At 41.6% G+C, this 142,411-nt stretch overlaps 8 protein-coding genes across 13 annotated transcripts; 7 read left to right on the top strand and 1 right to left on the bottom strand.

Moving 5' to 3' along the window:
- The first annotated feature begins 32,589 nt into the window (after positions 1-32,589).
- On the top strand, positions 32,590-38,630 carry notum1a (notum, palmitoleoyl-protein carboxylesterase a). The gene is made up of 11 exons (XM_040123737.1): positions 32,590-32,918; positions 36,126-36,178; positions 36,303-36,398; positions 36,759-36,819; positions 36,903-36,961; positions 37,054-37,156; positions 37,268-37,459; positions 37,627-37,724; positions 37,916-38,063; positions 38,159-38,206; positions 38,327-38,630. The coding sequence occupies exons 1-11, from the start codon at positions 32,590-32,592 to the stop codon at positions 38,628-38,630; spliced, it is 1,491 nt and encodes a 496-aa protein (XP_039979671.1).
- Positions 38,631-42,838: 4,208 nt separating this feature from the next.
- Positions 42,839-43,761, top strand: LOC120788145 (myeloid-associated differentiation marker-like protein 2). The gene has a single exon (XM_040123695.1). The coding sequence runs from the start codon at positions 42,839-42,841 to the stop codon at positions 43,748-43,750; it is 912 nt and encodes a 303-aa protein (XP_039979629.1). The 3' UTR covers positions 43,751-43,761.
- A 1,520-nt stretch (positions 43,762-45,281) lies between these two features.
- On the top strand, positions 45,282-50,640 carry pycr1a (pyrroline-5-carboxylate reductase 1a). Of its 2 annotated transcripts, none has more exons than XM_040124233.1 (8): positions 45,282-45,498; positions 45,751-45,836; positions 45,961-46,031; positions 46,221-46,400; positions 47,986-48,207; positions 48,323-48,415; positions 48,906-49,069; positions 49,370-50,640. In XM_040124233.1, exons 2-8 carry the CDS (start codon positions 45,770-45,772, stop codon positions 49,536-49,538), a joined length of 966 nt encoding a protein of 321 aa, XP_039980167.1. In that variant the 5' UTR covers positions 45,282-45,498; positions 45,751-45,769; the 3' UTR covers positions 49,539-50,640. The 2 variants fall into 2 exon arrangements, with proteins under 2 accessions (XP_039980167.1, XP_039980166.1); XM_040124232.1 differs by having other exon boundaries at positions 45,745-45,836.
- A 219-nt stretch (positions 50,641-50,859) lies between these two features.
- On the top strand, positions 50,860-66,124 carry LOC120788303 (transcription factor MafG). 2 transcript variants are annotated; one of them, XM_040123992.1, is made up of 3 exons: positions 50,860-51,066; positions 61,529-61,601; positions 61,698-66,124. In XM_040123992.1, the coding sequence occupies exons 2-3, from the start codon at positions 61,566-61,568 to the stop codon at positions 62,148-62,150; spliced, it is 489 nt and encodes a 162-aa protein (XP_039979926.1). In that variant the 5' UTR covers positions 50,860-51,066; positions 61,529-61,565; the 3' UTR covers positions 62,151-66,124. The 2 variants fall into 2 exon arrangements, with proteins under 2 accessions (XP_039979926.1, XP_039979927.1); XM_040123993.1 differs by lacking the exon at positions 50,860-51,066 and adding an exon at positions 51,279-51,830.
- Positions 66,125-68,632: 2,508 nt separating this feature from the next.
- Positions 68,633-79,120, top strand: LOC120786616 (ethanolamine-phosphate cytidylyltransferase-like). Its single transcript, XM_040122149.1, has 13 exons — positions 68,633-68,916; positions 74,321-74,409; positions 75,025-75,186; positions 75,368-75,434; positions 75,546-75,630; positions 75,715-75,756; positions 76,403-76,535; positions 76,762-76,844; positions 76,951-77,028; positions 77,188-77,253; positions 77,350-77,415; positions 77,524-77,612; positions 77,754-79,120. Exons 1-13 carry the CDS (start codon positions 68,783-68,785, stop codon positions 77,866-77,868), a joined length of 1,209 nt encoding a protein of 402 aa, XP_039978083.1. The 5' UTR covers positions 68,633-68,782; the 3' UTR covers positions 77,869-79,120.
- Positions 79,121-80,895: 1,775 nt separating this feature from the next.
- LOC120788479 (guanine nucleotide-binding protein G(o) subunit alpha-like) lies at positions 80,896-91,604 on the top strand. 2 transcript variants are annotated; one of them, XM_040124353.1, is made up of 10 exons: positions 80,896-81,066; positions 81,557-81,692; positions 81,805-81,896; positions 82,042-82,134; positions 82,300-82,460; positions 85,725-85,853; positions 88,970-89,099; positions 89,216-89,287; positions 90,125-90,212; positions 90,841-91,604. In XM_040124353.1, the coding sequence occupies exons 1-10, from the start codon at positions 81,025-81,027 to the stop codon at positions 91,029-91,031; spliced, it is 1,134 nt and encodes a 377-aa protein (XP_039980287.1). In that variant the 5' UTR covers positions 80,896-81,024; the 3' UTR covers positions 91,032-91,604. The 2 variants fall into 2 exon arrangements, with proteins under 2 accessions (XP_039980287.1, XP_039980288.1); XM_040124354.1 differs by having other exon boundaries at positions 80,899-81,063; positions 90,841-91,031.
- Positions 91,605-91,720: 116 nt separating this feature from the next.
- Positions 91,721-93,267, bottom strand: LOC120788480 (neuropeptide B-like). Its single transcript, XM_040124355.1, has 2 exons — positions 92,963-93,267; positions 91,721-91,940 (listed from the first exon to the last, which is right to left on the bottom strand). The coding sequence occupies exons 1-2, from the start codon at positions 93,218-93,220 to the stop codon at positions 91,812-91,814; spliced, it is 387 nt and encodes a 128-aa protein (XP_039980289.1). The 5' UTR covers positions 93,221-93,267; the 3' UTR covers positions 91,721-91,811.
- Positions 93,268-98,566: 5,299 nt separating this feature from the next.
- rnf213a (ring finger protein 213a) lies at positions 98,567-130,300 on the top strand. 3 transcript variants are annotated; one of them, XM_040156229.1, is made up of 67 exons: positions 98,567-98,807; positions 100,380-100,498; positions 101,196-101,350; positions 102,181-102,885; positions 103,024-103,199; positions 103,322-103,489; positions 103,631-103,836; positions 103,938-104,239; positions 104,337-104,596; positions 104,753-104,971; positions 105,082-105,274; positions 105,367-105,422; positions 105,653-105,827; positions 105,922-106,080; positions 106,198-106,296; positions 106,377-106,499; positions 106,756-106,939; positions 108,027-108,200; positions 108,343-108,495; positions 108,587-109,206; positions 109,494-109,653; positions 109,750-109,967; positions 110,807-110,944; positions 111,060-111,224; positions 111,830-113,117; positions 113,230-113,411; positions 113,527-113,682; positions 113,785-117,393; positions 117,477-117,601; positions 117,813-117,929; positions 118,009-118,133; positions 118,245-118,367; positions 118,474-118,535; positions 118,755-118,908; positions 118,999-119,140; positions 119,243-119,434; positions 119,547-119,677; positions 119,774-119,931; positions 120,031-120,237; positions 120,439-120,626; positions 120,761-120,881; positions 121,016-121,116; positions 121,217-121,399; positions 121,613-121,779; positions 121,885-121,987; positions 122,075-122,189; positions 122,293-122,497; positions 122,639-122,835; positions 122,952-123,074; positions 123,185-123,295; positions 123,831-124,073; positions 124,157-124,232; positions 124,342-124,376; positions 124,485-124,585; positions 124,695-124,851; positions 125,064-125,235; positions 125,626-125,720; positions 125,861-126,112; positions 126,865-126,997; positions 127,305-127,388; positions 127,484-127,664; positions 127,898-128,099; positions 128,206-128,283; positions 128,403-128,600; positions 128,848-128,937; positions 129,148-129,326; positions 130,093-130,300. In XM_040156229.1, exons 2-67 carry the CDS (start codon positions 100,399-100,401, stop codon positions 130,247-130,249), a joined length of 15,726 nt encoding a protein of 5,241 aa, XP_040012163.1. In that variant the 5' UTR covers positions 98,567-98,807; positions 100,380-100,398; the 3' UTR covers positions 130,250-130,300. The 3 variants fall into 3 exon arrangements, with proteins under 3 accessions (XP_040012163.1, XP_040012185.1, XP_040012173.1); XM_040156239.1 differs by having other exon boundaries at positions 98,569-98,660; XM_040156251.1 differs by lacking the exons at positions 123,185-123,295; positions 123,831-124,073; positions 124,157-124,232; ... (13 more) ...; positions 129,148-129,326; positions 130,093-130,300 and having other exon boundaries at positions 122,639-122,698; positions 122,952-123,043.
- Positions 130,301-142,411: the final 12,111 nt, after the last annotated feature.

Below are 142,411 nucleotides of genomic sequence, written 5' to 3'. Positions count from 1 at the left end.
GCTTGGATGATGTATTGTTACTGCTCTAAGGGACAGTCGGCTTTGAAATATGTCTTTAAATCACATGGTTCGATTTTTGCTCTTAGTCAGAATTTCTAACAAGTAAGAACACGGAAAAAAGAGGCTGCCAACACAAGTTGACCTCTGACCTTTGAAGGCAGTTACATTGCACCACTCTCTCCCATAATTGTTCTACCTTCATCTACTTGTTTCCAGACATAAAATGTAAACCCTTTCCAAAAACAACAAAGGAGCAGATCCACTCACAATGAGCTGTAATTTAAAAAACGCCTCTCGTGGAAAAACAATAATAAATTTGAAAGGGCTTCAAAGGGGCTGCTGGTGCTCTTACTTTTCTGTACATAAAACAAAGCACCGGCATGTTCTAAAACCACTCAATCGCTTACTGTGTGACTGAGAGAGAGATGTAGCAGGCAAAGAAAAGAGAGAGACTCCTTTGAATTTGACAACGCGTAGAGGCTTTTATGGTGTCTGACTAAGGGACAGTTAATCTCCTTTTTGTCTTCGACTCTCTCTATTTAAAGGTTTTCAGTCGGCCTTAATATGGCAATATTATCCGACAAAAGAGAGAAGTTCTCAACAGGGCTCCAAGTTTATTAGCATGCTGTCAATCAGTCTTGTTAGAGCACTAAATAACCCACAGGTGTAGGTGCCTAATTTGATCTAAAAGCTAATCTTCTGTCATATACAAGTGACTCACAGAGTGGAGGCAAGACCATCTAAATCCAACGAGACACCACGCTGGTGCTGCTGGATGTTGCATTGATACACTACACAGGCTGAAGAGCTTAAGGACACACATCAATGGGAGGGCAATATCCTGCATCCTCATTCTGTCAAGAGGCACAGCCATGATATGTCTGAGCGCCCAAAGAGAAAAGGCCAGGTGTCCCCCGGTCCTCATCTATTTTTCCCCATCCAGCACTGATCCTGCTAACTAATGGCACCAAGGAGCTACCACCCCTGGCACAGGAACCCAGATCACTGAGCTGTGGAGGTGTGTGGGAGTGAGGACTTAGCTGACTTACAATTGGTGCCTGACAGAAGAATTCAGACAAAAATTCCAAAACTTACAAAGAAAACAAGTCATTTAGTATGTCAAGGATGTGTGGTGTCCCAGATTTCCAACACTGACAATATCATCATTGTATCACTCTAACTACACAATATTATAGTATACTCCGCTGTCCCCACCCGTTTGACACCTGAACATTAAATAAAAACTGAACTGAAATGTACAGCAGCCGTAGGAGTGACAGTTCTACTGAAATGTGCTTTCGATTAAAGTCTGTAAAGTGAGCTCCTGGTTTCCTTTTTTTTCTGGGCTAGATGTAGACCTTTCCAAAAGAGCAAGCATTTGAAAGAGAAATGGTTCAGAGTGATGATATGAAATGTATCAACTACAAAAGAAACCGCTGAAAAAAAACTGATAGAAAGAACGCCTTTACTCGGCCATCTATGGGAGGCAAATTTAACTTCATTGGAGACCCTGGTGGAGAAAGCACAGACAGGACAGGGCGTGACATGCACTGTTCGTTTGAGGTTATGAAACCTTGTTGCTGAATTGCTGAAGGCGACCCTATCTCCTTCCTTCATCTTTCTCAGTTGAAGAAATATTGTCACAATATGAAAAGGAAGGTTAGATGTTCTGCAACAGTGTAAAAACACAGCCATCAGAGCAATTTTATTCTTTACTGCATCTCTGACACTGAGAGGGGAAGCAGAGCTTGTTCATCCACAGCTGAGTAAACTACTTAAGTCTATCTTGTATAGCTACAGACATGATTTTTGAAATGGAAAAACCTCAAAATGTGGTAATGATAGAGATAGACAAACATAGCCATGTTTGATTGCCAGACTTCCTTTTGTTATTTCACTGTGTGTTTGAAGTCTTGAGAGAGTGAAATCTCAGAAAACTGTCTTCAATTTCTGCACTCTCTCTGAATCAAAAACTGGCGATAAAATCTGCTGGACAGGATTCACAGAGGAGTACGCTTTGTCACCACATTATACAGCTACTAAATACTGCACAGGCAGCCAGAGCCTTGTCTTTCCTTGAAATCACTTACTGTCCTCTCATACCAGCTGTGTTAAACCTGTCCACAATAAGATAAGCTGTGGGTCTGTTTCCTGTGCTGCCTATAAATGTGCCCTAATGACTCTCCAGTGGAGCTTGTGGGACAGATGTTACAGTTGCATCCCTCCACCTCTCTGGAGTACATATTGATGGTTCACAGACTGTTTACACAGTTTTCATTCATCTGTGCTATGACCATTCCCAACTGGATCCATTTGCCAACCCAGGTCAGGTGGTTTACATAGCGGATCCCCTCCAGCATGTGGAGCCCATGCTCTTTACCCTCTGCCTGGTTTGCAACTGCACACAAGCAAATAAATAAAAAGTGAGGATGTATGTCCACTACTAATCCATAGAAGAGCAGGCCTAGCGGGTAAGGGATCTAAACAGATTCTGATGACTGTATATGTTGAATAAGTTAAACAACTGACACAGAACATTATGCTTTGATCCTCTAATTATAGTGGAAAACAACTTTGCAACGAAACTGCTGTGATTGACTGCATTATCTGAATTTTCCACCTTGCAAACGACAAAACCGTCCAAGACAATGTTGGAGCCCAGCAGGTGAAGCTCTTTGTTCTAGCTGATTTTTCAGTTAGAGCGTTTACAGAACTGCAAACAAATTATTCCTGAAAACCTACCTTAATAATCTTAATATTTTTTTTTTTTTGGCCATTTGGGGAAATGGAAACAAGTTGTGAACACAACAGTGACATATCATATAATCACCTTATAAGTTGATATGGGGAGCAACACTATCATTCCATTGGAGTCGAGATTCTGGTCACCTGATGAATGTACGTCCAATATTCACTCTCTTTTAGCTCTGTGTTTGGTCATTACGACTCCTGAGGGAAATATCTGGCTATTTAGCTGCTAACGCTATGTTCACCAGCTAGTTGCTAGTTGCTAACTGTGTCTCCTTCTTGTTTGGTGCTGAGCAGGGAGTGCAGAAAGCTTTTTTTTGTTGTTGTTGTTGTTTTTTTTGTGCTGAAAACAGCTGCCTACTATGGCTGAAAGGTACACCATGAGAACGGTGAGAGTGAACCAAAACAGTAAAGTTGCAGGCAGGTCAGCTAAACACGGAGCTGAAACTTGCCATAAAGGCCGGTAAAGCCGAGTGGAGCGGAAGATTCAGGTGATAATTCTCTGTAGATTCATCACAATGAGCGACCCCCCTCACATTGTCGTGATACATAGATGTTAGGAATCACTTTAATACTGTTATTTTGCACATTTAAATAATGAATAAAGGTTACACAGAGTGACCTAGCTTATACAAAGCGTATCTTTCCAGCAAAGGCAAAGAAAACTTTCAATTAGCGTTTAGCTGTCATTTTTATCTTGAAAAGCCTTTGTGCTCCTCAAAGGCATTAATACCTGCACCTTGGTGATGCCTTTAATTGCCATTTAGCATTAAGCTGGCTGAACAATAAAGCCAAGGCTGAGGGGATGTTGTCAGGTTTAATGAGGCCTGTGGTGAAAGAGGGCTGCTGTGTCGGCACCACCAAAGGCTGCTCCCTGAATTCACCTCCAGTGGACCAGAGTGGTCCTGCGGGGATTTGATGGGCTGAGGGAGCACAGACTGTCTCTCCCCCACTTTGGGGATGTGAGGGGCTGCAGTGGCATCAGTAGCCCTTGCTGTGCATGGCTAGGCGGGCAGAAAGAACAGAGTGGAAGAGGTTGTAACCGCAGTGCCATAGAGCAAGGTGCCACAGAGCAGCGTTGCATTGTGACACTGAAAAAGCCAGGCAGTGGGGATGAGCACACAGAGAGAAGAGACCTTTACCAGGCCCAACAGCAGACGGTGGTCTTTCACATCAACTGACTGCAAAGAGTAAAATATGGGCCTTTTTGCCCAACTGGTCAACTTAAAGAATGAGAACATAAAGTGCCAACAAAGGAACGAACAATTATGGCCACAAATAGACATATGGAGACAATGACATATAAAATACAGGGGAACTTGGCCAAAAAAGAAAAACAATGACAACCGTGAAAACCTGGCCCATATTTAAGAGGGGTACATGGGTCACAGTTTCACATGGAGTCCTCCGCCTCCAAACCCCATTCCAGTTACTTTGATTCTTTATTCATCCCATTCTCCCCCACCCCCCAACCCCCCACCCACCACCCCATCCTTAAGTCCAGCTGATGGAGGAGGCTCTTTTGTCCACCGGCACCCAGGCAACAACATCAAAGGGCCGCTGGGTGTAAATGCAGAGTGCCTGAAAAACAAAACAAAACTGAAAAATAAAGAAGTCCCAGAGGGGATGGAAGATATTCACAACAGCACCCCGGAGAGGGAACAAAAAAGAGCTACTATGTACAGGAGGAAATTAAAGAAAGAAAAAAGAAAACACCCTAACTTGCTCAGTAGCAGTCATTTGTCAGACATTCATCATCATTTACTGAATACACAAAGGTGCGGGTTGGGTCATTCTTGGTTTAATGACAACAATAAACAAATGAAATAAACGACATTAGACTTTGTATGAGACCATTATGACACTTTCTTTGTGCTGGATCATCAAAGCCCATTAGGGGACAGTGAAAGGCCTTCCATTGCTGTTCATGACCACTTCCTCATTCAGTGACAGCTGAATTGGAGGCGAGATGGATTGTTGTGCAAGACAATGTCAGGCTTTTGCACTGAATGCTTTGCTTTGATCTCACTGGATGCCCTTGAAGCTTCAACAAGGGCTGATATGTTAACAACCAGTCTGGTTATTCTAGTTCTATCCTCCACCTACTGCCCTGCCAGTCAGAGCTCTGAGGGGAAGGGGATGGTGGGAAGGAGGGTGTAAGGGGAGATAAAAGCCTTTCATCTCTGCCCCCATATGGGACTCCTGCAGAGCTCGGTGTGGCGGCATGCCTTGTCTCGTACCCACAAAGTACCCGCCAGTGACATGCTGACTCCAGAGCCTGGCACCAGGTCTGCAGCCAGCGCCAAGCAAACCCTCTATTCAGCAAGATGGAGGAAACACAACTACATCGGGCCCACAGCTTATAATTAAAAGTCTTCAGCCTCAAAGAGCACAGCATCTCCATCTTAATGGTAGGCTTCCATCTGAGGCATTGGTTTAATACTTACTCTGTGTCCCATCAGATAGTGATGTGGACATAGGAGGAAGAGAGACATTAGGACTACAAAGAACACGTGTTCGATCCAGGATTAGATGTTCACTCTTCCCTCAGTAGCCTAATTGTTGGATTGGCCAGATCTAAATCACTTCATTGAGATCAAGGCCACTGTCTTCCTCTTGTCCTACTATTCGGTTGCACAGTAACTGCGACAGAAGAGGGGGGAGTCCAGAAGTCACGGAGCGAAGATGAATGTAGTTCATGTTTAGAGAGCATGTTGTGTGATTAAGGGAAGCCCACATCAAACATTGTGGCTTAAGAAAACCACCAGTTGAAAAACAAGATGCTTCTACTATGCAGTGTGGCGCAGACTGGAGATGCTGTTGTTCAGAAGGCAGACCAGCCCAAACTAACCCGCCTGTCTGTCTCTTGAGACAAACAGGGAAATAAGAGACATCATAGATTTGCAAAGGACTTGGAACCCATTCTGAGTGAGAGAGCAGGATGACCAACAGACTTTAATTCAGAGTAGTAAAACAGAACATGTTATAAAGTAACATGTAAATGTAAAAATTTATGAAATGTATTCTTAATTTACAATTTACTGTCCATAACCTGTAAACTTTATATTAAATAGGTACATATGGCTGTATTAATTATTTCAGATCTATGACTATAAACTATTCAAACATGGAGTTAAAACAGGATGGAGAATGAAACCCATCAACTTCATGAAAAAAAGCTTAACCTTTAACCCACTACTGCTGCATTTAGAAAAGGGACATGTATTTATAAGACAATAAATGAAAATGCTATTAGAAAAGTTTAAAAATGCATTACTTGCATAAAATAGGTGTGTGAATTTGAGACATATTAGTACAGAAGGAGGATTACAGAAAAAGTACTTAAGCGATTTGCACTAAACTTGGTTGAGGGGTGGGGCACGGGCCAGGGAAGAACCCATTAAATTTTGGGGCAGATTCGGTTAAAGGGGCAGATCCAGGAACTCTTTATCGCTTTCCTAAAAATTGTCAGATTGGCCATTTTTCTCCTTGGAGGAGGTATGCGCTCTACTGAGTGGCATTCTAGTTTTCCAATGCACAAGTACAGTTTCCACACTCATCTGGCCATCTGTATTACAATGCGTGCAATATTATATGATCTCAGAACGGTGGAAGCTGAGTCAAAGGCAGCTTGACAAGCACCCTTGTCTGTAACTAGCTATAGCTAGTTACCTTTCAGAGATTCCAGGATTATCCACAATGCGCATGCATAAAATTAATATATGGGACAGAACGCTGTTCTGAGGTGTAAGGAGAGATATCGCTTCCACTTCGGTATCAATCTAATTGATGTCTATTTTTAGCTTTAACTGGTCAAGCAATGCTAGCCTTGCTTGTCTCGACGGCGCTCCACTGATTAACAGATATTTTTTAAGTCATTTTTTGGATTGATATTTTTTATGTATTTGGACAAAACCTTGGGGCTCTCGTGGGTTCTGTCATGTGTCCGTGATAAATGCTGAAGGAAGAGGATGGATAAGACCCCCTTTTCCCACAGAGAGAAATGCTCTGGACAGAAAAACAGCAATATTGCGGCCACATGTGTGAGCTTGTTTACTTACACTTGGCTTTTAACTGAAGGCATCTCATGATTTAAACCACAACATAACAGACTAAATTATTAGCATGTTACCACACTACACACTCTTTCCCATTTGGAACAGGAGAACGTGTGCATGTGTCGACCGACCTGCTGTCTCACACACGCGGGATTCAGCAGTCTCTTAGGTAAAGTGATGGAAAGTTTATTTCTAAAACTCTAATCATGAAAATCTCCTCTTTAAACAATAAACTTTCAACTTTATTTCATCCCTCTGCTTGCCAGGACCACATCAAACAAATCCTAAGGTCAACAAGGGTCAGTGAAAGGATTTGGATAATGATGAGGCTCAAAGAAAAAATTGAGGGTGGTGAAAGAGAGATGGTAAAAGAAGGGGAGGGGAGCGATTGGAAACTGAAAAAGGGATATAGCTGGTGGAGAGAGAGAAGGTGCAAAGGCTAGGTCTTGTAACGACAGACCCCCTGATTACATTGTTGTACAAATAAACAGGCCCTCTGCAGGCTCCCAGGAGTCCAGCTGCAGTGCAGGACAGGAAAGCTTTTGGTCGAGCTAGGCAAGGGATGGGATGGGGCCTGGCTGTCTACCCACAAAGTCTCCTCACATCTCCATCAGTAGGTCAGTGAACAGGGGAACGGGGCAACCTCTCAATTGAGAAGCTTGTTGATTACATGCCATTTCCTGCAGCTACAAGATGTCTAGAAAGGCCATCAGCATGTGGATTAATAACTGTCCATCTCAGTGGGAGAAGGAGCTTCTTAGGTTGAAAAAGAAGAGAAAGATGCTAGATATCTGCTTTTTGATTATGATGAAGAGCCATCTGTATGGGGTCCGATAAGTGTTAGAGGAAAGAGGTTGAGAAAGACAAGGTCCAGAGGCTCTCGAGCCACATCTGTAATCGTCTTTCCTTCACCTCCAAACATTACAGAGTCCTGGTCCTCTCTTCTTTCTGTGTCCTGCAGCTATTAAGGCCCACATCAAGGCATGCCCCTGCCAAATGTATGCCCCCCCATTAAGGGGCCATCATCAGATAAACAAGATAAACAAGTCCAATTCCTGGCAGGACTGATCAAAGGACTCAGTGTTAAGCCCATGGCCAATTTCAAGTAGGCAAAAATCAAACACAGATGAGGTCACATGGAAATGAGGGAGGCGAATCCATTGTCCCTTTATGGGCACAGAAAGCAAAAGGGACAGTGAGGAGGGTGGAGGAAAGAATGGAAATGGTTGGGAAATGGGGGCATGCAGATGCTTTCTCAATTGCATCCTTGCATTTTAATATCCCCCAGGAATTGTACCCCTATTCTCACAGTAAAAACAAAATTCCTGCCCAACTTTGCATGGACAGGTGCACCTGTTCACCACCACACATCAAGAAAACTATAGAAGGTATACGGCAACAGAAAGTCCCTCAGATATGTCTTGGAGGTAGTACTACAGGCTGCACTCCAAGATGTTTATATCATCTTGGCTACTGATCGTCAGTGCAAAGACTGAGGTAGTCTACTAGAATGATACATGTGCACCCCTCCACTCTCTTTGGATTTCCCTGGCAGATAATTGTGTCGTCCAGACCAAACACTTGCGTATATGGTGGTATTTCATTAATCTTTTTTCAAAGATCCTACTTCATCTTTCTTCTGTAAATCACCCCCTTCCTCAAATGCTAAACCTCCCCCCATGCCAAACAGAAAAGCTGAGAGACAAAATCATGCCAAGTATGCATACATTTCGTTTCTGATTTATTTTTTTTTATACTTCTACTCCCAGACATCCACGTAGTTTCATTTGAAAAGTACTATCAAATATGACAACTGATTTTGGGATGGATCCACAGGAGATGTGAAACTAAAAACCGTTAACAAATAAAACAAATGTTGAACTCTTCATGGTGTCAAGGTAGGACAGAGAAGATGCCTGCTTTTGCTCATGTAATCAGTTCATTCACATTCACACAGGGGAGAAAAAGGAAATTCCATTGGCTCTCTCTCAAGAGGGCCATATTGAATTGTAATCAAAAGATTATCCCAGAATAATCAAACGGCCCCCCATGGGACCACCCACAGAGAGTAGAGAGAAACATGAAACTGGCCACATGCTCTGCTTTTCACCAAGACCTCCATGATGTGGCCGAGACAGGAACGAGAGGGAAGGACAGAAGGTTTTTGTCCCAGCATTTGCGAAGGCAGTGGTCCATTTCTTGTGAATGACATCCACTTGTATTGGTTGAGTGAAGTGATAGAAGCATCTCAAGAACAGACATAAGTACTTTTTCATATAGGGTTCCTCTCATTGGCCCATCATTTCAAAGCACATCAGAGGTATTTAATTCTACACTAGAGTTAAATCATCATCCCAAAACATACTATATGTCATTGTTTGGGTTGCTGGCTTATCACATAATGGGAAAAAGTAGCTGCAAGTAAAGAACAGATTTACTCTTAAATGATCCTGATAATGACAGGCCCGATCTATATTTAGCTCTTGTCTCTCTGACAGACCTCTGACTGTCGTGGCTGGAAGGGAGAGTTGTAAACAAAGCTGGCAGAGCTTAGACAAGCGTGTGATGGCTGCACTGTGCCTGAGATACGAACCATGGGGGAGAGGGGTCGGGGAATACGTGCACCACATGCAGTGTACAGACACCACCACAACTTGGTTGAGGCTTGTGGTTCTTCTCAGAGCCTTGACTGACAGAAAAGTCCTGCGATAGATGAGGGCAGGCTCCGTCAGGAGGCTGCAGGGTGCCAGTGAGGATTATTAGTGATGTTTTTCATCACAGGCCAATCAATATGGCAGTCTGATTGAGGAGATATTTTCCAATAGGGCAAAATCACTGTTGTCATGGATGACTTATGCTTGTGTTTTGGGGTCAGATAAGAGGAAAATGTTTGCCCATCCAGAATAGCTCTCCTTTTCTTCTTAGTCTGGGGTGTTGGGTGGAGGTACTTGCGGTGGGTGGTGGGTACAAAGTAGACAGACCCCACCCAATTTCTTCAATCCTGGCTAATTAAAGGACCACAAGTCATCCATAGAGATTTGATGGGTTCAAAGAAACCTGGGTGTCCTCTGCTGTAATTTTAAATTACTGATTTCTGTTATTAATTATACATCTTAAGTGCCTTTGAAGAATGCTGCAGACTATCCTTCATCAAGAAGACATAATGTCTGGAGCGAAAAAAAAGAAGAAAAAAAAACAACTTAAGAAAGCAAAGCTTCAATTTATTGGCTCCAATGAATCAGAGGTTCCAGGAAAATCAGACGGCCCCGTCTTGTTGTATCATTATTATTTTTCTGCCTTGTATTTTTTTTTTTTTTTTTTGCAAGACCCCCGCATCTGACGTCAGTGTATCATTGTCATTTCAAGAGTAGCTTTGGAAGCAGAGCAGGGGTTGTGATTGAACTCTGAGAGCTGCCCCGGAGCTGTACTTTGAGGAAGAAACCACGGAACCACAGATAATGCTTTACAGTCCACTAGTCTCAACTACTGTCATCAGATTTTCACTTTGTAAGATACTTGAAAAAGATTGTCATTCCAGTTTCCTCCAGAGCAAAGGGCACTGCACTGATGTCAAACTGAAGACGAGCTTCGAAGAGCATGAGACCTGTGTAAAAAGTCACAGATGATCACTATAGAGAATTAATCAAAGAGACTGAAATTGATGTAGTCTATTTTAATGCCTGGGAGCTGGTTAATGTAGTAGATGAATGCACTTCCAATTAACTAAAAGAACTTGATTTAACCTGACAGAACTTTCTGAATGGTCTGGTAAGTAACTGACATTGTAAATAATGCATTCATCTCATCTTCAAACTGTCCACAAGGAAACAAAAATGAAGAGAAGACAGAAAGACCTCTGGACAGACAGACTCTTCTGATATAGTCCTTTCTATTCATTTAGAGTCATCTGGGCAAAGTTTATGGACACACGACAAAAGCATCATAGTATTGAGCACACAATAAAAACAAAACCACCTCTGTTGACTGGTTGAAGACAAGGAAGGAAAGCACGACACACAAGTTCAAACACTGCAGAGTCTCTTCCTTGTCTACTTTCCACTGGTGTAAAGACTTTTCAGGAGACAGGAAGGCATCTCTCTTTCATCCCTCACCACAGACAAACATAGACATATAAAAACATCCATGTTGAAAAGTGGCAATAGTCCTTTTAATTCCAGACAAACCCAATGTGAAGAACTTAATTACAGAACGGGGGCAACCCAGCCCTTTTGAAAATTACACTTACAGTAAGACCTTTGAAGCAAATACATCCTTTATCCTATTTTTTCTTTTGTTCAATGTTTTGTCTCGTAAAGCATGCCATTGACTACTGTGGTTTCTAGTGGGTCTCTGTCTTTTCTCGTCTGTCTCTATCTCTGTCAGGCATTCACTCATCAAAGGCCTATCTTTGGACACATACTGGAGGGCAAAAATACTTTTTGGCACATTTTTATATAAGCAATTATCAATCCCAGATTTGCATTTAAGGATATTACACAAAATAATCAAACAAATTCCGAGCTATTGCTTTTTTAGCACATTAATCATTAAAAAAAAACTTGCTATCAAACCAATGCATTACTCTGTAATGGTATGAGAACACACTTTGATTGCTTTTCCTTGTAGCCTTGATATTGACCCAGTCATTGATGGTTAAGTGTCAGACTGTGCTCAGAGGGGAAGTATTAGGAAACCGCATTTGTTGTGAATGCAAATTGTGTAATAATAGGTTTATTGCCTTTTGTTGACTAACATTAACGAGTTGTTAAAATGCTCTGTCTTTCTCAAGCAGCTAAAACTGGTGCTGAGAATTAGCCAGGTGTTTCTTTAAAAACAGCTCCAAGTTGCAAGCTGCCAATAGAAATAACACAATCATCTGTCAACTATTTAAGCAACACAGGCATGTGGGAAATAACCACACACAGGTAGAACAACCTCAAAAGTGGAGTGCAATCCCATGACATAATGCCCATAAATGAAAAACATACATTTCCATTTCTTTTGACAAGAATGCTGTTAATTCCTTTCTGTTGGACGTGGATGTCTGATACAAGCTGAATATTTCCTCCATCTACCTCATTAGTTCCTTCCAATAAAGGTAAAGTGGATGCTCTCTGGTTGGACAGGGCCACAAAGCCTGGCACCAAACCTCTACCTGAAGCCATCATAGGAAGCTGCGGGAAAGCGAAAGAGCCGTTTTGGGGGCCATGTTTCACCTAATCTTTTTCTAAGGCAGGCGTAGTGGATGTTCTGCCAGGTCTAAGTTGAGGTGTTGTGTTCGGCAGTAAATCAGCTTGGTCTCCGATGATCAAACGCTTGTCGTTATTTCCCGCGCTTTCATCTAATCTCATAAAAGGCCGACCGCTCTGATGGACCGAACTTGTCTGCCAAGCCAGCCGGGCCTCCCATGCTGGCACCTCAGTGTGTGTGGCTCTGATGGTTTGTTCCAAAAATCAGAGCTTGGAGGAAAACACAAGATCTAAGAACAGCACAAGGAGTATCCCCTTGAGGGTGTGCAACACATTAGGTTCACTTCCTCTTTTTATTTTGCACTTAGGCTACAATTAGAGGATATAGCTAAAATAATGGGGAAAAACTATAACAATGATACCAGATGATGGTTACGTTAATTAAATATGATTCTGCTGAAGTTGATTGGACAGTATATTCCACAAAGGATGAGGACAAAGGATACTTTTATGTGCTTTTATGTGAGAGCTCTGCATTGAGTAAAACTTATTGGAAGATGGGCCATTTAGTTCCAGTAAAACATAAAATTTGCGTGTGAAAAATAGGTGGCAGGAAGAAGAGACAAAGCGTCTTGGTGGAAGACTAATAAAATGTCTGAAACCACCACAACTCAGAACGAAAGAGACAAACATCAAAGTCAATAGTCTGACTGTTTGATCTCCCCAAGTTTTTCCTCTCTTTTTAACATTACTTTGGCCCGTTTACACTCTGGTCTTCATTATCCTCCTCTGCCCCTAAAATAATTTAAAATCTATCAGGGTCTGACATGCGAAGGAGGAACGCAGCATTTCAGCTGTAGAATAAGAGAGAGCTGTGCAGTGACCACTCAGATACACAACATTTACCAGACGATATCACTTCATCTCATACCAAATTACACATCTTATGTGGGATCTTGCGTCGCTTTGAACGAAACGGTTGGTGGTTGTAATGGATGTTCTGTTCTCAACCTCCAGGGAGGTTTATGGCTCGTTTTTTGACAAATGGGCAAGAGGGAGATAAAACACTTAGACACACCGACACCCACTCCCTCCTCAAATAAAATAAATCAATAACCATAAAAAGGCAGCTATTAAAGTGTTGGATAGCTACACATTGGGAATAAAACCGGGCTTTTGGCTGCTGTGTAAAGGCTTTCAGAAACGGTGCAGGCAGCACACAAAACTGATAAATGGATGGTGGGTGCTGGTGTGGTCGGGATGTATCAAACATGTGCTGGTAGGCCAATAAAGACCAAAAATACTGGCAGCTGCAGGACAACTCATTCACAGCTTTCTGAGATTTGGCCAGCTCTGGCAGGACTGAGAGAACACCGATGTTACAGGTCCTCCAGTAAAACATTTTCAGTGGCATTAAGTATTCCGAAAAAATTGTCCTGATATCTGCCTGTGGTTATAACTGAATGTGCTTTATGTTTGTGTATGAGTGTCATTTAGCATTTCTACGTTGTAGTAAGTCAGCATGTGTGCGTGTGTACGAAGCCTCAAAGAGACAAGGCCACTTGTGCCCATGGCGTCTGGTAGAGCTCGTGACTGTGCCTGTTTAACTCCACTAACAGAGCACCGTTCCGCAAAGCCCATCACGCAACCCACAGATGTCCCACAGAACAGACAGGACTGCACCGCAACCAGCTAGAAGCAGTAATAGCCCCCAAGCCCACACACACACACACACACACACACACACACACACACACACACACACACACACACACACACACACACACACACACACACACACACACACACAAACACACACAGTGGTCTATTAGGCTGGACTGAATCTTCTTCTTAACTGTGGCTTCAAACTTGGTTAAAAAGAAAACAAATTTTCTCATGTAATTTTAGTTGTATTTAGCCATGCAAATAGTTTGTTGTGCCCGCAGTGTTGAAAAAGTACAATTAAAAATTTCAAGTTTTATTTTATTTTTATTTTTATTTTTTTAAACGGACACTGTCCCTGTTACACTTGATGATCCATTGAACTTACTGTTCTATAGATTTTCATGGTTTTCATAGGGACTGTTTCCTCATTTGAAACTCACTGGTAAATGAGGAAGTCATTATTAAGCTATATTGTGAAAAAAGGAAGAGTTTCTTGCAAAAGATGGAGAAAATAATTCATTGTCTGCTTGAAAAATAATGTGTAAATATTGTCATTTAGTTTAGACTTCAGGCATAAAAACGAGGGCCAACAAATTTAAACACCGCAAATTACAGTCTAATTACTCGGTTTTTACGGGGCAATTACACAATAAATATATGGTAAAATAACATGTTTATGGGGAACAAAAGAGGAAGCCTTAAAGAAATAATATAAAACATAGTACTTACGAGGGAATTATGTAAGGAACTTATCAATTAATCATTTTTTAATTACAGTGTACTTTCTTTTAAATTAAAGGGTATTGTACTGAGCTTATAAATAAATTCTAGGGTACAGAAACATTACTGAGCCTACACAAAGGGAATTGGCTAATTTATAGATTTATGTGCTTTGAGCACATCCTGTATGTAACGATTGTACAAGCCAGGTCTGTGGGCTGTAAAATTAAGTTCTCACTTCATATTCCTTGTATTTATATGAGTAAGTACAAGCTATAATCAGGCCACACTATGGATTGTAGTGATGCTAAGTTTCGTATTGAAAAATTCAAATTTTTTGTTGATATAGGAAATTTGGTCATTGAATTCTCTTCAGCGTCATATATGTGAAAAAGTACCTTTTATAAACTACTGATTTGGCATTAGATGGCATTAAAAGCAGTATGAAACAGTACGAACAAATATTGAGAAATGATCTCAAGCTTGTTAGTCAAACAGAACTTTCTTGGTTGTAGTTAAAACACAGAGATGGAGGAAAATGTTCTAGCGATATTTTGTATATCTTGAGAGTCAGAGGTGAAATCAAGCTCTTTTTGGTGTCTTTACATTCGCAGTTAGGCTGCTTTCGAGAGTTGCCTGGGGCTGACATGCAACATGGGCTCTGACTTCAAAGCCACCAAAGAAAATATATAAATACAAAACCATTAGGAAGCTTGTTTTCTTTAGTTAATATTTCAAACACACTGCGGAGTGGATCGTGTTTTCAGTCTCCCTCTCTCTAACTTGAATGTTGATCTTGTTTTTCTGATGGTCCTGGGGCAAACTGCAGTGCCACAGCTGGAGAGTCCTCAGCCCCCTTAAAAAAAATGGCTGCACAAACACACCCGAGTCAGACAGAACACAACCTCCTTTGGACTGTGTGGACTTCCCTGCCAGCTGCCCACTAGGATACAATTTGCATTTGGCCCTCAGCGCAGTAGAGCCACAAGCATAGGTTTCAATGTCAGCGTCGGGTTGAACATATACAAACCCAGAGGTGGTAGCTGGGCACAGGAGAAAGAACAGTCGACGGTGCTGAAATACATCTTTATATCGGACATACCATTCTCAAGTGTGTATGGGTGTGGGTGTGGGGGGATGGGGCCATTTTTATTAGAGACACTAAGAAGTTTATAAACAGAGCCACTTGACACAGTGAACTTAAGTTTCGAGGGTGATCCTCTGTGTAGACAGATTACCACTTCATTAAACAAACCAAGACCTCAAAGAGTAACAGGCCCTTGGACACGCATACCACAGAGAGAGAGAGCAACCCGGATCCTCTAGCCACATGAGACAGTAACAAGCTGTCTGCCCCAGAGGTTATTACAATTCCAAACATTTATTGGAAAGAAATCAAAAAATTTGTGTCTTTTTGTCTTCCCTCTTATTTCTGCCCACAAAATTACATTCGAGCAATAAAAATGTTTATATGTTAGGTTTATAAATGGTTGGGAATAGCACTTGGTGACTATTTTTAAGCCCGCTCTGAGCTGAAATAACATCATAAAAAAATAAAAAAAAACACACATGAATCAGTAAAAATAATGCTCGGAAGAAAAATAAAACCTTCTTCTGTTTCAAGTAGCTATTATAAAGGCACAGACAGCTGTCAGGAGAACAATTCTATGTGTGGGACTGCAGCACAGCACGTTTGACTGGAATAGACCATAAAAGCATAATGAAGCACTGGCTTCAGGAGCATGAAGGCATGCATGACAAAATCAGTAAAAAGTGAGGAAAGATACTATGATTATGGTTTGGTCAGCTAACTTTGAAGAGGGGGCGTTTTTGTAAGTGACGGCATCGATCTTCTTAAGTCCCATCACTCACTAAAGCCTGGTTTTACTCTCAGTGAATAGAAAAACAAGACTACGTCAACAGGAATAGATCGATATCTACATTTATTCACTTTCTTGCCGAGAGTTGGATGAGAGGAATGATACCACTCTCAGGTGGGTACGGTTCATGTGAAGCGACAGCCAGCAGCTGGTTAGCTTAGCATAAAGGCTGGGAACAGCTAGCCTTGCTCTGTCCAAAGGTAACAAAGTGCTGCCTACCGTCACCTCTGAAACTCTCGAATTAAAACGTTACGATGTCTGTAGTCTCCATACAAAACGCGAATTAAGCGAATGAACATGTGCTCTGAGCATCTGTCAGGCGACCAGTGGGACCTCCAAGAATTCACTGCATCCGGCCAGGAAATAACTGACACGAAACCCCATGTAAATTGACAAATTGTCATTTTTACACGTAGGTTTTTCGTTAGGATTAAACAAATGAAATATACCATGTTAACTAGTGAGTTTAAGATTTGCCAATAAATGTATTTTGTTATTTTTGGACTGAGCCAGGCTAGCCATTGCCCTCTGTTTTCAGCCCTTATGCTAAGATACGCTAACTGGCTGCCATTGCTATCTTCATATTTACCTTACCGGCATGAGAGCAGTATCAGTCTTCTCGTCTAACTGACAAGAAAGCAACTAAGCATATTTCCCAAAATGTTGAACTGCTCCTTCTTTGTTAAAATATACTGAACATTGTCTTCATGTTATGCTATGAGACAAGTCCCCAGATTTGATGAAACACCTGCAAGAAAGCGCGTAACGCTTTGCTTGGCGCTAGAAACCGTTTTTGTACAGTCTGACCAGTTTGGACATTGGATCAGATGAAATCCTTGTTCAATCAGAGACAAAAAGCAGACGAGCAGTGAAACGGTGACACCACTGCAGAGGAAAAACAGACCCGTTCACACTTCAAAGAGCCAGAGGGATGCTTTTAAAAAAATCACACCGGCAATAAACTACGACAGAAGTTCATCACTTTTCCATGGCATGAAAGGGATTTTCAAAGTTACGTCTCCTCGAGTAGTCCCCTCTCTCCCTGCCCCAACTCTACCCCTAAACAAAGTTCCTATCAGGGATGGGCTGGTGGCGCTGAGGCTGTTTGCATGGGAGGTGTTACCATGGGAGCGGTCAAATTATTTACATTTCAAAGACAGAGAACAACATGCTGTTTAATGTAAGGATGGAAGAAAGAGCAGGCCTTAATTTTAAAATGGCGCTGCTCACAAATCACCGTAACAGCTGAATATAATGTCTATGCATGGAGGGCTGACTTTTTGGTGTCTTTCATGCTGTTACCTCTGGATTTGAAATGACAGAAATTAAAATGATAAATATGCCATGGAAACTTGTAACCAGCGGAGCTGATCTTGGCATGGGAGTAAATTACATCTCAGAGACAGCAGCCGAAACCCTCCTCCCCCCGCGTGACTAATTGAAGTAATTACAGATGGGACATGAAAGAGGTGCCCTGCCCTGTCAACTAAATGAGTGCATTATATCATCTCTTCACTTACTCCAGAAGGATAAAAATGAACAAAGAAAATGCCAACAGAGTTATAGAATTACACATAATGCGCACTGAACAAAGAAAACAAAAACAAATCCTGCAAAACTTTGATATCATCATTCGTCACCTGGAGGAAGTTGTCCAGCAGGTTGTCAAAGTCTGACTCGCATGTTGTGAAAGCACGCAGAGGACAGATCACAGGAAGGGTACTGACAGGACAGAAGAGAGGCAAGAAGACCTGAAGCACTGACACACTGCTGTGATTTCTAGTTTTCCCCGAGTGAGAGAGCAGGTTGCCCGGTTCCCGCAGGCTTCTCCCTTGCTTTACAAGCAGAGCGGCTGCACACGAGGGAGGAAGGTGGTACAGGAAACAGGAGTAGGCCGGGAAGGTGACAGGTGACTGAGCGTGCAGCTGATAGCAGTGACTGAAATTAGAGCACAATCTTGAGCAGTTGCAGCTCCCTCCTGAGGTAGCTGTTTGAAACAGCATTGGCTGCTTCACACGTTCCAAGGTTTCTACTTCATTGAAGGTTCAGAAAATATGAAAAAATTAGGAATTTGCCAAGGACTTTTGATAAGAGACTTACAGAAGAGCTCATTTAAACAGTGTTGTGTCGGTGTTATGTTGTGGGGGCCTGCAGGGTTTTGTTCCCACATGTGGTTATACCTAATTTGCAGCTACCTGACACCACGAATAACATTCAGGCTAAGGCATCAACACCTAAAACAAGTACGAATGTGCACATCCTGACATGGAGGATGTTGCAGGGATGTGTCGTCATGTCATTCTACCACAAACTACAGCCCAAGTGATTTCACTGATTATAGTTATGCTGGTATAGTGAATAATATATCTTTAAAACGAAGAGAACAAAAACACCAGCTGCAGCGACAAGTGGCGTTTCAAGACCTGGACAATAGTGGTTTCTTTTTCCACCAGGTAGCTGATAGCAAGTGATTATACATATTATATTTATTGTATGGATTTGATGGTGGTGTGATGTCACATAGGCACCCAGACCTGCATCGATACTGTCTTAACATTAAGGACCACATTATAAATAAATGCGTGACCAATAAACTGAACTACAGATAGAGTTAATGGGGGTGTTATAACACTGCATTAATTCTGTGTCCCAGGTGTGTCTCAGTCCCATAAGAGATGGAAGATGAAATCAGAGTCATGAGGACTGAAAACCACTGTCGCGTTGGATGATCTAACGCCAAATGATATAGGGTGATAAGAATATTTTTAAGTCTGTTGTTGAGTCAGTTTTATATTCTATCCCATCATTTATTAATTTTAAAACTTTAATATCAAACACTGGAACAGCCCAAAGTGTGCTGTCGATCAGACCACTACGATCGTAGGGACATGGCAAATATGTCAGATATGTCCGAGCTGTGTGACAGACAGGCTCTGCTTACAGCTCAGACTTTTGGGTTGGGCTGTGAACATTAAATCCCTGGCATAATTCTCCCCCTTTTCCACTCGGTATTCACTAGTGGCTAAGATATGATAAGTTCAAATAGATATAAGCACATGGGCATCCGATCAGCCATCAATTTATTTAAGGCACATTGTTATGTCATGTGAATATGAAGTTGTGTTTTCAATGCCACAATGCAAATGTACCTTTTTATTTCCTCTATATTTTGTACTGCCTTTTAATCCAACGCAAATCAATCTCTCCCCTGGGAAAAATATATCATGAAATAATGTGAACTGAATATCATCTGGGTGTGAAATGAAGAGCAATGACGCATATAGTAATACCAGCGGTCTGAGCAACCATGATTCATTTTTGCATTCATTTTTACCCTGATGCATTCCACAGCTTCCTTTGATTCCCGCTCCTCATATGTGGCACTCGCTCTGTGCTGAAAGAGAAATTAGAGGTAAAGTTGACAAAAGCATTCTGCAAATTACAAGGTTTTGTGTTTACTATTCTGAGCTCGAACATGACATTCTGTCCAGCAGCATGCTAGACTTTCGGCTTTTTTTTTCTTATCTTCGGCAAAAAAGAAGAAGAAAAAAAAAAAAAGAGAACACCACAGCTGACTTGAAGTACAGAGTGAAAAAAGAAAGGCCATAATTATAGCTGAGGACGAAGAGGGAGAGTGAGTCCCCATCAGGAACTCTCATCTGCTCATCTTCATCTGTCTCTCACATGAGAGCGTGGTTGACTCTGGTCTTGTTTAGCAGAACATGTCAACAGTCATTCCAGTAATGACTATATATGCCAGTGTCAGAGTGTTGGGCCCTTAATGCCGCTCTCACTCGGGCTGAATTAAATAAAACATGATTATAACAGCTTAGTAATACCATTTTCAAAGAGTTAATCAGCTGTGAAGGCAGTTTTTGACTCATGAGCCGAACACAGCTTGAATATTTACAATTATTTACATTTTTGTGCATGTGAGAATGGATATTATCCGTGTATTTTTGTGGATGTGATTTTAAGTCTGCCACCTGAATGCAGATGAAAATGGACGTTCACGTTGACTAAACACTTATTTCAAAGAAAAAAAGAACATCTGCAGACAAAACGGGCATCTGCAGGGGGAAAGATCTACTGAATAACAAAACAGACTCTTCGTGCTCTCCCAACACTGATGTTTGTGTAGACTGATAACTGTAAAAATCTCTATGTCTACCCTTCAACAACTGGCCAGTGTGAGAAAAGCAGTCATCTCAAGGGCTTTTTCATCTCCAGTTTCTGCCGCTGCTATTAATACGAGCTTTAAAAGAATAAATTGTTATAAAAGAGAATGAATAGATATAACTGAAAAAAAATCAAGGATCATCAAGGGAGAGTGACATCTGGCCAACACTGTGGACACAATGAGTACGCCCACTTTGAATTTATGGAGTCAATGGTTAAACTTAGTTGTTCATTTTTACAATAAGACAAAACATTTAAGTGAATAATGTAAACTCAGTTTTTGTACAGATTTAATGGACAAGATATAACATGTGAATTAGTGAGCTTTAGAGGTGTTGTTAGTCAGATTTGGTTACGACAGAGCCAGGCTAGCTGTTTCCCCATTTCCAGTCTTTGTGCTAAGCTAAGCTAAATGGATGCTGGCTGCAGCTGCTCCTTTAATGGACAGATACAAGTGTGGTATCAATATTTTCATCCAAACTGTCTGCTAGAAAGCTCATAGAAATATTTCTCAAGATGTCAAACTCCTCCTTTAACTATTTGAGGTCACATTAATATCCGTTTGGTTTCTGATGAGTGTTTTCTTGAATCACCACAAAAACTTGACACCAGGAGGAAGACTGATGATGGAGAGTTCATTAACAGCCCTCCACAAATCTTCTCTAATTTCACTTCAGAGAAGTTCAAATATCATTTTTGTTCCGGCTTTGATCAGGAAGTCCCATGTTTCCTTGACCTCTGCCATATGGTGCCTTGTCTGTCTATCTGCAAGTGAGCGTGTGCACACACATGCTAAGATGCCTGAGCATCATTGTATTTCCCTTCAGGCTCAACCTCCTGCTCTCAAGTGGATATCAAAGGCCTGCATTTACAGTTATCTCTGCTTGGCTGCGCCACGGAAGTAATCACTGCAGGTCAGGGGTCAGTGCTCTGGCCCAAGACAGAAACACAACTGACTGACGTCAACTTCAAAGGAAAGCGATCCTCTGAAAGACTGTTGTTTTAGCCGGGACCTCTGGATATCATAATCAGGAGGGTGGAAAGGGACAGTAAGAAGAGAGAGATGTGGAGTGTGTTGTCGGGATGGGGCGGGGTGGGGGGGGGTGGCCTTGCGTCTCTGAAGAGAAGTAGAAGAAAGAAAGACTACCTTTGAATAATTAGAGCCAACAAGATCAAAGAACAGGCTCAAGTTTGGTCTGCTTAACCTCTGTAACACAGAAACGGAGAAACAACAAAAAAAAAAGCGTCATTTTATTCCGTCCTGTTGTTATTCCTCTGGTAGGCGAAACCCAAAACTATGTCAAACATAATGGAAAATATTTGAGGTCTTCTTTTATTAACCAAGAAGAGCTTTGATGTTTGACGTCTCTATTTGTTTTAGAAGAAGAAAGGGAAAGAGCAATATGGCATGTGAGCGATCTTTTGGAGAGCGCAGTGAAAAAAGGGAAGGAATGAATGATATTAGAGCAAACCAAGCTTGTTCATTCTACATAATCAATTAAACATCAGTATCGGCCCTTTCAAGAGTACCCAGATCAAAGACCAGTAGGAAATGATCAAAGTGACAGCATTTTGTTTGAGCACTAACCCCTTCCTGCTACTGTTCACTGATGTTGCTGCGCTGCAGATCTGATATAATGACAAAAGTGTGCTTTGCCGCAGTGTGTATTTTACTGCTTATACTGATGCTGCAAAGAAGATAAACTGATGAGTCAAACCTCGTCACATTTACATGTAATCAATGTTTTGTTATTTCCTGATGTAGCAAAAACCGAAAAGCCTGGGGATGGTGGAAACTGCGGATCCAAGAAATCTGGCAAACTGTGTCAGCCGACTGTCTTCACGGTTAGTGGCTCTCAGGGGAAACATAAAACAGCTCTGTTATTGTAGAGTAGGAATTATCCACACCACTTTAATTTGATTTCACCACGTGCAACTAAAACATCATCTGTATCTGACGGTTGTGACAAACTACTGATATACTGAGGAGCAGGGTGGGTGGCTGCTACTTTCATCACCTCAATTCGAGTGGCAATTAAGCAAAACTGAGTGAATTTACAGAAGGTCAAGTGGAAACAAAATGTTATTTCAGTGGGCTTTATAAGGATGAGACACACAGCTTTACAAAGCCACTCTTATTCTACATGTCTGTAAGGCTGGAAAATAAATTGCTGCTTTCTGACCCGTAGCTGTCTAAGAAAGTCCAAAACAGCATTCCAGCTATCAAAGCCGCAAACCACAGACCATCTCGAGAATATGTGTTCAGCAACTGGACACTTCAAATACATAGCAGCAGCATGAAAAGGAGCCTCTTCAGCTTGCTGGGTGTGAAAACAGGTGGAGGGGGCAAAACGGAATCTTTCGTGGACATCCTGTCGAGAGGGAAGGGCGCAGGTGGAGCAGCCTCACAGCAAGCGTAAGAAAAGTCAGCGTTTCAGGGTGGTCAGCTGGAGTGTGGGTGCAGGAGGTCAGAGCAACAGTGTGTGAACTTTTCTACACCAGGCCACACCATCCAGGTCTTATCAGTGCGTCCTTGTTGGCTTCGAGTTTCCTCGCTGCTGGGGGGGCCATCAACCCTTGCTGACAGATCTGAGCCATTGACACTTCGCCTGTTGTCTGTCTTAGGTCTTTCTTGTCACTGGATTGGAGGTAGAGGAAAGCTCAAACCCCAAAATTTTTCTAATTTGACCTTTTTCCTTATCTTACAGACTACTTTATTTATCCAAAGCACCTCTCTTTGACTGCATTCGGCACTGAAAGATGTGACGAGGAAAATATGGGGTTTAACGTCTTTTTAAAGGGCTCTGACTTAACAAAATGGTGCAATGTGGGCTGGTTGTAGTTCTACCATGCGTTATCTCCATTTACAGATGCTCAAGACTTTGTTTTTGTCAGGTCATTACTTAAAAGAGGCCCTCACTTGTCCACTAAGAGGCTTGTATGTAGGAAAAACGTCCACACTTATCACTGTATGATGGTATTTGTCGCATTGCAAATAGATTATTGCAAATTTTTCAAAAAATTTGCCTCCTACAAAATATAATCTTAGAAGTATTCTATACAGCAAAGACTAGGAATGCTTTATGGGAGCCAATAATTTGACACTGATAAACTCATAAGTATTTTTGCTATGTTCTAACAAGAGCAGCAAGCCAGGTCAGATCATCTGCTGCGTAAACCTGTTGAAATAACATTGGCTGTACAAGACTTTGGTGTTGCCTTAGTGTAAACAGTCTTACACAGTGCATTATAGGAGCGCAAGAGAGAAGACATTTGATCCAAAGCCCAAGTGGTGGTCTGTTTTGTCTGTAACAAGTCGCACACATACACATTCATTCACACACATAAACATACTGCTGAATCATTCCAAAAAGGCTGCTTGACCGGCGTCAAACTCGGGAGAGGTGACGTCCCATCCGACAGGATTCACACGCTCCCCGCTCACCAGCACAAAAGGGCAGAACAACAATATTATGGTGTTCACTGAGTGCCTACCCCCCAGTAAAAACATTTCTGTGAGAGTGGGCTTGACCTACCTCTTCTCCCGTTTAAAAACACAAAGCCGAGTGTATTCCGACAGCTGCTGCCCGGGTGCCCTGTGGAGAACAGAAGGAGAGCTTTGAAGATCTTGACCTTCTGGAACAATAAAATGCCATCATCAAACACTCTCCTGAGACAGACTGCTGACCCACAGATTCAAGTGTCTGTTTGAGATAATTCATATTAAACTGTAGGGATCACTGTGTCTGTGTGTGTATGCCTCTGGAGCACGGATAATGTGGATCTAGACTAGTCTGATGCCCCAGACTGAGAACATGTGGACTGGAGTTTACTTACACTGCTATCTGAATCTTACCAACTTGTAACGCTGTTGCGTGATGACATAATCTGTATTTTGATGTGGTTTCAGCATCATCGTGTATCCATTTGGCCAAGAAATTTGTCTGCCATAAGTTTAGCATTACTCAGTCAGTATGAATCACCCTGAATGTTTAAATTCTTTGTCACGCAGAATCAAAAGCTCAAAATGACTCAATCAACCGTGAAACAGTGTGGCATCATTACACCATTACTGATCAGGATGTGCAGAAAGGATACCATACATACCAATGACAATGATGAGAGCACATTACTCCTCCTTTAAAATGTGGACTTTTTATTTCAGCACCTTCAGTAAAAGATGATTCAGAATGAAAGCAAACGTAAAGGAATAGCTTTATTTTGGGAAAAACCGCTATTTGCTTGCCAACAGTTCGATGAAAAGATCAATACTATTCTCATTTAGGCAGGAGGTATGAAACTACCGCCAGCAGCTGGTGAACTCAGCTTAGCCCTGAGATAGGGGGAAACAGCCAACCTGGACACAAAATCTACCAACCAGAACCTCTATAGCTCACCAATTAACAAGTTGTATCTTGTGATGCAAGATGTCAAACTTCTACTTTTAAGTTCAGTTACTAAAACAGAATTGATCATAGATGAATAGTATGGTGGTATTAGATTGACGACTCAAAATACCTTTCCACACATGATGCTACACATGGCCCCTGCGGTATCTGTGCTGGGAGAGAGATCAGAGGGGTTGAAGGGTAAAATGGCTTATCTGAGTGGTCTCCAAATGTAGGCACGCCCGTGCACAATATAGAGCTTTGTGTGGCTTCAAGGTCAAGGCTCCTTCCCTTTGATGGCAAAAGGAGGAAGTGCTCCTCGAGAAATACGCCAGGTGGCAGTTTTTTTGCACAAAGGGAAACAGAAGCTCAAAACATTACAGCGGAGCAGAAGCAAACCTGCTGATGGTGGTGAACACCTTTCTGATCTCCAGCTCCCACGCTCTTACAGTATCCTTAAACTGTGTTGCAGTTTTAGTCACAAGGCTTGAGTAAAAAATAGATAAAACAAGCCTTTGATCTTATATAACCTTACATTAGCATAACTGGCATCAGGTGTTGCAGGGCAGAGATGCCAGCTGGGTTCTCTTGCTCATCGCGCAGGGGTACGAAGGCCCCCCGTCTCTGTCCACATGTTAATCTTTACAGGGCAGTCAAGGAAGTGGCGTTGACAGCCTAGATTTGAGGTCAAGAGGGGGCCAGGGGTCAAGCACTTCCTGCTGACATGAAAGCACATCCAAGCACACCTTGCTCTTGGTATCTGTCGTCTGCCCCCCTGACCATCTGTACCTACATAATCTGGGCCTCATCGGGCCCAAACAAAAGCCATGTGTTAATTACCTTTGAAGGTGTAATGACTTCAGGGCCACAGCCGATCTTCATCTGGTTTCAAAGCGAGGGCCAGAGAACAGGTTACGCTTCAGACACGTTACAGTTGTCCTCTGCCCTACCTGCCTGCCATGGTTTCATTTTAGAGGGATAACCATGCCTTTTGCTTTCCCTGAGAATCCTCTCCCATATCAAATCCAGAGGTACACAACCAATTCCATCTCGCTTTTGTGGACTCTTGAACAAGTAAATTAAGGAGAAAGTTCTGACACATGAGAATTGGGCCAACACCTGTCCTCCAGATGTGAAGCCATTCACTTTGGTGGAATTTTGTCTTACTTTTCATCTTAATTGTTTTTGTACTCCTCACTCTTAGTAATATTGCTTGATGGGACTGGTACGTAGTATTTAGTTCAACTTTTTCTTTATTTACGTCCATCATTTTCTCAGTTTACACACCTACAGTGAAGAGGAAAATAACGATTAAGTGGAATTACTCAAAGATTGGCTAATAATCTAAATATAGTTCACATTTATTTCCTTCTCTGCTCTTTTTTCTAGGAGTGTAAAAAAGGAACCCCTATCCTCTGATTCCAGCGATGTGCGTTATTAACAGATCAAAACCAGATAAAGATGAGCATAAGGTGCTGGTAGCAATCTGCTCATTAGTCATCACAAAAACAAGATGATGTGTCCCGATGACAACCCCTCTTGCACTCTTTGTGAGTAAAGCCTGAGTAACACTTTCTTCTTCCCGCAAATGACCACCTTCTTCCTGCCACAGGAGAAAGGGAAGTGGGTGCCGTAAATTCCAAAAGAGATATGTTACCTTGTTTTGAATAAATGTTTTCACTGGCCGACCACAAGTGACCTCAAAAGCAAAGATGAGATCTTTGCAGGAAGACAAAAAGATTTCAATGGCTTATGTGGCTTTGTAGGAAGTAATAGTCCACCTCAGTTAAATCGGCCTCAGTATATCTCAGTTTGTGTTTCTAATTAGATCACACGATGATAATTAGACCTACCGGTGTTTATAAGAGTATATGTGCTGTATGTATCGGAATACATCAAAGAGCTGCGCGGACTTGGCAGCCACATGAGTTATGTACGGTCTATCCCACTTCAGCCCCTTGAAGATATGCAGTCATTCTCTACATCCTCCCTGCTGAGAATAAACAAACATACAAAGTTTTTTTCTTTTGAAAATCCTAAACTCTGGTTTCCAGTCAGATGATGGTCAGGGGCCCGCAGACACCTCTTGATCCTCAGGGCATCTACGGGAGAGTCTTTATGATGTGGGGAGGAGAGCCCAACTGAGCTCATGACCTACAGGTAAAGACAGAAAGACAGCGGTCCTGTGAAGCCGACACTGTGCAGAGAGAAGTCATAAATATCCACCTCACACAGCAGTTTCCTCAGTTTCTTCCAAAAGCAAACACTTCATATTTTACCTTGTAATTTATCATTGCCCTCTCCCCTGTGGAGGGAAAAATCAAGGGAAGGGAAATGTTGAGTTGAAAGATTGCAGTGTGTACAGTTGTTTTTATTTTCCGTGTTTCATTTTGTCTCTTCATGTTGTCCATGAATAATTAATGAGCTCCATCTGGTTTCATGAGCATCACAAAGTACACTGTATTAAAGAATCTTCAGCAAACTGAACTTGTCTTCAGAGAGGCCTCTTTTTTTCTCCAGAATGAGGCTTGACAGAATCCTAAAGCAAATACCTCACAGTAACTAACAGTTACTGCACTGTTAGCTTTCAATATGAATACTGTATGCGTACCGCACAAGCTAATGTGTGTCTCAGATGTGTGTTTCTTTTATGTTAAGACTAAGGGTGTGAACGCGGAGATGATGATTTCAGTGTCCTGGGAGAAAATTCCCAGGCCTGGAAGAGCCCGTGGAAAGTAATCAAGTAGCAGAGTGATGTCATTCTGATGAAAGGCAGCCTGTCAGACAGTTGGCGACTATGGGTGCTCTTTGGCATGGGCCACAGCCTGCTATACACCAAAATATGACATCAAAGCAGGTACCAGGCCAGGCCAAGAGGCTGGCACTGATCATTGTCTTCTTTGATTACAGTAGCCTCATCTCCCTGCTGAGAGGATAAAAGAAAACGGCTGCTTGGTGTAAAGAGAGTGTCAAATATAATGAGGCCCGTAGCGTGCGCCAATGGTGTCCCAGTGGCTCAGTGGATCGAAGCACATACCTTGTACTCACAACATTATGGGCCGATGTCCCGGACAGGGATTAAGTCTAGTCCAAGACTACGATGCTCTTCAGTGGACTTTTCCAGTGCATTTTCCCTTTAGTTTAGAACTAGTCTTAAAAAACTGGCACCAAGAGTTTCGAATAAACATTAGATTTATGCTGCTTGCCAACAACTTTTTGTCCCTCATATTTTTGTCCTCTATAAAACCACAATTAAAATCTTTTAAAAATAATGGCGATTCTCGACTGTTCCCACCTACATTCGTTACACTCTCAAGAACAGTTTCAAATACAGCTCTCTCACATAATTGAATAATGACCATGTTTTACAGCAGGGTGTTGACTTTGAAGGAATTTCCCGAAAGAGACAACCAGGTTAAAGGACAGAAAATGAATTATGTGTTGTGGTTCTGCTGTCATGACCTGTAATAAGGACTTTTCCGTGTCCTTTGGCAAATCTCTGGCATAAATAAACATTTCCAAGACAAAAGGGCCCGATTCTCCTTCTGTCTGTGTGGAAATGAGAATAGGCATGGGGGAAGGAGGGCTGCCGCCTCTCTGATGATAATAATAGCAGGTCTCGAATGGTAATTGGTCTCTGCGCCCTCCTCCGTCGCTACCTGGCAGAGGGCACTGCAAAGGGTGATTCAGGCATTAGGTATGAATGGAAAACTCTGGAGGAAGGCTGCACACTCACGCACTGGTACCTCCAAGACAGCTAGGTCCACCTCACTCATCCTGCTCTACAACAACACATTCCTAAACACATGCAAGCACACACGCAAAACATGCATGTACCCCCACCCTGACAGACACAAACATCCATCTTGCTTAGTACAAATGACGTGACAGGACTGTTTAGAGGCAAAAGCAGCTATTTTGTGGCCATCACTCAGATGAAAGATCAACAACAAACAGCTGACCTGTTAGCTGCACTATCTGGTTACCCCTTGGTGCCAGAGAGACCCCTAATGCAAGCTGTCCTATCTTGAAAGAGTTCATTTTTATCAGACAGGGCATCATCTGTAACCAATAGACGGCCTCCTCTCACGAAATGAGAGCCTGCTCAACAGATGTCTCCTGCCTCTCTTACTCTCTCTTTCTCCCCATTTACATCCACATCTTAGATGGCACCTCTTGGCTTAGGTCAGGATCAAGGTTGTTTACTGATTCTCTGTGTAATATCAGGAACATGTGGTAAGGGCACATGAAAGGAACTCTACAGTGTGTTAACACACAAAAACCTCTGTACATGTTTGTTTTGGGTTTTAAAAAAATAGCTTCAACATGAAATTAAGGGGACCCGCTTCCGGAGGTTTGCCTCAAGGTGACACAGAACAGAAGCTGAAGCTCAAAATGTTTCCACAGGGGAGGTAGCCTCAAACGTCAAAGCTCTCTAACATTAAAGTCAGATCAACTTGTTAATGACACTATATTTACAATAATGAAGGAAAAATCTTTTTATTTGCATAAAGAACATCTACTATAGATTAGTTTCCTTTTCTTAAATGCAGTACAGTGAGTCCTCTCTATGACAAGTGATAAACAAAATGTCAAAATCTGGTACAGGCTTTTTCAACTAAATTGTAATGCCTGGGTCGTACTCCATACGTGTCCAGTTCCCTTTTTTCCCTGGCTTTTAGCAAATTTCCACAATTAAACACTTCTTGGCATAATAACACTAAGTCTCAGGCTTTGCTGTTGGGACCTTCATGGGATTTAGTGCTGCGGTTGAGTCCCACAATCCCTAACCTTATATCATATGTTTTTTTACTGGTGCTGTGTAGTTTACTGTGTAGGAGAAGGTGACAATTTAAAGAATTTTAAGGAAACTTTTCTATGAAATATAAAAGTTTTATAGATGGTGATCTCTCCTTTGTTCTTCCAATGAGGACCTCCACCTGTTTCTGATGATGTGAGCCAGAGCCTGTCCCTTTCAAGAGGCTGATCCCTCCTGATCTCTTTGATGTAACCTGAACTAACAGTTCCAACTAGCAGGTTTTGATGATCACGGATGGACCCTCGACAACAGCATGTGCAAATCAAAACTAACAGGCATGGGGAGACGGGCGATGGGGATGTGTGAGCAGAACTGGCAGGCCGCGTAGACAGCGAGCGCTCACAGAGCTATGATGTGTCTAAACGCCAGGCAGGCAACGGTCACATGATCAATGCTGCCAGCCCAGACTTAAGCAGTAAAACCTGTGGATCTGTGAGGGCACATGCAACTGATCGCAGATGAAAGACAGGCTTTGACTTTCACAGGAGGCCTGGAGTTGGGGTGGGGGTTATGGGGGCACTTCTGAGGGACTGCCATCAGAACAGCTGGGTCATTTTCAAATGACCTAATTCTAGGATTAATCCATTCGGACTTGCATGGTTAAATTTGTGTCTACGCTACACACAGACGATGGGAGGCAAAGAAAAAGAGAGAGAGAGAGAATTACCAGTGAAAGCCAGAAAGGCTTAGCACTTGGAGTTCAAACAAGGTGCACAGTAGAGAACAAACCACTGTGCGCCAACAGTAGCAAAGCTAACCAGTGTTTCCAACTCTGTCTCCACTCTCGCACTGAATCCTTCATGTTCTCTCTCTGAATCTGCGCCTTTAGATCCCTCAAAGCGCGATCATCTGCAGCTCACACTTCTCACTCACTCGGGTCAGAGGACATTTCGACACATCGCCGGGGCATCTCTTCATGGTAATGAGTGTGTCAGAGGCCAGCGTCCATCTGTGAGTGATTTAAGGGTTACATTTTTCGGGATGACGTGTGATAAAACAGGGAGGTATGGGTCAAAGTGACTAGACTCAATCTGTGACAGAGCCTCTCCTCCTGGGCCCTACCACATGTTTTAATCTATACATGCATCTGTTTGAAGTTAGCGATGAATACCAACAGTCCTGCTGGTGACTTCATAGCCATCTTACCTGGCTCAGAACAGTTTGACATCCTTTAGGCACACTGATTAGCCATGGGGCTACAGCCATTGAGACGGGTTTATTTTTTTCTGAGACGACATAATACAGTTTTAAGATTATGATGTAGCTTCGATTGGATCAATATTTTCAAACCTTATCACGTTCTTTCCTACAGAAGTACACTTTCTTCCGAGTTACAAAAAACGCCAGTCCCCATCCAGCAATATGTCGAACTATATATGTCGACTTCTATTTTCTGTTGGCATGCTGGCTGCTCTCCCAAACTTTGCTGCCTCAAAGCTAATACAGCACTAATCAATAAGCTACCCGAGGCTGGGGTTCACATCTGCGGCCCTGTTGACATGACAAAGGCTGAGTAAAATCCTCTTAAACTGATGTAACAGTTTAAATTGCTTTCATAAAAATGAAGAAAGAGACTATCGAACGGTAATGAACATAATCGCGTGTATAAGTGCTATTAAAAGCGAATTTGACTTCAGAAATCCTTGCTGTGTCAACTCCTTAGAAACTAAGCTGAATTACAGTGGCAGTCTTCTGAAGATGAGCTCAATCTATGACAAATGTCCCCAAGAGACCAGTATGAGGTGTTACCATGTTGAATAATCACTTTTGTTGTGTGGGCTATACTTTAACTTAAATGTGCCCTTAAAATGAGAGGTTGTTCCAGGGAAATTCACCTCAACCATAACGAGGCATTCCTGTGTTAAAAATCTGGCTTCCCATCAGGATGCTCTGCTTGACTTAAAATATACAGTAGACCAGGAAAGTTTGGAAGAGACTGAAGTGGGAGGGAGACTTGGGGGGTGGGGGGGTGGGAGGGGTAGGGGTGGGGGGGCACACTGATGGTTGCTTTGATCTTTGGAGGCCTGTCTGGATTAAAAAAAAAAAAAAAAAAACAAGTGTCCAAGTCCCTTTTTTCTAAACCTTAAGGAAACAGGAGGAACTCAACTAGTCAATACTGGAGGTGATTCTTAGAAAGAGGTATGTGTGTTTTAATGAAGGCTGGAGGATGATACTCTCTCAGAAAATATCACGCTTTTATTTACCTTAAATATAACAAGTGAAAAAATAACATCTCTTCTCTTATTTAACCTGCTAAAGTCTCTTGAGACTTCTTGGCCAAACGTCGTTGGAGCTCTGCACGAGTTTCGATCATGTTTTGTGTTTTTTTTTTCCCCCCCACTTGATTTTCAGGCAAGTGTGTAACAAGATGCGTATTCTCACTTCATAAATTTGCGGTGGAATGGGAAATGGGCATTTCAAGGCCAATAAAAGCCACCACATCAAATTAAACATCGCGGATCAAAAGAACCAACGCATGGACATTTTTTTTCGCCTCTATAAATTAAAAAAAGAAAGGGGGGCTAGTCTGCCACGCTTGATCATGCTCTCAGTCCTGCCCCGCTCCTGCGATTGGCTGGACGGACACACAAGGGGGGAAAGTTTGAATAAAATACAAGAGCATGGCACGAGTGTTGTCGTTCAGGCTTGCGCGCTTGGTGCAGCAGCGCTCGAGTTGTACTAGATAGGTGGGCTGATAGTTGCAGTCGCACTCTTTGAAAGTTTGAATATATCCAGCGAATTCAACGGGCGACCGTGAGTGATCTCGGAGGACTTTCGATTGCAGTTGACGTTAACCTTATGCGTTTCTGGGAGCGGGCGATAAGTGGGGCATCTTTTAAACCGTGCGTAACCGCCGTTGCTTTCTCAGCTCCATTTGCCACATTTGCTGTTGCCTTGACGAGACGCTGCGTTTGGAGGGAGGACATCTAACCCAGGGATACGATGACAGCGACCAGAATGGTTTCATCAGTGCTGCTGCTGGTGCTGATGCAGTCCGGAGCTCTTTGCGCACGGAGGTTCCGGGGTGGCCGCAACCCACAACCGCGACGCGCGCCACCTCCTCCAACATACCGGGCGGACCGGAGCGACACCACGGAGAGCTTCCCCCTGGATTTCACCGCCGTGGAGGAGAACATGGATAACTTCATGACACAAGTCAAGAACCTTGCGCAGTCCCTGTATCCGTGCTCGGCGCAGAAGCTCGACTACGACATGAAGCTGAACTTTTTGGAGAATACATCAGTCACCTGCAACGACGGAAGTCCTGCGGGGTACGTACCAACTGCACGACACTGCAGTGTGACAGATCATGATTCCTAGGTCACCGGGTCGCCAACAGGTAAAAGCAGGGCGAGCTGTGCAGCAACGCAGCCTGGAGCTAGGAGCAATTGTTATTTTTGCTTAAAGAGTTCTTTAGCAGGGCGCACCACGTCCTGCTGGCCATCCCGGATACCCGAAGAAACCCACATGTATCTGGCCCTGAGGACAGCAGTGCTCGTGTCAATAAATCTCAGTCTGGAGAGTGTGCGCAAAAATACACTCGGGCTGTTTTACTGCAAGTTTCCCAAATGCGTATTTTTTTTTTTTTAGATATCCCAAAACATTTAAATTCTGACAAAATAAAACTAAAATAGAGACAGAGAGAGAGAGAGAGAGAGAGAGAGAGAGAGAGAACGAGAAACGACTACGTTTTCAAGACAGTGCAAGGTTCCAGGACAGAATAAGGGTCAGTCGGGATAAGATAGACAGCTGCTTTTCGTCAGCGAAGCGTGAAATTTGCGGAGAGCCACATGGCCTATGCTTCATTTCCTTTGCTTCAAATTAGAATGCAGGATTTGCTCTGCAGAAAGTTTAGATTTAAGTTTTCAGACCCCCGCCCATCTCTCTCTCTCTCTCTCTCTCTCGGATGATTACATCCAATGCGCAAACTGTTGAGTTGTGATTTTAGGGCAGTTTAATACAGGCCCATGTTTTCTCTGCCTGGTTACCGTGGGTAACTAAAGGTATTTTCTGTCGGTGGTCAGTGCTGAGTTTGTTCCTCAGAAAGTTTTTTTTTTAGTCTACCCCTCGTGGGACGAACACTGGATCACTACTAGATCAACGTTTGTTTGCAGTGACATCCACCGTTGACTTTGTTGTTAAGCAGGATTCCATTTGGCAGTAAGAAAGCCTGCATGGTTTCTCCACTAAAGAGGGATAAGCCATGGCACTAAAAGCATATTAACATGAGATAGACCCACTATTTCCCCTATTGTATAATACATAAACAATGCTCGAACCTATAGACACTCTGTTACTGTATAGTCCATGTGGTAGCAGAGAGTCACATTGTGGGTTAAACTGATTCCTATATAAATAATAATGATAACTGAGTTATGGCAGGATAAAAGGCAGTTGTAAAAGCTGCATTTTCTTCATATTCATACATGTATTTACATAGTTATCTTTAAGAGCCACGTACCAAGGACAGTGGATTTCACTTGTGTCCCAAACTGGAAACACATTATTCTGCATCATAAGAATAAAGTTGTTTTTTTTAACCACAATGAAAGAACAGTAGTTAAATTGCATGGCCTCAGTTTCCTAGTTATATAGCCATATTGAAAAGCACTGTTTAATATGTTTATGATACTGTGTAGTTATTATTATTTGCAGTTGCCAGCCTTATATAAATGCTTTACTGTTAACATTGTCCATGCCATATCAGGGGGCTTTGATAACTGTTTGCCATCGAGTATAGGAACTCATCTGGGACCAGTTCAGCGATGGCCAGACTTGACTCAAATGGGTTTTGATATACATGTCTCTTTATGGATTTAGTATCCTGTCTAATTCCTGTTAAACCCCAAAGTGCCTGGTGGAGAGAGCTGTCAGCTAGTGCGGTAAAGCTCTTAGCTTTTTAGAGAAGCAGCATGAGGACGAGCGCAGGGGACAGTCACTGGCAGATGGCCGTGTCATTCACTTCCGTGGTTGATGTCAGTTGAGATACTAATCCATCAGCTACTAACATTCTTTTCCAGAGAGGTATTGTCACAGTTACAGACAAACAAAGATGCAACGTAATAAAAAAGAAATCATTCACTGGATGGGAAGCTGGAACTGTGCGATTCATCTTCTGGAGTTGCACTTGTTAGAGTGAGTGGGCCGATGCTGTACCTTCCCCTCTTGGCTCGTTCAGCTTGGCAGACCTGCCCTCACTGTGTTGTTTGGAAGTAGTGAGTAGAGTGCGTGGTCCTCAGCCTACATCGCTGACTGTGGCTCGCAATAATAGTGCAAGACATTAATTGGAGCCAAAGTGTGATTCGGTGTCTGAGAAACAGCTCATAGCTTCAGGCAAGTCTGTTTTTCTTCAAAACCACTGAAATATGTTTGGCAATCTCTTGAGTTTAGTAACTGGTACAGTCGGGTGGATACTCACTTAATAATAATAATAATAATTTAAAAAAAAATCTCTCAGCATCACAGAAGGACAGTTGGAGCAAATTGTACCTTTGGCTAAAGCTACTTTACACACCAGAAATGTTTGATTTGCCTCATCTTTTATGAAAATACTTTTGTTTTTTTTCCTGGGAATGATATCGAATAAAAATCCTGTTGAAAAACAGATGATGATGCAGCGTGGGAGAATCAATATAGCATTGCCCTCTTCTGGGCTGACAACATAAAACATACATCTCTTATATTCTAGCATCAGCCTCTGATGACATGGCCCATTTAAAGGGCCATGTCATCATGGGTGTATACGGGTCCTACACTGTTGTGTAGGACAGTGTGTGTGTATTGACATCTACACAGGCCAAATGACATTATGTTATTTCCCTTATCATTTCATTACTATGGGCAGGAGCCTCGATTTTATCCATGTTGTGTGCGAGGACAACGCGGAGGTATGATGAGCTCAGAGTAAAGAGATTACGACGGTACATTACCTATTCTTGCTACATTAAGCATGAGGAATACCATCCACTGGCATCTACAGTATAAACAGGATAGGGGACAGGATGATCTCTATCTCCCGCCTGATCACTAGCTCAGCTCCCTCAGTGCAGGATATACATTCAACCCCACTGTTCTCCTCCGTGTACCCGCTGAATTCATGTTGACGGCATTACATTCTTGCTGTTTTCTGTCACCTTTTTGAGATAAAAATCAACAACAGAACATCCTTGTTCAAAAATCATGATGTCATGTGTGTTTTTGTTTCACGCTGGGATACCATCACTGATGGTAGAAACTGCGAGGGTATTACGTCTCAGCGTTTATCTCATCTTTCTCTTTGAATAAGAAAGTCCACCATGTCGAAATTGTGGAATGCGGCGCTCTCTCTCTGTTCCTTAGATATACATGCAGACGTTGTAAAATAAACCTTGAGGAATTTATGATCTTATTCACATATTTTTAATATTTGAATGCAAGTCAAGCGTAACTGACATGCCTGCTACGATGTGTTGATTTCTATATTGTTTGGTCTCTTGTAGGTACTACCTGAAAGAATCGCGAGGAAGCAGGCGGTGGTTGATATTCTTAGAGGGTCAGTATTAAGGAATAATTTTACTTATTCATTTCATTTCCTCCCAGAATTAAGAATGGTGAATAGTTGCAGGCATTTCTGTGAGAAATTATCGATGTTGTGTTTTTTGTGTATCTATGTCCAGGTGGCTGGTACTGCTTCAACAAGGAGAACTGTGATAGCCGATATGAGACCATGAGGAGATTGATGAGCTCATCCAAGTGGGCCCAAACTAAAACAGGTCAGCCTCAGCAAGTCTGAAGAGTTCACCACATTCCAATCTCCACCCTTGTCCTGTAGCACATCCTGACCCCCTCGCATGGTGAAAAAAAAAGAACCCAGCTCCCACTGTAATGTCTCAGAAATTAAAAGGATCGCACGTATCTGTGCTCATCTGCGGTGCTACTGAGACTGACACCCAGTCATATAGCTGTGGTGTAGGTTTACCTGGCGCCCACTGCTGTAGGAACAGAGACGCCTCCCTCTCCCACTGCAGTGTAATAACTGTAATCCACGTGGTAATGATGATGAGGAGAGGAAGAAGAGGATGTGCCTGGGAGTGCCAGGATGCCTAATGATACATGTTGATCTGTCTCTGTAGGCACGGGGATCCTGTCTCCACTGCCTGAGGAAAACCCTCACTGGTGGAATGCCAACATGGTGTAAGTTGACTCGTGTTTTTGTGCTTATTGACGCTCAGTTCTTGATCATAGGTGGCAACTTTAACTTTACGCTGGTTGTGCAGGTTCATCCCGTACTGCTCCAGCGATGTGTGGAGTGGCGCTAGAGCCAAAACAGAGCAAAGTAAGAAATGACTTAAAGATCAAAATCACAGCATATCTATCCTTAGTGCTGAGTGCTATTTCACTGTTCCAATCTCTTCGTCTTATGTGTAGGTGGCTATGCCTTCATGGGCTCACTGATTATTCAGGAGGTTGTGAAGGACCTGCTGAACAAAGGCCTGGACAACGCCAAGGTCCTCCTATTAGCAGGAAGCAGGTATGTTCATGTGTGAAAATTTCACTTGTGATTTGAAATTCAAAACCTTCTACATTTCATTCACATTCCTGTTTAGGTACCGATATGAAATTGTTGCATTTCTGTGCGCAGTGCGGGTGGTACCGGGGTCCTGCTGAACGTGGACCGCGTGGCAGAGCTACTGGAGGGACTCGGGCACACTGGGATACAAGTGCGAGGTCTGTCTGATTCTGGCTGGTTCCTGGACAACAAGCAGTACCACTGCACAGACTGCGTGGACACTGTCAGTTGTGCCCCAACTGAGACTATCAAGAGAGGCATCAAGTAAGCCCGCCAATGAATATTATCAAAACATGTTAAAAGTCAAGACTTTGTGAGATGGTAGTATTAGTATAGTCGTAGTAGTAGTAGTACTTTAGCCAGCTGCTGAGATCATCAGGTTTCTAGTATAGACATCATGTCCCATCAGTATTTTTTACCTGCCCTGTCAGGTACTGGGGAGGAGTGGTGCCAGAGAGGTGCAGGCAGACTCACCAAGGAGAAGAGTGGAACTGTTTCTTTGGATACAGAGTATTCCCATCAATAAAAAGTGAGTCTGGAGTCTCATTCGGTACAAAGTAATGTGCGCATACTGTACATGCTAAGGTTTTTGTGCTTCACCAACATATCTATACAAGCCCAAATCATCTGTGTGAAACATCTATATGTAGATATATGCTATATCTACATACATATATATGTATTATAATCTTATATGAATCTTCCATTCACCCTGCGCAGGCCCTGTGTTTGTGGTCCAGTGGCTCTTTGATGAGGCCCAGTTGACAGTGGACAACATCCAGCTAACAGGCCAACCTGTGCAGGAGGGCCAGTGGCGATACATCCAAAATCTGGGCATAGAGCTGAGAAACACGCTCAAAGATGTCCCGTACGTTTATGTTTTCGTATTTTAGGAAGAGAATTTAATTCGGATTATTGCATGGATTCAGATTGATTTATGTTTTTTTCCCCCCCTATTTTCAGGGCTATGTTTGCTCCAGCATGCCTATCGCATGAGGTTATCACCAGAAAGTGAGTATGATTTCATTTTCACACCTCCCTGCCCAATGTATAATTATCAGGGGACATGAAACTTTGTCCTTAGGATGTTCTACCTGTGAGCTGACAGCGCCCCCTTGTGTTGCATTGCAGTTACTGGATTGACGTGCAGGTTAAAGGCACCTCGTTGCCCCGAGCGCTGCACTGCTGGGACCGGAGCCTCCACGACAACAGGAACAACAAAGCCCCACCGAAAGGCTGTCCAGTTCATTTGATCGACAGCTGCCCATGGCCACACTGCAACCCCACCTGCCCGACCATCCGAGACCAGTTCACAGGACAAGAGATGAACGTCATTCAGTTCCTCATGCACATGGGCTTTGACGTGCAGAAGATGGCACAGCAGCAGGGCATGGACCCCAGCAAGCTACTGGGCATGCTCAGCAGCGGCAGCTAAAGGGACACACACACACACTCAGTATCTACAAGCTATGACCAAGCAGGGCTGTCTGGTCTCTCTGGCCACTCTCTCAATGCTGATACCTCCAAGTACCCATCCGCCTTCACAACCCGTTCTACCTACGGTCTATTCTCCTCTGACCTCCTGTTTACTTTAGTCCAAACCTCAGTCATACAAAGGGGCTTAGATTTTGTCCCACAGTCCTTTTCCTGACAGTACTGGTGACAGGTACAGGGGCAACACGCCACCATGACAAGGCACAACTCTCTGCTACTCTCCATTTAAATTATCTTTTGCTTTGTAAAAGAAAAAAATATCACGAATGTAATCCAGTTTTAAGGATGCTCATTGATGTCTTGTTTTTTATATTATTTTCATCCTTCTTTATAGATTATATTTAGTCATTGTTAAAAAAAAACAAAAAGAAAATGCCACAATGACGTAAGGATGCTGTCTTTGTTAAGTAGTCACTATAGAGTATATAAGGGTATAATGTTGTTCAAACAGGTTTATAGTTGGGTTCTACAAACATCTCTATCAAAAACAGGGACATATCATAAGTTGAGAAAAGCACTGGATCAGGAGGGAAATTTTGTATTTACCTCTAAAACAATGGCAAGAATGATAGAGAGAAAGAAGGGACACTACTACTCCTCTATTCACCTTAACACACCCTCTACAATAGCTGGGCTACAGAAATTAAAGCCACAAAGAGACAAATATCAGATATTATTCCTTGCTAACGAAAATAACCAATGAGAAATATAAAGAACAAAATAGTCAAAATGAAAACAAGACTGACAATGCTCCACACAGTCTTTACTGCATATGACTGTTGTGATTATCATGGAATAACAGAAAAGGTCCCTGTAGAGGTCACTCTCATTCTTGACAGCGTTGGAATCGTGTGAAGTCGCCGCGATGTCCGGTTCAGTCGTGTCCTGAATCCGACTGTGGTGCTGAAGTGGTTCTGGAAACACTTTAAGGTCTATCAGAAGCTATACGAACACCGCAGTGCCATTACATCTAGTCTATACCTCTTTCTCACAGGCTGCATCATCACTAGAAGACTGTTCGAACCCGATCAGAGGGCACACATTCATGTTAGGTCACCTCAGTAGTTCAGCAATCCTCAGATCAATGCAATGAACATTTAAAGGGAGACAAATATCGTGTATTGTATATTTTTTTGAGTATTTGTATAGGTTCTTTCAAGTGTTCACTATTGCAACTCCCTTCTTATATTTCATTATAGAGATCACTTTTTAATATAATGACAATGTTGTATGTAATGATGTCTTTATAAATGATGTTTTTAAAGGACCTCTATTTCGCATCACACCAGAGAAGAAAAGGTATTACTAAATGTAATTTTATTCTGTAACATATTTTTTAACAGAAAAAAACTCAAGCTACATTGGTAATTTACATATTTATTTTGTTATGTAAATCATATTTATAAGTGCTATTTTCACAGAGAAGTGATTCTTTGTAAATTGTAAATACATTGCTGTTTTTTGTCTTTATGTTGAATGCATGTCTTTGTATCAGACCTAAAAGAAAAGTCACATTACATATACTACAAGGTAAATATTGCTGTGCAGTCTTGTTATTATTGTTATGATGATGCTTATTACTATCACTATCAGTAGTAGTAGCAGCGGTAGCAGTATAGTATTAGTATTTACACAATTCTCCTTCCTATTTTATACTCACAGTACAGAAACCTTTAGCAGGAGGTAAGGTCAACAGCTCCCTCAGGCTCCGAACACAGTTTGTCACTGTTTTGACATATCTGATTGTAGATATGAGGCTTAGTGTACACACACTGACAATCAATGGTTTTTCAACACCTTATATTTTGGCAGTTTCTGTTAAATCTTACGTGATATAGTCAATCCCCTAAAATAAGAAAATATTTCAGAACAGGTAAAGTGCATTGAGAAATGTTTGAGTTTTCATTTAATGAAAATGACCCCTAACTAACAGTCTACAATACATTCTCCCGTTCTGCAGCACCAAAGGTCATATATTCACTACCTGAAGCAAGTCTTCTCTGCACTGTTTAAATGCTCACTGACTTGTGACCCTTATTCCGCCATGTCTTTCTGCTTGGTGCGCTCACTGTCTTTATGAAAACTTTACACGTTGCCTCTCAATCACACATACACTCACGCGGCGTTACAAGACAATGGAGAATCCATCGGGATCAATTTGAGCTGAGTTTCCTCCTCAAGGATATTCTGACATGTGGCCAGGAGGAGCCAGATATTGCGCCACTAACTCTGCGATTAGTGCGCAACCTTCTCTGCCTGCTGAGCCAAAGCCGTCTTTACGCAACCTTATGAACTTCGGAATTTACTGCAGATCTAAGTACGCCACCGTCTCAGTTTGGCTCACTTTGGTGTCATCTTCATCTTCACGTACAAAAAAATAACAGCTGGGACTTCATTGAGAGTTTTTCCTCCAATAATGAGTTCCTTGTGGTGTTTCATCACAGACCTTATAAACAAACGTCATACCCAAAAAACCTCTATTTCAGACCCTATTGAAAATAATTTACAGAGGGTGAACTAGAATGTTAAGAGAGCACTGATTTAGCACTGCACTCATTTAACATTGACAAACTCACCATGGACAAAATGATAAAAAAATGGGATAAAGACTAAACCTGATCTATTGCCTTCATTATTCCACGCATTCTTCTTCCATGTCAAAACATACATTACCCACAATGCAGCCTTGAGCCACTAGGCTCAAGCCGAGAGGAGGAGCGGGCCACAAAGTTTTGGTGAGCTCTTTTCTTTCTAACTCCACACCCCTAGATTTTTATTTTTGTCGTCTGTAGTGTTATATGGAGTATTCAAAAACTTTAACTTGCAGTGTACCATTTGACACAACGTCAACAACTATTTTAGTTGGTGGTTTTCCGTAAGAATCACCTTGCACACTGTAAATCAAAAATCACAGCATACTGCTATCACAGGTTAATGTATTTTAAGTAACTGCTAATCCATTTCAACATAGCTCAAATCTGTCATCACTTGTGTATAATCATCCCTCTGGACCTGTATGTAATTTCTGTCTCTAATGGGAGTCTTAGCCTCCCTCCCTGTCATTACACTGCATATAAATGCCCGTTTCTTACTGAGGGAACTCTGACTCAGCCACTCTGGGTGCTCCCTAGAAATACGACTCCCCATCCTGCCTGCCACATGTAGCCTCCCACCCCTCTGTGGAATATAGACCCCCTATTTATAGTGCTGGCAAGGCCTGTAACCCTGGGCTCGGCACAAACTTTCATTTAAACAGCCATTCCCCAGCTGGGATTCACACTGACACACACACGGGACACAGAGGAGGGAGAGGGTGTGTGTTTGTGTGAGTAAGAAAGAGTGGGAGACCAAATCCAAGAGGCAAAAGGAGACAAGAAGAGTGAGACAAAGAGCAAGAGACAGAGCCAACAGTTTGAGTGACTTCACGGACGGTTAAGGGCCTACAGTGAAGAAATTACATGGACCAAATCATGGAGTAATGGGACTTGACTGACAGGACAACAAAGTAGTCCACCTGTTCGGCACTTGTTCGGCTATTGTTGGAAGGTTGATCTCTGCATATGACTTACAGAGGAAAGCTTATCGGAGAAGCCTCTTACTTCACTTTGAACTTTTGATACACTGGACAACTTGGTGATTGAAGAGAGCAAGAAAAAAACCAAGAGTTCTGAGGACATACAGTGCATCTTCGAGTAAGACCAGGATCATACTCTCATTCTCTACGACATTTTAAAAACGCTATAAAAAAGGTCAAATAACGTTTTGTATGATTTATAGAAAATAGATTCTGTGCGCATAATTTGTAGACTTGCGCAGCCAAGTTGTGACGTTTGCTTAAAACAAAACAATCAAAAAGATATTTTATTTCTAATGGTCTAACTAATATCCTCTACTAGTACAAACTACTGTGCAAACCTCTACATAACAGTGTATAAATGTAACTCAAGCACAGTGCTTTAATTACAAAGCAAGCTCAGGGAAAAATTACAGACATTTGTAATTAAGGACCATCTATAAAAAGGCAACCAAAGAAAAAGGGTGAGGTCTGTGACGAGAGAGAGGAGTAGGCCGCAAGGACACCAAGGCAGAGAACAGGACGTCAAGAACCTCACCAAGAAAAACAGCTGCTTCTGGGGCACAACACACACCATGGATCCTCATGGAGGACACTACCTCAATAAAGAAGCTGTGTTGTCACCTTTGGGTGCAGCCCGAATGTGCCAACTGCTACTTGGCTGCACCATAATGGCCCTTGTGTCCCACAGTGCAGGCTACAGTGCCACCTATGGAACCTTCTGCATGTTTGTGTGGTGCTTCTGCTTTGCTGTGACACTGGTCGTGTTCACCTTGGACATTACACGGCTCCACGCGTGCATGCCCATTTCCTGGGATAACTTCACTGTGGCCTTCGCTATGCTGGCAACTCTCATGTACATCACCGCCTCAGTTGTCTACCCAGTTTACTTCCTCCAGACAGAGTGCCCCGATGAAAGCTGTGAGGTCCAGATCTATCGCATCGCTGTCACTGTCTGCTCCAGCGTCTGCTGCTTCCCCTACGGAGCCGAGGTGTTCCTAACTCGAGCCAAACCAGGGGCTGTGGTGGGTTATATGGCCACTGTGTCTGGTCTACTCAAAGTGGTCCAGGGTTTTGTGGCCTGCATCATTTTCGGGGCCCTGGCCAATGACAGTGAGTACAACCAGTACATTGCTACCCAGTACTGTGTCGTGGTGTACAGCCTGTGCTTCTCTGTGACTGTGATAGTGGTCATACTGACAGTTTCTGGAAGGACCTCAGCCCTGCGGTTCCCCTTTGACCGATTTGTAGTTGTCTACACCTTCTTTGCTGTGATCCTCTACCTCAGTAGTGCTCTGATCTGGCCCATCTTCAGCTTTGATAAGAAATACGGCACCACTACTCGTCCTGAGGACTGCCCACGTGGAGAATGTCCCTGGGACAGTAAGCTGGTGGTGGCAGTGTTCACCAATGTCAACCTAATCTTATATTTTGTCGATCTCGTTTACTCCCAGAGGATTCGGTTTGTCTCCAGCTCTGCTGTCTGAAAAATGTTACCACTTGAAGACTATTTAGCCTCAGAGACAAAGGTTTGATCAACCAACACGTCCTCCACAGTCAGGTCTCCGTTTAGAACTCATTTCCTTGAATCCATGAATTTATGGTGGTATGTATGTGTAACAATTATCAGTATTCATTATTATTCTAGTATTGAGCCTCTGTGCTGGGAAGCAAAACTGAAAAGTATTACCCATGATATACGCCACGACCTCGAGAAAAAGGCTCTTTACCCGGTTCTGCAGTGACCCACCAGGGACGGCATGCCAGGTGCACGGTTGAGCTGACCTCAGCGGCTTCGTGCACAGAGGAGTCTGGGAAACACGTCCATCTCAGCACCAAATGCATCCCTCCTCTCCAGGTTCCTTTGGTGGTCTCAAACAAGACGGACCTATGCGAGTGTGCCATAATGTTTAGAGTATCAGAACAGTGCCATGTCAGATAGTCATGCTGAGTCTTACAAAGACTAAGCAATTTATTTAATTATATTTAAACAATGAAAAGAATGAAAATATGTATCATAGAGTAATAGTATATGTTATGTCTATAGTATGCACTGAACGTAGCTTTTGGTTTTGGCTTTATAGCCATTTTGCTGTTGTTGTTTTTTTTTTTCCAATTCACATTATATTCCTCATATATGTAATGGCAACAGTTCAAGTTTAGCAGGTTTTTCCTGTTATCCACTGAATGTTAAATGTATCTGATACATGAGAGTTTTTTGAAGGCAACATTTTGACAGCAGTGTCAAATGGATTATTTAGGATAAGCACAATCCTGCGGTGTAATATTTCTTCTTTTGCTATGTTTCTGATATGTTCCATGGATAATAAAATATCAGATAGTATGTTTGGGTGGTCTTTTTTTGATTTCTGTATCCTTTGCTTTGCATGAGGTAGTTCTTAACTGATATGCGAACCTTTACTTTTCAACTTTCAGAAGACAGAAGACAGTTAGACAATGAAACCAGACTTCTCCTTTGTAAGTTGCAAGGTTTAAATCAAAATTGAATTTGGTTATGCTGATTGTTAAAAAAAAAACAGTACATTTGGTTCATGGCTTGATTGAATGAAATTGGCACGGCCTTTCAATAACTGACATAATAATAACTGCACTGGAGGCATTTTTAAATCTGTTAATCTGCACGATGTTGTGAAAACTCTTTTTTTTTTTTTCCTGAAAAATCTGTGTCTATTTTGTGGGCTGAATGAGGGAAGCCATACTGGTGAACACCTATTGTGTCAGTTTCAAGCCTATGATGCTGACATAAATGAACGGGATACAGAAAAACAGAGCATTGAAGAAAAAAAAAAAACATAGGCTACTTACCTCTGGCTTTCTGGGTCAGGACAACACGCCTGTCTCCATTCCCGGCTCACTGCCTTTACCATGTCTTTCGGGCTTTTCACCGGTAGATGACGGTAAAGCTCTGCCCTCTCGACAAACTTTTCCTACCCCCCCCCGCGGCGTTACCTGTTGAAACCGGCTTTGTGGCTCTCGAGGGGCCCGCCCCACAGTCGCCGTAGCAGCCGCGGCGACCGGTCGTACGTGTCACGCCCCGTTGGCCGCACGTGCACGTTCATTGGCCTCTCCTCGCTTGTCAGTCAAGTTTCCGTCCACCGGCGCGGCTCGAAGCGGCTGGGCCACGTTGACTGTGTTGTAATTTTAGTGCACCTCGGTCGAGCGGCGGCCGTATTGTCTGGTCAGTCGGCGAACTTAAGGGCTCTTCGATATATTAGTAAGTTGTTTTTTTGTTTAAATTTCCTACACAAAAATATTGACTGTTGGTGACATGGCTGCTGTCACCGTGTGTTGAGAAATGTCGCCTCGCTTAATAAGGAAGTTACAGTTTGTTCACGGCTAATGCACTAGATACCCGGAGCTGCAAAGCCGCGCGCCAGTTTGCTACACTTAGCGAATCATGCGGCTTTGTTGAGAAGAAATGAATTCGCCCAATGCTAAAGTTACACTGTTTTTCAACTCTACACAGACACACACACACAGGTAGCATGAGTGTGGGTTTCATAGGAGCGGGCCAGCTGGCCCACGCCCTGGTGAGAGGCTTCACGGCTGCAGGTGAGCTTGGAATCATACTTTACCAAAGTATGGAGCCCAATTCAGATTTGGCTCCGTGGTGTGGATGTATGTCGATTTGCAGTCAGCCACTGAAATGATTTCCGGGCATTCTTCCTCCTCCAAGGCGTGATCGCCACCCACAGGATCACAGCCAGTTCCCCGGACACGGATCTCCCAACAGTACAGGGACTACGGGTGCGTAGACGATCAGGGATGAGTATTAACGATGTCTGTTCCCTTGATAATTCTGTTCAACTCGGGATCAACCTTCGTTGGTGCTTTTGTTGATCATCACGGAATAAAGCAGTGCTTTGCTTGCGCACGGTGGTATCCCCATGAATACTTCCTGCCAGTGAAATACTAAAAGACATGTCATTTGTCCAGAAACTGGGCGTGAATTTCACCACCAGCAACAAAGAGACAGTGAGCAAGAGTGATGTCCTCTTCCTGGCTGTGAAGCCCCACATCATTCCTTTTGTGCTGGACGAGATTGGATCAGACATCGAAGACCGCCACCTTATTGTGTCCTGTGCGGCAGGTGTCACCATCAGCTCTATAGAGAAGGCAAGTCGTACCCCTCTGTCATCCTGCATTACTAACACAACAGAAATTGCTGATAGCAGAGCTGGAGGAATTGACAAACTCAAATATCTTTTTATCACCAAATCCTTAATCATTGGATGAGATAATTAGTGCGTGCACAACATTGAACCTAGAGTGATATAAAGGTGAGTAATGTGGATATGATGTCCAGCGGGTAGATTCTGTTCACTGTCAAAGTGAAATAAAACCTGGACCCCGAACCCTGCCTTTAAAACCAGCTAGACACATTATTTAAACTGTTTTGTAGCACATCATCATGATAACCGAAAACGCTGATGATTTCTCGATTTCACATTAGCATCACATTGATATGTATCTCCCGGCTCTAGGTGATGGATGATGCTGATAAAATTCATGCATTTATTGAGTATGTTCAGCCTCTTGGCTGATACAAGGCTCTCTCTGTGTTTTTATGGTCTGATCTCAGCAGACCCTCAGGCCAAAACAGTCACATGTTGTAACATGACTTTGGTTAGCTGCTTGCACTTGAAACACCCACACATTTCCTTTTATTAAAAGCCAATACATAAAGTTGTATTGTTTAACCTTAAAAAATGTTAGATTTTGTGTCGCACAAAAGCAGATGCAGCATCAACTTCTAGTATATTTCTTATATGAATTTTAATGCATGTGAGCCTTATTAAAGTTAAAGGAGCTATTTGTAAGTTTTGCTATTGCTACATAGCCAACGTTAGCATTAACAGCTGTTTACTTACCAGTCTAGAAGACATGTGAGTTATGCATCAAACTTCATTCCTTTACTTGCCAAGAACTGTCTCCAGGGGTGGAAAGCAACGGCAGTTTTAACTCATGCTTTGCTCCTATTTATATCATTTCTTTTCTTCTACTGATGTTAGCATGCTAACCAGCTAGGCCCGGCCGGCGTATCGCTTCATTTATCGATGGCGGGTCACTGTAGCTTCCACTCTGCCGTGAAGAAGCAGTGCTGCTCAGAGGGCGTATTATAGCCTCTTGTCTTGTAAACGCGATGATGGCTGAGGCTCTTGGTAAGCGCCCGTTACTACCACCTGCTCCCGGAAAGAAACCATGTTGGGTGGCAGAGAAAAATTGCATAGAGCGCCTTTTTCTCCCCAGTCTTTTTTTCCAAGTCTGTCTTAAAGTACTACTCAATTTTTCATATGTACATTGAAAAAGTTTTTGATTGCTCTAATCGTTCCTCCTGTTCATACTGGCCAGTAAAAGATCCCTTCAAAAATGTGTTACCAGGCTAAGAGAGAGGGCACAGAATCCACAGTCATTGCTCCATGCAAAAATATTTTCCAAAGTTTATCTAAATTAATACGAGCCTTCTGCAGTCTGAGTTAGTCAAGTCAGTATCTTGCAAACTTCGCCTTTTTAGTGCAAATTTCGTTCCGTGTGTTACTATTCCTCCACAAAAGACCAATGTCTGGGGAAACACAAAGAGGGAATTCTGGGCACCCGACTGTAGTTTTAAGACAGACTTGGAAAATTGGGAACCTATCCTTTCAATTTTGTCCGTAATCTCAAGGCATACCATGAAATAGTGCATTGCTACCCCTTGCAGAAGCTGCAGCAGTATCGCACTACTCCGAAGGTAATGCGTTGCATGACTAACACTCCAGTGGTGGTGCGTGAAGGGGCCACTGTATACGCCACAGGCACTCATGCAGAGGTGGAGGATGGAAAGCTTCTGGAGCAGCTGATGGCCAGTGTGGGATACTGCACCGAGGTGGAAGAGGACCTGATTGACGCTGTAACCGGCCTCAGCGGCAGTGGCCCTGCTTATGTGAGTTAACTATATAATATCCGGTGTGATTTGGAATACTGCCTTACCTGTAGCAATTGTGAAAAATGAACCTTTTGGATTGTTTCCCGTCGTTTTGATGATTGTGGCCTCGCAGGCGTTCACAGCTGTAGATGCTCTTGCTGATGGTGGAGTGAAAATGGGCCTGCCCAGGAGACTGGCTGTACGCCTCGGAGCCCAGGCCCTGCTGGTATGGTCTTTATTTTATCTTTTAAAGAAATATACATGTTAGATAAATGTTTTGTTTTTGTTTTTTGTTTTTTTTTGAGCTTTGCTCTGATGATCGTTTTTTTTCCCAGTTCGATTGTTCTACTGTTGGTCCTGGTAGTTAAAATGTAACTCTTCTAGTTATGTTGAATTGGATTTAAATTTTCTTTTTTTTTTTTTTTTTCCCCCAGATAGGGGCATTTTAATCTTCTGGCAAGGATATGCAGACCACAATTAGTTACTCTTGACTCACTCATGCTTTCATTCTAATGTTGATTAATTTGCTCTGTCACTGACAAATAAGTAAATCCTAATACTGTTCTACCAGATGTGAACTGCAGCCTGTCCTGGTTCGGTTTAGACACAGTCTGAATAAACTGTATCTGAATGAAAGAAAAAGAAAAAGGAGTTGTTAATGAAATAATCAGTGCTGTGTTGGACTGATTTGGATCTCCCATTGTGCTTCTTCAAAGGGGGCAGCTCGAATGCTATTGGACTCAGAGCAGCACCCTGGGCAGCTCAAGGACAATGTGTGTTCACCAGGGGGCGCCACCATCCACGCCCTACATGTTATGGAGAGTGGTGGTTTCCGCAGCCTCCTCATTAATGCTGTTGAGGCCTCCTGTGTAAGGACTAGGTAGGTTAATAAGAGAAAATGTTAGACAAACAAACTAGTAAATTATAGTCCTTGTCATTGAGACGCACAAGAAATGCTTTTAAGTTAATTATCATGCTTAAGTGGCCTAAGAGTCACCTTTTGAAGTTCATAATTCAGACAGTAGATGGAGCCATGTGCAAATAATTTTATTAATGTCATTTTCTGGTTACTAATTACCCAGTGATAAGACTATTATTACGCTACTATACCTTGTTGTGCTAAATATGTATGCTGCATGCTACTTTGTAAAAGTCTGTGTTCCTGTGCTTCTCAAAAAAGGGAACTTCAGTTTTTGGCTGACCAAGAGAAGATCTCCCCAGCCGCCATAAAGAAAACAACTCTGGACAAAGTGCTACAGCAGCCAGGAGTGACTGCAGATGCCGTTGGAATCAGATCCCGTGGGATCAGTATCTTCAACAACAGTAACCCCAGGACCAAGAAGAACTGATCATTTTTTTTCAGGCTGGGAAACTTTAATGTGACCTGTCACATCACGCAATATATGCTGTCAGTAAACCACCGCTGGCAGAGGATTGCGGAAACATAAGCTAACCTATTGAATTGCTTTTCTAGAATAAAAACAGAAAAAAAAACAATTGAATTTGGGATGATACCTGACATTAGGAAAAACAGTTTGAGCCATTTTATGTATTTGTAATGAAATGTATTTCCTGTTTTATGTTTTATATTGTTAATTGGTTCCCTCCCTATTATAGGTTCTGTGCTATCACATCACTTCCCCCGCTCAGTTAGTGGACTGTGAGATAGAATCATATCTTAAATATCTATGTGAGATACAGCTCTCTAAATCTTATTTTATGTGGTCCTTTCCGATGGTAGTTGGAAAAGTTAGGTTTACTAGTTAACTATGCAGTCAGTGGTATGCGGTGAAGCTCTGGACCATTTTTTTTTTTATGGTGGCGGGACATTGTGTTGTCACGCTGGAGTCTGTGACTCTGTGGACTCTGAACAGGATAGCTCGAGAATGATACGTTGTAGAAACATCATAATTATAGGACCGGTACCCCATTTGCAATAAATAATCTGATTAGATTTTGGAGCATTTTGCTGCATAAAGGGAACACACATTTCCCATAAAATGCTGTAACTCATTAGCACTTAAAGCTAACAAGTTTAAACTGATACCAAATATGTAGTATGCAACGACAAAATTATGGTGGTATGAAAAATCTTTGCTAATTAATGAGCTAATTGACATAATTAGGAAGAAACTTTCTGGCAAAAGGGATAACTCAAGAACGACACATAGTAGAAACGTCATACTTACACCACATGTACAACATGGAGTGGATAAGATTTATATTGATGTGCATTGCTGTTTAACTTTGCATATTATTGAGGTAAAACTTTTTTTTTTTTTTTAAACTTGTTAAATCATGGCGGGACATAGGGCAATCCGAGTGACTCTTGTTCTGGAGGTGGTTTTAAACACTTAAGCTTGTTTGTATGTATTTTCAAACATTTTGTTCAAATATTCTACTACTTAAAATTTTCTTAAACAAAATGTGCTAACTGCTATATTTTATGAAGCAATGAAAACCTTTTGTTTTTAAATAAATATTTTAAAAATATGTACATTTTCTGGGTGTGATTTATTTGTGCCAATAAGTTTTAGTTAGATACAGTAAATACCAGCAGCACTGTTTTCCAGTCAACTAACAGTTATTAACAGCTACAGAAAAACAATGGGGGATGTGTTTTTGGGTTAAAATGTTTCTCTCTTGTCAGGAAAGAATAGCCTTCATGAATGAAGGCACGTGACCAAACACTATGACGTCTGACTTCGATACAAGAGAAAGGAATCAACAAGAAGAGCACGAGCTTGTCGTTTGGGGAGAGCTTCTGTCAGTGAAACCGAAGATTCAGCCGTGCCTCCAATGTTGGGTCGTCCGCATGTCGCCATAAGAAAAGGACCTTGACAGCTGCAACTCCGGAGAGCGTCATTTCTGAGTCAGGTGGGTCTCTGAACCAAACAGAGTCGGTGTTGTTATGCTGAGTGTGCATGCCTTCGCCTCGCCGCTGACGAGCTGGCCGCGGCTAGCTTCGTGGGTTAGCACGGCTAGCCTCCGTCGCCTCTACCCTCGTCAAGGTAGCCTGATTTGTGCCGGCAGTGTCTTTTCAAACTAAGAGAGCCCGCGTCACTTTGAAGCGGACAAGCGCACGCGTTCTCGGGAGCGAGGGGTTTATTTTGAAAAGCGTGCGCCGGAAACGCTTGCGTAATCGCCGAGCGTTGACAACGGTCGGGCTCCTACAATGCTGAGATGGCAGCTAATCTTTTGTACACACACGGGAGCTGCGGATACAACGTGTCATTCAGATTTCTGCGTTTGATGTCGCGCGGTAGCCAGCCGTTTCGCGCGTGAACAGTGATATCCCCCTCCCCCCGGTTAAGGAATCGCTCGTGGTGCCGTATCGTCGCATTTATGGTAGGAAGGCTGAGCACGGGGATTTCCTCGCTCGCTTGTTTTGTAGGCGGGGAGTTGTTGGCCACTTTCGCGAGCGGGCGTCGAGAGGCTGGAGGCTGGAGTCGCGGAATGTCAGAACTGCGCTGCTTTTGTGATAAATAGTTTTCCCCCCCTGGCGCCTGGTGTCCACCGTAGCGCAGCGCGTCTCGGCGGTTTGTCAACTCATGCGCTTCTTGCCGTTCGAACCTGCTGCTTCATCACCCCGCCGTGGAAAGGAGCAGGAGCGCGCCGAGGCAGCGGTTTAGCCCGATCAGGTTGGTTGCAACATATCCTCAAGGCATTTGTGTCAAAGATGAGTGTGATTGTTGAGGTTGAGCGATGGGATTTGTGCCTTTTTTTTCCGGCTTTCAGTGCATGCACGGATTTCATCCTTTTAGTAAATGCTACCAAACCATCGTCTCGTATTGAATTGGTTCACCTGAAGTGACAATTCATTTAACCACTGGCTAAACTGTAACAATGGCAGTGACAAACCAAAACCGCCGTCCTTGGCTTTATTATCTCGGTCAGGCAATTAACCACAGTACAATTTTGTTATCAGAGCCAGCCAACAAGCAGTGGTGTTTTTTTTTTTGTTTGTTGTTGTTTTTTTTTTATCATGCTGAATCATCACAATGATGTATTTAGACGTTCTCGGAATCCACCCCGAAATATGGCACCACCGGACAAAGGTCTGCTCGGTGGATCGGGGTCGATGTTTATCGCCGAGCCGCCGTTATTGAGGAGATGGATCGAAATGCTGCCGATCTGTCGTGCAGGTCGGTCATCAAGCCATGAGCATCAAGTGATGACCGTCATGCATTTATCAATAGCCTCATCTACATGCAGCTGAGAATGTGCATTTTATTGCAGTGCTGTCATAATGCACATAAACAAACGGGGTGTGAGTACATTTAGACTAAGTGCTTAGGTGTCAACTGCGATGTCAGATCCATTTGAAAAATGCATGATAAGCAATATATTATGCCTGTGTTGTTATAATTGAGTCCTGCAATAGGTGGCTGTTTAAATTGGGTCATGTGTAATTGTGAGGTTATGGGAAGTTGAAAACAACACCTTATTTAGGTAGTATTTGAGATAAAAAATGCTGGTGTCGGATATATGTGGCATGCTTTGAACGCCTCGTATTTTTGTTACTGAATAGTATGCTAAAGACTATAGAGAACCAGCTTCCTTATGGCATTATTTAATGCAGGGAAACACATCTCTTTTTTTTTTTTTTCCTTATTTTGGGCTGGCAGAAGCTCGTTTCCCTGTGTGTGACATGAGGAAATCTGCTGCCCATTAGAGTGTACACTTACGGAGGGCAGGTAACGAATTACCTATGGAGAATCTCTGTGCAATTTGAAAAGTCACCTTGGAAACGGCTGAGCATATATAGGCAGGGCTAAACAGATAGAAGTTGCCCATTCTTGCTCTGATATCCAACTTATTTCATCATCTCCGTTCACGGTAGCGGGGCATTGAAGTGTGTTTAGCAGACAGGCCAGCTCTACATCAGAAGCTCAGCTTTGCAATAAAGCGTAATGCCCATCTCTGCCTTTCTCTGCAGGTAACAAGAACAGATGAGGGGCCCATGTAAGTGCCCGATGGGGCCGGCAGTGGTGTGTGGATGGAGGCAGGGAGTGGTGGAGATCAGCTCTGAGATTTATCACCTCTTGCGTTGAGGTAGCGAAGATAAAATAAGGCTGGCTACCATAGAGGTGAATCGGGTGCACAGCTCATAACCAGTGGCGTTGCTCCGAATGGGCAGGTGGTGGAGGGTGGAAGAGGATATGTGAGGTTGATGAAACACGAGGCAAGACTTTACGCAGCATAGAGTACAGTCTGGCCACTGACACTGCTGCTTGGCCAACACGGCTGTGCCTTGGGAGTATTTACGCCTATTCAGGACAATTAACAGCCTCCAGAAAGGAACACAAATGTGGGATTTGTCCACAAAAGTGCTGCTTAAGCTGCACGGGGAAATGGGAATGCCTGGAAGGAAGGGAGAAAAAGATCAATATAGTTTTTTTTTTTTTTCCCCTTTTTGCAGTAGGGAGGGAATGTTGGTGATGAAACCTCTTGCAAGTGCAGCGCGGATTATGATTGCTTAGCATTGCGATATGCCCGCTCCACTTCTCAAAGTAATACTTTCATCCAGACAGAGTAGCAAGTGTGTTTGATGATTTTCTGTTTGTAGCTTGAGTTAGACCTGGCACGTTCATTACTGTTCCTCTGTGTGTTCATAATTTAGATTAGCCAGTATCGGACAGAACATGGTGAGTGTAAGCGTAGAGCCCTTCACTGGCTGCTGTTTTTCATGTAACCTACTTATATTTTGGCTGATTTATGTGCAGGACACATCAGTGGTAAACTGACATTAAAAACAAGTGATTTAACCATACTCATATTTGTGTAACAAGTCAAGTTAATTAAACTAGTGAATCACACATGGAAGAAATTGCAAGTTTTTATGCATTTTCTAGAGTTTTAGGAGACAACATTAGACTGTTTTCCATATGTTCTAATATGTTCTGGGATGAATATGTATAACATTTTCTGAGGAGGTTAAAGATAGTAAGACCTTGTTCTAAGATAAGCAATGTGTAACCCACATTGGAAAGGAGCTCAGACAGATCATTAGAGTGCCATTAGTACTGTCTTGTATTGGTTCTTGATCAAAATAACAGATTCTCTGTTAATATTTTGGGTTTATTAGATAAATGCCTGCTAAGTTTGTACTCCATCAGGTTATGCTATACATGCAGCAGGATCCAGTCTTAATATTTTTATTACCTGCTCTAACTAGTCAATATTTTTTTACTGGCACCATTAGACAAAATGACATTGTCTAGTTATAAATGTGAGGTATTTATTTATACAAAATATCCCTAATTTACAAAACCAAAATGAGAATCATTAAATCAGTGAACACTGCCCCTGAGCAGTCTGTATCACTTAATACAACATTCAGTTATTTATTTGATATTTGTTGTATATTTATTTGATAATCATTCAGTTATTTGTTATTTAGCTGAGTTCCTGGCACACACAGAGTGAGCAGGTTGCAGTTCAGTATCTTTTCTCAGACAGAACATTTCAACACTGTGGATGGACGTACTAGCTGTTGTGGGGATCAAACCTGCAACCTGACCCTTACAAAAGAAAATCCCAAACAGAAAGGTGTCCGATTAAACCCTCTGTGATATGTGCTTAGGTTTGTAATTTATTCCAGTACTTTGAGCTTTAGTTCAGACTAAAATATATGAGGAAATGGGAGGAGGGTTACATTGAGGATCTCTACAAATTGCAATGATCAGTTGAAGTAGACTTCAGTTAATATTCTTGGTACTGAATGCATGATTATTAAATCATTAATTGCTTTTTTCTTTTTTCTTTTTTTTTTTTTTGCTCAGTCACATTGAGAGTTTGAGGCTCCATCAAATATCCTGTAGGCAGACATCATCAATCACTTGCCATAATTTGAACTGAGTGGTAGCAATTGCAATATTATTAATAGATATTAGCATCTTTGTTGTTTTTCTAGTGATAACTCTGCTACCAGACTGTAATAAAATTTTATATATATATATATATATATATATATATATATATATATACATTTCTTGCTTCTACCTCAAGTGACAGTTGTGCAGCGGTACTAATCATAGACGTGAATTATTTGAGTATTATTTCCCTTTAAATTGCATTAAAATGTGTTGAAGTGCTTTAGTTCAGCCTTTAGTGCAGGCAAGGCTGCGTTGTAGCTGTTAGTTCAATGCAATATGCATTTAATATGTATGCAACTAGTGTAGTAACGCTCCTGGATATTTTTCCAGTGTGTGGGTCACCTGCAACCCTTAGTTCCTCTGCCAATGCAAGGCCGAAGTATCAAGAGCTATTCTCTTCCTGTGTAATCAAGTCCTCCAGGCAGATACTGTGGAAGGCCAGTGAAGTCTCTTCTCTTGTCCTTCTGCTTATACTAAAACAGCAGCTGCAAGAGTAAATAGCTGCTACTGATCCTGGAAATGGACTCTGTGCGTATCGAAACATACCAGTCCAACCCAAGTCCCTTTAAATAACCCTCGCATTATCAGTGACTTCAGAAAATACAAAATCCCTTGAGGGAAGTGATTCATGTTTTCATTTTAAACCACATGAGCTAGATGCAAATTTTAGACCTAAATGTGCCGCATTCTCTTCTGTTAAACCTACTATGTTCCATATGGGGTTTTTTCAGAGCCAGTGTCTATCATAGAGCATCATTTGATAGTGTTTATTTTTAAATCTGACTAATAATCAGTGTTAGTTGTGTATGTAAACCTCTGTGGAAATAAATAGGGAAAATTGTGCACCAGGAAACTACATGAAGTTATACAGTATTTAAAGATTTTTATTGCTGCTTTCATTACCCACTGTTTGTCTCCATTTATAACTAGGAATACTTAAATCTTTTAGACTGATATGAAATAGAGCAAATATTGGCAAATTACTTGGTAGTATTTAATTATTTTTACAAACAATAACAACAGACAGAATAATTAATTATTAGCCTAAACCCATTTGACTTAATCCTGAAAAGCTAGTGTAATCTTAGTTTAGGAGTGATGGCATTTTGCTGCTTTAAGTGTAATAAACAGTATTATATTTGTTTATCTTTTTTTTTTAAATTGATTGATAGATTTTTAAATAAATTCTGTAAATTAAGGCATCAAAATAATGGTGTACGGCAAATATATATAGAGTGTGAGTGATATTCAACTGTAATTTTAAGTTTTTTTTTTTTTTTTAAAACTGTATGTATTGTATAATGTTCATCCTGGTCCTAGTTTACTTTGTAAAATTAGAAACATGAAGGCCATCAAAGCTACTGGCGCAGGTTTAGTTGCTTACAAATAAGCTGAGAGTCTAATCTGAAGCACCCAAACAACTTTTCCCTGTTTTTCATTACGCAGCAAGTAGCAGTTCAATCTTAAGTATTTTTAAAATTATAATTTGTAAAGTCAAGTCAAGTGGAAAAGGAGCATTTCCGCAGCAAGTATATTTTTCTTCACCGATTCCTAGGAAAGTTGATTACCGCATGTTTCACTGTATTCAGCATCTGTCTATTTATCTAGCCTGAATACATCTGTAGAGCAGAGCAAATAAGGATAATGAACAGACTATAGTCATACTGTATATATATATTAAGAGTCAGTGCTTTGAAAAGGTTGTGGCATGATTTTGGTTACTTGCTATTTTACTTTTGCCCTAAACCTCTACTGTTCAAAAGTATTGGCTTAGTATTTCCCCTCTACTACAAGCGTATCACATTTCCCTCTGAAACCTGCTGAATGATTTCCCCTCTCCCCCTTTTTGTCACTCTTATTTCACGCTCTGAATACTTAGTAGTTAATAGCTTCCCTCCCCACTTCCCGTCGTACCTTTCTCTCACACAGACACTATCACACACTGTTGTCTTCATACACAAGTTTACACCAGCCTTCCAGTAACTCTTCCAGAGCTATCAGAGCAGTCTGATTTTTAATTTGCAGTTAAATGGCGCCCGACACATGGAGCTTGCTTGATAATTGACTTCACTCAGCTGAAGGGAGGAATGATTAGATCTGAATATCTAGGCGATCTTTTCAACTCAGAATTAGACGGGGAGGGAGTAAAAGTAGTAGCATGAAGTGTTGAGAATTACTATTTATGGCTTACAGGGCGAAGATGTTGGCTGGTTGCATTAAGCATCTCAACCCTGAAAGAGCAAGTGGACAGGATAACAAATAGCACAGAGTATAAATTAATGAGCCAAAGCGTAATGAGAAAGTGCTGGCATTTCCCTTATTTGTCAGACACTTATATCATCTTGTGCTTTTCAGTATCTTTATGGTTATTTCCTGTGGAAAGTCCATGATAATGAAGTGAGAGGCTACAAGTCTCACACATTATTGATCGGGGAAACTGATTATGTGATTGAAATGACTTCACATGCAGATTTGTTGTTTTAATCGTCTAAGATGCGCGGGGTTTGCAAAGACAATGAGTTAAAGCTAAACTATACTTTCACCTAAGGCCAAACTTACACCTGGGCCATAGCCCCTATGTCTCTCTTTGTTGCTGTTCAGACCTTTTTGACAAATCTGGTCTGGTCATAGCAGAAGAAAGAGATTTAAAGTAGGCATATAAGCGTAACGAGCCACACTGTGTTTCTTCTCGTTTGAAGTCAACTGTATTGTTTGATGTGAGATGATCATCTGCTCTGTTAGTTTCATAGAAATGAATTGCCATTGTTGGATGCTGCCCGTGCTTTCCTGAAAACAGTCTTTCATCAGCATGCACCTCCACTGTCTAGTTATATTCACATCATTAGCAAGCTGCCAGTGCTAAGTGTTCAGACGCTTCTTTTCAAGAATTGATCATGACAAGTAAATTTATATGTGCTTGTGTGGTTTTGGTAATCTGTCTCTGTGTGGATTAGTGTGCATGTGAATAGTTAAGTGATATGCAATCCACTGTCATGTCTCAGTAAAGCTTGCGCCCCATTAGTCCTCCGGAGCTATGTTTAGTATTCAGAGAACAGGCGCTGTCGTAATCTGGATTCTGAGGCAGGTTGCTGGGGTTTTTGTTTGCACTTATGGCCCTGATAATCTTGTTACACCGCTGTCAAGTGGAGCTGGCTCTCCCTGCAGCCCTCAACCACCATGCGTGCCACCTTCGGTACCAGAAATCCAACCCCCTCCCCCCCTCGCTGCCCCCACTAGCCTACCGCCATTTTGAGACAGCCGTTGATGGAAGAGCCTTGGATGTATCCTTGAAGAATCACCTCCTGAGCATCTTTATTCAGCCTCCCACCCCCGCTCCTGTCTCCCACCCCCACCTTAGGCACTGAACGACAGTGATAAATATTCATCAGGGGATGCAGTGTGTGTGGATCCTGTAGCCTCGGTTCCCCCTCAACAAAGGGTCCCCTAGCTAATGGTGTCCATCCTTGGCAGCCCCCCTGGAGAGATCCAGTGCAGGGGATGAGATCATTAAAGCATGACACAGGCTCAAGGCCGGACCTATCATGTCACATCAGCATTTATCCCACCAGAGTTGTTTTTTTCCCCCCTTGAGTCTCAACCTAAAGTGACCCCACCTTCGTGAGCTGCCCTCCATAGATTTAGATGAACACAGACAGCGTTTGAAGGTTGCCTGGGTTGCTCTCATTGTGTTAGTTCAACTTCACAACTTCCTAATTGGCACCTTGGTTTTGGTCCTTGCTGAGATCAGTATTTTTTTTTTCTCTCTCTCAACCTGTTCTTCTCAAGCTCCTCTAAATGTGTCGAGCGTGCATTTTTCACAAGGCTGTTTGCGCTCCCTCTCCGTCTTTTCTTCTCACTCTCTCTTTCCCTCTCTTTTTTTTTTCTGTCCGTCTCTCTCACCATCCCCTCCTTCCCTTTCTCTGGGTGACCACACTCAGCGTTTTCTATTTCCTGTGGGTGTGATGTCTCTCCTCCACCAGCAATCAGCTCTGATTTGTCAGCGTTCTTCCAGGCAATTCATAAAAATTCAGCAAGCACCTACAAAAGATGTCTGTGTCCTCAAGCTCGCTCCCTACCTTCAGTGTCCCAGTGCTCCAAGCTGCAGTTTTCACCTCCTGCTCCTTTTGCTAGGCACACACAGAAGACCTGAAATAATTTATAAGAGGCAATACATATGCGCAAGGAAGACATTTGTGTCTGCTGTCCTCAATTACGACTACGAAGAGGGTGAACTTGTCAAATGCAAGGGCATTCTTTTGCAATCAAATCAGTGCAGCACGTCTGAAATTTCCCTGTCACTTTTTAATTATAGGTGTTTTTTTTTTTTCTTTTCCTTTCTTTGCCTTTCTGTATGTTTGTGTGAGCATGCCTCTTTGTTTCCATGAGGTATGACATGCCTGGTAGTGGAAGGGAGCAGCTGTGCATTGGACCTTGTCTGTGTTGTGCTGCCATGCCCTGTCATTGGTAGCCGTCTGTTGGCAGCAGTGTGTGCTGGAGGGTTGCAGCCTGGGCGCAGTCCTTCCACAGTGTCATATGGTGAGCTTTCAGCGTGCCAAGCCATGCCTACTATGTTACCCTTCACAGCTGCGTGACTGAATAAGCCTCCTAAACCTGGACAATGTGCCATCTCTCTGCATTTTTCAAGATTCCAACTGGTTTTTGAACAATGTTGGGTCTAAGCTGCTGAGGGGAAAATGATAGGCTTAATATGAAATTTGGAAGATGCAGCCTTTTTTCCTACTCTCATCCCAGTAGCTATTAGTGGAGTACTTTCCTGTCTATTTGTCCATTATCTGTGCATCATCAGGCAGACCATTATCCCATTATGTTTTGCATCTGTGGTCCAAATGCTTACTGGAAATGAGTCACCACAAAGGCCAGTGAAAGGTAGGTGTTACTATCAGTCAGCTATTCATAGCCAGCCCAACAGGGATGAAAGTATCACATTTAAAAAGTCCTCTGCAGATTGTGAAAGGCTTTTTATATGGGCATCTGCAGCACTGAGAAAGATGGCCGTTTTATGTGGAGCCAGAGGACTTTTTGAAGTGAAAGCATCAAGAATGCAAGTCACAATCTGACCTCATGTTATGTCCCCAGCCTGTGTGATAGTGTCGTATTCAGGTCATTTTTAACAAGCCTCTGTCTCTCCACGTTTGGCTCAGGTGACTGGTCCACCTGTAGCACCCTTTTGTTGCCATGGAAATATCCTGGCCATCTTAGTGCACATCAGAGCTACGACTCATGAGTTCCCTTCCCTCGCTGAGCTTCTCTGTATAGATCGCGCATATACATTACGACCAGCTTAGTGGGCGTGTAAGTTACAAAGACCTGACCACACGGACAGTAGTTCCTTTTGGGCTTCTTTTGTTTCCGGTTTTGATGCTAAAAAGTTGTAAGAGCCCATATGCATTTGTTTATGTGCTCAGTACAAACACACACTGCTGGGCTGTGTAAATCAGCTTACCGAGGCAATGTGCTGGCTGGGCTGACTGTGGTGGGTGCCTGTGTCGCTGACACAGCATTTACTGTGTGTACTGTAAAGTACCCAGGGCCACGACTGCATGCGTGCGTGCATGCTTGCGTTCGTGCGTGAGTGCGTGCGTGCGTACCTATCCAGTGACAGAGCTCACATGGTGAAAGGCACCCAACCTTCTGTCTGTCTTAACACCAGTAGGTTAGATTTTCACGCCTGCACAGCTTCTCTCGGTGTTCCCTCAGTACTGACAGAATAAACTGCAGTGCAGTGCCGTTATTCTGGATGGTAGTTGAGGCTCTGCAGTGGTTACAGCAAATCCCCTTTTTCATTGATTTATATGAATGTAGTCTCACAGCAGCCAAATCTGCACAGGTGTGTCTGTCTAGACTGGATAGCTCGTACAGTAGATGAGAGTCTGCCCTGTGTCCCTATGTGAATGTATTTTAGCTGAGGTTGTATGTACAGTAGAAAGGCTCAAGTCTTTTTCAATCTATTCATGTCCTCGACTGTCTCTGCTCTGAAAGGCTGCACTTAATAGAAGTGACTTCCCTTGAGTTTTGTTTTCCACGAAATTGTCGGGAATGGCTGCCAGCCAACTAAATGCCATTCTCCTTGTGACTCGCCACGCTGCCGTTTGAATGCAGTGCAGGATTCAAGTGAGAGATCTCTGAGGCACTCCTCATTGAAATGTATGGCCTGGTCCTACTCTGTGTTGTAGGGGGAAGTGCGTACCACCAAGTTATTTGTTCATTGTGACAGCTGCAGTAATAGCCCAGGTACAACTCGCTGAACAGACTTGGCATAACTTACAAGGAAGTCTGAAGTCCTTGACCCACTTTGTACCTTTTTGTATTTCAAGGACTTAGTCATGCTGCGGTTTCTTTGCCAGAAAATACTTTCTTGCGTATTTCACAGAAATGTTCTTCCTCCAAGTTTTATTCTAGTGGTATCGTTTTATACTGATATTATGTTTTCTTACCCGCAGACCAACCAGCAGTACAGGTGGACGCGGCTCTCGTGGCATGACTACCACAAACAAGGGAAACAAGGCCTTGAAGGTAAATAGCTTGTATGACACAAAACTGTTTTTGTATATGTGTGAATAATTTTATATATTAATGAAACGACCAACACCAACTAACGCCCATCTGCAGGTGAAGCGGGAGCCAGGGGAAAATGGCACCAGCCTGACAGATGACGAGCTGGTGACCATGTCAGTGCGGGAGCTGAACCAGCATCTACGGGGGCTGTCGAAGGAGGAAATCCTGCAGCTGAAACAGCGGCGGCGCACCCTGAAGAACCGGGGCTACGCTGCCAGCTGCCGGGTGAAGCGTGTCACCCAGAAAGAGGAGCTGGAGAAGCAAAAGGCTCAGCTTCAGCAGGAAGTGGACAAGCTGGCCACAGAGAATGCCAGCATGAAGGTGGAGCTGGACGCTCTGCGTTCAAAGTACGAGGCCCTCCAGAGCTTTGCCAGAACTGTGGCCCGCAACCCCGTCACCTCAGCCAGGGGACCTATGGCCTCTGTCATAGGGCCCCTCATCCCTGGTAAAGTAGCTGCCACCAGCGTCATCACCATCGTCAAATCCAAAACGGAGGCTAGGTCGTAGTAGCAGAAAGGGCAGGAGGAAGATTTTCAAGACTAAACTAGTCAGTGCATTGTAACATGGCACAGGATTACCTGTGTGAGTTCTCAGTTCTATCCCTCGGCACCAACACTAACAATATGCTCCCCAATATCGCTCTTAAAGTACAACTCGGCAGTTGTGCTGTGTCGAATTGTACGTTTTAAGGTATCACAGTTGGTTATTAAAGAATGGTGAAATATTGGCAATACTGAATCATTTCATCTAAAAAGCGAACTGTGGTTACAGATATTCAAGAAGGCAATATTGGATAGCAAAAGTGCAAAGTGGCATCAAATTAAGACTGTTAATAGCTTGGTGATTTTTGATGGGGTACTGTATGTGATGTGTCTGTTTACATTAAGACTGAGCTCTTAAGACTTTTCCGTCCTAAGAATTGGAATTTGCAACTTATCATAACTAGTAAAATAATAAAAAGACCTGGCCTATTACCCAACATAAACTGAAGAAAGAGCCAGCACGTATCTCTCTTAAAAACCGTTTGCTTGTTATTATGCACTGACTTAGATTAAGATAAATAACAAATGATCACAAATTCTTGGTGTGGATGCTACAACTGTCTTCAAAACAGCCTGACTAACCCAAAACTAGTAAATTAGTCCAATTTGTGATTTTGTTGGTCGTCTGTCAAGAACATAAGCACGAAATAATGCTCTCAAATCTAGCATTCATTTCTGTTTATGCATCTGTGACAGGCTTTAATGAACTTGTCATTATCAATATGACCGGTAGATGCAATAATATATGTATGCACTGAAAATACAAAGAGGTCTTGCATATTTATGGTTGTGGAAACGTTAAAAATGATCAGCAGTTCTTAATGATATCGTTCCAGAGCTGAGTGCCATTCCAGTATGACAAGATTCTTCTACAAGATCTGAAAATCTGAATGTTATTACAGAAATATCCTCATGTTTTGTGGGGACAGTGAAATCCACAAACATTTTGAAACATGATTTTTGCTCATAGAGAAAATACGTTCAAGTTGTTTTGTTTAAAAGATATATATTGCATTTTTTGTAATTACTTGTTGACAGGGCCGTCAGATATTTCCAAAAAAAAAAAAAATCTTTACACAAGCTTTACTGTTTGAATTGTTAAGGTGTAGAAAACTTTGTCTAATGTTGGGTTCTTGATTTTTATTACTAGGTAGATTACCTTCCATTGTTTATAGAAATACAGAAAAAGAAAACTTAAAAAAAAAACAAACCCTGTGACATCTCTTTTGCAATTGTACCGAAAGTGGCTTACTATTGAAGTCTGATAGCTTTTTCTAGTGACTAGGCGCGTACTGTGAGGTAGCGCGTGATGTGATGTGTAAGTGACAAGTTGGCAGTGTCGTTCACTGTATAGATGTCAATGCTGTGCTATTTAAAACAAAATCTGTAGAGCTAAACTAGGTGGTGTAAACAAGGTCAATTGTCTTTGTGCGTATTGGCATCTGTGATATCCTCTGCTTCCTTGGTGTTAGTTACAAATCATGTTGTCATTAAGAGTTTACCACATTGACCGATGCAAGACAGAATTGGGCGAAATGGCATTAGTGGACAAAGACTTTTACCTGAAGCTTAAAGTGATACTGTCACTAAAGAATCCGAATAATGGTTGCACCTGGTGCTGGATGCCCTCTAAATACATCCTCTGCAACCGGAGAGTAAATGACTCCATTACTGGCCACTAAAATTCAGCCACTTAATTGGTCTGAATTTTAGATTGCAGGGATAGAATGAGTAACCCCCTCAAATTTAGCTTCTAACAAACTAGAAGAAATGTGAAGTTAACAACCAATTTTATTGTTTACCTGTAGATGTTTGTTTTGTTTTTTTTCTCCTCCAAATCTTGATGAGAAAACTTGCAGTTTCTCAAGCCTATAACAATAAGATTGCACCAATGAACTTAAAGGATAAACCGCCAAATGGCGCAGCATCGCTTGTGTAAATTTAGCAACTGGTCTTCAGATTGTCAGATTAAAAGCGGTAGAGTTTGGCTGAGGGTTTGTATGCACTAAGCTTCTGCTTGTTTTGCTCAGGACAAAACAGGTCACTCTAAAAATGAACAAACCATTCTAGGTGAGAAGCAGGGATGGCAGCTCTGTTCATTTTTTTTTTTTTCTTTTCTTTTTATAATAATCATGTCATAAAAGGGCTTCAATCCATACAGAGACACAGCACGACCACGTAGAATTACAATCAACAACAGCTGCCAGCAGCGCTCCTTCTGTGCCAAGTGTCGCATCACTCCCCTGGTCCTCTAAAAGGAATTCAACGGTGAAGCAGTTTTACACCTCAAGGTGAAAGCAATTGTGTAATGACATTAACAGAATGCACTTCATCCAGATCTCTCTCTCACTCCTGCTGGTCAGAACGTCTTATGGTGTCGGCGAGCTGTTAATCTACAGTCACTCTCAGAACTATGCCTCAGCAAAACTCCACGCCAGAGACCTGGGTGCTGGTTATACTGTCTGTGCGCAACTATCCTATCCTCACTTTGTGAACATGCTTAGCTATCTACATTGACTGGTTAACTGTGGGAAAAATATGTATCTGACTCTTGACATAGCCCAGTATCGATGTTGGCGTCCTTATTGCTGTGGCAGTCTTGTGGAGTGAATCTTTTTTCGTGTCAAGTGTCTTTAAGGTGTTCGAGTGGCACCGTCGACCAATCTCTCAATCTCCGCTAGAGATGACGACTCTCTCTTTCTCACACATACAGGTGTATAGTATGTAGCTACAGTAGGTATTAATGACCATTGTGAAAAAGTGACCCTTAATATGCAACTCAGTGGAAAGGTGTGAAAGAGTAGATGTAAGAGTAATCAATATTGTCAAAGTGACTATGGTCTGTTATTTAATAATACTTGTTGTTTTTTAGTTTAGTTTTTTTTTGTGTGTGAAATGTGTCTTTTATTTTGCCCTCAGACTTTGCATCAAGAGCAGTTGGCCCTTGTTTATAGTAAGTAACATCTTAAAAGTGTAATAGTGTTTTCTGAAGGAATCATGGGACAGTTGCACTCCAGCCTTACTCTCTATTTACTCTGGTCTTAAATTAGCTGAATTGCAGATCCATAAATTGGACTTGGACATCTGACTGAAAGATGTTGCTATAATATATACAGTATGTTAGATTTTGTGCACTGAGTGAAATGGATGCTACAGTAGTTTCTGTCACAAGGGCCACTTGCAATATCTTTTTTTTCTTTTTTCTTTTTTTTCTCCTTTGGTACGTCTGAGTGAGTGAGTGTGTGTGTGTGTGTGTGTGTGTGTGTGTGTGTGTGAGTGATTGAGGTTCCTCTGCTGCTACACCAGTCATTAATGCTCGTTGTTTGCTGTAGCACCATCCACAGCATTTCTGTTCTCATTACGTGTTGAGTGTGTATTTGAAATTAATCTTAACACTGTAAGTTTATTTTTAATTGGTTATGGCGCTTTTTTTCCCCCTTGTTTGTTGTTTTTTTGTTTGTTTTTTCCAAGCAACATGTTATAGAGGATAAATAACAGCACTTGTGTGGCAGTTGAATTTAGTAGCTCTCAAGACACATTGGCTTTTTTCATGACATTATGCTTTGTAAACAGTTGACTGTGCAGGTTTTTTCCTCTTACTCCATGGGGCGGGTCTGTGTTTCAAAGGAATAAAAATCTGACTAAAGCGAGTAATACAAAGTTAATAATCTGTTTTTGTTATTTTTCTGTATGGGTTGTAATAAAATATTGCAGTACTTTGTATGAAAACAGACAATAGTTAATTGTAACTATTTATAAATTAAATTATTGTACTTTTTGCAATCTGTAGATAAGTACTATGTATTCATATATACAGTAACAACTGTGGATTTAAACGTGATTCTCTGAGGTGTCTAAGTTATTGATGTATATATTGTATGTTTGTTGATACAGCTTACTTTATTTTCTATAAGACCAATAAAATGTTTTGAAAAAGGATTTCAAGGACTGCTACTCTGTCTGGGGGCTTTTAAACACTGTTGAAATTGGGTTTTGTCATATTCTGTGTCGTCATTGACCCAGTTTGATACTTGTAAAAATAAACCGGCGGGGAAGGATTTTTTTTTTTGCCATCCAGGGTGGGTTTTAGAAGACAGCGATCATTTCGATGGCACGATTTCTTTTTATGTGATCCAAAAAAAGCCGTTGGGCGACCCACTTTGGCGAACCTCAGTGGACACATTTTTGGCCCGACACGAGTAAAACATTAGAGTCATGAAGGATGTCTAGGTGTGCTTGTCCTAGATTAGGAGGAGTAGTGAGTTAGTCATCTCTGCTCCCTCTGGGGCTCCAGAGCCCCCCCTGTCTCAGTGCACCTCATCAAACATCACCCTCCTCAGCAGCGTTACGACCCCAGCACATTCAAAACACATCTCTCGAGAGAACACGCAGAGACAAAGAGACAGATGGCTGGAGACGAGCTGCATCTTCTCCTGCGGGGCAAGTCCCAGCCCCAGTGTCTCGGCATCATTGCGGGCGTGGAACTGTGTTCTCCCCCGCACTTACATGGAGGAGGCTCCCACAGGTCTGCGTGACCCGTGCCTCGAAGCGGCCTCCCCTGCCTCCTCGGATGCCTGCCCCAGACAAACCGGACGGCCTCCGAAGAGTTGATTAATTTGGCGGGCTGGGTTAAGGTGAGCTGGTGGGCGAATCTAGGACAGCATTCCTCATCTTCACCCACTTCTGCAGCAGGTGCATGCCCCAGTTCTCAGAGCGCGGCCGTCCCCATCAGGCCGGGGCGGTTTCATTGGCCACGTCCGCCCGTGGGAAAGCTCGGCATCGGGGCTCCGCTCTGCAAATGTCAGCGTGGCATGAGGGTGCGCCCGCTGATCAGCGACACTACACCGGGCGAGAGGTGCATTTCCTCTTGTTTGCCTCAGCAGTTATTTTTGAACCACTTTTAGGGCCGTTGCGATGGCGAACGTGACAGAGCAGCAAAAAAAAAAAACGAGTATCCTCGTGTCGAACGCCACGGTTTCGACGCGACGCGGTGGCCACTGCTGTCCCCCGGCAGTAGGAAGAAGCCGAGGCCCAGTCCTGCCCGGATGAAAGACCCCGGGCGACGACAAGAGTTATAGACAGTAGACAATAGTCCTGGCTGTCAGGCGGTAACCGGGCACTTGCCCAGCGATGTGTGGACCTGGGTTTCCCTCTGCTGGCCCTGTAGCGTAAAAGACGTGGTGTGATTTAACGAGGGTCTACCACAAGATGATGCCACGTTCTCTGAACAGAAGGATTTGACCCCCTTTCAGCAAACTGCAAAGATCATATCATGAAATACTGCCCAAGGGGAAACTCCCGTAAGCAGTTAAAGAGTGAGCTGTGGTCCCGATTTCTTATTTTCGACTGGCAAACGGTCACACACACTATTTTCTTTTAGTCCTGCATTAAAAGTTGGTCGCTGTTGACATTACTATGATTCGCAAGCTCATTCGCGACGCTTTCATGATCTAAAACAACATTTCTGCGGCCAACTGTCGGGTTTACGGCGTCAGGATTTGGCCGACACTGAGAAAAGGGGGCTTTGGTCATAGTTATTGACGCCGTGGTGGGACTGCGTCGTATTAACAGTGTGTCTGTTAGGTCTGTAATATCCTGTGTAATATCTCGTTTCGCAGGCTGGGAATGAGCGGAACGAACACGGGGACCACTGCCAGGACGTCGTCCTTCGTCCCGGTCTTTACGAAGACACAGATGGATTCCGGGGCTGCTGGACGGCATTGGCTATCACTGACTGCAGACGTGCCCCCAAAAATAAGTCGGTGTAAAGATGTTTTCCTCTCGGGTGAGATCTCAGTGGTCGCCACAAACTCGCAACACTACTTTAACACATTCTATACCTTTATTATTATCACCGACACTTTTCCAGGTGCACAAGGGGAAGGGAATCTCCACCATGAACGATTTTAGTCATTATTAAGCATGTTTAAGTATTTTTAAAGATAGAAATAAACGCGCCGTTAGCGTATCTTCATTCTGGCTGTTATTTCACGGGGGATGACGCGCAGCAAATCGAGGCGAGCGCGCAGATCACAAACTGGCATGTCATCAGACGGCTTTGGCAAATAGCCGGTTATATCTGTGGGAACCCAGATATTGTCACGTGACAGTGGGGAGAAAAAAAAAAAACGCCACGGTTATGTAACAACATGTCGGCTGCCTTCACCGGCGCCTCATCGTACGATTCCACCTCTGTCAAGTCCGCCACAGCGAACCCAGAGCTTCGCGGTCCAGCTTTTCAAAATAAGACTCGCGGACTACGGCGATGTGTGGCGCGGGGTGTACGGCCGGCTCCCCCTTCCTCCGTGGCTTCTCTGCTTTCTTTGGCACACTTGACGCACCGGGCGTCGTGCGTCGCCGGCGGAGGAGGCGCTGGCGCATCGCGCTACTACTGCCGCTGCCGCTGCCGCCGCCGCCACCGCCGCCGCCGCTGCTGCTGCTGCTGCTGCTGCTCCTGCTGCCGCCACAGAAACCGGCTGTCCCGCACTGAAACGGGGGGCACACGTCTGACACGGTCCGCGCACCGACCTCGTTCGGAGGGAGTCGCCCCGCCGCTAAAAGGTTCTCACTCGCAGAGATTCCTCGCCAGCGCTCAGGATGATCAAGAACGGACATCACCACCACCACCAAGTGAACCCAGCGGCCGGGAGAGACGCGGGGACGAGCCCGGGCACTGCAGCCCACAGTCCCGAGAAGAGGAGGCGAAGAATCCGGGTGTGGTGCGACGGCTGGTGAGTAACCTGCCCGGTGACGGGCCGTGCGATGAAGATGCAGCGGCGATGTCGTCCGTGTTGTGTGCGTCGAGCGCGTTGGAAGGAATGTGTCAGCCCGTCACCGGGACAGGCCTGCTGCAGGTTACAGGGCTCTCCCGGGACCGCTGCTTAATTCTCCAGAGACAGCCATCGGTGTACACAAAACTTTAAATGGAATATTCTCTAGTATGTGTTCTGCAATGAGAGGTTTAACGGCCTGACTGAAAACCGCTGCCATTCAGGACTAATTGTACCACATCACTTTCACTCTAGAGTTTTACCGGGGCATCCTAGCCTCGGTCTTCCTCCTCGGTGGACACGCTATTACGTAATAACATCAGAACAGATCTATATTCATATTTCTTGCAGCAATTCATCGTAACGTATTGTCGCGTAGAGCCCACTGACCGTGAGCAGAATGATTTTTTATTATAAGGGCTTTGGGCAAAAGTGTCCGCCAATGAATGTAATTTTAATGTCACCACTCACTGGCACTTCCTGCAGGATTTTTGCTGAAGTTACAGGTAACAGAATTGTAAGAATTATTAAATATCAGCAGGGCTTCTTTAAAGGCCATTCAGTGCCTTCCTTAAAATCAACACATTCGGCAAACCACAGAGGAAACCATAGTCTCAAACAGTGCATAAATATTGAATTTGTGTCACACATATTCTGCCCAAAATCAATGGATTTGGCCACCAAATCTCACAGTAATGTGAGATTCCACATAACCTTGTTGTTGGTATCTTGTTTTCTCATCTCTTTTGACAGTTCCATGTAATGAATGAGAAAGAAACCTCTTCATATCATTTGCACGGAACTCTAACTGTGTCGACGTAAGCATTAAACCAAAAGCAAAACCATTTTTAGAATCCATAAAGACTACGCCTTCAGGCAGAACTAAAAAAAAAAAAGCCCTACTGTGGCATTGTTACTGTCCGTAACGGTGTTTAAATGTATGGTGATATCCATGAGGCAAAGTGGTATGAACTACTGGTCAAAGTGTGCCAACATTTCAATTTTCAATAAAATCTCAGGACTCTGCAGCACTTCAGTCGCTTAAAGAAGATGAACACTATCAAACAGAGTAGCAAACCATTCTACACTATAATCCCCAAAGCGTAAAACACGAATTTTAATTACATTTCCATAAAGAAGTATAATCATGAATATAAGTTTTCTGTGCAACCTCCTACATGGCCTCTTTTTTCTCCACCGTTCACCATGATGAATGTGTAAAAACAGCAGGCATCCACCCTCTCTCTCTGCCTCTGTTTGCAGTGATGACAGTAAGAAAGATGAGAACCATGCTAGAACCCATGAGAGCTTTGTTAGATCTTATATGGTGGTATTATACCTCCATGAAATCCAGCTGCCGCTGAGATGCTGGGTAGAGATAAAGCACATGCATGCACAATGCACGCTGTTCTTACTATTGCGGTTCTGTGATCACTGTGATTCCTCAATGACACCTCTACAAACAAGGTGTCTCCTTTCAGCCTGATGTAATGGGATAAAAAAAAAAACCAACAACAACTGTATCAGAGATATTAAAAAGCTCCGTTCCTGCAACTTAATGTCTAATATCATATTTAAAAAAAAAAAAAAAAAAATCGATCATCCATCTGCCATCTGCAGCACAACTGTTTGCAAACAAACTATCAGTATTTCAGGACAATAATCTGAGTTCTGCTTGTTGCTGCTGTCATGTAATAAATAACCATGTAACTCTGGTTTAACTCCAAATTTCAATTAATGGGGAAAATTCTGTGGCCTCTTGGGCTTATGAAGGATTTTCAAAACCCGTTGTTCTACGTCGGAGAAGCATCAGCGTCCAGCCCAACACACCTCGGTTTTACACAACTGGAGCCATGTTTTGAGCCATGAAGGCCAACTCTTGATGTGACGGTCAAGCCCAGTGACGCTGAACAAACTGAACAGGTTTGGTTTTCTGGTCTGGGTGGAGTTTTTTTTTTAAATGAATTGGAGTTATAACAATGTTGTACGGTGTCATCTCAGATGCACCGACGGCGCTCTGTCAGCCCTCTGACACGTCGGTCACCTCACCTTGGCGCTTTCAAGAGAATCCACCATAAAGCTGAGCTCCCCTGAAGAGTATCAGATACAGAATACGTTTTTCCTGCTGCCTACTAAATAGGAAAACATGGAAGACCAAAACAATTACATAGTGACTTTTAAAGGGTAATTTCAGCGAAATTACAACAAATATACAGTATTTTCCAATTTATCCATACTGATATCTTGCCATACAGAAGGTTTTGAGAAGTACTGACATGTCTGGTGCTTAGACTTTTGCGATAACTCAAAAAAAAAAAAAAGGAATGCAAATGGAATTTTGTTTGCGGTGCTCATGGTATTGAGACATGGCATCTGAAAAACTCAACAAAAAATCTGTGGTTCCAGAAACAATGTCCACAGACCTCGCTCTGAGCAGTTTTTATCAGGAGGAATTTTCCGCTGAGGTAGAAAATAATGAAAGCTGTCGACAGTGAGGTCTTTGGCTTATCAAAAGTAAACTCCACACCACTGAAAATGAAATTCTTTTCACCCCTACTGTATTGAGTTGGCAGTGGAATTTTCCTCAGTAGACATCACAAAAATTTGAGCGAACTGACGAGGGCTGCAACAATGAATTGATCGAAAATCAGTCGCCGGCCTTTTTGGTAATCGTTTGATGATTTGTGACATTTTTCAAGCAGAGATACCAAATATTCAATGGTTGTGAGGATTTGATGTTTTTCGTTGCCATGTGCGGCAGCAGCCTGAATCTCTTTTGGACTGTTGTTTTAATAAAACAAGCTACTTGGATATGTCGCCATTAGCTGCTTGAAATGATTTTAACAGCCATTTTTCATTGTTTTCTGACTTTTTGTAGACAAACCTAGTAATGGATTAACCCTAGAACCAACGCTTTAAGATGCCCGACTGCCTCCTCTGGGGGAAACACCAAGCCCTGGTGGACAGAGTCTGGCTCCATGGAGCAGCGGCAAAATAAATGTTTTGAATATCTGTGTATGAAGGCCAGGATTATGGTGGCTTTCCCTAGAAGAATTCCTGCCATTTAGGTGTGGCTGCCTATCCATGGTTTGATGGCATGTTGCAGAATATTTGGGATGCCAGAATATTAACTGGTGGGGTGAGCACGTAAAGAGGGCCAATGTCAACAGAGCTCATGTCATTAACCCCTCTAACCCCTCCAGCCCACACCTGCTATGGCCGCTGTAGCTTGTCCAGCCGAGCCCGTCACTGAGCACTTTGTTTCCTGACGCCGTGCTGGACATCGCTGCGCTCTTACTGACATCCAGCATTGTCAGCAGTATAGAGAGGAAAATTCCAAGGAAAGAAGGCAGTCACTTCATCTGTTGAGACATCTTTGACCCTGCCCCTTCTCCCCTGCACAAAGGCGCTTTCTGTTCCTATTTGTCACGCTGAAAATGAGGTGACAATGGTTAAAGATCAGTTGTCAGGGAAGCATCATCGAAAAAAATGGTTAAAGTCCACTGCTGAGGTGGTGTGTACATATAAGACTATAAACATGCTCTTTAAAGCCTCAGTGAGGTAATGGTGTGTTGTTCATTGAGAAGTAACCATGGAATTTTCAGCCATCAGCCTCATATTTCTGTCATTGTTTATCCAGGTATTTTAATTTGGATAACTATTCTCAAACAGTATGGCATGGCATTCATTTCAATGCTGACCAAAATGTCGAGATTATAACTTTTGTGTTCCCTGTTGCCAACGATGTTCGTCTTTCTGTATTTCCTACACATGTCCCGTTGTATTTTCTGCACAGACACGTCTGTCTGGTGTCTGTAATCGAGAAAAACCTCGGTGCTGTCTGGGTGTCCACTAACAGGCCGCGCTCATTAATATTTCATCATCCCGCGGTGGTACTGTCACGAGCCGTCCCTGCTAAAAAATAGAACAGGAATACGGTGACGTGTTGGGCATCTGGCGAGTTTAACACCACAAAAGCAGCCTCTTGGTGTTATGTAACTCCGGGTCTCAGAGTTTTCTCCTCTTTTCATTCACCTCCAAACACTCCCCCTTACTACATTCCTCTTGCCCTGCGCTATCCCCTCAGAGCCTGCACACATGGATCCCATTTCAGCAGTGACAGCACAAGACCCATAGGTTCCTCGACCAAAAGCCTCTTTTTTACGGTTCACCTTTGTGCATTTTGACAAAGTAGGGGATATATAGACAAGCCCGACAGTCTAGTAATAGTTATTTTATGTATTTCAGTATTCTCCAGTGCAGTCCAGGCCGGTTTCAGTCAGGCTGTGTGTAGTGACGCCGCAGCAAGGCGCAGATGCTGTCTTTCGTTAACATCGCCTAGGGCTAAAAAAACAACATGGGATTCTTTCCTGTTTTTACCCCGTACATACTGTAGTTCTGGCAGCGCTCATCTGTTTTTCTGCTGATTTTTGAGGATGCTATTCATGGTGTTGTTCTGCATCTTACTCCCGGGCGTTCTGACGTGAAATATAATGTAGTAAAGAGGACACATATGCCAATTTCGATGTTTTGGTTTTTTTTTTCACTTTAGCATTTAGCAGTCATTATGTCATCCTTATTGTGACTCTCCAAGTTAATTGCTGACACAGAATTTCTGTTGGTTATAGTAGGTTACTCTGGGATCAATAAACTCAATACATCTTCAGAGATACCTGCAGATTTTTTTTTTTTTTTTTGTACATATAATTGTCAATGTCATGTTCAAAGTGGGAAAAGAAAGAAGAATGATCAGACGGATGTCAGCTATCAGTGGTCGTGATAGTGATGGAAGGATAATGCCCATCTGTTCTCGATTACTACGCTAGATTACCATGTTACAATCTCAGTCTCCAATCTGTGCTAATCTAATTATCCACAGATGGTATGATAGCCTGGGTGGAGAGAAGAGGGAGGAAAAAAACACACTGCTGCATTGACTTTTTTTAAGATGAGACCTTTGACATATCTAGCTGATCATATGATGTGTGTGGATTACATTGGTGGGCGGATAATATCAGTAAAATTGTAAATACTAAAGGATCATGCTGGTAGTTTTGCACCTTTTAGCCCATGAACTAAAATCTATTGATCTCTTGCATGTAAGATAGTGTTCACTTTTCATTTATTTCACAGAGCACTTTTATTAAACTTTCTTTCTCTCGCTTCTTTTTGTTTATTTTGTTTGTTACATAGTTACTTCAAGGTGCGAAAACTCTGCCTTGTCAGTGCCTTCAACAACACTGTAACTGAGGAGTATTGAAGCGTGGCTGCCATTTCCAGTTTGGAGCTGCTGTACGTCACAACGATAATGTAGCTTGTGCGAAGAGTCATATATCCTTTCCTCTCATTGTTTTTCCCCTACCAGCTACGACATGGTGCATTATGGCCACTCCAATCAGCTGCGACAGGCCAAGGCCGTGGGAGATTACCTCATCGTTGGAGTACACACAGACAGTAAGGCTCAGAACCAGTGACCCTCATAGCACAACCATTGTCCCTAGCGGGCCTACATCCTCAATGGAAACCCTCTCTTGGCTACTTTACCAGGAAAAGCATAACTCATGTCTACATGACTTTTTTTTTTCATGCCCACTTCTGATATTATTCCTACCTTTATCATGCATTATCCTGCCTGTACCTGCTGAATCTGAGGACGCGCGGCGTGTGTAGCCTCTGTATATTTTTGCCGCTCCCATCGTTATCAGCCAGGCACCAGCTGAGTCCTGTACACTTAGGAGAGGTTGCTGTGACAGTGGTGCAGCAACTCAGCGATTGTGCCGCACCCTCCTGTGGCACACTGGGGCATTCTGACACTGTGATAACCCAGAATGACTTCACAGTCAGGGCCAGCACTGATATCAGCGACCTCTCCTTCTGCTGAAGTGATAATAAAACATCTCAATGACGAAGGCAATGCCGCATCCAGTCTTTGTAAAACTGCATGTCAGAATGGGAGTCAAACGGAGATTTAGGTCTCTCCCTTCTGTTGATCTCAGTCTACATTATCTATGTGTGTCAACAGTGCCGTTTGAGTGTGTTATTATTTTTATTTTTTTTTATGTTTTCAAGGTGAGATTGCAAAGCACAAGGGTCCGCCAGTCTTCACTCAGGCAGAAAGATACAAGATGGTGCGGGCCATTAAATGGGTGGACGAGGTCGTGGAAGGAGCGCCCTATGTCACCACCCTCGAGACCCTCGACAAGTACAACTGTGACTTCTGTGTGCACGGAGGTACAGAATATCACTGCACGATGTCTTTATTTAGACACACAAATGGATTGGTAGTCATAAACAATGCTGATAAGCTCCAAGTATCAAGCTAGGTCGCTGATCTTGGAGCTGTTATGGATGGATATAGCAGGGTTTAATCGATTTATGCAAGCGGTGTGTGTCATGGATAATGTCGTTTCAGATGATATAACACTAACAGTGGATGGTAAGGATACGTATGAAGAGGTGAAGAAGTCAGGGCGGTACAGGTGAGCTCTCCTTTTGGAATATGCGGAAGATAATCATAACAGTCAGGACTGGATTTTGTGTGTGTGTGTGTGTGTTTCACAAGTTGTTACCCTGTATTATGTGGTTAACAGGGAGTGTAAGAGAACCCAGGGAGTTTCAACCACAGATCTGGTTGGCAGGATGCTGCTGATGACCAAAGCACACCACAGCAACATTGTCAGTACAGTATTGCGAGTGTTCTTCTCTCTCAGTGATTTCAGTTCACAGCACAGGCCTAATTCAATCCTATCTTCTCTTTAGGATAGTTCAGACTATCAGCAGCACACAGACAACTTTGGAAAGGTAGGCACCAAACATATTTCCGTCTTGTTATTATTTTTGATGTTTTGGTCATCACTTAGTCCATATCAAATCCTCAGCTTACCCCCAAAACTCTTAGCTGGCCCATGTTTAAAAACCACATTCTTGGCTCTTTAGCTTCCTCTTCCTGAACTGTTTTGTCATTCAAGTCGTAAAATTTGCTATGTAGGCCAGATGTCACCCATTGCTAAACAAAGGCCCTTTACTGTGGACCCACTTTATAATCAGGTAGCAGGCCTTGCCAGTAAGCGGTGAATGCCACTTCTGTTCCGGCATGGGGAAAAGTAACTTAGAGTCAACATTCCCTTAAACAGTCTGAAAGCAGTTGAAGCTCTCTTCGCATTTGAGCACTTAAGACTGGAAGAGTAATGCTGTGAATCTGGCGAGGGCTGAATAAAAATGCACTGGGGATTTGTGGGGACAGCTTTGAGTTAGCCACTGACCAAAGGTGACATTACTACTGAAACCACTGGGTGGCGATGATGCAGCACAAGTATTTATTGTAGTCTGAACTGCTAAAAATTCTGCAGTGATACGATGTCTACATCAGAGTTCATGGGTCTTATTGCTACCCCGTCAATTTGTACTCATTATGCCTGTTTCTGGATTATGGGGGTCGCACGGTCAGAAGGGCCACAGTCCCTGGACGGGGGTGTCTCAGTTCCTGCAGACTTCACAGAAGATCATCCAGTTTGCTTCAGGCCAGGAGCCTCAACCTGGAGACACTATCATCTATGTGGCAGGAGCCTTCGACCTCTTCCGTATCTTTTGACAATGACAACACTAGAAAATAAATTGGATTTTTGTAAACATGTTTGTAACTTTTTAATCCAAATACATGTGTAATTTCATCAATAAAGTCTCTGTAACTGTACAGTAATTTATAAAAGCAATAGCGCCACTGTCGGGACGGTGTGTATAATTAGTAATTCTGTGAGCTGTTGCTATGAAATAATTAGCTGTCACCCTTGACTGGTCTCCTGTCAGATATTGGCCATGTAGACTTCCTGGAAGCAGTGCATAAGCTCGCAGAAAAGCCATACATTATAGTGGGGTTGCACTTTGATCAGGTGAGTGTCCTGCTATTTTCCTTTCCTCTATGTGAGACTTTTGCTTCCTCCCTGAGTCCAGTGTGTGGCATTTTCTATACGTTTCCATGTTGTTCCTATTTTTCAGGAAGTGAATCGTTACAAAGGGAAAAACTACCCCATCATGAATGTCCACGAGAGAACTCTGAGCGTCCTGGCGTGTCGAGTACGTCCTTTCGCTCGCTCATTCTCCAGCAACACAGTGCATTACATATATTGTATATCTTATATGTATGTGCGTGTATATATACATATATCTATATCTATGTATATATGTATATATATATGTATATGTCAAATTAATTTTTGTGTGTTTTATTCACAGTATGTGTCAGAGGTGGTGATTGGTGCACCCTTTGCAGTCACAAAAGATTTGCTGGACCATTTCAGGGTAAGTAAGGACAATCCATTTAACTTTCACCACCAGGTTATAAAGCTCTCAACAGTCAAAAATGAAGAAAACTTTAACATGGCTCTGTATCCATAGGTGGATATTGTTTGCCATGGAAAGACAGAAATATACCCTGACAAGGATGGATCTGACCCTTATGCTGTAGGACGATAAACACTGCCACATCACACAGGCATTTCTGGAAAACACCTTTGTGAAATAATCCACAGCATCACATTTTATAGACAGTTTTTTTTTCTTCATACCCAGGAGCCCAGGAGGAAAGGAATCCTGCGCACTGTTGACAGTGGGAACAGCCTCACTACAGATGCCATTGTGCAGAGGATAATCAAAAACCGGTATTATATCAACTGGGAAAAACAATATTTTTCTAAGTTAAAATAAATGGGTTATAGCTGACTCGCTGCTGTAAGGAGTATGTATTACATTGGACCTAGGGTTTACTATGTGCCCTTTCTGATATCCTTTGTGTGATTTAGGTTGCAATTCGAAGCGAGGAACCAGAAGAAGGAGGCCAAAGAAATCGCCGTGATCCAGGCCATGAAGCGACAAGAGGAAGAAAAGACTAAAGAAAGAGCCCAGGCCGTGCTGTAGGAAGGCCCCAAAAAGGCACCATCAACAAAGTGTCATCATAACTCTGACAAGCTCAATTAATCTTTTCTCGTGTACAGTTAAAATCAACCCTTTTATAAGTGTTTTAACACCCTCCACACACAATCTTGGCTAACAACAGCAGTCTTTAAAGCAGCCCGTTTGTAGCCAGCGCGGCATAGTCTGCTGTGGGATCATCAGGTATACAATGTGTGTTTGTGTGTGTGGGGGTGGGTCGTCTGTGTATTAATCTATTCTGCATATGCAACTACATGTCCATGTCAGTCAAGAAATCACACATATACAGATATGTAACTACTGGAGTTTTGAACCAATTGAAAAAAGTTAAAACAAGGAAGATATTGCCATGTCGTCAACTGTCTATTTTATGTCTTTGGATATGTTTAATTCCTCAAGTACTTTTTTTTTTTTTTTTGATTTAAAAAAAATGTTATTTTTTTTAAATATTATATCATGGGATTTCGGGATTTAAGGAGCAAGTGTGGGGACCTGAGATGCTGGTCAGGCATTGAAGTACAGCAAGGAAGAGATTTGAATGGTTATTTCCGTGGGGCTGTTGCTGCTTTCTGCCCAACAATGGTCTTGGCCCCACGACTGATCTATCTTTGTATATACTGTATGTACTGTATGTATGTATGTATTATAAAGTGACTACAGGCTTGCTTGGTTTGCTTGGAAGTGAGAGGAATGTTGAAGATTCGATGGACTCTTTCGGGACCTCATGTATATACCGGATCCTGCTCCAGACTGCACTGAATTCTCAGAAATCATCAGAACTGTTCTGTTTTTATCGTCAGAGCAGGTTTTTAACTCAGAAAATGCACACTGTCGAGACCTGCACACCTGGCCTTTTGAGTGCAATTGTTTTTTTGTTTCTTTTTTTAAAAACCAACACTCCTTAGATTTATCCTAATATAGAGAGCGCTACAGAGTTTTAACAGACTGCTTTTAACCTTTAGTTTTCATAGTAAAACTATAAACTATGACAGATGATCAGTGTTGTTAACTTGATCATAAAGTAGACCTCTTACTGTCATTTTGGAGCCCTGATCAATTTAACCTCTGTTTCTATATCAAATGGTATTAAATAATATATTTTTTGTAGGTGTATATTTTACTCACCTCCTCTCCATTAACTGCTGTATAGATTAATATTGTTTAAAAAGCATAATAATATATCTGTATGTCAAGTTGGAATGTATTCAGTGTAGGCTATAATGTGTGTTACTGACAACTCCCAGTTGACAAATACTGTAGAAACTGATGGGACTACAGTATATTATTGCTGACAATAATAGCAATTTAATCCGAAAAGCTGTTTGTCGTCTTGTTTACACCAAATTCAGGAAATGTCTGGGTGTGTTAGGCTTGTCATGTCGAATTTATTACCACAATAATTAGGTTAATGAGCAGGATGCACATTGGTCACATTATGAAATGTAAGTTCATGGTTTGGACCCAGAAATGACCTTTGATCAGAAAAGATTATCTTAATTTTCAACATATGACTCACACGGGGTTCGTTCAATGTCAGGCCATTAAGATTAGATTATTTTAGTAGCAGGCTGGTACCCAGCAGAGTTCTGTAAGCTTTTTTCATTGTACAGTAAATTTGTACGTGACCCAAAACCTTTTGGCTCATGTTGGCCACTGCAGTTGATCAGACAAATCACGAGTTATTCACTGACAAATTCCCCGATGTGAGGTCTGTGCTGTGCTTTAAGGCACCGGTCCACCAACCCACGGGCCGCGGACCGGTACCGGTCCGTGGGTCGTTTGGTACCGGGCCGCACAGAAAGGATAAATAACTTACATTATTTCCGTTTTATTTATTATCCGAGTCTGAACAATCTTCTATTGTGAAAAATGACAATCTAAATGATAACTGAAAATTCTCTCTGTTCTTGACTCACTCTTGACGCATGTCAAGAGGCCTGTCTCGGTCACGTGACGGAACGCTAATATTAAACCCACAAGCTAGCAACATGAGCGACGAACAGACGCCGTTGGAAAGTTTCTTTACAAAAGGGGAAGAGGCCCAGTAAGGAGACAGAAGGAGAGCCTATGACCACTAAGAAGAATAAAAGCTGCATTTAACATACAATACCAGGAGACGTACTTAAAATATGGATTTATCGCGAAAGGAGATTCCCGCGCACCAAGCCCGCTCTGCATCATATGGCGGCGACTGTCTCTCCAACGAGGCAATGAAGCCCTCAAAACTGCTTCGCCGCTTGGAGAGACCAAGCACCCTGCATTAAAAAATACAAACCTTAAAGTTTAAGTCCCTTGAAAGTTTAAGGGACGTTTGGAAAAGTCATTCGGTCGTTTTGAAATGTTTGGCAACCCAATACACTGTCAAGCAGGCAGGGGTTGGAAGAAGTATTGATTTTTTTTTTTTTTTTTTTTTTACTTAAGAAAAAGCAGCCATACCACAATAAAAAAAACAATGCTCCACTAAAAGCCCTGCATTCAAAATCTTAATCAAGCAAAAGCAAACGAGTATTAGCTGCAAACTGTTCTTAAAGTATCAAAAGTAAAAGTGCCAATAATGCAAAATGGCCCTGGTCGGAATTACATTTATCTTTTATATATTTAATTTGTATATTATTACTGATCCATTGGCATGTGCTTGTAAGCAAAATTTTATTGTTATCAACTTAAGAGCTAATTTGTAACTTTTTATACTGTTGGGTAGTTTAATGTATAACAGTGTATATCGTATAAACTCATGTAAGTATAAAATTGATTTGAATGATTTGAAAAGTAGCTAGTAACCAGATGTTAAGAGTAAAAAAGTAGGGTCCCCCCCCCGAAATGTAGTGGCGTAGAAGTATTGTTAGTATAAAACGGTAATACTCAAGTAGAGTAAGGTTTCTCGTTTCGCCACCAAACTTGTTAAGTAAAACTGTGCCTTTATCTCGAAGGGAAAAGCCTTTTTTTTTCTTTTTTTTTTGTCCAAACTGACTTGAAAGCAGCGCGGCGCGCGCCGTGCGCACCTGCCCCAAATTAGCCTAATTAGCTCCCCCCGCCTTCTTGCCACCAGCAGCCGAGCGAGCGAGCGGGCGTTTGGTTGGATTAGTTCGCCGTTTGAGCCGCGGACCAAACGGCAGAGCGGCGTGAAGCTCGAAAGCAACGATGTTTTGTTGTCTTAATGTCCTGCCGGTCCCGCTGCAGGTAGTACGTTCGTGAAAATTGTTCCGCTCCTTTACAACCCCCACGGGAACTCAAGGGAATCTGTGCGGGGTCGTTTGGTGACCGGGTACACCGCAGCCGAAGGGCAAGAGGAAAGAGACATTTGAATATGAGTTTTTGGCTTGTAAAAAAAACAACAAAAAAAAACATTTACCATTATGGTGTCTCATATCTTAGGATTTTCCTGCCTCATTATGGAAAACCATCGACTTTGGACGTTTATGAATAATTATAAGACGTGATGGACATTTGTTTGAATTTGTTAAATTAACATAAAATAGTTTTAAGCACCAAAAATGTTTTTCTCAGCGATGGGTTTTTTTTTTTTTGTATTTTGAAGCGCTTCCTCAAACACTTCCTAAATACGAGTTGGTCCTGTTTGCCATATACGAAAGGAATAGTTAGCCACATTAATAACTGTAGTTGTTGAAGGCCCAAAGTATCCTGCTTGTGGAAACTGTGAATTCTTCCTTAGATCTGCATGGGAATGTGCCTTCACCAGGATATTACAGAGGAAGGTAAAAAGGCTAAACTCCAGAGCTCTAAAATAGAACAAGACCTCTGCGAACATGCCAGGAGTGAGATGAATGTGGTGAAAATCCTTATGCTAGGTAAGTTAAAGGCATTTACATCTCCGTAGTTCATGTTGCACTGAGGTATTCACTTTATTTTTTTTATTTTTATTATTTTTAAGTGAAAGGCATTCTCTGATTTGTGCATCAGGAACTGCAGAGAGTGGAAAGAGTACTCTAATCAAACAGATTAAGATCATTCACAGCCATGGCTTCTCCAAGCAGGAGCTCATCAGTTTTAAGGTACTACACAGTTGGGAAGCAAATAAGAGCATATTTATTCAATTTTTCCAAATTTGAAGTTATCTGAACCCAAACCGGTGGTTTAAGCATCACTGATAACACATCCCTCATGCAACAAAAATGACGACTGTCATTCCCCTCACAGCCTGCAGTACTAGACAACCTCCTGACCTCTATGAAGTTTGTTCTTCGAGGAATGGGGATGCTGAGGATAAACCTTGCCAACAAGAGGAACAAGGTGAGAAAATGATTCAGGCCTCTGGAGAAAGTTTCATCAAAATATGCTTTTCTGTAAGTTTCACCTCGGTAGTCCACTTTTCATTGAAAACCCTCTTTATCACACTAGATGTCAGTGTTTATCTGTAGAAATGTCCCGTTCTAATGGTATTCTTGTCGCATTCAGATGCCCGCTCGTTCCATCCTGTCCTGCAGCCAGTGTCTGGGGGACGACCAAGAGCTGCTTCCCTTCATGGCTCACGCGTTCTGTGCGCTTTGGGCCGACCAAGGGGTGCGAGCAGCCGCAGCCAGAGGCTACGAGTTTGAGCTGAACGACTCTGCGCTCTAGTGAGTACAGTGACCTTAAGTGATCTGCACTGCTCAGCACCGCCCAATTATCACTGACGGTGGAAATGTCAAGGGAAATTGCCCAGTAAGAAGTATGTCGTCACATCTTGTCAAAACAGAGCAAAAGTAAAGCCAGAGCTGAGAATAACTCATCTTCAGGAAATGATTCCTGTGACATTTGTCGAATGGGAGGCTTAATTGGGACCAATTTAAAAAGCGCTGTTTACAGATAGGACATGAATTAAGAATTAGTTTTCTTTTAACAAGTAAAAAGTCAAACAGCATAATACCTGTGAAGATGTAGGTTGGAGGGACTAACGGTAGAGGTTTTGTTGAATCTGTGCAATACATCTCGATTCAAATTATGTCCATAAATTATGAATCAAAAGTTACAGCCAGTGCACCCCCCCCCCCAAATCTGTGTGAGAAACATCATTTTTATATTTATGTGGTTAGAACATGTTTGCTGTCCTTCGGCCATGCGATTATGGCATTTCAGTTGTTCACTAAAATAAAGCAGCCTGCACAATGGTATTAAATCCTAATACACTACTCTGCATAGTCCATTTATTGAGTGTGTTCACATCATCAGCTGAAGAGTGGATTGTTGATTGAAGAGTGGAATACATTTTTCCAAATGGCATTATTGCTTGTGTTCCTACTTTCATGCCGACTATGATATGATTTTTTTTAAAAATCGCTCCCTAACACATGTTAACAATTTTTAACACAGCCAGTAGTGATATAGCACAGTCCTGGTTGAAATTATTGGCGCCCCTGAACTTAAAGTACAGAATTTATAATATCTTAAGAAATAAATGCAAATTAACAGATTTTGTATAATTGGAATATTTAATGTCCAAAGACAAATTATAAAAATGTTCTGATGACCTAATTGCATAGCTCATTAAGATGCCTTCGATGTTTGCGCTTTAGCCACTGCTTGAATTGCTAGCGCATCACTTACAAACAGTAACACAAAATGATGCGTTGTGACCACTGTTGCCATTGCGTATAGCCTTTAAAATGAAGCTGGGATTTTTCAGTATTTTTTTATTTATTTATTTTTAATTTCTGAATGAACTAAGTGGACTTAGTAGAATTCCTTATCTCAGAGGCAAGGGGGAGGTCTTTCAATTTCAAATATAACTTCAGCCGGCCAGACAGAGTGGTGAAGATGTGACAGCTCCATTATGGGAACTCAATGAGGTTCGGGAGCTGGAGGATGATATGAAACTCGACGAGGTGCCTTTCACCGTTCTCACTATGCTGGGCCCCACATTGATTTCCCCCTCCCAGAATTATTTGGATTAGACTGTGTTGTGACACACTTAACTCCCCCAGGACCTGAAGGCACCATGATGCGTGAAATGACATCTTGATCATTAGCTTTTGGCATGAATGGAAGTGTTAATGTAAAATAAATTTGCAGTAACAGGAAGTTAGCTATTGATTTAACCTGTTTTTTTTTTTTTCAGAAATTCATTCTAATCAGATTTTTGGTTTAAATTAATGTTTAGGTACGTTTGAAACAAAATATTCATAACAGAGCCAGTGCAAGGCAGCACATTTACAATGATGCACACAATATTCAACTTCTGTGTGTAGAGCCAGGCCTTCATGAATACAGGTCATTAAAACTAACAAATTACTCAAATGGAGCGATTTTTAAGTTTTCCTCTCCTCCCCACAAAGATATTTTAGACCTTCTGTGGTGTTAGGCCATCCCACAGTTTCATTAAAAATAAAAACTGACTTATTTTGAGCCTAAAAAGTTAGCCACTATACCCCCAGGCTAACTCAGAACTAAGAGCCACGTTTCCATGGTAACAGTGACACCTGGTGACCAGTGGTGCCGCGCACACACACACACACACACAAACATGGCTCATGATTTGTGGTCTAGCAATTTTGTGGAGCGAGTAATGCGAGGGAATGAGTTTCTAGAGAGCGCAATAATGGACAGTTTTTTTGTCCAAATTAACTGTCCTGAGTGATGAGTTATCAGAAGTACTGAGCCCTGCTACGGCATCTTGGCTCTGCTACAGGTCTGCATTGCTCTAAGATTTTATGCTACTGGAAGTAATTTTCTTTTTTTTTTTTTAAATTTATTTTTTTTTTTGCTGCTGAATTTTCCCAGTAAAATACTTTATCCCTCTAACTGTCGAGTTCTTTCAAAAGACCAATGTTTTCTGCTGGAGTGAAGGGAGATGGGTGGTTTGACGTGGTAGCTCAGTCTGCCATGTCTTTTTCCTTTTGAAGAAGCAAACATTTTAATTTAGAATTCATTGCAAATTAGTCCGACATAAGATAGTCAAGAAGTATACAGCTTTTACTGTGGCTTTGATACAATAGTTAGAATACAGATAGATGTCTAAATTCACATTTTCCACAATGTCTATTTGTGAAACCAGCACCAGGACATATCTTACTATGGAATAGCTGACTTGGCAAATATTTGTACTTCACACATTGACAGAATAAAGTCACTGTTGAAAAATGTCTGTGCTTTTCCAGTATGACTCTTGCATAACAGACCTGCAGCCAACGTTGCAGGTGAAGAGTTCCTCTTCTCTCAACTTTATGCCTCGCTGTGTATGCATCTGGTGTAGCAGCATGTGTTGGTACTTTTTGACTTTAGCTTCTGAGTGTTCCTGCTCCTCTTAACCCCCAGTGTTGAACAGACTCCCCACAACTATTCCCGCTGGTTATCTCTTCTCCCTCTGAATTGAAACTAGAACTCCAAAAACCTGCCACATTGATTCTCTGCAGCACACAGTGCAAAAATGGTTCAGTGTAATTTGATTCATATCACGCTCTGTAGATTGAATTGGAAACACCAGTCAGTAAAAAGCAACACAATTCGCTAGCATCACAGTCTACAGCCTCCAGAAGGACCATAAAGTTGAATGAACATCTCTCTAAAACAGTTTCAACAAAAACTGAACATTACAACCGTCATGGAGGTAGGATTTGTTGCCGGGCTGAAATATTAGAATGCATGTGGTTTACCTAATGAAATGTCAAATGAGTGTAGCTGTATAATGTCCCGAATGATGCAGGAACTTGGTTGTGCCAGTGAGTAATGTTTTACTGCCATTTAAAAAAAATATCAAATTTCAGTGAATCAAGTCATAAAGCCTAAAACACACATCTTCATTTTTAAGGTTTAATCATTGGATGTATGTCTGATCACGATTTACTTTTTGAAATGTTATTCTCGTCAGTTAGTGATGTTTCTTGTCCTCCTCCTTGCCTCTCCAGTTTCTTTGAGAACATGAGTCGAATCATCGCTACCAACTACGTCCCCACTGAGACAGATGTTCTGAAAGTGAGAGTGAGGACCTGTGGAATCATTGAGACTCAGTTTCAAGTTAATAAAACGATTTTCCGGTAAGACTCATTAAACTAAATTCAACAGTGGGTGCAATGTGATACTAATGTGGATAGATGCCGACATAATGCATTATATTAAGTTCATAAGGGTGTAAAGGCTTTAATGATTCACATTGCGCTCGCTGGAAGTTAACAGAAAAAATGCATCATATTTAACATTGATTGTTAGAGGGATGATTAAATTCCTGAATATGCACAGTTAATATTAAAACAATATATCACCTACTTATTCTTTCGAGGGACAATTGAACTCTTTGCATCTTATACCTTTACATGAACAAGCATGCTTTGGTTGTTTTGGCATGGTGAAGTGTAATTACAGTCATATTCCCTTGAAACACTTAACAAATTCCAGCAAAGACATCTTGCTGGGTAATCTGGTAATCTGATAATCTGGATATTAAACCTGAAAGCAGCGCTTCACTGCGCACACACATTCTGCACTATTTACAAATCCACAGTGACTACAACATCATGCACAAAAAGTCCAGATGCATTACAAGACACGGACTAGGCTGTATGGCCTGTAATAAATGCGTTTTATTATGTACCTGTAGATACCTAAAAATACTTTGTGTGTGTGTGTGTGTGGATATATAACAATTAAGAGTTGCTAGTGGTTTAACAGACTTGTACCTGGACGTGTTGCTAGTTTTTAAAGGTTTTGAGGACTAGTTGCACTGGGTGTGTGTTAGTGATTGGCTCGCTTGATAACAAGGCAAAGTATGTAAATAAGATGGCTTTGGAGTTTTTAAAAGGTGTAATTTCTTAATTTATTTGTTTTTGTGTATATGTGTGATTATTTTTCAATTTGTCCTTTTTTATTGGACAGTTGATAGCATATAGAAAGGAAACAGAAAGAGGGCCATAATTGAACAGAGGGTGCTGTGGCACACATGTCATGTGTGCTAACCTCTCAACCAAAGGGCCCCTGATTTAAAAGCCTGTAGCACACAGTATTATATATTATCAAAAAAGAACAAGAAAATTTCACAACATGGTAAGTTGTTTTACTGCAAGTAGTGGTCACTGAGCGTATGGACTTAATCAACAATAAATAAATTAATACATTGGTAAATGGGTGTCAATAATGTCAGTATAGTCGGTCAATGGGGTTAAAGAAACACAACTTAGGGTCCATAAAAGACTTTTGGATTTGGATTTATTTTCCATCATAGTTACTGTTAATGGAGTTGTTACACACTTTTTAACATGCCTGCTCTCTGAGGAAGCAGCTTGGTGTGAGGCTCTGGAGACTCGGCCTCACCACCAACCCTCGAAGGATCCCTGACAAAAGCTGAGCTCTTCAGAGCTGAGGGTGGCAGCTGCCTCAGCATGACTCATACATGCAATATTGATGGCTTCCCTCTGCCTGGTTATTCCAGGAATGAAATGTGGAGGAAGCATAGCAATGAAACATTGAAACCCCTCCTCCCCTCCCCCTTTTGAACTTTGCTTTTCAGAGTAAGCAACCATTCGTGATGCTCCCTGTGAGCTGTCCCTGTGCTATGAAGACACACACACTGCATGGGTCATAAGAAACAGAATCCATACTGAGCAGGACTTCATGAATTATGATGCATACTGTAGCTTCTTCAAGGTTAGAATCATATCAGCCTGCTTAACTTTGTGAACAGAATGTTACAGAAATTTTACAGCTTGTTTTTCAGGGTATCTGCAGGTCATTAAATTCAGTTCCCTGAACAAAAGGCCTTAGAAGGTATCAAAGCCTTAAATATAATTTACAAAGTTCTTGATTATTTTTTCTTCTTGCTTTCTGTAGACAGTAAAATAAGTTCTTTGGGTATTTTTTTTTTTTTTCTTGGATGTGTTTGCGGGAGACATTATACACCGATAAACTAAAAGTGGGATGAGTGTGACATTGGATTGTGTTCAGAGGAGACTATTTAACCCGTTTTCTTGGAGTGTCAGTCAGCGCCATCAGACCTGAAACTCGCACTGCTGCCGCTACCAGTTAGGAAGCTCAAAGGACAAGTGTCAGTTTTTGCAAAAATTTAAATCATTGGTTAATCCATCCATCAATCTTGTGCTACTTATGTGGGTTTCAGGTCACATTTATTGACCAATTAATCCCACTGGGATGCTTGACAAAAAAGGTGATTATAAATTCATGTACTCAATGGATAATTCTAGGTCATATTGTCCCTACTAGTTTCCCATCATTCTTTGACAGTTATGACCGTGAAAAAGGTATTAAACTGCATTCTGAGTGGTACTAAAGGTCTTAGTCATTTATTTTTACTTTTTGGTGAATACAATGTTGTCAGCAGAAAGTCTTTCACTCAAGGAATTCTAAGATTTTATCAAATTTCATCAAGTGATGCAATATTGTAGATGCACAGAGGCATTTGAAGAAAGAATGCAGTGTACTTGAAGAATTTTAATTTCATTTTTACATCATTTCGTAGATCTGATCCTGCTCTTCCACTAAATCTGAAATGCTACAAAGCCTTCTTGTGGTCATGAGCGATGACTTTTTTTTTTTTTTTTCTTTTCCTGCAGCACAAACTACTGCTGTCAAATACCACAGTTAACACTTACTGTCCCCCAGCTTGTTAAAACTGACTCTTCACCTGGGGGATAAATGCTTCATTGCCTCTGACATGACTAGTGCAATCATGCACCTGGTGACTGTCTGGCCCAAATGGGAACTCATTACCTGTGTCAGCAAGACCCCGAGCTTCACCTTGTGCCAGATTATATTTTGAAATAGATTGCCCCAATATTTGAAAGTTAAGGCAGTTTAAGCCAAAGGTTAGTCTCAATGGTAGTCTGACTTTTCCCCCAGACTAGTAGCATCAGTAAAGTTATTTATGAAATATGTTTTGAATTGTTTATTCACAATAGCATATACCTTAAATAATATGTTAAGTTATGTTGTTCAGTTTCTGTAAATTAATATAAAATACCAATCTCTGGAGAGTTTCGTACACTTGAGCACTCCAGTGGATGAACAGCAATCTTGTCGATTTTAGTGTTTCAAATTGGCATGGCCAAAGAATCATGTTTTTCTCTTTTGCTTATCCTCTTTCCCATTGTCAGCACCACACTGGTTAAATAAAGCATCAATTAGGTTTTCTTTTACTTGACAGGCTGTATGATGTTGGGGGCCAGCGGAGTGAGAGGAGGAAGTGGCTCAGTTGCTTTGACTGTATTCAGGTTGTGTTATTTGTCGTGGCCCTCAGCAGCTATGATATGACACTGATGGAGCACCCCTCAGTGGTATGAAAAAGAGTAATTTCTTACTTGGCAGAATTGAGTGTTGTTGAATTTGGAGCAAACTCCAACTGTAATCTCAGCCTTTTTCTACTTTTTTCCCCCATGTTTTCCCTCCATAGAATCGGCTGCAGGAAAGTCTTGAACTTTTCACAGCAATCTGTACCAACACAGTCTTTAACAGCACCTCACTGGTAAGTTTATTTGCACTTATTTCAGCTGGTTTAGTTTAAGATTGAACGTGTGTTTAGAATACAATATGGTAACACTTCAGAGGTCTGTTTTTATGGCCTCTGCACAGTCTGCCTGCCATGTCTGTTTAAAGCTCATCTGAACTGCAAAGCACTTTGCTGCTTTTTGGCAATCATTCATCCCAAGGAGAGAGGGCACAGGCCAGCTTTGATTGCATTTGAAATACATAATTAACATATGAACTCTCTAATGGAGATTTATGGCAGGTGATTTCTGTTTAGCAAGTTGGCTTTGAGCACTGTTTAATGCTCAGCGTAATTTAATTTCTTTCATACTGAGAATTTGTCGGGCTATTGATGTGCATGAATTACTCATTTGTTGATGAGATGTTAACAGGTGTACATATCTTTACCAAGGATGTTGGGATGCTCTTGGGGTACTCTGTTGGACCAGGATGCTTGCCTTTCATATTAGTTTTTAGGTTTTTGTACAGGCATATAGAGATAACGATTCAGTTGTAGGGTCATTTCTTTCTTTCGTACGTCAGTCAATAATGTGTTTGACACGTGAGTAACTGCTTTGTCAATATATGGTACTTTCAAGGCAAGCAGGGGTTTAAAATCTAACAGCTGATGTTGAAAACGAAGCTGAGCCTCAGTGAAATGGATTACTTTACAAAATTTTGTGCGTTTTCTCACGCGGAGTTATGGACTGCAGTTTTTTTTTTTTTTTTTAAATAAACATGACACATGTTGTGAAAAATCACCACTGAAAGATGTCAAGCACAATGTTTGTATATTATCACTTCTTGCAATTCTGGTGCCATACCTTTCCTACAGATTCTTTTCATGAACAAAACTGACCTTTTTCGGGAGAAGATCCTGCATTCTGGAAGACACTTGAGATTTTACCTTTCTAGTTATACAGGTAAGCTGTAAAGAACTGTTTTGTATATTAAATTGTCTTGTGTAGATGTGTTTGTTCAGGTCTTTATACACACACAGGTTTTTTTTCCTAACCCTGTTTTTAAGTCTCAAATTTCTCATGATCCCAGTTACTCATCAAGAAGTATATCATACTTTTGGATTTTGTTTTCTGATAAAGTGCCAAAGGGGTAATGAAGCAGGTAAATGATTAAAAATCAAATTATCAGTCTTGGGATTCTTTGAAATTCTTTTCAGTGTGGGGCCCCAAACCCAAGGTTGAGAAACTCTGATATAGAGCATGTGCTAAGGCATTTTTTTTTTTTCCAGCTCTGGCTCAGCAACTTCTCAAGAGATTACACTTCACATGGAAAGTATTTGTTTAGGATCTTGGATTCCTCAAGGAATTGTGTTTCTCTTTATTGTTTTGCTGGATGGGTCCCTGTATCCTCCCTGTCCATTGGGTAATCAGAAAACTAATGTACAGATTCGGATTCTCATGCGAAGCCAGTCCCTTGTTTTATCAATATTTCATGACTTGGACTCGGTGTAGTTTGGACTCTTAAAATGAATCTTTACTGAACTCAAACGGATGTCTCTAGATTTGTCATTTTTCTTTCATCCCAATCCAGGAGCAGATAGCGATGTGGATGCCGCAGCCCACCACATCACTGCTATGTTTTCATCATGCAGCAGCAGTCCTGACAAGCCCATATACCACCACTTCACCACGGCCACAGACACCACCAACATACAGGTGGTTTTCCACATGGTCATAGATCAGATTATCAAGGAGAACCTCGCAGCTGTCCAGCTGCTGTAAGTGTCTCCTGAAGACTGTTTACATTGTGTTTGTCATTCACAGCACTGGAATTGAAATTTTATCATAGCTGTTCTGTGTATAAATGTTTTTTTACCATGTAAGATAATCAGCTAATTTTATTTTCTTTTAAGCTGCACACTCCCAATTTTATTTTAAAACATTTTAAATAAAAATATTTATTGATAAGCAAGCCTGGACATTCTAATGCAGTTTGGTGATTGAGTTTTATTTCCCATTTAAAGAACAATCATGAGCCATCGTTTTTGAAATACAACTTTGGAAAACTACAACAGTTTCAGTCAGTGTTTTTCCTTTTTCACGTCTTTTTAAAATTTTTTTTTAAAATTTACTTTTTTAAAAACATGTTTAAAGCCTCTGAATGACCAATAACTGTTATCCACCTGTGTGTGCATGTTCATTTGTCTTTATGGCAAATACATGCCTACTAGAAAAAGTGCAGCAAGTGATTGGTTACCGCCAGTGGTGATATGAAGGGGGCAAAAAAAATACTGTTTGGTATTCAGTCATTTCAGCAAGGGGCAGCAACATGATTCATTTATTAATGAAAACACAGATCAAATATATACATAATACATTACAGCTTACAGATTTGTTTTATCATAAAATCAATAAACTTGTGAAATGGTAAATGAAAAGTAGCATATTTTCCATCTAGTGCAACACCTGTGTTAAACTTGATATTATAATGTACAGTTTTTTTAAATGTCATGCCTTCAAGAAGTAGGCTTCATCATCCAGCCCAGCTGTCGGCTCTCCTGCTCAGTCTCCTGCACAGTCTGAGGGGTCCAGAGAGAGGAAGATGTCTGCTTTGCACTTGAATGAACCCTTGATGTCCTGGAAGACTTCACAGCTCTGCAGGTTTGGTGTAATGTATTTGATACAAACAGGCTGTTTGTGGAGAAACAGACAAATGATGCATTTACATTAGAGGGTGCTTAAAGAACTTAACCTTTAAAATTCTGTACACTTAAATCATCCATGGTGTTTTTATGGACCTCTGTAGACCCTCATTTTTAAATCTCCAGGTATTTCATTTCATCATAATGACTAAGTACATTTACTCAAGTGCGGCACATAAGTATGATATTGAAGTACTTATTGCACTCCACTACATTTCAGAGAGAAATACTGCACTTTGTAGTTGGCTACATGTGACAGTTGTACCTGCTAGTAACTTTGCAGATTAAGATTTCACATGCACAAAACATGACGTCCGTTTATAAAGTAGGATGCACTGTTACAGATTAAACTGCCCCATACTATTTAAAGAATTTAAAATTAGCTCGACCTTCACCAGCTACATTAAAATGTTCACTTTTTTGTACCAGTAATACATGAATATAATCCGTAAAAGTTTCAGTAGCCATTCTGCTGCATAATGAGCATACACTACATTTTGCTGCTGATTTTGAATGCAAGACTTTTACTTGTAGTGAAGTACATTTATATTGTTGTGGCTACGTAAGTAAAGGATCCAAATACATCTGCACTACAGTGTAAAAATCCTCCGGACAATCAAGACCATCTTAATTCCTTGTAGTGTGGTGCTGACTGGACAGCTCCCTCCTGACCGAATTGACCACGAGTCCAGGAGAAACGGATTTCTAGTTTGAAGATCTATTTTGGCCCTACCGTGCTATAAAAATGTAGCCAGATGGCCAGAGTGCTGCAAACTACAGCCGGAGCTCATTCTAGTATTTAACGTGTCTCCTGCCTGTCTTGTCGAAGTAACCAATGTTTTCTAATTTTAAGGAAAACTCGATATTCAGATTGAACATTAAAACTTTTTTTTTTTTTTAATATGGATTCACTTTTGCGCCAGCGCGCCGAGCTACTAGTTGCCATGCGTAATGCGTAATGGCAATCCTACCCAACCCGTAATGCGCTGATTAAAATCGATGACCACTGACCATCATCTTCAGGATGAAACTCTGCGGAGTTAATTCAGAAAACAGGGTGTTGGTCGCAGACTCTTCGCTGTCTGACTGGCCCAGTTCGGCTCTCCTGACGTACGGTGACCTCCGGATACCGGACAGCAAGCCGGAAGCCCTGCCCACGGAGTAGTAGCTTGGACGGGCCACCTGCTTGTACCATGCCTCCGTCGGACTGCGAGCGACCAGCATGGAGATCACCACGATGGGAACGATAAGTTTAGCGGACATCTCCATGGCGAGCAGTCAGACTGTCCTGCGCCTCTAACTTCAGCGACTGGTCCTCCTCGTTGTCACCGCTCACTGTCTATCTTCGTTTTTACAGTCTACTTATAGGGACCCCGTGATCGTGCTCGCAATTTCGTCAACGAAAACTGCCCCGGAATGGGCGATTCACACCCACCACAGAGAAATCCTCCAAAAAAAAAAAAGCTAGAGCTTCTGGAGACCTTTTTGAAATGTTTGTGTTTTTATACGTTTGAGATAAAAATGTTACTCTGTAATAAATTCTTATTCAAACAAATAGGCCTGGAAAGTCTTTTTGTTGTATATTAAGTATTATATATTTGTAATGTTGCAAATACTATAAATCCACAGTATTCCACTCTTTGTCTAAACAACAGACATTGACGTTGGACACAGTCCCCTTCTCCCATACTTTGGTTTCATCAACGCCTATCGAAAGTGAAACTGCAAATAAACATACAAAATGCGCTACGATCATGTTAAACAACAACCATAAAATTTCAGGGTGGTAACTCTCATATGAAAGTGCTTTGAACACAACAAAGCGAAATCAGCCTGGCAGACATATGCACAGCACGTGGTGGTTCTCCATAGAGAGGCTGGCTTCATACATCTCTCATTTGAACGAAGAGGAAGCGGTGCCCTGAGTCTGCAGTGTGTGTGACCTGATTTCATGGGCTGAAAACTTCAGTGTTGGGGCAACCAAAGACTCCTTTTTTTTTTCTCCATTACAGGAAGCTGAGTTTATATGTAGATTAAGAAGCAGATAAAGAAGGGGACACGTTTACCCAGAATTTTGACTAGAAAACAATCAATGGGGTATGCCGGGCTTCTTTCAAGCATTCTAAACTGATTTGATATCTCTAACTGGAAAGACTTTCAGCATGTGCCTTGAGCACAGGAACCTGACCTGGACAGTGATGCTGCCGTTTCTGGCTGGTACGTACAGCACTCGCATCTAATTCAATGTTTCATTAAAAGCCATTAAAATCTCACAGGATATGATTGAATCCATCTTTCAGTTGTTCTTTGCAATACTTGGAAAGTGGAGCATCAAAAGCAAAGTACCTGTGCATCGAAAGGCTCGTCTGTTGTCATTCCACGTTCATTTTACCATCCTGACAACCTGAGGGTGAAAGACAGTCATGTGGGGTCACGTAAAGTCTCGCCATCTCGAGGGTCATCTCATTTTTTTCTAGCAATTTAAGAAAATGTGCCACAAGATTTCAGTATATTGGTGACAAACATCACACCTGCTCTTTGAAAATACACCAAGTAAAGCAAAACGATACAGGAAAATATATCAGATTTAATGACACAACAAGCAGCTGGCCTGGTAATGTTGGCCCATCATCAAACTTCCAATCTTCAAAATTTTAAGACTTAAGCTGCACTATTCTCTTCTAGATTTGAACATTTCGGTGACAAAACCTCATGGAAACAGATCAACGAAGGAAGGCGGCTCTGTGAATCTGACCCGCATAAACAGCTGCGATCGTGGTGACCTCTCATCTGCTTTCACCTGGTTTAAGAATGAGGAACCCATAAATGAAGCAGCTGCACGGTATACGCGACCTTTCCTCCGCAGACTCTGGGAACTACACCTGTTGCCTAGCAACACACACACGAACAACTTCAGGAGTCAGAAATATTGATGTTGAATGTGAGCACTGGACACAGGATCAATACTTTACAGAATGAGAAACAAATGAAAACTGATGATAAAAATTAGTTCCGCGGTGTACATGATGTCTCGGAATGAACTGAACCCTTGTTTGAGTGCAACACAACTTACCCTGTTGACTTGCACAGCGCAGACCCTCAAATGCCAGAATAATCAGTTTTAGAGTTTGCAACACGAGCTCTTCTGACAGCTACTAACTCTAGTTTTCTTTCAGATGGCCCTAAGAACACATCCGGGTCTGTCAGACCATCGACGAAGGTAGATGCCGGCAGCGACATCATCCTTCACCTGCGGCAGCCGTGCAAACCCTCCAGTGGAGAATTATACTTAGTTCAAGTGCTGGAAACACGCCTGAAATGCACTCTAGGGGGGTTTTCTCCTGCTGGCGATGGCCAGTACTTATGCAGTGCCACCAACAAACATGGAAGTCAAAACTCTTCTCTTGTGACTTTAGAGGTTAAATATAAGGTAGTTAACATGCTCATGTTGCCAGTCCCACCTGCACAATCTATTGCAATTCACTACATAAGCTCTGCCGTAAACCCTACCTTTAAAATGTTCCGTTTTTGTTGAGATTGTCAGAAATGTGTAGATTCCATTGTAACTTTTATTTTTATTCTTTTTTTTTTTTTTTACTGAGGTCACAGTTAAAGTGGTGTTTTACTGGAATACATTATACTGAGAGGTGTTTCTAATTTTTGTGTGTGTGTGTGTGTGTGTGTGTGTGTGTGTGTGTGTGTGTGTGTGTGTGGGGTGGGGGGTGGGGCAGTAGTAGAAAGTAGCAGAAACCCCTTCTGAATAGAATGCAATCCAGTACAACACCACCACTAACTATGACCTCAGTGCTAAAACATATGATTTAATTGACACTTCTGTGACAGTGGGAGATAAAAACTGTATAGGCATCATAAAAGTAGATTTAATGGCAGAGCAGTTGTATTGGATTGCATAGGACTGCACAGGTGTACCTAATAAAGTGGACACTGCTTGTACATTGTTTAAAGCTTATTTGAAATGATCGCTTTAGAACAGGTGATTTAGACTGTGTTGCATGTTGATTCCTGTGCTCTCACAAAGCCCACGTTTACCAGGCATGTATTTATTGTGGCTACTGCTGCTACTGTTACTGCGCTTCTCATTGTGACCACTGTTACTGTCATCAGCGGGCAAGCTGTATTTACACTATCACTATTTTGGCACATATACGTGAAATAATACACCCTGCACTTTTAATATGCACACAATCATCAATAACTTTTTAAGCTTCCTGCTTAGAAGCCCTTATTTGCAGCTCAATGCGCAAAAATGGCTCTGACATACTTCATTTGAGACAAACACTGTAAAGCACTGTGGTTCAGTGAGTCTCTAAGCACCCTGCAAACAGCTCCTCTTATCGTTAAATCAATAGTATCCACTTGTGTAGTTTTTCCTAACTTGACTCGTGCATGCAGTTTTTTCAGTACGTTTTGAAAGAATTGTTTTTTTGTTTGTTTTTTTGCTATTAAGGCCACATGATGTGTGGTTTTGTGTCGCTATTTTATTTTTTATACAAGTTGAGCAACACGTTCCGGTGCAGTTGAATCTGACAGCCTGAATGTAACATAACCCCTGACCTGGATGTGCAGTCCCAGTTACCATGGTAATGTATCTTCACAAAATGAAATCGAGACAACAGAGTGGAGTCTGAAGTTCTCTTGCTTTTACCTTTTTTTACCCCTTTTTTTTGGTATGAGGACAAGCATCCACATGGGAAATCCTTTGGTTCAGTTGTCTGGTGGGGGAAAAACAAAAAAAAAATAATTAGGAGTCCCTGCACTCCGTGGCACATTGTTACCTCAACTTGTCCAAATTCCAGGTTATTCTGCCCTCTATTGGCAGTTTTAAGAGTATAGCACCATCAGGCAAGTTAGTGTGGACCCTCTATTGCTCTAATGCAAAACACAACTCTCCTCAGTGGATGAGTGGTGCCATGTTGAGCCGTAGAGAGGCGCAGCTCATAACAGGATAAAAGGTCATCCCCCTAGGCACGACAGGCTGCTCAGTATAACAATAAACATCTGCACATTCAGCGTGTTACCCTTTCCTGGGGGTTTATGGGAACTGAATGGTGTGGGTCTCCTTTGAGGGAGCAACATGGCTAAAGATGAGGCTTTTTTTTCAATACTCAGTGTTTACTGCTTTCCGCCATGTAGCTTTAAAATGACAATGAAACAAACCTGACTTTGCGATAGTGAGGGGCACATACACCATGCTTATGAAGCAAGCATGGACCCATATGTATGTCAAGTAAGTGCTACTTTGTGGAAATTTTGCTGCGGTTTGCTGTAAGAAGCAAGCTCACCACCTCCCTTGTTTAATTTCCCCTCAATTTAGGCTATTTTTTTTTTTTTTTAAATAAATACAATTCATGCAGGTTGATTCTCAAGGGGGGAATTTCCAGTAGCCTACAAGCAGTTATCTGCTGCTATTGGCCACTGAAAAACTACCTAGCAGCCTAGTCCCTGCTCAAAGTGAAAGTACAAATATAGCAGCAAGCAGACACTTTCCTGTCAGCCTGAGCTAAATACTTCTTAATCATATTTCTAACCAGTGACAGCACTGACCATTGGATGTTCAAGGGAATTTCTGCATGCATGATTGTGTAATATAATACCTAGACATGACTTTTTCCTTACTTTCCCCACAATCCTAGTTAGCTAAGACAAAGATAGGCAAAGTCCAGAAGTATCACTTTAATTTCAGTATAACTCGGTTGTTGGTTTTTTTTTTGCGGCGAAAACCATCAAGCTGTGTGTGATGTCCCCCTTCGGGGAGAACAAGGAGTCCTGCCACGGATGATCTGGCCCCCACAGGGCCCTGGTCTCAACATCATGGAGTCAGTCTGCGATCACACGAAGAGACAGAACACACTGAGACAGACTAAATCCACAGCGGAACTGGGACAAGTTCTCAAAGATGCTTGGAACAACCTACCGGCCAAGTACCATGGAAAACTGTTTACAAGTGTACTGAGGAGAACTGGTGCTGTTTTTAAATATTGATTTGATTTAGTTTCTCTTCCGTTTACTGCACTTTGAAGTTTACCGATAAATAAATCCAATTCATGGAAACCTCACTTTACTTTTAGTGCCTAAAAATTTTGCACAGGACTTTATATATTAATACTTTGTGAAAACTTGCCTGTGTGAAGACAGAAGAAAATATTTCATAATTAAAAAAAAACAACACAAAGAAAATCACGCGATCCTTAAAAGTGGAACTAAATCAATCTTATGGACCATGACTCCCTGTCTACCAGACAATCATGACCACTGATCATTTATTATGAGAAAGTAAATATTCGCTCCTGCATTTTGCCATAACAACTACTCTGTAGTTCTGGTGTTAAAAAGTATATATATATATATATATATATATACACATATACACACTTGACTTTTTTCAAAATATAAAACGAGAATTGTCTATTAGGGATGGCCATTATCAGAGGTTGTTAGGACCACTTTGTTACAGAGACAGAGTTTTTCTCTGTCATCCTCCAGAGTCCAGCACAATACTGTTATGAATCCTAAAGAAAGTACGTGTTATTGGTCGACGCCCATTTCTGACAAAACGAAACTTTAAGACACGCAGAATTGAAATGATAGCAGGACTCAGATGTGACCTAGCGCCGGTAGCGTCGCAGGTCCAGTGGGGATGACTTCAGGGCTTTCGATTTGACAGAACAGAGGGGGAAAGTCAGCCGAGGTAAAAACCGCTTAAGCCTTTGTTTCACTGCTTTGCAGAAAGCGGGAGGTGATACCGTCGGACCTTGACGTTATGACAAAGTAGGAATAAAGTAATCCCATTAGCTGGAGCAGCTACCAGACCTCCCTGTCGCAGGACCCCTTCTGGGTAAGTCCGGCTCAAATGGGCTTTGAATTGCGTTGTGAATTAGCCGACAACTGCCCTCACACCTGCACATTTTCCACCGTCGCCGTTTTTTCTGGAAAGTGAGCCGGGGGCAAACTGACCGGGCTAATGTTAGCTACGCAGCTCGATAGACTGGCTGCTTCGGAACGAGGGGGGGGGGTCAGCTCGCTATTAACTGTAGCAAGGGTCTTGCTGCAGTTCATAAATATTGTCGTGATACAGCAATAATGACGGTGGTTACTGTTTTTTTTGTTTCTTTGGTTTTTTTGTGTGTTTTTTGTTTTTGTTTTTTAAACCTCGTATTCTCAGTTCGTATGTAATGAAATGAGGTTTCAAAACAGAGGAATCAAAACAGGAAGTGACTTAAAATACGATTTGTGACGGAAATATGGGATTGGCTGTATTAAGGAGCCAAAGATCTTTTCACTGAGAAGAGGAGTCACTCGACACTTGGAAAAAGTTGTCCAACCTTCTATCTGTAAAAAAAAAAAAAGAAAAATACTCACCTTTTGCAAGTATTCTTTGCAATTTTCACCGCTTGGCATTGTTTGTTTTTACAAGTGTTTAGGCCTTTGTAATGAACTAAACGGCCAAGCTTCACTCCTGTTTTCTTTGCAGTTTACCTTGACCTGCTATTTCAGAAAAGTGAAACAATTTTTAACAGATTTTCATTACAAAAATTGGTTCTGAATCATAACACTGTTACCTCAGGGTGAGGGATTCAACAGAGAGGGAGCAGAGCAGCAGCAGCAGCAGCAGCAGCAGTGATTACCACATGTATTGTCCTAAAAAACACACTGTTCATCCATTAAATCAAAACCAGTTACCTAAATAAATAATGATATCGTTCATGATTCTAACTCATGACTGATTTGCATGATTTCACATTTTGTTGGGCAGGGATGATTTACGTTATGTTTCTTTTTTAGAATGTCGTTTTTCAAGTTTTTCAGCCTTTTGACAGTAACTGCAGCTCATCTGGAAGTGGCTAAAGGGCGTGTCCGGGCATCTGGTCTTATTAAATACTCTGCCTAATGTCTCTAAACCTCTTTGCACCCAGAGGAAAGGTCAACGACAACATGTGTTAGATATATCAAGATTAAAAAAGGCTTTTAACTTTTTCTACACAACAGAAACTGAGATTTCTAACCAGTTTTGATTGTTAACTCGTTGTATCTTTCTAAAACTTCAAGGTAGTGTAGTATTTGTGGGAACTGTGTTTCTTCTAGTGAGACCTCCTATTTTCTCTGCTATTTGGCTGAAACGAGTTTATTATTGGAATTTTGTGGGACAGAAGGTTGGCGTGGATAGGTTCACTGACACTGTGGCAAAGTTGTTTCCATTTCAATTACGTAAAAGTGTTTATAGGTCAGTTTTTGTTAGGTAACACTGCTCAAAGACCAAATGAAAGAAGCTGTGTTCTGGGGGGCTGTTTTGCAGAACTGAAGGCAGTCTCATGACATCTCATCTGGCAAAACTGAAAGTGAAAGGAATCTACTACACGGTGAGGAATTAAGGTTCATTTCTGTTGAGACTGTTTTTTTCCTTTTACAGGAAACGCTGCAGTGTGAAGATGAAGTGTTCAGCTTGCGGCCATCATAATTTGGAGAAGACAGCCAAGTTCTGCAATGAGTGTGGCCAGAAGATGTCTGTCCAACCTGCAAACACACAGGGTGAGTAGATTCATTTGGAAATTTGGTTTAAGAATATACACTTACTTACAGGATTTGATTCATGGGGTCCATATAATGTGTAAAAGCACGAGCATGTTGTTGTGTTTTTTAGTACAGCATCCAGAATATAATTTGGACAACATAGGAGGTCTACTTTACATTGATATTGATACTGTGCCCTAGAGAGCTGGGTCCATGTTTTTTGGGTGACACTTTCACCTGCCACATTGTTTGTCCTAAACATAAACCGTCCAGACATAGCTAAATGTCACCTCGTCCCTAAATGGGAAATGTAACAATGTGAATGTAAAGTAATTAATATGACACGTATGTTCTACTGTACAAAACCTTTATTCTGTATATTGTCATGACATGAGCTTTTACATTACTTATGTAGCTTTTATCAAACCAAAAATCTTTTTAGACTGAGTAAGATTACATTAGAGACCAAGGTCAATATTGTGACCTACTTTTATAAGTGCTCATGGGGAAAATGCAAACTTGAGCCCAGTGACTCGATGATCGAGCTTAGTTGTGTTGTTTGTAACTGTGTTTAAAAAAGAATTAAAAAAAAATAAAACTCACTACCGTTGACAACTCCTGCTGTGTAGTTATACTTCATTCTAATAGTCGCAGTGGTTTTCACACACAATTTAGGATGCAGTCTGATATTTTTTAACACGTATCTTTAATCCAGATGCAGAAAGTCAGCCGAAATCCTTGGTAGCTGACTTGAAAAGTAACACTGAGAAATCAGTGTCACAGAAAAACATCCCACCTGCTGACAGCAAAGAATCCAATAAATCCCCAAAACAATCGAATGAAGAGAAAATCAGCAACCCAAAGAAAAAGGTGAGCGTAACTGTCACTGTGTTGCCTTGCTTTTCCATTTTTAGCATGGAGGTCATCACACTGGATCACACTGACAGGTGTTTCTATCAGTTTTTCCACCCCATTTAAATCAGTGTGGATAGGCTAAAAAACAGAAAAATCTACCTAAAAGTACATCCTCCAAAATGATCACGAAGTTGCATCAGCACATCTCTGAAACATTTTTCAACAAAAACTGAACATTATAAACTTCATGAAGGGAGCATTTATTGCAGGACTGCTGTATTAGACTGCATTAGATTTAGGTAGGTGTACCTGATTAACTGGCAGCCGAGTGTATTTTTTTCACTGTATGGTAACTTTTAAAAAAATCAAGTAGAGCACATTAATATATTTCTGGTATATTTCTCAGTTGCAATCTTTTATCATGGCTCAAGTCATGGCAGAAATTCTTTGTGCAAGAGTTAAGTCTGAATGCGATGATCCCTTCTGTTATTTCCTATAAATAGTTTTCTCTACCTTTCAAATGACATGCTCTGCAAATTGCACTTTCAGACAGTAGAATCACCTGAACTAGGACTTCAGTTAAAGGGATATGTTCATTGAAAAAAAAAATTAAAAAGACATGCTTTCCAACACTTCTAATAATGTTATGCTAGTTATCATGTGCTCATATCAATTAGAATAACTTTTAGATGTATTTTAGAAATTCTTTAGAAAAACTAAAATTGAAATCTGCCAGTACTAAAAAAAAACAATTCTGTTGACATTTAGTTTGAAGACAGTGGCGTGGTTTCACATTAAAGTAAAGTGGTTTTATAAAGTGATCCTCTAACTTCTTGTCTTTGTAGAAAAAAAAGAAGAAGAACAAAAAAAAGAAGAAAGATGGCAACATGTCGTCAGAACAAGAGGAAATCCACTCTGATCTGTCACATGTCTCCACGGGAGACAACCAAAAGAAGATGACGCAGGGCGGGAGAGACACTTCTGACAGTGAAAGTTCAAACATTGCAATGGATGAAACATTAGACTCACCCCAAGATGATTTCTCCTCAATGGAAGGCCAGTCTAGTTCCTTAATAGCAAACAATATCGCTGCACCATCTGAAGGCACACAAATCAGTGAGAGTGAAAAGACTGCTGCCACAGCGGAGGCAAATGCAGCGAGGCAGTCAGAGGAAGCTCCAGGTAACTCTAATGAGGGAGAGAGCAATGCACAGAAATCAACTCAGGATCAGACACTCAAGACAGCACCAGCTGACACTCCAACTCAACATCCCACCTCAGAGGAAAGCAAGAGTACGACTCCTCAGACAGGTTCAGGTAAAGGGATGAAGGCCGCTAACCCAGAAGATCAAAAGACTGACAGGAAAAACTCAAAGAAAGACACAGTCACCACTAAACAACCTACACTGGACCAAAATGCCAACGTGGAACCAAATGTGAAACAGACGGGACAAACCAAACAGAAGCAAAACACTCAGAAAGACCAGAAACAGAAGCAGACTGCGACAGCTGAACAAAAGATGGTTTTTGGTCCTCAAACGTCATCCAAGGTAATGCTGACAAAAACGTGTGAAAATTAAACATTATTGACAAACGCAAAACTTTGTTTTATTCTTTTAGTGTAGACATCATTTTCATGTGTTTAAGGTGTATATTTAGCATATATATATTTAATGCTCCTTGTACAGGCTGACAGCACAGGCTCCAGTGTGGACCCGGAGGTGATAGTTGAGCACATGGTGGTTCAGCAGTCTCCAAGCGGGCAGAAGTCGACTCCAGCACAAACCTCAGACAGTGACAAAGGAACTAAAGACGGCAGTAATAACACAGAATCCAACACTTCAGCTGGCCCACCACCCAAAAGGTGATGAAGTTCTCTCAAATTGTTGTACACATTTCCTTTAGTTCACCTTTGCCAGTTTTATCTCTGTGTGCTATATTTACTGTAGGTTTTTTCGTATTTTTTTTTTTTTTTTTGCTTTTTAGGTCGACTAGGAACCAGACCATTTCTGCATGTGACAGACTCACAATTTACTTCCATGCAGTTCTCTCAAAGGATTTCAAATTTGATCCAAAAGAAGACCGTATCTTCGTCAGGGTCGGGTCTCACATTGGGACATGGGAAAAAGATGCAGCTGAGCTGTGTGTGAGCAGGTACTTATTTTAAAATAAAATATCAGTGAAGTTCAGATGGTGGCCAACTGCTATGAATCCAGCTAAGTTTTGTTTCGGTGTCCAACCTGCGCCCATTCCTGTACACCATGTAAATATTACTTTCTTTCCCTTTTCACACAGGGATCTTCAAGACCATGGTTTTCTTGTTGAGGGCAGACTGATGGCAAGCAAATCTAAAGCTGAATCTCAGTCGATACCATACAAATATGTTGTCTATAACAGCAAAAAGAGCAAATATGAGTATGAGTTCATATACAAACTGGATTCTGCGCAGGCAACTACCAACAGATGTTTGTTTGTGAAGTCCCACCTCCTCAATGATGAAGGTAAATAGAAAAAACTGAGGCCATCTATAAGTACATCTGCCTGCTTGCTGACAGAATTTGAATACAATATTTCTGAAATTTGTCTTTTTTTTTTGTAAAAGGGGACTGGCACCAATATGATGACATCATCTGTGCCCCACCATCAAAGAACATGCTCAAACGCTTGACGGACACCATTAAAGGAACCTTTTGGCCTGAACAACGGACAAGGCTGATTGCAGGCAGAAATATTGCAGGGAATATAATGCTGGGGACCATATTTGATCTTCTTAGTAGCTGGACTGATACCAATTTGAGAAGTTTTTTGATCCAACTGAATCAGTTCTTTGAGATTTATGGGGAACCTTTTGTTTATGAGGAGACGCATAAGAAATGGTACTCCTTAGACTATGGAAAAGATGATGTAAGTTCATAATCTTCGCAGTAGAATTATGCATTGTCTAGAAACAACCAGGTAAGGTAATCTCCAATTACCTCGGTTTCACTCTCTGATTTCTCAGGTGAGAAAGATGCTAAAGGAGTTCATGCTGACAAACGTGGTTCCTCAGTTGGTGAACCATGGAGATGGGAAGATGCTCTACATTCAGGACCCCATGCGGGCGGCTGTGATCATGCTTTGTGTATGGAAACAGCATGGTATCAGACTACATGAAGCTGAGCTTCATCGGCTGTGCACTGCACTTTGCCCGCCCAAACTGAACAAGGATGGTTTCCTTAAGTACTGGGCAGATTTTTCAAAGGATGTCTCTATTCTCAAAAAGTAGGCACCTAATCTTTTATAAACAATCCAGTAATTATCAGTGAATTGAAATGACAGTCACGATCTACTGACTAAAGAGTAATGACCTACTGTTTATATTTGCTGTAATAATAATACATTTTTTGCTAGATGCTCATTGAATGATCTTTGTTGCAGTCTGCCAGAAAACGTTGGTTCTCTGATAACCGCTGTGAAAACAGCTGGAATGCCTCGATGGATCCTGGTACTACCGCTCCTCCACCTGCTCAAAGGCACCACAAAGCCATTTGAAGTGCTAACTCCTGGAAACTTGAAGTACAGCTCATCCTGGGCAGGTTTGCATGGCCTTGAAATGGGTAACTCAGCAGGAGCATACATGAGCAGTCAAGAGAGGAAGTAAGAGTCTCTCTAACTTTGCCAAAGTATACCGTAAACAAACATATTCCAGTACATTGATTTGGAAATAGATGGGTGTTACTGTGCACTTTTTGCTCTCTTCTTTTCAGGGCACTGGTGAATCTGATGAAAAGCCACAGCCACTTGATGGAGGTGGATGCAGTTTTGGTGCGATCCTGCTTGTACCTGATGTCAATTGATGATCTTATGGATTGTATCATCAACATTAACACTGAGCTTTTGGATGTGCTTCATGTTTTCACTAATAAAGCTCCTCAGGATATTACCTACACTAACTTCCAGGTGAAGTGGAAACATTAATTCAAAATAATACATTTCAGGGTTGTAGTACATTTCAGTAAATTAATTAATGCTCTTGGATTTCTGTTTTACAGACAGTATCTGACATTCTCTCACATATCCAAGGGCATCTCATTGAGAAAAAATACAGGTGATTTGCTCTTCTAAATTTAGCTGATTTTCTATTGAATTGTAAAGTCATGAAGTTACAGACGCAGTAAGATCATTTCTATTTGTTCATAAGACTTGTGTTCTGTTCTTTCCATGGTCCTGTATGACTATTTCCTTGAGTAGATCCTGACAGGAAATTTCTGCATGGAGGGGGACATGTCTTTCCAACTTGGTCCTTTAATCCTCCATTCTTCTTTTTGTTCATCATAGTTATTTTAATGAGGCTTATGGGAAAGAGTGCCTGGCAACAGCAGTGAAACTGTTAGAGAAGATCTGCAAAGGAGTCAAACCAGCATCATATAGCCAGAACTACCTTGATATTCCTGTAGCCTGCATGAATCTGGTTGCATCAGTCTCAGACTTTGTTCATTGTAAAAAGCAACAGGTATGTGAAGTGAATCATGTGAACAAGCTGTTACCATTTCAACCAGAATTAAGTGTTGCTAATCTCAAATACTGTACTAATAATTCTCATTTAGGAGACTCAAGAAGTGGACAATGACCAGGGATATGCAAAAGACTTGGTCTCTCAGGCGATGATCATTATGAGACGCTGGATCAGTTGGTCCTACAGACATGGTTTGCTCAAAAAGGGTCTTTCATCGCTGTACCGAATTGAGGCCACAGTGGAGATTGAAGTGAGCAGTTTTGTTATATTTTATAAATAGAACACAAAATATACAGACAGATGCTCACAACCCATCACTGGCAGAGAATGCTGGTAAATAGTTCCTTTTGTTGGTTTTACTTTACAGATGTGGAACAACATAATCTCCATCCACTTCAAAAATGAAGATTGCACAAAAGAATGGAGCCAGACGTTCACAAAGGATTTTGAGGGCAAGTACAAACAGGTATGTGATGCGAATTTTGCAGATTTGCATTTGAATTTAATTTTTTTCTCTTTGGTTTAACTATGTTTGTGTGGTTTTAGGAATCTGCTGTGGATCAAATTGAATTCTACTGCACAAAGATAGAGGAACTCAGTGGTTCTCTTCCACATGTTGCTGCTAGTATTGAGAGGTGTGCTCTTGAGGCTGTTACATTTTTGTGCCAGGTACAAACACTTCTCATTCACTTTTAACATTTACATCAATTAGTAACAAAGTCTATGACAGTCCTGGTCATGTTTAAAAACAATACCAGCACTATCCTATCGCCAAATGTGAGAAAATTACAAATAAAATCAGCTAAAATCCCATTCACGAGAATTTTCTTAAATAGGAATAAAAGGAACTGCATGAGTCACAGGTTCACTGCATCTATCAAAAATATGCACAGTAATGCTTATTGCTGTTTTACCTCAAATGCAGACCAAGTCTGAGGGCCTACTGTTTCAAAGGTTCAAGATGAACTTTAAGTTTGGGAAACTCATCTCAGCCATTATCCAGAAATCCTGGCCAAGGGACCATCAAGGAAATTATCGGGAAGATGAAGAAGTGGTCCTTCGGCACCTCCTTTCCTGGACTGCTGCCAAGGACATTTTCCGACTACACGGTATCTCTTCAGGAAAAAATAAAACATTAAAACATGCTCAAAAATTCTGTAGTGTAGGAAGGTAGAAGATGATACTGAAACCCGACTAGGTCAAAACCTACCATTTGGCTGGACTACCCTTTATCTGTTTTCTTCTTTCCTATTGTCTGTTCCCACATACACAGTAATTTAATACAGCAAAATTCCCAATAAAGCTGTTCTCATTTACATGTTTTTCTGCTTCTCTTGTCAGACAAGAGAATAATCATGAAATAGTGACTGAAACGTAGCCAACAGAGACTAGAGGTTAACCAGCAGTCACTTCCAAGCCATATCCAAGCTGCTGCTCTGCACTGCTAAAATCCTGATTTTTTAACCAAGACTACGTCTGACAGAATCATCATACTCATAAGTTAAAGACAACAGCTGTGCTGTGACTTCAGCTGTATTAACCTGTAAAATGATCAGTCAAAATGAAAAGTTAGAAGCTCATTCACTTCTGTGTCAGCTGCCATGCGGTCAATTGAATGAGACGCATACAGAGATGTACCTGCGGAGGGAAAGCCCGACCTCACGCTCGCGGGGCAGTAGTGGCGACTCGTCTACGGAAAGTAGCTAAGGTTTGTCCAAAAAGTGGCTAAATTCGGTGCTTTTGTGAAGAAATCTCAAAACTTGTGAAAAGTTTTTAAGTGTAGCCACAAAGGCGCTAAGTTAGCAACACTGTAAATGACCCCTTGATGACGCAATAGAATCTGTTTGTGCCAATTTATTTTGAAAGATCAACGGCCAATGGGGTAACTCCAACACTCGGCCTGCTGACCGATGGTGTAACGTCACTGCTCAGTCATGTGGAATTGAGCTGACCAATGGTGAAACTTTATCAAGCACTCAATCACTCAATCACTGAGTCATGGACATTAGTATTTATAAGCCTGGCCCTGCTGTTGCAGTGCAGCCAAAAACAAAGTGACATAATGCCCAATTTACAAGACCAAACACCCTCCAACAGTTACCAGGCATCAGTTTATGACTTTGTGGCAGAATTCAAGCAAGTAGGCATTGTTGTTATTTTAGATAAAACACTGACATGCAATTTCTGTCGTTGCAGGTGCAGAAGAAAAGCTGATTGAGGAGCTCACTCAAGATGCCAGGGACAGATTTGCTATAGCCATATCATATTTCACAGCCATCAACAATCAGCTGGTAAATGGCACCATTAAGATCAGCTTGCTCAATATCATTATGGAGAGGAGAGACGCTTTCATAGAACTGCTGAAAATCGGTAATAACAGTCTAACTACTGTAAGATTTTTCGAGAAATTTGTTCCACATTTAATAAAAAGTAACCCCAGAATTGTACATGATAGCGTGCAGTGGCCTAATAGAAATATTTGGATTTTGTGTTTGTGAATTGATATTAACAGATTGCCTCTCTGAGAATGAACAATACAAAGATAATGCCAAAATGAGGAGGCTGTTACAGTGCAGACAAGCTGAAATGAAAGCTGTGTACCATGAGAAGAAGCTTGTGGACATCTTCTTAACAATGACCCATAAACTTGAGGAACATGTGACAGGTATGGTAGTTGTATCATGAGAATCAGCCAGGTTGGTTTGATTCTGTTGTTTCAACAACTTTAACATCTGCTTATTCAATTTCCATTGTAGTCGATGTTGCTGACCTGGAACAGAGACAACAGGTCAACATTGAGGTCATGCCCCTAAACCATTTTATGGAGGTTCATCAGTTTGATCAAATGCCCTCTAAGGTGGCTGGTGTTGTCACCTACTTCAGTCTGGATGAAGAAATCAGACAAATGGCAGAGGTCCTTTACACCTTCAGAGACAGTTATATATTCAAAATATGTTGGGAGAAACAAGCCAAACTTCTGGCCCCTGAAGAACTAGAAGACGATGATACTGATGAACATGAAGTAGAGGACATTTTGGCAACACCAGCAACGATACATGATGACATTTTCATGCCTTGCTATGCTGATTACAAAGCCATCTACACTTGTCTGAAGAATGGCAGTATAAAGCTTGAGGAGGTTAACCAGCTCTTTGAAGCGTACAAAGGCAAGTACGAAGAGCTCGCACAGGACCTGGACATCATGTGTAGAGTTGATAATTCAACTGACAAACAGTGGATCCACAGCAGGGTTCAACAGATCGAGCAGTATCATGAGCTTCATTTAGCTGTGGCTTCAGCTCAAATCATCATGAGGGTCAAAGAGACACTTTGTCTTCAGGGGGACTTCAAGGTTCTGGAGACTCTCACAGAAGTTGTAAGTGACCATGTTTGAACATTGTATATTACACCCAAAACGTCTAATGCAAGTTAAACTTCACCAGGCTACAAACATCCCTCTGCACACCATGTGTATTATGTTACTGTATTTGAGGATATGTACACATAGTTCATAGAAAGATAATGTCCTGATGATGTTGAGTCAAAACAACAGCAAAGAAATTATCTTAGTACTTTCTTTTACAAATGATGATCAGGTGATGAGTGGGTCTGAGTTATTCAGAAGTATTTTGGCAATGTTAACTCTTGACTTTCTTCTCTCAGAGTCAAGCAGATTTTCAGAAAGAGCAGCTCAATCGGATTGACAATGACTTGATGCAGGCAAAGAAGGTTCTGGTGGACATCACTGAGCCCCGCAGACTGTGCCTACAGGAGCTTGGACTCAGAGGACACTTTGTTAAATGGTTGAAAGATGCACTTGAAGGTAAGAATAGTTGTTATCAATTCTGGTTTCAACATCAAATTAATTAAAAGCCTCATTCAGGCAAATTGATTGAAAAATGTTATCTATTTTTTTTAGATATCAATGAGTTGAAGGTGTTCGTTGACCTGGCTTCCATCTCTGCGGGAGAGAATGACATGGATGTTGATCGTGTTGCTTGCTTCCATGATGCCGTCCTTGGGTACTCTTCAATGCTTTATGAGCTCAAACCAGACTCTGGTTTTCCCACCTTCAAAGAGGTGCTTGTGAAGCTCTGGAGAGCTTTGGAGAATGACAGCAACCTACCGAAAAAACTGGTAAGAGGATACCTTGCTAATACTACTAATAATAAACTTCATCATGATTGCCATGAAATTATCACAATTCTTATGACTCCACAAAATCTAGGGGAACTATTTGATTTCTAACTATTATCAGGTTTTTGTTTTTGTTCCAAAACCTACCAACTTATAAATCACCAAAGTATTTTAAGGAACAGGTCAACACCCTCGAGGGTGAAACTAGAAAACTTAAAGATACCGAAAAATGATGGGGGGCTGGTATTACCAGATCTGGATAGCTATTTTTATGCAGCCCAGATTAAGCATTTGATGACATGGATCAGTGATAAAGCGACTCCAATATGAAAGGGAATTGAAATGGAACTAGTACAATTGTGTTCATTAATCTTCAGTTGAACTAAGGTGACAGTTAGTTAATCAATGAGCATAGAGGAAGATGAAATCATTTTTGGGAGGGGGGGGGGTAAATTTTGAGGAAGCAATTCTACCTATGTGAAAGTAACTCTGAAAAAATAAAGTATAAAAAAAGATCTCAATACAGCCTTTGATATGAGGATGATCCTGAGTTATTTAACTAACAATAAGAACAACTGTTGATGCCACTATGACACCACAGACAGTTGGTGACGCTTGATGGACATTAAATCACTCGGTGGCAGATGATTTTGGGTTCTCACCTTCTCTACAATATATCGAAAACAATCATAATAGATAATTCAATTAGTAAATGAACTGAAAACATTCATATTAAAGTTAGTTTTATTCTGTGCAGGATACTTGGGAGTAAACCTAGTATTATTAAACAGAAAATTATTATTACACAGCACATTTAAGAACAATATCTTCTCTTGTAGCGGGACAGTGCACGCCATTTGGAATGGCTGAAGACTGTGAAGGACAGTCATGGGTCAGTGGAGCTGTCATCTCTCTCATTAGCATCAGCCATCAACAACAAGGGTATCTACCTGATCAGTGCACAAAGAGTAAAAACGGTAAATAACAAAATAAAGATAATTGTATCCCTATGGCCATGCAGCACAGAGGTTAACTCTGAGAACAAAGTTCCTACAAAATTATGAGAGTGTATTTCTGTTTTTTTCAATCTAGTTGAGTCTTGAAACTGCACTGAAGCTGCAGATCCCAGAGGAGCATGATGAGGGTCAGCAGATGCGCTGCTATTCTCTGGAGGACCTGCGGGAGCTGCAGAACAAACTCATGCTCATGTCTGGGAAAGGGGATCAAGGACACTATGAAGTTGATCACTTTGCAGAGGTATATTGAAACGTTTCCCTTTTATTCTATTAACATAGGTCATTTTGTTTAGCATAGAAGCTGAAGTGCTGCTATTAATATTATCAGTGCTTCTACTCCTACTTTTACACGTATTACTGATATTAATTAAAATAATCATAAGCAATATTTTGTACATAGTTTTCTATCTTTGAAGGTTAATCAAATAGTTTAAAATATTAACAAAAATCACACTATTAATAATCAAATTAGTAAATAAAATACTGAAATAAAAGGAATAATAAATCATGGCAAGAAAATGTTTTTATCAATTTTGAAAGGGACAGGGCTAATAAATATCTATTGATATGGTCGGGAATAATGAATTGTCTGTACTTACAATGTGCTTAATATGGAATCATTCTCATGTCTGACAGCTATACCATACACAGGTGAACTGAGAGATTTTGCAAAGTCTCATCCCTACGTTATATTTTTTTTAAAAAAATTAATGATAATTATTTTAGGTTTTATTTACAAAATAGTTTACCCCTTTTGCTGGAGCAACCATGTATGCCTCCTGAATATACTGTACAAAATGCATAAACAGCTGCATCAGACTGTAGGTTTTTTTATTTATTTTTCAGGTTTTTGCCAGTGTTCAAAGACTAGCTGAGGCATTTATAGCCCTCTACACTGCTGGAAATCCTCTCTTCAGACACTGGGAAGCACAAATCAACTGCTGTTTAAGCAGCAATGAACCCAGAATTATGATGGATTTCAACCTGGGCAGTGTTCTCAGTGCTGTCATCCTGGAGGGCAGCATAGAGGAGCAGCTTCCTGAACTTTGCAGGAAAATGGAGAAATGCCTGGAGTACTGGATGGATTTTGTAGACAAACAAAGATCCCAACATTACTATCTGAACTACTACACAGCCGAACAGATTGTCTACCTGTGCAGCAAGCTGACACAACAAAATGTGACAAATGTGGAGGACCAAGTTCTCATGATGCTGTCCTTCGTCAAGCCAAATTGCACATCATCAGACTTGAGGCAAGTATGGCATGCACTCCAGTATGAATTCCTCACCAAACCACAAGAGCGAAATGAGGACATTGAGTTTCAAACTTTTGTTGTGGTGCCAAAAAATGACCTAGGAGACCCAGACTTCCCCAGCGAACTGGATCCCCTGCCAAGCCTTGTGGAACAAACACATGGTTTGCAAACATTTGATCTGATTTGGAATGCTTATATGAAAAATATGAAGAATTTTCTCACGCACATTCTTGATATAAAAAGTCTTGGACGACTGTTGGAAATACTGGCTAACAGAGAAGATGAGCGTGAAGATGATGAGAGTGAAGAAGACATTTCTGATGATAACACTGGGAATTTCATAAAAAGGCACTTACCTAAGGGCCTGGTCACCGGGAATCCTAACCTCATCGTTTGCCCGCACGATGAGGTCCTGACATCTTGCATCTCCATTTACATGAGTAGTGAAGGCGAGACACTTCCCACCTATGATGAAGTCCTCCTTTGCAACTCTTCAACACCATACGAACAGGTGGAGCTATTCCTCAGACGCTGTCTCAGCACAGGCTACAGGGGACAGAAGATATACTCTCTACTGTATGGAGATCTGCTCACTTATGATGTGAGCTCTAAACTTGAGAACTTTTTTCAGCGAATGAAAATGCAGAGCAGGAAAGACTACAGACTTGTTATCATCTGCAGCTCAGAAAGAGAATATGCCTACCTTCCAACAGCATTCAGCCAGTACAAATTGCACATGGTTCCTCAGGAGTCACTAGTGAGCATCCAGAACTTCCTCCACAAACACTACATTGTCCCAGCAAATCAGTGCAGTGCAGCAGCTGCATTCAAAGAACGACTCTGCGTTGGTGTCGTCTCATCCAAAAGGGCTGGTGTTGGTGTGTATATATTCAATAAGCTATTTCAGATTGATACATTTCTCTGATGGTGACTATTTCACTCCTAAGATTATTGATACCTGTCATAATGACTTTTTTTTTAAAATCACAGGTAAATCTCTTTATATCAAGAGGCTGTATGAAAAACTGAGGCACTCAACCAAAAAGCAGTCAATGATGAAATGCATTCGCTTGATTGAACCTAATGTTGATGAGAATGTCATCCTTCAGTCTCTTTTGGACACCCCCAAGAGAAAAGAACTCACAATGTTCCATTTTGACGTCACATCATCGGTAATAATGAGTCTCAAGTTAATGTTTAACTTAGAGTAATATAGCTTTTTAAATAGGACATGCCTCAACAGCTTTCATATAGTGTTAATGAGTTGTGTTTTTGGTGTTTGCAAAGGTGCAGAAAGGCCTCCATGAGTTTCTTTTCAAATTGTTGATTCTGCGCTATTTGATGGATTCTGAGGGAAAGATGTGGAAGTGCAGTGACAAGCAGCTTTATGTCATGGAGATTTTAGAGCCGACTGTCGGGTCACCCAGAGATGATTCACGGCAGGTAAGAGTTCTTACAAGTTTGGCACTAACTCTACTCATTTGTCATCTGATTTTAAAACCGTTGCTGACCTTAGGGGTCATTTCATCTGTGTTTTCTGCATAGGCTCAAACTGTGAAAAGCACATTCATAGACGTGTTCCCAAATATTTTCTGCCGACCACCCAAAGAGGTGCTAATGCTAGAGATGAGGAAGGAAGAAGATCCTACCATTGTGAGCACTGACGACCCATTGATGGATGATGAAGAATTCAAGAGTGCAGCCTTTCAGCGGCCATATCAGTATCTTACACGGTTTCATAACCACAGTGATCTTGATGTGTTCACATATCAGGGTGTTGAAGGGTCACACGTGGAATGTCTTCAGATGCTTCTCATGTACTGCGGCATTATGGACCCATCCTGGGCAGAACTGAGAAATTTTGCATGGTTCCTTAACCTTCAGCTGCAAGACTGTGAGACATCTGTTTTTTGTGATGCCACTTTCACTGGAGACACGCTAACAGGATTCAAAACCTTTGTGGTGGACTTCATGATTCTGATGGCGAAGGACTTTGCCACTCCGTCACTCAGCATCTCTGACCAGAGTCCTGGCAGACTGCAGATGGACCTGACTGGCCTCAAAGATGAAGATTTGACTCCTTTTCTGATTAGAAAGAGATGGGAAACAGAACCACATCCATACATCTTTTTTAATGATGACCATGTGTCCATGACCTTCATTGGTTTCCATCTTCAGCCCAATGAAAATAACTTTGTCGATGCCTTTGAGCCTACCTCTGGAAGGGTGATAAAAAAGAATGTCATGACAAGGACATTGTATGAAGGCCTACAGCTACAGAGAGTCCCTTTCAACGTCGATTTTGACTGCCTACCAAGAGCGGAGAAAATAGAGCGAATCTGCAATGTTCTTGGTATCCAGTGGCCTCTTGACCCTGATGAAACATATGAACTTACAACTGACAACATACTGAAGATGCTGGCAATCCATATGCGGTTTAGGTGTGGCATCCCTGTCATTATCATGGGCGAGACAGGATGTGGTAAGACGAGACTCATCAAATTCCTTTGTGAGCTGCGGAAGAGTGGAGTGGCCTCTGAGAACATGAAGCTGGTCAAGGTGCATGGAGGGACAACGTCAGAGATGATTTACAACAAAGTCAGAGAAGCAGAAAACATTGCTTCTGTCAACAAGCTTGACTATGGATTTGACTCTGTTCTTTTCTTTGATGAGGCCAACACTACTGAGGCCATCAGCAGTATTAAGGAGGTCCTTTGTGACAAGACAGTCAAGGGTGAAAGTTTGATACCAAGCTGTGGATTGCAGATTATCGCAGCATGCAACCCTTACCGAAAGCACACAGATGAGATGATTCAGAGGCTAGAATCTGCTGGCCTTGGGTACAGAGTTCGATCTGAAGAGACAGATGAAAAACTTGGATCTATCCCTCTCCGTCAGTTAGTCTATAGAGTTCAGGCATTGCCACCAAGCATGATCCCTCTGGTGTGGGACTTTGGACAGTTAAATGATCATACAGAGAAAACATACATCCAGCAGATTGTGCAAAGAGTGGTTGAAAACAAAGCAATTGATCAAGATTACATCAAGTGGATCACTGATGTCCTTTCAGCCTCACAGAAGTATATGAGGACAAGAAAGGATGAATGCAGCTTTGTTAGCCTGAGAGATGTAGAACGTTGCATGCAGGCTTTTGTTTGGTTCTATGACAACCACAACAGATTTTTTGCAGAGCTTGAAGAATTTGAGAGTAAACAAAGTGCTGATAAAAATGAAAGGCATCAGAGGCAGTCTGAGTTCAGAGACCCCGTTCTCTGGTCTCTAGTCATGGCAATTGGAGTGTGCTATCATGCCTGCCTAGAAAATAAGGACAAATACAGACAGAAAATCAGCAAAAGCCTACCATCACCCTACAGCCCAGCAAAGGTAATGCAGGAAATCTCACTCATGCAGGATTTACTTTTGAGTGGTGTGCCGATGGGGGATACTATTGCAAGAAACAGTGCTCTCAAAGAGAATGTCTTCATGATGGTTCTCTGCATTGAGCTAAGAATCCCTCTCTTCTTAGTTGGAAAACCCGGAAGTTCAAAATCTCTGTCTAAAACTCTGGTGGCAGATGCAATGCAGGGCCAAGCTTCTCATTCTGACCTCTACAAAATGCTCAAACAGATCCATTTGGTGTCTTTCCAGTGCAGCCCTCACTCAACACCAGAGGGCATCATTAATACATTCAAGCAATGCGGACGCTTTCAGGAAGGAAAGAACCTCGATGAGTACATTTCAGTTGTGGTTCTAGATGAAATTGGCCTGGCCGAGGACTCTCCAAAGATGCCACTGAAAACCCTTCACCCACTGCTAGAAGAGGGCTGCATTGATGATGAGCCGCTACCACACAAAAAGGTTGGATTCATTGGTATATCCAACTGGGCCTTAGACCCTGCAAAAATGAACAGAGGCATTTTTGTCTCTCGTGGTGACCCTGATGAGAGGGAACTTATTGAGAGTGCTAAAGGCATATGCTCATCGGATGCAATGATTTTGGAAAAGGTCAGGGATTTCTTCCAACCCTTTGCAAGAGCCTACTTGAACATTTGCCGCAAACAAGGCAAAGGTTTTTTTGGCCTACGTGACTATTACAGCTTGATTAAGATGATTTTTGCAGTTGCCAAGGCTTTTCAGCGGAAGCCCACAGCAGAGGAAACCATGAAGGCAGTGTTGAGAAATTTCAGTGGCAGGGATAATGTTGATGCAGTTACTGTCTTTACTGAAAGACTACAGATTGCACCCAACCTGGAGAACATCAGTGCCATTGAGTTTGTTAGAGAAAACATTCAGGCAGTTTCACAGGAAGAAGAATGTCGGTACTTGCTGGTACTAACAAAAAACTACGCAGCCTTACAGATCCTGCAGCAAACCTTCTTTTCAGAAAGTGTTCAGCCAGAAATAATCTTTGGATCCAGCTTCCCGAAAGACCAAGAGTATACCCAAATCTGCCGCAATATCAACAGAGTAAAGATCTGCATGGAGACGGGTCAAACAGTTGTGCTCCTAAACTTGCAGAACCTCTATGAAAGTCTCTACGATGCTCTCAACCAATACTATGTATGCTTGGGAGGACAGAAATATGTTGACCTTGGACTGGGAACCCACCGTGTGAAATGCAGGGTGCACAAAGACTTTAGGCTTATTGTCATTGAGGAAAGAGAGGTGGTCTACAAGCAGTTCCCAATACCTCTCATCAACAGGCTCGAGAAACACTACCTAGACATTCACACTGTCCTCAAAACTGAGCAGAGGAGGATGGTGGATGAATTGGAGAGATGGGTGAAACGTTTTGTGTCTCTCAGCAGTCAACACTTAGCAGTGGCTCAGACATACAAGTACCAACCCCCAGATGTCTTCATTGGCTACCACTCAGACACATGTGCTTCTGTGGTTCTTCATGTAATAGAGAAGCACAAGGACAGTTTTGAAATCTCAGATTCCGAGAGGCGAGTACTTGACGAAGCTAAACTTGTACTGCTCAAATGTGCTACACCAGACTCAGTAGTGCGGTTGGACTGCACAGGCCTCCCCAAAGTGGAGAGTGAACATCTAGCCAGGGTCTACTTTGAAGAGCAGAATAACAGCTGTTTGGCTGACTACATACTTGCTCACACAAGACAGGAAGTCTGTTGCTGCCCCTCCTTCACAGAGGTAACTAAATTTGTCATACAATACCAGTTTCAAATGTATCCTAAGTTTTTATAAGCCTTATTAATTATCATTTTAAACCATAGGTGACAACATTCTCCAGACTTTTGACGGCATTTGACTTGGAACCACTGGAGCAAATGTTACATAATGTTGAGCTTCTCTCACTTCAGCAGTTTGACACAGAGCACTCTTTCCTGAAGAAGATCAGGTTTGTTGATATATTGGGGAATGTATCATTTTACACTTCATAACAGTTAGGGCCCGTTAATCTCAAGCTTGTTGTTTTTGAGTAGTTACTTACTAGTAAATACTGTTATGTTTAAAAGAAAAGCATTGAAGAATTATTTGCAAGAATAAGTAAGTCCTATGATCTTAAGGTGTAATCTCAGTCTAGAGTTCAAATCCATGTTTTCTTGTAGGAATTTCCTCACAGCTGAAAATGGAAGCAGTCACACTGGACCCTGCAACAAGATCTTAATCATTCAGTGTGATTTTGATGAAGCCTCTCATAGTGCCAATCTCATTGCATCTGCAAAGTAGGTCCAACATTCCCTCTCTGTTTGGTATGCACCAGTGTATGGTTTTGCCATATTGAGTTTTGCTGTTCATTTTTAGGTATTCATCCATAAATGAAATCAACAAAATAACTCAGGAAAGCATGGGAAGCAAGGTGTTTGTCTACTTTATCACCAGACTACCAAGAATGGAAGGAGGGGCTTCCTACGTTGGCTTTCATGGAGGTAAAGCTACTACAACTTGTGATTTTTTTATTTTATTTTTTTTATCTTTGTTGTTTTTTATCAAATTGTTTAAAGAATAGAAGCTAATTTCAGACATGTTGTTATATACAGGACCCTGGAGATCAGTTCACATTGATGACCTCAGACGGTCAAAAGACATTGTTTCAGACATCAAAGCCTTGCAAAACATGACAATCAGTCAAATCTTTGAAACAAGGATGAGTCAGCCTGAAGGTAAGTGGTTGATCAATGATTGATAGCAAATGACAAAATCCTCTACACACAGTTTCTTCACATTAAAATCATTTGTGGCATTAAATTAAAAATTTCTTTTGCACAGTCATGAAGGCTGATGATATGTACATAGAGAATGAGCAGGAGGAAACAGAGTTCGGGGAAAAGGTGAGTACATCAATTTCAGACATTTGCCATTGTGGGAAAACCATAAATTTACAATTTATTTTTTCTTAAACTGAAAGTCTGTATTTATTTACATATTTGCATCACTTTTAGAAAAAAGCGTGTCCTGCCGCACGCTGTTGTCTGACAACAATGAAATGGCATTTTATTCTGGGTTACTTGTGAGACTAGTTTTTTGACACGTGTTTCATCCTGCTGCAGTGCTGCGACAGTGTTCTGGACACTACAGCATTGCTGCGGAGCTGTGTGCAAAGTGCAGTGGGCATGCTGAGGGACCAGGTGGAAAATGGCCTCCGCAGTACTCAAAGAGTTGAGATCCTACTGACACTCCTCAACGACAATGAGGCAATAAAAGGTACTAACAGTTATTTTTTTTCATTATAAATTTTTAATATTTTTTGTTGCAGCATTTGCATTACTCATCATGTTATCTAACTCTTGTCAGGTGAATTTCTGCAAACTGTGAAAAGGCATCTTCACTCATTGTTGGCAATTTATGATGGCAACACCTTCTCATCCATCAAAAGCAACTGGGTCATTAAGGAGGCCTCAAACATTGATGCTTTGCAGGAAGGAGGCACTTTCAGGTGAGTGCTTCAGCTGCAGAACACAAAATTTCTATGTTTTTCTATATAGATAAATTCCCAACTTTTTGGACAGCACTGTTAACTTTTTTGGGGTCATGACAGGCACACCTTATGGAAACGCGTTCAGGCTGTGGTTGTCCCCCTCTTGGCGCAAGTGGTTTCAGTCATTGACCGTGACCAAAACTTGGACATCTTGCTAGATAGGAACTGTGATGAATCTGTTAAGAGGCTGTGGTTAGATATCTTTGGCAATGATAAGATTCTGGAGATCCCACACCTATCCCCGAACCCCAAGTAAGTGGTGGTAATATTGTACACTGCATAAAGGATGCTAAACCACCAAAGTAAAAAAAATTTAACATGCTGTTGACTCTGCATATTAAAACTTTTTGTTATTTTTTCACAGTTCTGAGACAAGAACAATCCTTGTACAGAACTATATTGCCCAAGACAAGAACATGAGCTGTACCATGCCCTTCAGTTGGAGGATCAAGGACTACCTGGAGGAACTCTGGGTTCATGTGCTTCAACATGAAGGTAATGGCCTGTTATCAGGTGCTCTCCATAATTGACATGTCACTTCTGTGATGTTGTGCCTTTTTTACTCTTGCATTAAATTCACATATCTTTTAGGCCACACTCCACGAGAGTTTGATGAGTTATTCTGGAAGACACCAGTGGGACGATACATTGCGAAAGCAGACCCAGAGATGCAGACAGAGTTTTTTCACCGCTACCTTCAGGATTTTATTTCCATGACAATGAACGTGACTTGTCAGGAAGATCTGCAGGTTATTTTTCTGTGATGGCCGAAGCCCTTAAATTTTAAAGCTACATCTGTCTGGTGGTATGTGCATGTATATATTAATTCAGATTATCTGCTTTTCCAGCTCCTGTGTGGTGCCTTGAATTGTTGTGTCAGAGAGCTGCGATTGCGGCTCAATGACACTGAAACAGTGACATCTCTTCCGTGGGTCCATGCTGCTTATCATGAGTTCAAAAACCGGCTGCAGAACCTCTCCAGAATGATCTGCATTGAGCCCCATGTGGCCCAGGACCTCTTGAGGAATCGTCATGCCAGAGACGGCGTCGAACTGGTGAGCCTCTTAAGACTATTTAGTATTTTAAATAATACTTTTCTTTTTCAACTCAATCTTTTTCCAAGGTTTTTGAATTTGGAATGCATGATTTTGACTAAATTTGACTAATGAGATTAAATAGTTTTTGCTAATGTATTATTTATATTGCCCTTTATTAGGCCTGTAATGTGTAGTGGTCCTATTCCTCATGTCTCCAAGGTTCTCGATGTGTATGCTGCTTTTGCCTGTGTGGAGTACCTGGAGCCTAGAGTCCTGGACACAGAAGCTCAAAGACAAGCCTGGCTCAGGCAGGTCAAAAAACTCCAGGTTCCTATTGAGTTGATCTGTCTGGAGGACAGTGTAAGACGTTATGGAGAGAGGAGCAAGACAATTGTCTGTAGAGTCCAGTAAGTAAAGCTTAACAAACTTTTCCAGATTTTTAAATTTTTCTAGTTGTATATGTTGAGGCTGAGTTTTTTAGGTAATCTTTAGATACTTCTAGCTGTATTGACTTGGATGGTTTGTGCTTCTTTGTTGTTAGAGCTGGATGGAATCGGATATTTTCTCTCTCTCTGTTTGTGGAGCATGTGTTGTTTGGCATCGAGGAGGTGGAGAAGGAGCTGTTACCTCTTGTTTTGGAGCATACAAAAGGGCTTGGCCAGGTTGGTCTGGGTTCTTCGTACTAATCTGAATTTTCACATGATAAATTGAGTGAATTACCATAAATCTGCATCCACAGTTACCTCAGTAATTCCTCCATCCATAATAAATGTATTGCCTCTTCTCTCCCATCAAGATACTGGAAAAAAATTCAGACCTCAAAACTAAGCAGTCATTTGAGGCAGTTATTGGTTTGCTCAAAACCTGCAAAGATGGAGCTGTTGCACGCATATTCAGGTATAAATTCGGTTTTCTAACTTTTGCGTTTTATCAGATTCTCCTATATTGTACTTTGCCTCCACCCTGGGTTTTCAACTGTTGTTTATGTTTAATTAAGGTTTGGTCTTACAATGTGCCCAGTGTGTATGGGAGACCCTCAAGATCCGCTCTGCCTCCCATGTGAACACATCTACTGTGTGGCCTGTATCAAACAGTGGTTGGGCCCTGGTCAGATGTACTGTCCCCTCTGCATGCAGCCAGTTGATGAAAACTTCCCCATGGTTCCTTCAGATGCCATAAGGTTGGTAACTGCAAGTGGATTAGAAAAAAATAAACTCATTTTAATTTGGTTTGCTCCTCATAAAAGGCAAAGTTCTTTCTAGACACACACACATACACACACACAAATAATTTTTGTTATCAGTTCCTTTATAGGATCTAGCTAACCTTCTACTATGTGAATCTGAAATAAATGTAAAAAAAAACAAAACTGTTGTCTCCTGTTTTTTTGTAGGGTTCGCATCAACCAACATGCTCAATTCAGGAAGCAGTGCAATGCTTTCTTCATAGACCTGGTGTCTATTATGTGCTTCAAGGACAACTCTCCCCCCTGTTCAGCTGTCATACTTCATTTGCTGTCCTTTCTCATGGTGGAGGCCAACACTGTTCCCATTCTGAGAGGTAAGACACTCTTTTAATCCAGGTCACTTGTGTGTATACACACAAACGTGTCTCTGCTAATACATATTTTGTCAGTTCTCAATATCCCATTTTGATTTTTTCCAGTTAATCGACCAGTTCTGACAAAGGTCCTCTCTCCGTTCGATGACTCTGTGGATAAAAATCCAGTGGTTCGGTCAGTGGTGCTCAAACTCCTACTGAAGTACAGGTGAGGTGCTGCGGTTGCACATTATGTATGCTTTTAACATTTTTAGATGATTTACTATATTTTTAATAAATTACGCTCTTTTTGAAGCTTTGACGAAGTTAAAGGTTACCTGCAGCAGCATCTGATAGCAGTTGAGCAGAGCAACATCTTGGAGGAGACGGACAAAACTGAGCTCCACTGCTTGTACATTAACTGCCTGGAGGTACACGGGAATTCAAAATTTACATGTGGATTGCAGTGTGTTACATTGTGATACAGCTTGTTTTCATTGGGTGAATTTACTTTGTACCTATTAATTTCTGTAGGATTCCATGTTTGAGAGGTTGCAGTTCAGGTCCATTGCCGACCAGCAGGTGTGTCTCCAAGATGAAAGTGCCTTCCTGACTGATTACCTGCAATCACATGGTCAGTCTGGTGAAACAGCCACTGTAGAGTACTTGCAGCAGGTGGCTAGAGTGCGTATGGACCTGGATTTGGCTGCAAGCCTCATCATGGAAAAACTAGCCAATGGTGTGTAACCAGGGTGAAATATGGTGTTAGTTTCTCACATAAACTATGTCAACACACTTGTAATTTGCTTGTCTTTCAGAATGTGTTTAATTTTACAAAAATGTCATTCTTCTTCTCTTTCTTTTTTTAATATTAAACCAGAGTCCCAGGAAGGTGGACAACATGGAACCACAGCATTCCTGACCAGCGTGGTGAACTTGTGTAAGCGCAGTGGAAACGACTGGTATCGTGTTTACTTGATCCGTAAGATATGCAGCCAACATGGAGTGGAGTTTGTCCTGAAACTCCTCAAAAACGATCAAATGCGCTGGCTATTCCCTGAAGAAGCTCTGCAAAAGGTTTAGTTATCAACAGTGTGATTTTCAGTTTTAGTGCCCAAATGAAAACAAGGTCATTTTCTAAATGTAATGCTAGCAGTAAGTAAATATTGTGGTTCAATTTTAATTTCACCCAGAGTGAAGAAGCCACTGCAATAGACCAGTATCTTGTGTGTGGGGAAGACTACAAGACTATCAGAAATGCTGTTGCAAGGGGGGTTATGGAGGGCAAAGTGGACGGACTGGATGAGACTTGTGAGGTAATGTTGCATCACTTTCTTGTCGGTAACTCACCGTCAGGTTAGGACTCTGCTTCTGTATGTATGTTTACATGGATATATCTTGTTGCTCTTTGGCTTTGTCTTCATAGGGGTGCAGATGCTTACCACAGTGGAAAACAGTTTACCTTCTGTTGGCGCTGTACAGAGAAGTTACCACTCTCTACAGAGAAGCCAATGCTAACTTCCATCCGAAGCCTGAGGTAGGTCGTTACACTAAGACCCAGTGAGCTGCTCTCACATAATCCCTCATATTTGTTTACACCCATTTGAACTCGTGTATGCAAATGATCACAAAGAAACTGTTTGTGAGTGATAATGCAAACTTGACCATCTAATACAAACAAACACAAATTGTGTTTTCTTAAGAAGACCAAAATCAACTAAAGACAACTGCAGAGTGAACTGATATTTAAATCCAGCTACATGTTCTGAAATTGTATTACCACAAGAAATTGTTAAGTACTGCAAACACTGCCAACAAATCCAGAAGTTACAGAAGGGGACAATTGAATTTGTCTGCAAATAGCCCATGAACTTTTCAGTGAACAGACTTGTTTACTAAGTTACACACACACACACACACACACACACACACACACACACACACACACACACACACACACACACACACACACACACACACACACACACACACACACACACACACACTCACACACACAGTTTTAAAAAAAATCTTTTAATTTATTATTTTTTTATGTATCTTTCTGCCTACAGATTTTGGAAGCCCTGACGACCTACATCGAGGCCTCCAAATTCCTTGGCAGCCCAGAGGTGAAAGCCTTTGCCGTGGCTCTGGTGACCAACCAGCTTGGGCTGTTGACTGTTCGTCTTGGGGCTTCTGGCGCCCAGTGTGTGTTGGTGGACTTAACTATTCATCTGACTGCTGTCTTGCTCTGTGGGAACCAGGGGATCTTAGCTCCCCTCCAGCAACTAGCAAGGGCACCTGCCAACATGCAGGTATGTATAATGCAAGCTGCTTTCAGTGCTGTCAACTTTTCCTTCTTTGAAGTGAAACTGAATGTTTTTGTGTGTTGGTACAGGCTGCCTTCTTGCCCACCATGCCAGAGGACATGTTGCAAGTGGCTCAGCAAGTTCTGGGATCGTTGCGGTGGTACTGTAAGTAATGAACAAAAGAATTATATTATTAGTCTATATGTCACTTGGAGATGCTATACAGCCATGCCAAACACTTTCAAAGTTATTTTTTTATTTACTTATACTATAGGTTGTCCAAATGGTCACCCCTGCACCGTTGGAGAGGTATGTCATGTTCAATCTGACTCATAATAAATTTGAGAGTCTCTTTCTTTGTCGTATTCTTTTAATATTCTTAATGGCTTTTCTTGCCTCCTGTTTCCTTTTCTCCAGTGTGGCCTACCCTGGGAAAGAAGTCATTGTTTGGACTGTGGTGCTGTGATTGGAGGAAACGCTCACATCGCTGTGCCGGGATTTCAAGTTGTTCAATTGCAGTACGTGGCCTATAATTTCGTAATTCAGGAAGAGAAATGTAATGAAGAAGACAGTTAATTATTGCGTGTTCTATTGCTGTTTATTTATTTATGCATTGTCTTCTGACAGGGGTGACCGTACTCAGACAGGCCACATCCTTGGCGACCCAGGTCGCAGGGACAATCCAGACATGCTAGACACGAAGAGCATTTCCCCGTTTCCATTCAACATTGTGCGCCTGCTCACTCACATGGCCATGCTGCTTGGTGCCTGTGATCACCCACAGGTAGCTCGGACAAAATAATAAGTACAGTTTTAATAAAGATCATTTCCCCCCTGCAATATCTTCTTGACTGTTTAAAGGTGCACTTGTTGGAGACAAAGGGGTGTCCTCAATACAAACCCCGTCACTCTAGCGATGTAGCGTTGTTGATATCCTGCTATTGGCGTTAAAGAGGGGGGAGTGTTGTCAGTCATCCACTGTTCTTCCTTTTGTAGTCTATCTCAGCCATCATCAAACCTCCAGTTCCTGACCCCGGAGCATTTCTACTTGCCCATCTGCAAAAGGACGTGGAACATCTTATCAGATCTCTTGGCAAAGGGACAGACGACACAATCAGCACTGTTCACCTGCTCATCAGCAGCCTCCTGGAACCTCACCAACAAAAATGTAATGAACAACTTACAACAAACCTAAAGCTGAGATACCCTAAAAAACACTATAAACTATTCTGTGCTGTGTGAACATAGTCTGCAGGACAGTGACAAAAGAGGTGAAAAGAGAGAGTGCGCCCTCTTGTGGTCAGAAATTGTATGGCGTGACTTTGCAATTTATGTAAAGTTATATGGTGTTACACAAATCAATCAAGTCAACAAATGGATGATTTCTAGATCAGGATCGCCCTTTGCAATGTTGTTTCTATCATTGCAAATGGACCAAGTGGATATGATAATGTAACTACGCTGGTAACATACTGTAGTATGCTGTTAAAATATGTGCCAAATGTTAGATTCACTGGATTACCCTCCACTCTTAAACTAAGCTGGTTTCCCCTTTCAGGGCCTGCTCCTTATGACAATCAGTTCTCCACCAAAGAGGCTAGAAATGGATGGGAGATGGAAGTGAGCAATGCCATCATCATACCTCAGCTGAAGGTAGAAATGTTTTTTGCCATGAATTTATTCTAAAAGGGAACAAATAAAGCATGTAGTCTAATTTCAGCAAAAACTTCTGCTTGTTTGTAAGACATCTTCATATAAAATGCTGTTTTCTTCTGTCATCTTCTCCTCCACAGCACTTGGATAAACATTTAAAGGAAGCGAATACATTCATCCGGGCTGACTCTCGCATCTCTGCCAATCCAATCATGAAGCTCGTGTTTGGTGATCCTCGTCTCTTCTTGGCCTCACTTCCCCAAAATTCTCTGATCCATAGCTCTGCCGTGTGGAGCTGCAGGGAGAAAGTTTCTCTGTTGACCCTCACCCATATTGTAGAGCAGAATGATGGCAAAGACACCCTGCCTGTACTCTGGAGATTTCTGCATAGGGTAAGAAAACAGCGACCAAACATGCAAGTCCATGTTTAAAAGACAGCAAAAGAATCCTACGTCCTGCTGATATTAAATTTTGGAGAAGTTTCTCCTAAAACAGTGCACCATAGGCATTTTATGGCCCATTTGCACAATGAGTTCCTTGTTTTTTAGATAGCTACTTTTAGTCTATACTGCCTGTATGCATTCTGACTGAAGAATAAAAAATGTCGCAGTGTTGCCACATATGAATATGATCAACAAAAAGATTACTGGGCTTAAAGAAAGGAGACATACTTTTTAATATTCTACCTTAAAGTTGTTATTTTAAAGAGTATGCATAGAAATGTAGATACATAATGGCTTTAGGATTGATCTGTGATTTATTAAAAGAGTAAGTGTTAAAATTACGTACCAAAAGAATTTTTATTTATTTAGGACATTATGAAAAAAAAACCCCTCCAAAATCATCTGTGGAACTCAGTAATGGCGATGTGTGATGCCCACATCGTGCTTGACTTTGTGTTTTTAACAATTGCCCACTAGGGTCAGTACAATTTCTGTGTCTTCAAAAAGTTTTTAGTTTGTTTATTTGAGGTTCCACAGTTTTTATCAGAAAAACCTGCTCTGTTACACAACACACTTTTGAATAAATTGTGGCTTTTTTGATTTTCACATGCTTTACCAGTTCATGGAGAGCATTTAAAAAGCAATTATCTGAACACACAATTACTGATGTGTTTGTTTGTTTTTTTTGTTTTGTTTGGCAGGAAGCAGAGCTCCGACTGGTGAAGCACCTTCCTGACATCGTCACACTCCAGACGGATCTGGTTAAGAAGTTTCAAAACATCACTGAGCTGACTTGTGGCACCATTGCTGAATTCCTCCACAGTCAGAAAGCAGGTAATGAAACTAACTGTCTACACCAGTGGTACTCAGCTTTTTCAACTGCATGACTCACTTACACAAGAGATGCACAGTTCCATGCAACTCCTAATGAGCTCTTTCTTGGAAATGTCATAGCAAAATAGCTGGCAACATACAGTTTAAAGTTCTGCCTGCCAAGGAGTGAGTTGTTTTAACCTGGATGGAGACAATGATCGAGTAGTCTTTAAAGAGCAAAATCAGTTCCACACGTGCAAGCCAGTGATGTGAACAACTGGGTTTTAATATGTTATGGTCAGTCAATCCAATGTTTCTTCACGTGCAGTTTCGCTGAAAACCTGGTATGAGAAATACGTCAAAATCTTCCTGACAACATGGAATCAGCTCAGAGTGTCCCTGACAACCAATGGTAAATACAAACACTAAGACTACCTGCAACACATTGTGTTGCGCTGACACTGCTTTTTGGTTTACTTTAACTTGGATTAAAATGCTGTTGTTCAGGTGAGATTAAGATCCCAGCTGAGTTCTGCCAGAAGGACCTGGACCTCAACAGTGACTTCAAGGTGCTGTTGCCGCGGCGACAAGGCCCGGGCCTGTGCTCTACAGCGCTTGTCAGCTACCTCATCGCCCTTCACAATGATATGGTCTACTGTGTGGATAAACACACTGGAGAGGAGACCAGGTGGGGGCGCTCATGCCACATTTTTCTCACTTGCACGTTTGGCTGTAAGAATACAGTTTTCTGAACTTCTTCCCCAAATGCATAGCTTGCTAAAAGGATAGAAGGATACATTGTTGATTACCCCATTATAGCTAGAAAGGGGTGAAAACAGAAAAAATATGTTTTACAGCTTTACTGCTATAATGACAAGACACTGTCTCTAGGTTGACGGGTCTGTTTTATCCCTCCCCCAGCTACAAAGTGGGCCCTGCAGATCTGACTGACCTGCATGTGATTCGGTACGAGCTGGAGAGGGACCTGATGCCCCTGGTTCTCTCCAACACCCAGTACAGCATCGAGAGAGGCCAGGAGACGCTTCATGAGTTTGACTTGCCCAAGATCCAGCAGCAGATTGTGTCCCGTTTCCTGCAGGGCAAACCTCTCATCACTCTCAATGTGAGCAAATGAAAAGCAGGAGCAAAGTACAGTGGCTTTGCCCAAAAATGAGAGCGAAATTGTTAAGGTACTGTTTTCCTCATGTCTGTCCTTTCTTTTACAACAGGGCATTCCAACACTTGTGAACCGACATGACCGCAACTATGAGATTATCCTGAAGGATGTAAAAGCAAAAGTAAAGCAAGTAAGTTGTGGTATACAGTAGGTAGCCCCCTGGAACTGCCATTAATTTATCACATATCAAACGTGTTGCCATTGATAGTCACTTATGAGTGTCTACGTCCTGTGTCTGTGTGCCAACAGGAGCCTCTTCAGACTCTCACCCTGTTCGGCGTGGCTGGAGAGCTGCACTCGTACAGTGAGGTGTGTGAGGCCTTGTCCACACTGGAAGTGACCCTTGGTTTCCTTGCCATGACTGGGGGAGAACCTCACATGCAGCTGTCCTGCTACCTGGAGGAGGTTCTGCAGATGGGAAACCAGATGGCTCCGCATATCCTCAAGGTCAGCCTATCTGAGGCCCTTTTTATCCTGTTGCACATTCTCTCACTTCCACAGGATAACCAGTCTGGACAGTTTTGTTACTTTGTTATGCAAACTGTTTGCCAAATGTGCTTTTTTACTATCTTACTTTTAGTGCTACCATAATATATTTATACTCCCTGAGTACTGAATTTAAATGAACAAGGTCTTTTTTATATGCTAAATCTTAAAAAAAAAAAATTGAATGTTCTCCCTGTTTTGCCTACAGGCCCTGAGCATGTGCTGTCTAAAGCATTGTGTGGCGCTCTGGCAGCTGCTGGCCTCACTCAAGTCAGAAAATATGCTGCGGCTCAAGAGGGTAAGGCATCACACAACACTACCAATATACAGATACAGATGTGGAAATGGTATTACTATTTTATTTATAGGTGCAGTAGTAGAGATCCGTGACTAAATTATTAAATTTTCCCATTATAGATGACTTAATGAATACTTGTATTACAATGCATTATTATTATTATTTCTATTATTATTTGGCCCATTCCATGAATTCCCTTTTGTTCTTCAGGATCCATTTGTGGGAGTCTCAGAGAAGTACAAACAGGCTCTGGGTGAGGACGAGCACAGGCTCCTGACTGGCTTCTTCTCTAAGAGCAGCGCTGACACTTTCCTGCTGGAGATGCACGAGTTCCTGGTGCTGGTCCTTAAAAAGCCCAACGCTCCTGATACCTACAGGCCTGACTGGGGGTAAAACAAAATGCTGTTTAATAATTTAATTGCAATTCACTAACCGTTGCACAGGTCTGTAAAGTCTACAATTTGAGATAAAGTCTAATATGATTCTCAGGTCTAAAATGTAGAGAAATTATTTTGAAATTGTGATTAAAGATTGTGATTCTTTCCTAATAAGTTTAGATACCTTTGAAATGAAAGAGTACTTTTTTGCAAAATAAAGTTTGGAGGGTAGAAATTATTCCAGACATGATGCATTTTTGTTCTAAGCAAAAACAAAGTGGATGTTTTTCCATTCCACCTTGGTAGGATTTAGTGCGTTGCATGCAAGTAAACCTGAAGTGTAGTTCGGTCAGGGTTGGATGTCTTTATAAGGGTGTTGGTTGTTTCGGCGAGGCCACGGACAAAAGGCTGTTTAGTATGTTTTCTAAAAATTTATTTTGTTTGTTTAGGCATGGGAACAAAGAAAATGTCTATCCCGTGAACCCATGAAGCCATTAAGTCGAAACAGTATAACTCAGTAAATAATGCGCTATTAAGTATCATGGTTATTAACTCAGCATTTTCTGTTAATGTTTCTTCAAATTTACCTCTAGTCGTCAGCCTCAATGCTGTGTTTATCATTCTATAAAAATCATACAGCTAAAGTGCTAGGTATTTTATCAACGTATTTTTAAATTTATGTAATTAAAAAAAGGATTTTGTGTGTGTATGTAAGTATCATGATTTGCATTTGCAAAGTCAGATCAATGATTTAAAGTGCATGGTTTTTCTCTTAAAGCTTAAAAGACACACTAGTGTCTTACATGGAGCGCAAAGACCTGGACGTTCCCCCTGATGTGGAGGAGCTCTTCCCAGCTGAGATCTGCCTCTCCCATTATGTGGAAACCTGGAAGTTCATTGTCGGCTTTAAGGAGGAGCGCGGTCAGAGGCAGTGAGAATGAGATGAAAGGAGTGCTTTTTTTTTTTCTGCCTTTTTTTTCTGCCTTTTTTTTCTGCCTTTTCTTTTTTTTTAAATCAAATCCCTCAGAGGAAGTTTACAATCATGATGAACGGACAGCACTGAATTGGTATGCATGTGTGATATAGCCTATGCTGTATTGTACACACATTTATGCAGAGGAGATGTGCCTTTTTTAAGAGCACTAATATTAAGCTTCATAGAACCACAGAGTAAGTGTATAGTTCATATTTACAGTTCACCTATATCAAGATGTGAACCTTTTCTTTTTTAAGTTTGAATTGTTTTTGATTATCTTGTTTTGTATTATTTTCTATTTTCCCTAAGCATCAACGTACAGAGATTCGGTACAGTTGAAGTCTTTTTGCTTGCACTTTACGTACTTGTAATGTGAATTTTTTTGCCGGGAAGAGGCAGAAAGAAAAATCAGAGTTCTACTCAGGTACAAAATGTGGAATAACTGACCTAAATCACTTTATCTTGTCACGTTGCTTGAATCAACTCTGTCTGTCATTCCTGTCTGTTTTTTGTATCATTGTTGTTGTACTCGTTATGTCGTCTCATATGTAAACGATGCACTTGCTTTTCTCCCACTTTTCATATTTGCTGGATTAAAAGCCTATAAAAACTTTAATATTTGAGTTTTGATTTTTTTTTTTTTTTTTATTTAAATTTTGTTGATACTTGATTACGGATCAGTATATTTGCAGAAGGCTTGGTAATACATATTTCTTATAATAAAGAACTAAAATCAACTTTGTGTACTTGTTTTATGTTGTGTGTATTACGAGATGACAACACATAAATGCTCCTGCCCTTCCTGGCTAACCGTTGTGTACTACTACCTTAATTTGTGTAATTATATGTCAATATGGTATGACAGTATAGGTATATTTTGCTGTGTGGCAAATGTTCCTTCAGCTGCCATTGTAGACAAACTGGGTTAGTTCCTAGGTCAACTATAAATTGGACTCTGATTAGTCCAAAATCCTCTTGTCATAGTGGAGCAGGGGTTTGGCAACAAGTGGTGAAATGTGGATGTAGTGCACTCAGATTCACCCTTCCTGAGACATGCACAGGATCCACTGGGTCTTTTGTTATTTTTATGTCTCGTGGGATGTTGCCATTGGCTTAAAGAATTTGACACAAAAAATTACAAATGAACAAAAAGTTTTCTCACGTTACTCTAGTGCTATCTGTTCGTACAGATAGCTTTGGTTTTACTTCCCCAGATTTTTCGGATTTTTTTAATACTGCGTTGGTAATTTTTGTGCCCACAACATTGACGTTGAAAAAAATTCAACAGCCCTGTTGAATTGTCTGAATAACTGACAAGACATCACTGGACACTTTTCACTGGGACCGAAGAAATGTGTTAGCACAACTAGGCGGATCTAAATTAAGTTTTACTTGGTACTTTCTTATAATTCCCATCGTGTATATACAGTTGTAAAGAGAGTGTTATTTAGTAGATTCTCAACAGCGTTACTACTGTAGGTCACAATTAAATTAGTCCATATTTACCTGTTACATCACTACCAAAAGCCAACGGAGTCTGTCCATGATGGAGTGCTCAGGAAATGGCTGCCTGCCTAAGGTTACGTGACTTTCTGACCCTCTGTTGGAGGGAGCTCAATGTGTTTCTGATCAGGCTGATGGAAATGATAAGGACAAGACTGCCGCTGGATGGGTCCTTAATTCAATTTCCTCTATACCAGAGCAGTGTTTAGCATAACAATGACAAATGGAGGCATGCGCCTGTGAAAGTAACCCACGCCAGCGACCACCCTCTGGGAGTCTGCAGTCATTATAAATGATATCCATAAGAGTAGTCTTAGACTGGGGGTTTTAACATTTCCCTCAAACACCATAAAATCTTGCTTTATCTCAGTGGCATAATGGTGTGTCTCATTATCATCATCATTAAGCAATCAATCTAGTCCACAAATCCTGATGGAATAGATAGAGCCTTAGATGCAGTCGTGTATTTGATGTGAAGATGACAGGGTGAAAGCTACAGCTGTCAGTGAGCGGATTCCGCCAGGCTAAGGTGATGCTGATGCTCTGGGCTATTCAGCCTCGTCCTCTCTGCTCATTAGCAAACCCAAATGTGGAAGTACCGTACACGGGGTTAATAATCACACACACACACACACACACACACACACACACACACACACACACACACACACTAATGGGTCATGAGGCGTGATTTGCACAACTCTGTCCTGTAGAACAAGCCTCATTGAGCAAGTTCAATCACTTTCACTTCCACTTCTTTAGGCTTCAAAGCCACATGCCAATGGTACAAAGGGAATGACACAAAGAGGCCAAATTCTTTTCCCTGTTCACTTTTTGTTTTTGTTTTTGTTTTGTTTTTGATGAGGAGGAATTAGGGGCAAAATTACTGTGCATCATGGCTCGCACTTAATGATATTCACAGTCGGGATCAGGTCAAGAGCATGAGGGTATTAGGATTAACAAAGATGGATACTGATGTACAGAAATACATCACGGCAGTACGCTGGAGGGTTTGACTGTCATGGCTGTGTCTTTCCAGAACTTTCAGTGCTCTGTTAAATAACATAGAAGTATGCATCAACCTTTCTAAGAGGAATTAGTTTGTAGGCCAATTACAGATCACACTATGTTCCCTCCTCCCTCTAAAAACTGTTACACAAGAACCAGAAGGATTGTTTTTAACATGCCACTTTATTGAGATATGAATAGGTCTGCTGAGTCATTAATGCACCATTAATAATACCACTACTTTACGAAGAGTTGTCCATTTTTTTTAAAACTTGGGTCAGATGAGCGGTTAGACTAACTCAAAACCAGTTTTAAGGTCTGTATGTGAAATTTAAACCCCCTATTTAAAAATACATATTTAAATCAGGATCAGCTTCTCCGGTGGCCTGATGCTTGATTTGGGTGCGGCCAGCAAACCTTGTAATCCCACACTCTTGGTCTACGTGTTTGCTGTTTCTCTCTTCTCCGTGAACTATTAAGGAAAGGCCAATAACGTCACAATATAATATTTCAAAATTCAGCGATCTCAAATCTAGTTCAGCAATCTGAATCGGTTCTCTTCCCTTTATATTTGTCTTGAGCTACTCCTGTCTATCTATTTACCTTTTAGAGATGCCCCATGAACTTTGCAATTCAGTTAAAATAATATTAAATTCAGCTTTGCATCGTCACTGTGCCTTGATCTGTGGAGGAGCTGCAAACTTAACCCTTTGCAAAACAGCCTCAGATATTCATCAACTTTACACCTTGGGGATCCAATATCACTCACAGGCGCTGTCGCCAGTCAGGCGCTCTCAGCCAAAAAGGAGCTAAGATTTTAATGATTGTGGCATGAAATCAGTACTCTGAAATACCCTTGAGACCTCGAAAAGCACACCAACAGGCTACTGTATTTTCTATGGGGCATTACATATGCTTTACTGGCGGTCTGGGAAAATGTTTTCTTTAAATTAGCCCTTCAGGGTGCTGCTGTTATTGCATTATTATCAAATTAGTGTATTTTAATTACTACGTCATCTGAAATGTATGTGCTAGCAGGTCATTGTGGGGTGAGAGCAGAGACCCGTGTCCAAACTCTCAGGTTGCCCAGCCTGCCGTGCAATGCTGAGACGAGGGAGAGAGAGAAAAAACCCCTCAGTGAGCACATCTGTGAATTATATTAGCTAATTGTGTGCACTTCTCCTTGCACTCAACACTTGGGTTGTCCTCCAAGCACAAGGAAGAAATTAAGAGCCCTGCTGCCATGTTGTTCTATTAAATACGTGAAGAGAAAATACAATTACTAGTTAAGTGGGAACATACCACATGGGATTATGAGAAGCACAGCATTTCAAGATTTCAGAGGGATTTAATTTTTTGCCGTTTGCATGCACAGGTTTCCCAGCAACACTATTTTGAGATGTGCATGCAAACAGAACAACAGAACAACAGTACTACAGAGAACATATAATAAAAATTCCCTTGCGTCTAAAATTCATGTGCATTTAAAATATATGAAACAAAGAGATCGTCAGCTCTGATTATAGGCATGTCGTCTTTGGTTGCTCCTTCAGAGCTTGCCTCTCCTATCTACGTTTGCTGTAAAATACAGATTAAACAATTTAAAGTCTTTCGAAAATAGCAGTTACCTGCAAAATTACGGACTCTTCTCAATTGAAAATGCTTGAGTCCCATGTGCCAGGTGGAGCCTGCTGCAAATCTCACCTTTTGGCGGAGAAACTTTAAATTTACCTGATTCATTACTACAGCTTGAATTTCAATACCAGACTGTCTGCTACGGGCTGACACTTCAGCCTTTGGGTTCTGTAACAACAACACCACTTATTGAATCTGATTGTTACGGTAAGATGAGAGGGTGTTTGAGAAGCCCAGAAATATGTCTAGCATTTCCCAAATAATAAGTGGCAAAGGCAAGATAGGGTTATGTATCAGGTATTGAGTTACATTTACACTGTCAGATGCTCTGGCTGCTCTCACTGACTTTTGTTTTGGGGGAGAAAAGCACTGCTTAAAGTTGAAAGCACTGGATACAAGCCAGAATTGCTCATCTGTGCTTTTCTTTTTGAAGGGAAATAATTTGGGGGCACTGTCTCAAGGCTGGGAGACAAATAGTACATACTGTAACAAAAAGGGGTTTCTTCTGTGCTCTAATGCCAGTGTCCCCTTTCTGCTGCTGGTCATGTGTTCTTTCAGGTGCCAGTGAGCTACAGTAGATTCTTTTCGATTCCGGTGTCCATTTCGTTTTTTTTCCCAGGATGCCATGGAAGCCATCTATAGATATACTGTATGTTATATAAAGCGCACCTTGTCCAGGGCTGGAGCTGCTCCTCAGGAGATGCCCTGCCAGGAGCAGTGTTTCATAAATATAAACACATTTATCACCTCGTCTTTATCACGTATCACACAGGCAGGTGGAAGCCTTTGCTGGGGGGCAAGTGCTCGTCAGCTGTCGGGCCTGCGCTCCCACTCCGATCCCGAGCGTGAGTTGAGCCTGGCTGACGGGCAGCTATGCCTGTATAAAGACCGCCTCAACACCAACAGAAATTTGGTAGCAAGTAGCAAAGAATGATTGGCTTTGCAACCATCATTTCCCTGAAATTCTTGGACGATTATTGTCTGTCAAGGGCTATTACCGTACAACATCGCAATATAGCAGCTATTGTTGATGCTAGATTATAAATTCTTATGCCCAGGATTTATAATCTAGCATTAACTGGAAAAATTGTGCGATATTCTTCATACCCTCGTCTTGATGTACTTTATATTCTGTTTATTCTTGCTTTTCCTTAGAGAAACAATATTTCTATCACAGACCACACAGAGGAAAGAACTATAGGTGGTTCTTAGAGCCACGTACCTTTTGGCCTTTGGCAAACATGTCCAAATTTGACTGAAGGACTTAGCAGATTTGTGAGATTCCCATCCAGGTTCCATCTCTGCCTCTAGACTCTGACTATGTGTGTGTTTGTCCCTGAAAGCCCTGACTCTCTTTATTTGTTTTTCTGCCCAGTGACGTATGCCTGTTCTTTAAAAAGACTGAAGTGCTTGCCATCTTTATACTTCTAGGTTTTAGTCATAAATGTCACTAAATTGTTATTATGTAAGATTTCCAGAAAATTGTGAGTGTCCAGTTTTCACTCTTGGAGGGTTTGGATCTTGTTGCACTAATCAGACAACAGAGTATCAGCTTACATCAAGGCTGAGAAATGCCTGGGGCTTTTTTCAACAGAAAACTATCGTTTGAAAGAGAGAAAACAGTTGCTGCCTGGCACACAGCAAAGATTGTTATATAATACAATTAAATACTCTTCTCTCTCTCCTCTTTGTCCTGTTGTCTTTCCCCCCATTTGCTTTCTCTCACATTCTTCTTTATTTCTTTCTCCCTTGCTTTCTTGCATCTCCCTTCATTCATTCTCTTCTACCTGATGAGCTTTGTTATCTGATGGCCTTTGGCTGTGAATAGATAATGACTGTGCAAGAGGTTTTGCTTACCATGGATACCAAAGGATTAGGGTGATAACTACTGGTGCCAGTGTTGTAACAAGCCAGGGAAGCCTTGCACTGTGTATGGAGGTGCTGACAGTTATCCTGTACAAGATTAGAGAACTTGGATTATAGATTGTTTTTCTCCACCTAGTGATGAGAGACTACAAGAAAAGGCTGAAATTCACTGTGCCAAGACCCTGTGGAACAGGGGTGTCCTGGGTGAAAGTAATCCACAGCCTGCATATTTGTTATGAACACTGGCTTGTTCATTCTTCAGAGTTGTATTAGCTGTAGTCCATGATACACAGTCTCAGTTGTGGAAATGACTTCGCTTTCTACCTTGACCTTTCACCTGGGTATTCCCTGATGCCCGTTGTGGCCCATAGAGGGAGATGGTTCCTCTGCCTCCAACCAGGCTCTCCCATGGTCAGGGCCCGAGTCGGTGTTCAGTTTCACAGCACCTCTCTTCTTGGCCCCAGCACAAATACACAACACTCTCTCCGATTGCACTTGATAATATTTATCCTCAATTATAATTCCGCAGATATGGATTCTTCAGTGGAGTACAGTGGCAGCAGACAAAGCAGAGTGGCCTTGAGCCCCCAACTAGGCCTTGCTGAGGTGGATTCCTGCATGAACTCTAGACAATTCATGTTCTCTTCAGCAGTGGGGCAAAATAAGCAATGTAGCCATTAAGAGCTCCAGCGCAATGGTGAAACTTGGCTGTATATTTGTCCTTGTGATGAGTGCATGCATTGCTGTAGTAAAATGTGAAACCAGCTGGAATACACACTAAGTGTCACATGTGAGGGGTGGTCAGAGTTTAAATAAATCAATCCAGCTTCTCGTGAGCCACAGCCTTGTCTGCATCAACCCCCCAAAACAGGGCAATGTCAAAGATAAGTGCATTAATAACTTCAGTGGAACAGATCGCCATAAACCATGAACCCATAGATCGGTCAAACTCACGTCCACAGGTATGAGAAATGAAGGTGTTTCAGCCTTGGCAAAGACTCCTCTGTGTGTGTGGAGTGATAATGTGACTGTTATGTTCCTTAAATTAATACATGAAATAAACATAAATTCCATATTTTCATCATATTCTCTACATTGTTTTTCAGTGTTTGAGGTTTGACGGGTGCTCTTTTAATAAGTGTCATCTTGTTGCACCGTCTTAGTCTGAAATACTTTCAATGGCACCTGACTGGAGAACTGATGCCCACAGCTGTTTATCTTGGTGAAGCAACCGCTACTATTCACATAACAACAGTGGATGGAAAAATACATTCATCTGCATTCTTTTCCTTTCTTTTGCTGATTGAAATTTGCGCTACATTTGGATGGAAACCCTACTGACTACTGACTTTGTCTGTCCGCCATTTGGCGCATTTTGCTTTTTCTTTCTTCAACACAGGTGTCGGCCGAAAACGACTCTACAAGAGCAGTGATGCTGAAACCAAAAAAGCTAAGTTGCGTGCTGGAAAACCAAAACATTAACTGAAAGCCGCAAGAGCGAAAAAAGCCATACCGCAATTGGTGATTTGTTGATTCTTTGTGGATTCCTCGCCACGAGTGACCCCTCTCATATACAAGTAGTCATGTGATCCTAGTCATGTGTTTATATAAAAATATTGTGGCCACTATAAGGTTTAGCATTTTTAAGTGGTGATGAATTTGTCATATGAAAAGCATGCTAAATGTGCTACATTAACCTCAAATATCATGTTAGCTAGCAGCTCTTTACTACATGTTGTATAGCGAATGTACCTGTGATTGTGAAGGAGACTCATAACATTGCATGTATTCTTGGTAAAACGGAGAGCAATATTTAACTTGGCCAATCAGAGAGTGTATGCATCCCATTACTTATGGACCTTATTGCCTCAGACTGTGGCACCCCATATACCTGAAATCATCCGCCTCATTTCTGGTCAGCCAGCGTTCAGTAAAAGCTGGACCTCTTATTGAGGATCAGCCTGTGATTTGTTGGTTGTCTTGGCTTTTAGAGATGGCATCAGAGGATTGAGGATTTTCTAGCAGGGGAAGTAGATGGAAATAATGAGGGGAAGGAACGGCTGCCAGCCCCTGCTTTTTTAACCTGCACACACATAGAGAGATCTGTGTGTAATATTGTTGATACTGGCAGAGACTATTTCAGGCAAGTCAGCACTACCCTGTGATGCCCAGGAACGACATGCGTGTCATTTCCTGCCAGGGGCAGTCATTTGGTTATTACTGCTGCTCTCTGGCAGCCTGCTCATGTTCTGTCTCTGATTTCCAAAATGAAACATGTATATTTTTCTTTTGTCGACAGCAGCAATATTTCCAGGCAAATCAAGATTGTGGTTCAAGAAGGTTTGGGGTCTTAAAAAAAATTGAGTTTATAATGAAATGTATGAAATGTCTGAATCAGACCATTTATAAATATGCTCTAGAAGTGCTTTTGGCTTTGAAAAATAGCCTGTTTACTCTAACTTGTAATGCCCCATAGGATGGATTTCCAAATTGTATACATAAAGCTTGCACAAACAATACAGACTAATTACGATGTATCTTGAATTACATGAAATTTAGCTGGTGATAACAGGAAGGTCACATGTAATTAAATGTTATTAATGAGCATACTGACTAAAATGAATGTTGTTTGAACGTTCAGTATCTAAAGTAAATCTGCTCCACCTTTCTTTCCGAATATGATTTATAGAAGTCATTGGTCTGATGGGGCCAGTGTCTGTTTTGATTACATTCAACTGTTAGAGAGACAGAAATATGGTTCGCGTGAAATTCGAGGCTCAGTTGCTCATGTGTACATCATACAGTGACAGATTTAACTTTAAACAGTTTAAGTTCTTTGTGAATTTAGATTTTAACAAGGGTGTGCATTTGTGTAAAGCAGTCAGAGACCATTTTGCACAATTTGGTTATTTGGACTGACAGATTCTCAATACCATGCTTCAGTTATAAAGCTTTTGATTACCCTTGACACAAAAAAAGTAATCCAAAGAGATCAAATGCAGAGTTTTGAAGCAGTTTCCTCAACTAAACCTTGTGTAACCCTCAACTCATACCACCCAGTTTACTGGCAATTTATTTCACTTGGTCTCCAACTATTAAGACAAAAAAAAAAAGCAAAACAAAAGGGACTGGGGAAAAAAAAAGAAGAAGAAAAAAGCCTTGAAGTTTCTAAGAGGCAAGTGGTTCACCCTCACAGGGCCCCACAGCTGATCATCAGTATTCCACAGCCATCAGATAGTTGGCTTGGTTGATAGCACAGCCGGTGGTGTGGGCCGTTAGCCAACAACGGACTAATGGCTGAATTATTGGCCACAAGCAGCTGGGCCCAACAACCAATAGACACGATCACATGAGGCTATGTGTGTTTGCACTCTATGCAGTTTTTAAAATCACGATGATGGACGAAGTGAAATAGTGAAAATGGCAGCGCTACTCTCTGTGCTGTAACATTGCGAGGACGTGGTGTGAAAGGAAACACTCGGCGACATCGGTGATACAGCAGGAGAACAGCCCAGAGATGTCAGAATACACTCTATACCCTCTGTAGCGGGGGAGGAAGGATCATGCTAGCTTCTTGACCTCGGTGTCTAGCGTTCAGCTGAGGGGCTCTGCAGAGGATAACAGAAATGAGCTCATGAAAACACCAGATACCATGCTTGAGTTCGGAGCCTGAAGGCCTCATGCAGTGGTACTGTTCATAGTGTTGGGTGTTTTCAAGCGAAACAAAAAGCATAAATTCTGCAGCTTCTGTAATTCATACTCCTTTTGATTTTCAGCTTTTCATTGGCTGTTATGCTGCAGCAACTACATATTGTGTGTTTTAAAGACTAAGCTAACAACGCTCGCAAGTGTACTATTCACACATCAGACACACAGGTCAGAGCTGTGGATTATCTTGAGGCAAACGGAAACGTAAGTCATACTGTAGTTTGTGTCTGACTAATTGAATGGTGTTTATCAGCTGTGATCCCTGGCAGTAGCTCAATCCACACTGTTGAACTTCTCGGGGCCGAGAGGATGAGTGGCGCTGGAGGAGGAACGGGTGATAACCTGAGATAGCCTCCCGCCCACACGGACAGTACTGAGCTGTCTCCTAACTGGTAGATATTCAAGGTCAGCTCAGCTTGTGGAAAATAATTTGTGCTTATTTTAAGCGAAAAACGGGCGACTTAGGAATATCTGCACTAACACTCATAACCACTGATTATTTTCTAATTGTGGCCAATCCTGATTAAGTTCGAACAGTATGTAGTTTTTCTCGATAATCTGTAGTTCACAAACAAAGAACAAACAGAAAATGCACTTGAGAGAACCATGTTTGTTTCCACTCATGCCTTTACCATGACAACATCCACACACATCATGGGATGGACATTAATTCCAATAGAGGGCAAATGATAGATTAATGCTCCTTGTAGCCGTCAGACCTACTTGTCATGGATGATGGATAGTGAAATATGTTGAATTTTCTCAAACTGTCAGATCAACAAAGACACCAATTTTTAAAGGACCAGTGTTTAGGATTTAGGGGGATCTATTGACAGAAATAAAATCTAATATTCAGCCTTTAAAGTACTGTGCACCCTTACTTTGAAAACAAGTTTAAGATTCCACAGAGAGGAGATGAGCAGTTTGTCATTTTAAGGACATTCAGACACACCAGTAGATCCTTTTCAATCCTCTGGGTCAAAGTAAGGACTCAGCTGCTCTCTGAGTCAGGCTTACTATGTCAGACTTTGACAGCGGACCAAAATCTGTTCAACCATGTAAATCTCTGACATACGTTATACAGACGATCTAAAGAATAACATTAATAAATCTGGTAATGGGCAGGATGGAAGGGAAGGAGGCAGTTTGGAGGGAAAAAAAGGGAAACAAAAATCGAATAAGTATTTCATTTCCTTTTGAACCTCAGGAGGAGCCCCAGCGTGTGCCTGCTTTACATCACCATGTGATGACTTTCCCACACAGCCTTCGCGCCCCCTTCAGACTGATCCATCTGTAGGTCTTTAGTGTAGATAAGCAGACAATGAGGGATCACAGTTCATGCCAGAGGAGTGTTTAACACACAGTACGCCCTCGCTGCAGAGCAAGAGCTGCCATTTAATCACCTGTCACGAGGAGAGACAGAGGGAGAGATGGGGGTAGTGTCATTCAGTTTCTGTCCTTTTCTTATGTTTAGAGAGGATTTATGTGCACCATGTTCCTCTGTGCTGAAAAAGGATATTCTGGTGATGTGTTACTACCTTGGAAATCTGTCATTTGAATGAAGAACCATAAGACCTTAATATTTCAACAGAAGGTTCCCATTTGGGATACTCATGTAACAGCTGAAAGCTCCTCTGAGTTCAGAGAAGCTATCAGAGATTTATACCTGTTCATACCAATACATCTCCTCTCTACATTCCTTGTCTTGATCTATGATAACAGATCATTTATTGCCCCATCTCTTAACACTGACAAGACCCATTCCTCTTAACACATTAAACAAACCTTGCAGCCTGTTAAATTTCTGCAACACATATGAAAACAAACAATGGACATATATATGGCTCTGTTATGAACAGGAAAAAAGGTCTCTGTTGCTGTTTTTTGAAGCCAGAAAACTGATTTTCTGACTGCATGTTAACATACTTTTTTTTTTCTACAATGATCAAAAATCCTCTGAATTGTAATATTTTTAAACACTTAGAGCAATGTGTGTCCTAACTAAAATCTTTAGAATATGCACCAGAGAATTGAAAAAAAATCTCTTCATATTTGTTGTCTTTTGAGTGAACACTGCAATCGTCCCTTGTTTGGTTTTTAATGTCTTGAGGCCTCACACACTTTCCGTAATCTTTCTTTTTTTTGTTTGTGCCGCTAAGAATCCATAAAATAAAAGTGAAAAAAAAAAAAAGAAAGAAAGAAAACAATATTGTGGAGTGGCTGTGATAGAGCCAATCGTATGCCTGGTTTACCCTGCAATAGTTCATACCCATACAGCTTAACTTACACACAAGCAGCACACACACACACACACACACACACACACACACACACACACACACACACACACACATGCACACACACAGTTATTCCTAACCGGTGGCTCATATTCCAGTAAGAC

The sequence above is a fragment of the Xiphias gladius genome, chromosome 3 (genome assembly GCF_016859285.1).
Source record: "Xiphias gladius isolate SHS-SW01 ecotype Sanya breed wild chromosome 3, ASM1685928v1, whole genome shotgun sequence".
NCBI lineage: Eukaryota > Metazoa > Chordata > Actinopteri > Istiophoriformes > Xiphiidae > Xiphias > Xiphias gladius.
The sequence above is the reverse complement of the archived record's forward strand: the minus strand, read 5'-3'. Positions and strand labels throughout refer to the sequence as shown.

Bases quoted from the DNA above. Each gene is read 5' to 3' on its own strand.
- LOC120786616 (XM_040122149.1), top strand. From the start codon at position 68,783: ATGATCAAGAACGGACATCACCACCACCACCAAGTGAACCCAGCGGCC. The intron at 68,917-74,320 runs GTGAGTAACCTG...TTCCCCTACCAG, and splicing joins CGGGTGTGGTGCGACGGCTG to CTACGACATGGTGCATTATG. The intron at 75,631-75,714 runs GTCAGTACAGTA...TCTTCTCTTTAG, and splicing joins AAGCACACCACAGCAACATT to GATAGTTCAGACTATCAGCA.
- rnf213a (XM_040156229.1), top strand. From the start codon at position 100,399: ATGAAGTGTTCAGCTTGCGGCCATCATAATTTGGAGAAGACAGCCAAG. The intron at 113,683-113,784 runs GTAAGAGTTCTT...TTTTCTGCATAG, and splicing joins CCAGAGATGATTCACGGCAG to GCTCAAACTGTGAAAAGCAC. The intron at 123,296-123,830 runs GTAGGTCGTTAC...TTCTGCCTACAG, and splicing joins ACTTCCATCCGAAGCCTGAG to ATTTTGGAAGCCCTGACGAC.
- LOC120788479 (XM_040124353.1), top strand. From the start codon at position 81,025: ATGTTTTGTTGTCTTAATGTCCTGCCGGTCCCGCTGCAGGTA. The intron at 82,135-82,299 runs GTGAGAAAATGA...TGTCGCATTCAG, and splicing joins TTGCCAACAAGAGGAACAAG to ATGCCCGCTCGTTCCATCCT. The intron at 85,854-88,969 runs GTAAGACTCATT...TTTACTTGACAG, and splicing joins GTTAATAAAACGATTTTCCG to GCTGTATGATGTTGGGGGCC.
- LOC120788480 (XM_040124355.1), bottom strand. From the start codon at position 93,220: ATGGAGATGTCCGCTAAACTTATCGTTCCCATCGTGGTGATCTCCATG. The intron at 91,941-92,962 runs GTCAGTGGTCAT...CTCCACAAACAG, and splicing joins GTTTCATCCTGAAGATGATG to CCTGTTTGTATCAAATACAT.
- notum1a (XM_040123737.1), top strand. From the start codon at position 32,590: ATGACAGCGACCAGAATGGTTTCATCAGTGCTGCTGCTGGTGCTGATG. The intron at 36,179-36,302 runs GTCAGTATTAAG...ATCTATGTCCAG, and splicing joins GTGGTTGATATTCTTAGAGG to GTGGCTGGTACTGCTTCAAC. The intron at 36,962-37,053 runs GTAAGAAATGAC...TCTTATGTGTAG, and splicing joins TAGAGCCAAAACAGAGCAAA to GTGGCTATGCCTTCATGGGC.
- LOC120788303 (XM_040123992.1), top strand. From the start codon at position 61,566: ATGACTACCACAAACAAGGGAAACAAGGCCTTGAAG. The intron at 61,602-61,697 runs GTAAATAGCTTG...GCCCATCTGCAG, and splicing joins AGGGAAACAAGGCCTTGAAG to GTGAAGCGGGAGCCAGGGGA.
- LOC120788145 (XM_040123695.1), top strand. From the start codon at position 42,839: ATGGATCCTCATGGAGGACACTACCTCAATAAAGAAGCTGTGTTGTCA.
- pycr1a (XM_040124233.1), top strand. From the start codon at position 45,770: ATGAGTGTGGGTTTCATAGGAGCGGGCCAGCTGGCCCACGCCCTGGTG. The intron at 46,032-46,220 runs GTGCGTAGACGA...TCATTTGTCCAG, and splicing joins CAACAGTACAGGGACTACGG to AAACTGGGCGTGAATTTCAC. The intron at 48,416-48,905 runs GTATGGTCTTTA...GCTTCTTCAAAG, and splicing joins TCGGAGCCCAGGCCCTGCTG to GGGGCAGCTCGAATGCTATT.